At 35.8% G+C, this 144,179-nt stretch overlaps 3 long non-coding RNA genes and 1 other non-coding gene across 13 annotated transcripts; 3 read left to right on the top strand and 1 right to left on the bottom strand.

Annotated features, from left to right (window-relative positions):
• Positions 1–29,929: 29,929 nt before the first annotated feature.
• On the top strand, positions 29,930–33,413 carry LOC112667974 (uncharacterized). The gene is made up of 3 exons (XR_004807695.2): positions 29,930–30,095; positions 32,755–32,889; positions 33,217–33,413. It is a non-coding gene; the product is annotated as an uncharacterized LOC112667974 (long non-coding RNA).
• A 31,122-nt stretch (positions 33,414–64,535) lies between these two features.
• On the bottom strand, positions 64,536–131,795 carry LOC112667772 (uncharacterized). 9 transcript variants are annotated; one of them, XR_004807692.2, is made up of 7 exons: positions 131,646–131,795; positions 130,877–130,911; positions 129,767–129,829; positions 95,020–95,102; positions 92,848–92,981; positions 89,923–90,028; positions 77,025–77,215 (listed from the first exon to the last, which is right to left on the bottom strand). It is a non-coding gene; the product is annotated as an uncharacterized LOC112667772 (long non-coding RNA). The 9 variants fall into 9 exon arrangements; XR_004807693.2 differs by lacking the exons at positions 77,025–77,215; positions 89,923–90,028 and adding an exon at positions 64,536–65,044; XR_007404689.1 differs by lacking the exon at positions 89,923–90,028 and having other exon boundaries at positions 77,027–77,215.
• LOC112667972 (uncharacterized) lies at positions 68,146–79,718 on the top strand. 2 transcript variants are annotated; one of them, XR_007404690.1, is made up of 4 exons: positions 68,146–68,340; positions 70,441–70,471; positions 73,458–73,602; positions 79,044–79,718. It is a non-coding gene; the product is annotated as an uncharacterized LOC112667972 (long non-coding RNA). The 2 variants fall into 2 exon arrangements; XR_003141357.3 differs by lacking the exon at positions 79,044–79,718 and having other exon boundaries at positions 73,458–73,632.
• On the top strand, positions 129,191–129,297 carry LOC112667990 (U6 spliceosomal RNA). The gene has a single exon (XR_003141371.1). It is a non-coding gene; the product is annotated as a U6 spliceosomal RNA (small nuclear RNA).
• Positions 131,796–144,179: the final 12,384 nt, after the last annotated feature.

The raw sequence follows: 144,179 nt of genomic DNA, 5'->3' as shown, positions 1-144,179 counted from the left end.
TTGATGTTATGTGGTTGTTATGTTGTGCCTATGGAGATGTTCAGTACTATGTATTACATAGGCATTGAACTATATATTAATTTTAATATTAAGTCAGAATTAAATCAGAAAAAGTGGGAATCTTGCCATGCATTTTAATATTTTACAGTATCAATATATAACTCATCTAGAAATAAATTCAGAGACAATATATAATCTGCTTTTAAGGAAGAAAAATATAAATCATTCATTAACTTAAGATCTAAAAATGTAAGGAAGGCCATATTTTTTCCCCCAACACCAAAGAAATTCTTCTCCCAGTTTCCACTACCCTACCATACACATGAGTGCTATGAGTTCCCTATGAACAAGTGGGAAACACCAGGAAACAGTTTGCATCCAGACTTTTATTTTCTTTTAAAGATTTATTTATTTACTTATTTATTCATGAGAGACACAGAGAGAGAGGCAGAGACACAGGCAGAGGGAGAAGCAGGATCCATGCAGGGAGCCTGATGCAGAACTCGATCCCGGGACTCCAGGATCACACCCTGAGCTGAAGGCAGGTGCTCAACTGCTGAGCCACCCAGGCGTTCCAATCTAGACCTTTTTAATCAAAATCTTCTAGTAATAGTCAGGAAATGCACAATCCATGTTTGTACCATTACTAAGAATATGGCAAGTATAGAAAATGAAGAACACAATTTTTCTACAGAGACATGCAATGAAAATAGAAGAAATACTAATTAACTAATAATTCAGAGCTACTTACCCTAGTATTTTATCTCAGGGAGCACCGACCCACAGTTTCTAGATTTTCAATATTTCCATTCATATAGTCAAGGATATCATTGACTATTACTGCCCCTGTTATATTTTGTAGTAAGGACTATTACTCACGCAACTAACATCCATTCTCGCCTTCTTACAGGGATGTTCTCCCAAAGATGGACAACTCTTCTTAGTAAATCAAATTTAATCTGAGAAGAAAATTATACAGTTTATGTCTATCTGACTATCTGTTTTCAATCTAAAAATCTTAGGGTCTTCATTTTAAGCAGCATTCTGTTCATTGTCAGAGGGAAACTTCCTTTTGTGTGTCTTATTTTTGACTCTTCAGCATCTTTGGTGAATAGATAAAATTCCAACCTACTAAAAAAGCCTTTTCATTAATTGTATAGATTTATACTATTTCTAGACTGTTTGCTTTCCTGTTAAAGAATTCTCTTCCTTTTGCATGAAAATTTCTTGGCCTAACCATGGAACTTTTCTGCTCATTTAACTGATTTTGTGATAGAGACCTTGGAAATGTTAAACATTAGTACAGAGTTTTTTTATTTTTCTGAAATGAAGTATTAGGTCAACATGTTTTTTTCTACATAATGCCGTTTCAGCACTCTATAAATTTTAAGGGGAATTATGGCCATTTTGGAAGAGGGACACAAAGCCAGTTCAGAACACATCTTGATGAATCTTGCATTCCAGAGGTGGGAAAAATCACTCTCATTGAATTCCATGTTATTACCACAATAAATAGGGAATCATACCAGATGGAGGCATTTGGTGATTTGGGAGAAGACGATAGTTGGTTGTTCTAGTTAACACTGGAATAAAAAAAAAAAAAAAAAAAAAAAAAAAAACACTGGAATAACTACATTTATTTATGTCTGTATGTATGTACTTACTTATTTTTTGCATGCATTTACTTACATATAATACATAATTATGTATTTACTTACATATGTATGTATGTATGTATTTACTTACTTATTTTTAAGAAGTGCATGAAACCATTTACTTGCCTCAAACATGAAGAAATAAGAAAATGTGTTGGTTCACTAAGATTTATCATCAGCCACAGATTGCTCAATCTGCTAATTGATTGTCATGGCCCAGAACTGTAGGACTGACATAGAAAAGTCATAAAAACTCACTAGAATGTCAGTGCGATGACAGGTATTTATTATTACAGACAACTGTTAACCAAGTTAATAAAGTATTTCCAAGAACTTCAGCATGGCAGATGAAAAATGACAATGAAAAACCCTCATTAAACAAACATTGCTTAGATGTACGACTTTAAAACATTTACTGGTGTCGAGGCACTTACGATCTTTTCTTTCTTTTTTCTTATAAAATGTTTGCAATTGTGTTAGAAAATACACTAAAATTAATGGAACTGCTAAGAGGAGAAAGGGACGATTATGAAAGATGGCAGGTGTCTGAGGTTTAAAAGAAAAAAAAAAAAAAGGACCCTAATGTTGTTTTTATCTGATTAAGCCTAGAAAAATAGAAATACAACTCACCCCTTCTGCACGGATGTCTCCAAGCTTGTTTCATGACAAGTTCTGCATTTCAGGCTTTTGTACTGAATTTAAAAACAAAAAATAGCCATTGTTTAAGAATTCATGTAAAGCTGAGTGAAATTTTTAATGTAGAAGTATGGCTGCTTTATTCAATGAAAAGTTTTGATTAATTAATATCAACTTATTTATGAAAAAAGAGGAAAATTTACAGTAAACATAGCATTTTTGTCGAAATATAACAACTAGTACAACATTTATTCAGTATGCTAATATTCAGGAAATTTTTGAATTTAATTTGGCTTTATGATTATTAATATGCATTTGGTTTTTATTTTTTCATCATGACAAGTGTATTCATTAATTCCCATCCCCTATTTTGCCCACCCTCCACTCCCTCCCCTCTGGGAACCATCAGTTTGTTCTCTATAGCTAACTAAGAGTCAGTTTCTTGGTTTATCTCATTTTTCTTTGCTCATTTGTTTTGCTACTTAAATTTCATATGAGTGAGATCACACAGTATTTGTCTTTCTCTGACTTATTTCATTTAGCATTATACTGTCTAGTTTTATCCGTGTTTTGCAAATGGCAAGATTTCATTCTTTTTTATGGCTGAGAAAAATTTATATATATATATATATATATATATATATATATATATATATATCACCTCTTCTTTATCTGTTCATCTATCCATGGACACTTGGGCTGCTTCCATAGTTGGGCTATTGTCAATAATGCCGCTATAACCATAAGGATGCAAGTATCCCTTTGAATTAGTGTTTTTGTCCTCTGGGGGAATACCCAGTAGTGTGATTACTGCACCATAGGGTACTTCTATTTTCATCTTTTTGAGGCACCTCCGTACTGTTTTCCAGAGTGGCTGTACCAGCTTGCTTTCCCACCAGCTGTGCACGAGGGTTCGCCTTTCTCGAAATCCTTGCCAACACCTGTTAGTTATTGTGTTGATTTTAGACATTCTGACAGGAGTGAGGTGACCTCATTGTAGTTTTGATTCACACTTCTCTGATAGTAAGTGATGATGAACATGTTTTCATGTGTCTGTTGGCCATCTGTGTATCTTCTTCAGAGAAATGTCTGTTTATGTCTTCTAATTTAATGGATTATTTGTTTTGGGGTGTTGAGTTTTAGAAGTTCTTTATATATTTTGGATACTATCCCCTTATTAGATATGTCATTTGCAATATCTTCTCCCATTTCATAGGTTGCCTTTCAGTTTTGTTGATTGTTTCCTTCTCTGTGCAGGAGCTTTTAATTTAGGTGTGGTCCCAATAGTTTACTTTTTGTTTCTAGACGTATCTAGGAAAAAGTTGCTTTGGCTGATGTCAAAGAAGTCACTGTGTCCTCCTCTTCTAGGATATTTATGGTTTCAGGTGTGGAGCCTGATTAAGAGTCTCCGTCTCCCTCTCCAACTGCCCCTCCCTCCTCTAAAAAAATAAAAAAATAAAAATAAAAAGGAAGGACATTTTATTAGTAGCATGAATATTGTACAAGTTCCATACAAAATGAATAAATAGTTGAATTAGTGTATCAAATTTAAGTGTTCTTTCCTTAATATGTTCTGATCTTGAGTAACCGTTTTTCTATTTTATTTTTAGCCATACAACGTTATTTGAATAAATTGTTTATTTTCCCACTGAGGCTGAGTTTTAGCACGCTAAAATCTTATTTCAAATTTTTAATGCCAGAGAATCTTAAGTACACAGTTCATAAAACAGCAAGGTAACAAATTGCAAGTTTAAAACAGATTATAATGTATATTGTCTCTCTCTCTTGAAAGGAATGTAAAGTACAATAAATAAATATATATTAAAATGTTCTAAAAAATGTCCTAAGCTACAATATAATTGTAGGTAAAAATAAGTAGATATGAGTCAAGGGTATCTGATATGAGGATCCATGTAATCAATACACACCAATAATGTCTTGGTAAGTTAATCTTGAGAAATCATTATAGGTTAATAAAAAATAAAATAAATGGCATACTTAAAAACTGATCCTTTTCTTTATCACTTATAATTTGTATTTCCTTTTTTAAGAACATAATACGCTTTTACTAATTTTAACCCTCCAGTATGGATATGATTAAGGGCCTTTCCTTTTTCCTTAGCAGATAGAATTTTGAGTAAAAATAATTTCAAACTTACTTAACTTACATATTTTGTAAGACCAGGCTATATCTACCAAATTTATAGAGCAATCCACAGTGCTAAACCTTCCACACCATCAGTGAACCTCTAGTCTCTTTATTTAATAACAGGATTCAAAGATTTTTTTTTTTTGATTCAGAGATTTAAAACTGTTACTTCATGAAAATAATTGAATTAGATGCTAGGGGTGAATATAGCAGAGAATGTGTGCTGAGAGGGCAGGAACTCAGGATAGGACCATTCTATCATAAGACAAAGATAAAACTTCAAAACTTGATGGAACAAAGAGAAGAAAAGGTTTTCTTGTCTGTCAAACTTCTTAGACCCTTTGTTATACGACTGTGCATAATGCATAATATTCTCCTCCATTTATTTCCTCATGGACCACTTTTAAATGAAAAACCTATCTCTTACTGGTGTTTTGGGGAAGACACTATGTGACATGTGATCCTAAATCCAGTAAATTTTAATCCAGTAAAAAAAAAGTAAATTATTCTATATGTATGTTATACACACATGTAAATATATTTACAAATGTGTGTTTATACCTATGTATGCATGTGTATAGATGTATGTGTGTTTAAATGTATAGGTAAACACACAGAAATGCATAAATAAATTGACACATGACCATAAAATTGTAAAATATAACATATAATGGAGCTGAAGTTCATGAGCTAAGAAAAAATAATAAAGAACATCCCATTTCAATTGGAAGAGACAAGAATTTCACTTAATGGGACGAGCATTGGGTATTTTTTTTAATAATTTTTTTATTTATTCATGAGAGACACAGAGACACAGAGAGAGAGGCAGAGACACAGGCAGAGGGAGAAGCAGGCTCCATGCAGGGAGCCCGACGTGGGACTCGATCCCAGAGTCTCCAAAATCAAGCCCTGGGCTGAAGGTGGTGCTAAACCGCTGAGCCACCCAGGCTGCCCAACACTGGATATTATGCTATGTGTTGGCAAATTGAATTTAAATAAAAAATAATTTAAAAAAGGAAAAAAAAATTTTAAAGGAAGAGTCAAGAATTTTCTAGGGAGGAATTCAGATATGATCTCTAAATGCGAATGTCTTATTTGAAAATTTTCCAAAAAGTAAATACACATACCCCTGGCATGTGAAATCAGAGGCTTTCCTCTGTGCATTTTTCTTCAACTAGCTTACTAGGTAGAAAGAACTTTAGAACATTTAAATTATTCCCAGGAAAAAATACTTTAGAACAACTTCTACATTTTTCACCAGGTGCAAAAGAAATCTCTGCTTCACACTTGGTCACATTTGACAGTGGTAATCTGTGTTTTCTGTTTCTGGCACTTTCTTGTTATACATATAAACCTTGTCTTTTGCCAGATTCCATGGAAATATTTTGGGGAGTCCTCCCAAAAGTATGTTGAACAGAAACTTTCATTTTTCTTACATGGTTACGATATTGCCTGAAATTATCTTCAGAGAAGGAAATGTGATAGTGTGGGTGCATGTTTTCAACACTTCATCTGGGTTTCAGACTTACTATACCAAATAATGTTTCTATGTATCTTTTTTAAAAGATTTTATCCATTTATTCATGAGAGACAGAGAGGCAGAGACACAGGCAGAGGGAGAAACAGGCTCCCTGCGGGGAACCCGATGTGGGACTCAATCCGAGGACCCCAGCCCGGATCACGACCTGAGCCACAGGCAGATGCTCAACCACTGAGCCACCCAGGCTCCCAGTCCCTCTTTCTTGACAATTTTTTAAAAAACAATGATGAGAATCAATGGAGCCTGGTCTCATCTTTAGTCCCTAGGGTCGCATGTGTATATTTAACTGAGTGTCTTCATGTTATGTGCCTGTTGATAACCAGTGTTGTGGCTGGACTGGCCCTGGTGGTTAGGATGTCAAGATACCCTCAGCAATAAATATCAGGAAACTGAAGAAAAAAAAAAAAAAAGAGGTCGATCACTCATAAGCAGTGGTAAGCACATGGCCCATCTGGGGCCACACAGAGCAATGTGTGCCTGTGCTTCTGCTTTCATCGGTGTTGAGGATGGGAGCCTAGGCTTTCAAGGCCTCCTTCTGCCTTGATGAAGTTAGAACATTAGAGTGAGAATTAAAACTACAGGGACATTAAAAAGCAAGCAGCCACAATGGTTGGTGAAAGGTCAGCCAAGATCTCGAAAACAAAGGAACCTCATGGAGGAAGAGAGCCTGTCTCTTCATCTACTCTTGTGGCTGCAATCGTTCACGCAGGGTAGTGGTCTTTGAGGTCGAGCACCTGCGTCACAAAGAAAGGGCAACTGTTAAGGCTCACCCTGTGCTTAGACGTGTTTCATATGTGGGGTCACAACATCCATCCCCATGGCTACTTTGTCATTGGTCTACATTTTCTCATGCATCTGCGCTTTTGTCAGGACCTCTCAGGCTCACTCATCTCTGTTCAGCCACTGCCAGTGGGGGGCTCGAAGGCCAGAGATCTGCTTCTTCCCAAGTGAGGCCTGGTTCCTGGTTTCCAAAACCAGTCATTCCCTCCATCTGCCTATTTTTCCCTTTCCTCCTTCCATGAATCTTACATCTATTCCTCTTCAGAAGCTGTGTTTCCTTTAGAAAGTTGTCTGTGCCAGCCTTGCAGGCCTCCCCACTAGCAATCTGCTCCAAACTTCTGTCATCTATTGTTGTTCTTGCCATTTGGTGTTATTCACTCTTCTCCTTTCAGGTATTCAATGTGCGGATCCTGGCGTACAAATATTCACGAGAGGCCCTCTCCTTTCATAAAGTGCACCACTTAGGGGCGCCCAGGGGCCCAGCAGTTGAGCATCTGCCTTCAGCCCAGGTCATGATCCTGGAGTCCCAGGATCGAGTCCCCCCATTGGGCTCCCCTGGAAGATCCTGCTTCTCCCTCTGCCTGGGTCTCTGCCTCTCTCTCTGGGTCTCTCATGAATAAATAAATAAAATATTTTTAAAAATATCTATAATAATTCAAATATGTAATCACTGAACAAGCACACATCAAATAATTAGATTTCACAATGAACAACTTTATGTGATGTTAGTGACATAATTGTGACTAATCTTCTCCATGATTGTAAATTTTAAAAAGTTTAGATTTAAATATGCTTTTCATAATTTAAACCATTGTTTTTTTAAGATAGTTTTGAAATTAAAGTTACACAGTTAAAATAAAATAAAAATAGATCATAGCTAAAATGATACGCTAGTGCTTCTAGAAGCATATAAAAATAAAAGCATTTAATATGGAAGGGCTAAAACTTGAATTCTGTTATCATTACTGATTATATTTAAGTCCTGTTTTCTCATTCCAAGTTTAGGGCTTAATCTGAATCTGAGTTTACTCTCTGTTTCCAGCGCCAGGAGTAGTGTCCTACTTGTCGTTCATGCTCAAAAAAAAGATTTCTCACTGAGGACAATTCGAATACGGAGAGAGGAGTGGGAAAGTCATTGCCTCCGAGAAACATTACTTTGCTGTACTACCTGTTTGGCAAAGGCTGAACATCTTAAATCTGTATCTTGAAAACACCTGAAGCATCCACCATTTCGGTCCACATTTTCCTTCCAGAGAACATAAAGGAGAAAACCTTGTCTGTAAATACGATGCAATAATTTGACTCCTGTCCATTTCCCTAATGATTTGGCACCTTCCTAGAAACTGCACCCGAGCACTGCACGGTGCTCCTCCGGGAAGTAGCAGCTGGAACCAAACTATTGTAATGGTGTAAGCTCCTTTTTTTGGAGCTTCTCACCAGGCTGAGCACCTTGAGCTTTAGAATCATGGGTTATTTGTTTGTTTGTTTGTTTTTAAATGTGTCAACTCAGGGCACCTTCTCAGCGATGGCCTAAGGGAGGTGCTCAGTAAATGAGTAAATTGAGATCCTTTTATCTAAAACATGCAATTGAGTCACAAATATCCACCGTCCTTGGTCAGCAGGCTGGAAGAGAATTAGCTGCCTGCTGAGTTCGGATACATGCGAGAGATCAGCATTTTAAAAGGATTTATCTATGAAAATAATGTCTTGGATGTAGAATCATTACCAATGATTACCAATGGCCAGTATAGACACACACTGGTGTCCTACGTGTCTCCAGTTCATTAAATAATGCAACCTAGTAAACACATGACATTTGTATGGTTCAGAACTCTGTTATGAATGAAAAAAAATATTCCAGGCGAGGGATTGGCAAACGTCTTCAGTAAAGAGCCAAACAGTCCACAATTTAAAATGGCTTTGAGGGTCATGTGGTTTCTGTCACAACTACTCAGTCCTGTTGTCCTAACAAAAGCAGTCATAGATAATATATATTTTTTTTTTTTTTTTGAAAATTGGCCTACCAGTGTTCCAGTAAAACTTTGTTTACAAAATCAGGCAGGAGGACAGGATTTTTCCATGAATTCAGATTCTCAGCTGCTGCTCTACACTGTAGTAGAGGTCTCATTAAGTGGTGTTGAGATGTGTGGTGACGTCTGCACCTCCCTTAAGTGTCCAGTGTCTGGCTTTTGTGTATTAGTTTCTGTTTAGAGAAGCAGAAAATGTAAGAATATGTATATTCTGTTAGAGAAACAGAAAATGTAAAATGTTCATATACATATATAAAATGGCATATATAAAAATAGTATATATTTTATATTATATTGTCATATACAATATACCTATATATAATATGTAGTTTATATATAATATGAAAATACTTAATTCTATGTACAATTTTTATTTAAGTAAGTACACATTATAGTCATGATAACAGGTACAAAACTTTATTATTTATTTTAGATTAAAGATTTCAGGTGATATGACTGCCAGAGAAACAACTTATTTATGTATGCCAGGGCATAAAAGACCCCAGTGCCTTAATATGTTTAATTTTTTAAGAGTGACTTTTGTCATCTTCTTTAATTGTTCTTCCCTACCTCAGCGTTTGGTTTAGCTATCAAAAAGTCTTCATTCACAAATCAGGTCGGCATGATTGATTGTTTCGATTATTTGCTAGTAGTCACTCATCATGCAATTGACAGGTTCATGAAAGGTGGTTCCAAATGGTCATCAAAACCAATTTAACGGAACCATCCTTCACAAAGATCACATAAATAAGCTATTTTCCATTTGATCAATTACATGGCATTCAACTAAAATGTTGCTGGAAAATTTCATTTTAATTTAAAAAAACCTAATTTGTGGATCTCTATAGATTACATATCCTCATTATCTCTTCATGTGCTTAATCAACTTGTTTTATTTGAAATACATTAAAATGCAGACTATCTGCTTTGACGCCTACATGACTATCACAGCTATGGTTCCAAATAATTTCAGAACCTTTTTTTTTCTCTAGAATATTTTTGTGTTTATATTTGCATATAGTCATCCAATTTATGAACTTACTAGTGGGATTTTTTTTGGATTCATGGATGTCATGGATTTGGAAGGAACCAATATATTACATGGTGATGACTTTCATCTGACTATATTATATTGACTTCAAGTAGAACAAGAACAACTAAATAAAGCTATTTGTCTCAGTGAAAGCTAAGAGAAATTCACTGATATCACCCCTCTGTTTATTCCATCAGATTCCAAGATCATTAGGCAGCATAATTCACAGGGTTTCAGCATAAACGTTTATACTACTCTTGGGCAACAAAGCTGGAGTGTCATAGGAAGAGTTTTTCATGCCTGGATAATGGATGTACACATATGGCCACCCAGAAATGGGCAGTGATTTTGATGCGTTCCACAGTCCACTCTGGCAGCCAGTGGTTCTGGGCAACTGAGTAAAGTGATATGTTTCCATTAACCTAATCAATTCTTTAAAAGATAAAAAAGGGCGGTCTGGGTGGCTCTGTCAGCTAAGTGTCTGCTTTCAGCTCAGGTCATAATCTCAGGGTCCTGGGATCAAGCTCCACATCAGGGTCCCTGCTCAGTGGGGAGTCTCCTTCTCCCTCCCCCCCACCCCCCTCCCCTACTGTTCTCTCTCTCGCTCACTCATTGTCCCTCTAATTAATGACAAAATCCTTAAAAAAATATGTTTCCATTGAACCAAATGTTAATTCCAGAACTTTATAAAGTATTTCACTCTTTGAAAAGATAATCCAGAACACTGTCTGATGAAAAGCTGGGCCAATTCAGCCTGAAAGCTGAATGGGACTCAGGATAGCCTCTTGTCAAGTTCCTGCTGTGGTTGTTCTTAGGATAGAAACCTTCACTTCCAAGACACAGATGGCATGGATGATGAAGAGGCAGGGCTGGCTCTCAAATCAATGGCTGATACAGACGGTTCCCTTGTAATTAGTCCACCTTTTTTTTTTTTTTGATATACATAAAATATAATTCAATAGGGCATAGGCCCTGAGAATGAACTTTCTACAGGTTAATGAGAGGGCTTGAATCATGATCATCCGTACTCTCCGTAATAGTTCTTATTCCTATCATACTATTTAGATAACAAAATACATTGTGATTCTCTCTTTACTCTCCTGTGAAGTACACTCATGATTAAACCATCCTGACAGAATTAAAAACAAAAACAACAAAATAAAGCTCTAACTGTAACATAGAGGAGACATCAGTGGAAAGGCATATATAATGAATAGGTACCTCAAGATGTCAGTTTCTGGGCACAACCTTCTGGAAAAGCTAATAGAGACACATGTCTTCATGTAGAATTACATGAGTGCAACAGCTTGAAATGTAGAAAGTCATGAATCAACATATAGCATCTCAAGCATCACAAATAGCACTAACCTTGGTGAAGTTCTGAACAGAACAACAACAACAACAATATATATATATTTCCTAAGTACATATATATTTCCTAAGTATGTATATTCCTAAGTATATATATATTTTTTGAAGTATATGTATATACTTCAAAAAATATATATTTTTTTTTCCTAAGTTTAGCTGGTAATTGCATACTTGAAAAATTTAGTGTGTACTAAACTCATGGAAGATCTTTCTGTTTATATAAAACGAGTGTTAGGTTCTAGATTAAGATTATTATAAAGAGCTTATTTTTGTTTGTTGGATTGGTTTTCTAAATGAAGGGCTAGCAGGGCATCCAAAATTTGCATGAACTATGGAATATTAGTCTTTTATTAAAGATAGTCTTGGCTGAGCCTGACAGACTGCCTATTTTCCCTGTCCCCACTGTCCCCACCCCTGAACATCCCCACATGGCAGTAGTATTTCCCACATGGAAATCACATGGCCAGACCGTCATCATCAATTTTCAAAATACCTTTTGGAGATAGATAGTACCACCTGATGCAAGAAAGAAGTTACAGTTCGAAGCCAATGGCCAAGCAAGAATTCTTGAGACATCTTTGGTGCCAAAAAAGTGTTTTTATTAAACACGGGGACAAGACCCATAGGCAGAAAGAGCTGCACTGGGGTCTTGGAGAGTGGCCCATTATATACTTTCAGGTTGGGAGGGGGTTAGTGATAGCATCAGCCTCCCAGGTATTTTGGAAACAAGGTCTCCAGGACTTCGAGGGGGCTGGCTGTTCTTGGGAAAAGGTCACTCATTACTGTCTAATAAAACCTTAGTCATGAAACCCTTCAGATGTGTATCGGTGGGTCATATGCTTGGGGGGATGATGGCCAGCACGTGTTTTGGGAGGCAAAGATAGAGGAATTTTCCAAAGGAATTTTTATATGTTAAAAGAGATTCACAGAATCCTGGGGGTTGGGTTACTATTGTCTTTTGTCCTTAGCCAAACGTTAACATGGAGGCAGCTGAGTCCTTAGAGGAAGGTCACTCTGCTTGTTTCCAGGACTTGTCAATGGGCTGTAGGAGTAAGGAAATTTAATATTTGCCTTAACTGCCTTTATTTCTCACATCGCCACTCGCATTGAGAAGCATTGCTATTATCACTGTGGGCAAGCTGTTTAGACCACTGACAGAGTATATTAATTATATTAATTGCAGCCAATCACAAAATATTGGCCCTAAACAAGTGGACATTTCACTAGGAATGCCTTTCTTATTTTGTGTGATGTTTTCCTTTCCCTTCCTTTTCTTTTTCTTTTGTTTTTGGAAAACTCTACCTTACAATGAAACAACTGGTTTCCAAACTATCTCCCTGAATCAGCTAGAAGTATTCCCAGAATTCAGAAGTGTCCCCATAATTAGTGTCTATTTGAAATAAGTATTAATGGCTATTTAGTATTAAGAATGAGTTTGGCCATTTATCATCTGTTTCCCACTTAACTAAAATTTGTGGGTTTTTGTTTTACCTTGTTTTGGATAACTGATAAACTATGACCCCAGTGTGTGTAGCCTAAGAAACTCATTAGTGTTCTTCCAACTTTTAAAATTATTTTTCTTCCTAAATTGGAATGATTACGAAATAAGTATGATTTACAAAGAAATATATATATATATATGAAACACTATAGGTGTTATATATGTGTGTATGTAAAATATACATATATGTATGTATACATGGTTCTTTGTAAAATATATATAATTACATGCAAAAATGATTAATAAATAAGGAAATATTTTAGTCTAGATTTGTAAGAGAAATTTACTTTGTCCAGTGATACTAGTAAAGTTACATTTTTATTTTTTCACTCATACTTTGAGGAGCTGGAGATATAGAAGTGAGTAAAAAAATGAAAACTTTTGCCTTCATGGGGCTTATATTCTAGTGGGATGATGTATATGAAAATGTTAATACACTATACAATGTACATAAATGGATTTTTTATTATCTATCACTATTCATCCTATTCTGATTTAAAGAACAATAGAAATATTTTGTTGGTGTAGGGACAGGGAAAGTTGGGAGACATAATTTACTGGCTGAATTAAATTAAGTGCTGTGAAATTGTTTTTGAAGTGTAGGACACACACTAATTGTCCTTGTCATGCCATCTCTTTGCTTAACAATACCTTTTTTATAGAAATTTCTTGAAATGATTAACTTTAACTGAGCATTTGTTCAAACTGTGATGAGAGATTGATCGTTCATAAGATAAATTATTTTCTTTTTGATTTTCTTAGATTGTGGGCTTCGGTGAAATTTACATTGTAGCGTTAAAACCTGTAGCTGTATCGACCCCCCTGACCTACAGCTCTCACATGCTTTGTGCCTCAGGAGTCTGAAATTGCTCATGTTGCATTAGGAGGGATATAAGGAAAAGTGGTTTAGAAGAAAGAGTCTTTATCAGGTGTGCCCATGTGGCTCAGTTGGGTAAGCAGCCAACTCTTGATTTCAGCTCAGATCATGTTCTCAGTGTTGTGCCATGATCTCAGGGTTGTGAGATCGAGCCCCACATCAGGCTCTGTGCTGGGCATGGAGCCTGCCTGAGATTCTCTCTCCTTCTACCTCTGCCCCCACCCCCTCAAAAAAAGAGAGGAAAAAAAGAAGCATCTTTATCAAATGTAATAAGTATCTGTTGTTTCTACCTATCAGTTTGCCTGTATTGTTTCTTCTTCCTGTCATCACACCATGACTTTTTCTAGGGGACACACTCCTCCTCCATAGTAAGCTTGTTTGATGTGGGTACTTTGACTCTACCTAGAATTATGATGAGTAACACATGGCACAGTTTTAGCTCATGAATACTTCAGTTTATGGTTTACTGCATGAGCCTGACTACGAAGTTACATAACTTTTGCTAAAAGTCATAGGAAAAGGGTAGAGATTACCAGAAGAACAAAGCTTATTGATGAATACATTTTAACAAAAGAGAAAGGTAAAATGTAGAGAGTTAAGATGTAGAAAGAGATACACTGATTTGAATGATATAGCATGCCTGGATACAACTGTTCCTGAAGCTCTACATTTCTGGATTTTTTTTAGTCACATGTATCTAGAACTATTGTCATTAGTGACTTTCCACAATATTTGACTCTTTTTGCTCTGCCTTTTTTTAAAAAGTCATCTTTTTACTACTTTAAATCAAAACAGCAAACAGAAATGCACAATTGGCCAAGCTTAGATCACATGTCCATGACAACTGCCAAGGAAAGGTAAAGTTAAATATCTTCCTCTCATTGTCTTCTGTAGCAAAAGGCAGATCCTCTTTACCAAATATTTAGGAATGCCTCCAAATTTGAACTTTGGTCAAATGCTGGATAGACTAAATGTCCACTATAACCTTTCTGAAACACAACTTGATATATTTGTAAGTCCTGCCTAACCTAACATTATTTACTTACTTTATTACATTTATTAATCAGTTTATTATAATATGTTTTCCTCTTATATACATTAAAAATCTCCCAATCTGAATTATGGGACTTATTAATTAAATCAATGTAACCTCCATCAGAAGGTAGTCTTAAAGCTAAAGTCAAAATTCACCCCAAAGGAAGAGGCTTATGTTATTTACTGTAATTCATACGTACTTTGAAAGCATCTAAACTTTAGTTCAGGGGATCCCTGGGTGGCGCAGCGGTTTGGCGCCTGCCTTTGGCCCAGGGCGCGATCCTGGAGACCCAGGATCGAATCCCACATCGGGCTCCCAGTGCATGGAGCCTGCTTCTCCCTCTGCCTATGTCTCCGCCTCTCTCTCTCTCTCTCTCTCTCTGTGACTATCATAAATAAATAAAAAATTTAAAAAAAAATAAAAATAAAAAAATAAATAAATAAACTTTAGTTCATGTTGCAAGCCAATCTATAAATAGAGAAAGAAATTAATTATTGCTCCCTCCACCAGGTTATAATTGGTGGAGTTACCAAAGTTGAAGAGGATTTAGGGTGATGTTTCTAGTTTTTATTTTGTACATTTTTTATCTGGGCATCTGATACATCTGAAATATTAATAATATTTGGCCTTTACTATATGGTATCAGCTGGACTTTGTAACATCCTTCTCTTTGGGTGGGAGGGTGTCCATTATTGGAAAGCGGAAAGGAGATAGTAACAAAAAGCCTTCCTTTCTCAGTTTCTGGCATCCTAAGACCATCACTACTAAAAACACAAGAATAGGAAAATGCTATCATCATTTGGGTTTTGTGAGCTAAGTGAAGTTGTGCACGCATCCGTTTTAAAAGCAAATGTCTTCATCTCTATCCTTCTGCCTCAAAGGGAATCTATGCTAATGTACTCTGGTAAATATGTGTTGACTTGTGAACTGATGTGAAGAGCAGACTCTCAGAGCCTTGAGTATTTTGAAGATTGAAAAATCTTGTTCAGCATAGGTGACCACCAAAAAGCAATCCAAGGCCGTCTACGTGTCACAACTGAGACAAATTGGGAAATATGTTGTCTAATGTGAAATAAAATGTACTACTTAAAAAAAAAACTCAGTCTGATAATGGTATTGAGAAATTCTTGTTTGAAAACAAACCCATTTAGTTTAGATTTGCATATTGAAAGGAAACCTAAAATATTACAAATTTAGTAGAGCATATGTACATAGAGAGCTAAAATCCTTCAAATGTGTTTAGTCCGTAAAACAGAAATGAGTTATCATGATTCTAGTACATCTCTGTAATCTTCCTGCATAAAAAGTCATTAATTCCAAAATCACTATGATCCTCCAATTTTTTATCATATTGAATTTGTATTAAACAGGTTTCTTTTGGAAGAATTTTGGATAAAATTAAGAAAAAGCCTAAGGATCAAGCCTTGGAAAATGAATAAGAAACAAGCAATATAAAAAAAAAAAAAAAAAGAAACAAGCAATATGCACTTGATGTAATGAGCACTGGGTGATATATGCAGCTGATGACTCACTAAATTCTACTCCTGAAACCAATAACTAATGTGAATCTAAATAAAATAAAAAAATAAGCTAAAAAAAGATACAAGCAATATAAATCGATGTAAATCTTAATATGCATCTAAGGTCAACAGATGGGATTAAAGCACTATACAAAATTGTAAAATGGAATAATTGAACTCCAGTAGATTTTCACAGCAAATTTTAGAATCTCAGACTAATTACGGTTGCATAAATTATAAATTATGAAAGTGTGTGCATCACATTATTTTTAGATCTAAATAAGATGTATCATTGCCCTCAGCTGAAAATATACCATTAGATTTCCTAAGTATAATTGAATTTAAAATGAGAGCAAAAACACCTGCAGAAGCATTTAATCTAAAACTAGAGTTTGCTATGTCTTACTGTGAAAATATCTCATATTTAAAATGTCCTGAAGTGACTGTACGGAGGGCACGTTATAAGACTGCTTGGGCTCTACAAATAGCCAAATATTTCTTAAAATCTTTGGAAAAGTGTCATATGCCCTTCAAAGATGTGAGTTGGCACATGATGAGGAATCCTATATATCAATAATATACAACTTTATGGTGTATAGTGGTTAATCTGAAATGTGAGCATATTATTTCATCAATTCTTAGTTATGCAATTTTTCACTTTTAATGTTTTTAATTCCAGGATGCAGCTTGCAACAGGTGAAAACTCTTCATTTTAATTTTAGAAAGTTGTTGGTAGATCGTCCTTTTAGTTAAGATATAGAGTATGAGATGAATGATGCACAGAAAAATTCAAAGAAGCTCTTGTTTTGAAAAAAACAAATAAGCTAGCTCTCTATAACCAAAATTATGTATGTACTGAATTAAACTTAAATATGCTTTCTTTTTGTCAGAAGCCTGAAGTTTTCAGTCAGTGCATCCCTCTATAAGGCGATATAAAGTATTATGATTCGAGAAGTGACTAATAACTAGAGCAGTAACAAGGCAAGATAATTTTGCTGTAACATCATTAGGAAAAATTAGTTAATTCACCCATAATTACTACTGAGGATATTTGTGCCCTGACCTACCCAATTAAGGCCTGAACACCTGCCACCTTTTCCTTACCATTCTGCTGGGAATCCTCTGGCCAATAAAATCATTTTATCCCAGGAACATGGCTGAATGACCACAGTGATTAAAAACAGATCTCACTCTTATCTCAAATTTGAGGGCAATCCTTGGAGTTTTGGCAAATTACTTTTCCTTATTGTTCAGGCCAAAGACATAAAAAATATATTACATGTTTCCAAATAACGGGATAAATTTTCTAGGTACGTTAAGGCATATAAATGTCCTTTGTTTTAAAAATGTTCTGCTCAAATACTAACAGTAAATGGGACATATAAGGCCACAAAGAGAATTTGTTAGATGGAATAAGCGGACACCTTGCTATTATTATGTGTGCATTGATTGAAGCTTGCCAACTATGTACTGCTGTAGACAATTCCGTTTTAACTGATGACTAGCTAGGCTCTCCTGGATGCCTCAAGTTGAGAATCAAATGCTGTTGTATATTTAGAAAGCAAGATATTTATATAACGCATTTGGTTTATTTTCTTCCATCAGCATTATTTGAAATGTTTCAAATGCTGGGTAGGATGGGCAGGGTCATGCAATGAGTCGGGAATTGCAGTGTCATCTCCTTTGTTATTCCAAAGCAGAATAAGTTAGTCTTGCCTGTGGTATAAACATATGGCACTGATTGGGGCGGGGGTGATGGTTAAGACAACAATGTAGAACTTAACCCATGAAAGGGACTATAAAAATAATGAAGTCTTGGCAAAAAGTGAAAGAAACCAAGTTTACTTCTGCCACCATGATTCCACATTTCCTTTCCTGTCCCCTGGTAACGACGATCCTGAATTTGGTGGATACATTTTTGTAGCTTTTTAAAAGTGTTATATACAAATAGAAAAAGGGGGTTGTGGGATCTCTAATTTATAGCAGGATGACAAGCAGGAACTTGTAATGGCTCTCTGAAGTGGGACAGTCTCGTGGCTCAGGACCCCTAACCTGTGGGATCTGTCCCAAGCTCCAGGTAGATAAGGTCAGAACCCAACTAAACTAGACACCAGGCTGAGAACTGGTCAGGGCGGGCAGATCTAATACATCTGGGGTCCGAAGTACTGTGAGCATAGGAGGCAAGGAAAGCAGAATTTTCCCGGCCAGCTCCAGAGGTGCCTCCCTCTTGCACTCCCCTGGATTGCTTTGTTCTGTGTGGTTGTTTTCCAAGGGGTATCCCCCCTTTCCCTCCCTCCTCCCATTCTTGTCAGTGTCCATCGCTCCCCAAACTTTCAACCTCGAAATGACGCACATCTCAGTACATGGTCCTCTCCCTACCTACCCAAACCTAATAGTGTAAAATGCGCAGGTGACCTGTCTCTCCAGACCTCTTCCCCGCAGTCTCCCCGCTTCTTAGCAATGATAAGACTGTCTGAATATTGTGAACAAGGGCTATAATTTTCATCACTCACCATTGACATACACAGTTTCAAAACAGCATATTCAGAATCTAGTATCCTGTCTTTATCTCATCTAAAATAAGAGGCGCTCGGAGACTTGTCATTGGTGTCCCACTCACGTATAAGAAGCACTGTGCTGGGATATGCAGAGATGAGTGAAAGGTAATTCCAGGCAGCAAGAATGCTGCCATCAGATGCAGCCGCTAAAATATGTTTTCTGATCATTGTAATTCAGGGGAAAAAAAAACACACAACACCTTGATTCCATGAGTTTTAACTGAGATCAAATACACATTTTAAGAGGGTTTTTTTTTGTTTTGTTTTGTTTTGTTTTGTTTTTTTACAGGAGGGAAATATTTAATCTAAAATTCATATCTTTGTGATTAAATAAAAGCTGTAGAATATATTATGTTTAAGTCTGAGCTCTGCAATCAAATATAGAACTGGCCCCCAAATTTACCAGTTATTTGACCTTGTCTGAGTTATTTAATTTGTTTGGCCTTGATGTCTTAATCTTTAAAACGGGATGGATAATTGAGGGGATTAAGATACGCCAACACCGAACGAGTGTTTTGCAGGTAGCAGAAGATCCGTCACTGTCAACAACCAGGCTTCATAGCTTATCACTTCTGTCCTCAGTATCTTCGCTCACCTGGGCCTGCATGTCCTAACTCCCCAGCTTACGATAGCTATGATTCCACCTCTTGGCCTCCTTCGAATCACAACATGCCTTCCAGACCTAGTGAACATTTACCTCTTAAAAAGAAAGAAAAAAAATCAAGGACTTTTCATTCTAATTAGCGCCACGTCACTGCATTTTTCTCAAGTCCATTCCTTGAGTGCACTTGTGTCTTTGTATCACACTATTTTTCAGTTTTACATTCTAATGCCTTTTTATATTTCTCCTCTTTAACAGGACCTGACCTTAAGCTTAAATCCTATTACTCCGTTAGCATTTTCTTTCCTCAGTGTCCAATACAATGTTCTTCACACAGAATGTACTCAATAAAGGCTTGGCCAAGAATGGACGCTCAACGCTGAAAGTTTACGTTAGGGGACTACATACTGTATAGGTGTCACCCATTTATGTGATGATAATTCTCAAATTACACCTTTCTGTAAGATTTACAGCTGTGATATTCTACTCCTTAACGTTTGATAAATTCAAACAATTTTTAAAAGATGCTATTTCTTAAAGGGAGCTCTAAAAAAAAGGGGGGGGCTCTGCTTTGACGGATGATTTCCGATGAATTTGTCTCTCGAAAAATAAAGATGAAATTGTATTTTGTTTCAATCTACCCTATCATGTAGTATGAGCATAACCGTTTCATGAAGTCTGGGATGCTTTGGAGTGTGAACTATATTAATTGTTCTAAGCACCGATCCAAAGGTACACATGCAAATTAATGTATTGGAACGAAAAAGTAAACAGGAGCTCCTGCAATGAGAAACCCTGAAAGTTTAATGACAGCCTAGAGGGAAAACAGGATTTGAGATAGGAAGGTTTTATTTACCTGTGATCCTCAGAGAGATACGCTGATGTCATAGATATACGTAAGGAGATCTAATGGGCCATAGCAGTGCTCAGACCAAGGCTGCACTTACTTAAGACCTATTTGTTCCTTAAAAACACAATAAAGCTGTTATATCCCATTTATAGTGGAGCAATTTGGATCTCACTGGAATTGAAAAATAGAAGAACTAATGGACTAGCCCTCACCACTCGTTAGATAATTTTATCTGACTGTTGAGACCATTCTCAAATCTGGGCAAAGGTGGCAGATAATTTAAGATAACACTACTTAGAATTTTCTACTAAAATCAATTGAAAGGAAGGGATTGGAAAATCAAAATAACGATATCTCATGTTAGATTCCTTTGCTGTGTGCCTCATCTCTTAGGTACAAGTTTGCTTGTTCCTTCCGTGTGTGTTCTTAATTTTTATGCAATAAGTGTGCTGCTGGTTTTGTCCCTTTTCTAGTTTTTTTTTAAGATTTTATTTATTTATTCATGAGAGACACAGAGAGAGAGGCAAAGACACACAGGCAGAGGGAGAAGCAGGCTCCATGCAGGGAGCCCGATGTGGGACTCGATCCCGGGTCTCCAGGATCACGCTGAAGATGGTGCTAAACCGCTGAGCCACCAGGGCTGCCCCTTTTCTAGTTCTTATGGAACTGAATTTAATAATTTTATAGCAATTGAACAGCAGCAAGTGTCCATGCATGCTACGCCAGGAACAGGTGCCATTTAAAGGACACTCGTCATATAGTACAAACTCTCCAACAAATTTTCCCTTTTGAAATGTCTTATCACCAGACATTTTCCTGCATGCAAATGATTCTTTTCTTCTTGGAGGAAACACCTGCATTTATAGCACACTTTATATGCTGCAAAATAGACAGTCCCTACCATGATACAGGTGAGGCACTCCATCAAGATCTCCTCGGCCCATCTGAATTCTAACTTCCAACAGTGTCTGGAACGTCCCCATCAAAGTCGGTGCTTTGGGTTGTAACTGGGATTCTTCAAACACTAAATGCTTCTGTGAACCATGCACGGAAAATAAAAAGAATCATGAGAAACTAAACATGACTTCAGAAAGCTCACTGTTGGGGAGATAGACACGAATACTGTAAAACACTTGATTGTAAAAAGCAGTTTCTATCAGCATCATAGAGACCACATTGGACTCTCATGTAAATGCATGTTCTCTGCGGAGTGTTAGTAGGTCACATATAGAAAAGGATGGAGAAACCCCTGAACATGTGTTTTCTTGTTTAATTACTAACCCAAAACAAATGTCATGAACACAGTACACTGAATAATACACAGTCTGCATAAGTACAGCGGTGATTGCAATCCCTTGAGAAACCCCAACAAGCCACCTTGAGTACGTGAGCAGGAGAATCCATGGGAGATAATCATAAATGCTTAATGCTGTTTGAGGTAAAACGTTTTGGAATGATTTGTTATACAGTATTAGATAAGTAATATGATTGCAAAGATATCCTCTGCTGTGTTCTCTAAGTTTTATAGAATTGCCTTTAGGGTTTTTTGTTTTGTTTTGTTTTTTTATTTTGTTTTGTTTTTAAAGCAAGCTCTATGTCCAACGTGGGGCTTGAACTCACAACCCCACGATCATGAGTTATGTGGTCTGTGGACTGAACAAGCCAGGTGCCCCAAGTATTATCTTTTATATCTAAGCTTCTGATATGTGACCCTCCTTATTCTGACCAGTCCCTGGATGTCAAAGAAGACACCATACCACGACTGCCAATAAAAACCCCAGACCCCAATAAGCAAAGAGGAAGCTCTTGCTCTTCTCCTTTCCGAGTCTCCTGGAGGATCCATACGCCACATATCCCGGTGTATACTATATATTTTCGATAAACTCTGCTTTCATTTCTGGCTGGCTCACATTTGATTTCCATCCTGCTGAAAAGAAGAACTCATTTGGCTTATCCTGTGGGACCTCTTCTCTGGGTCCTTGGATTGGGCTTGCTTGCAGCAGAAGCATTTACCCCCTGACTCCCTCCTTTCTGGGCTGTGGTTGGGGGGTGGATGAGTTCCTCTTCCGAAGGCCTCAGCTCCTCTCCAGTAGTCTTCATCAATGGTTAGATTTTCTCTAAGTCTTTAATCACAGTTCCTTTCCCTGTCCCTTTAATTTTTTTTTTAAGTTTATGTGAATAATCTCTACACCCAGTGTGGGGCTCAAACTTACAACCCTGAGATCAAGAGCTGTACACTTTACTGAGTGAACTAGCCAGGTGCCACTCCCTGTCCCTTTAGACCCAGAGGTGGTACTTATTTTTCTCTACTATTTACCCCCAAATATTCTCCTATCTCTTAATTTTAACTTTGTCTGCTAATAAACTTTCCATTAACAGCTGAATAATCACTTTCCTTGAACATTCATCTATTTCTCACTGGAGATCCCATTTAATGTACTAATTAATTCTCTGAGTGGCCCTAGGAAGAGATCCTCAATATGGATATGGAGGATTGGGTTGTCCACATCCTTGACAAATGAACAGATATCCTTTTACTTTTTTTTCTAGGGGAAATAATAAAACAACATGCACTGATTATCATGATTACGAAACTATCAATGGAGTGGCATGGGATGGGAAGTAGTAGAAGTGCTGGACAAAGTCCTGGGAGATGAAGTGCCCTATGGCAACTTGTTACTATGGCACCAGTGGCATTAAGTAGAAATTCAGGTGTTAATTTGCTATTTCTGACACCACCAGAGAGGATACAAGAGTAAAGGACAAGGTCAAAGTTTGATTGTCCAAACTTGAGGCAAAGAGAAAAAGCAGAAAGCTGCTTTCGGAGCTGCAGCGGTTGAGAATCATACCTAGGACCTTTATACTTACTGGTGCAGAGTCTCATCTGGAAGTTAATGTTCTGGCTTGCGTGTTTGGAGTTGCTTTAGCGTTCCAGTCTCAAGTCCCACCAACAAGAGGAGTTGGCTTGATGGAATTAAGAATCAGACAGCTGACAGCTGTTAGGCTATAATCTGGAAGAAAATGCCCCACAAGAATGGGGTTCTTTCTAAGAGGATTTGACATATGACTCAAACATGCTGGCATAGAGTGAAGTCACCCCTGCGGCTGGAATACATGTGTCCAGGAATCAAAAGGTAGAAGTGAGAATCAAATGACTGATTTGTGTGTAGGACACCGTGTACGTCCCCCGGTTTTCTCCAGTTTTCTCCCTGCCTGGACATACTGTCTTATTCCATTTAATAACTCGCCTAAGAAAGTTGTGCACCTTGTCCCTACAATATTCAGTTTACTGAATACAAAAGACCTGATTCTCAACACAGGTTGTTTTTTTTTTTTAATTGTGCCAGCATATACATAACACAAAATTGATCATTTTAACCATTATTAAGTGTACAGTTCAGCAGCAGTGAGTATATTTACACCGTACAACCATCACCACCATCCATCTCCAGAATTCTTCATCTTCCCAAACTGGCACCCCATATTCCTTAAATGATAACCTCTCCCCACCCTTCCCCTCTGCACCCTGACAACCAATTTTCTACTTTCTTTCTGTATGAATTTGACTATACCGTGTACCTCATATAGTTCGAATTACATGATATTGACCCTTCCCTGTTTGGCTCATTTCACTTAAGTGACGCCTTCACGGTTCATCCATGTTGTAGCATGTGTGTACTTGGGAGCGTGAATGTGTCTATGTTTGGAGGTAGGGGATGTTGTGCTCACAACTAACCTAACAAACACACATTTTCCCCCTACCTCCTTGATTAAAATTGAACTCCGTTGTCCTGTGACTTGTGCTAGCTACTTATTTCAGGGAACACTTTTTCTCCCTGTTCCTAAAATATAATAACAAAATGATGCGTTTTTCTTGCCACAATTTCTGATTTTTAAATTGTGATCCATAGATTTGCTAACGCAAAATAGCCAGTCTCATTTGTCTTCCCATAAGGTAGTAATTCATCTTCCATTACCAAACAGACAGGAGTTAGAAGCTGGTGGTGGAGGATCATGCTTCTGAGTGTTCCATCTGGACAAATTCTTGCTTTTGTCATAAATGGAATCAGATCACTAAAGCGTTGGGCCAAGTTTTGGTTTTCAGAGCTTTATCACATCTAGTTTTTAATGAACTGCATAATAGCTCATTGTTTGCCCTTTCCTGAAATAGTATCTTATGGAAAATTAACTACATTTGTTATTAATTCAAGTTGTTTCTTGGGCATTTTCATCAACATTATCTGTCTTGGGAGTGATTATCCACAAATTATGGAAATTTAGCTGCCAAGACAGAATGAAGGCCCTAAAAAGAGGCTTCATGGATTTTTTCTGGACAAGATGGAATCATTTTCCTCTTTGCTTTCATACGATGAAGATTAGAGAAAGGAATTTCTTTTGGACTCAATTCTCCCAAGTATTATCCAGATGGTATGATTAGGATCAGCTCAAAGAGCCTAATACCTTTCACATCCAATTTGATCTTATTCCAAACCATGATTAGCTGCAGTAAATATGAAGCTATTTATAGTCAACCCTCCAATCCACTTCCTTCTGCTAAACCCTGGAAATACAAATGTAGAGAAGACCTGATTACCGCCAAGATGAAGTAAAAAATTTACTTTGCTTCACTGGGCTTGACTTGTTATTTTTTCTCCTTTCTTTTCCAATATAAATCATAATAAATTTTAAGATCTATGAGTTTCTACCCTACTCAGAAAGTTATTTTTAAAAAAGCTATTTTTTGTTATTCTGGATCCCAGGTGAATGAAGTAATGAGATTGATAGCTTTGTCTCTGGAGGCAGATAATCTTGACTGTATCCATCATGAGCCGTGTGATGGGAAGTTACCTAATCTCTCATGTCCCAAATTCCTTACCTGAAAAGTGAGGGTACTCTCAGAGTCTTTCCAGTAAAGTTGTTATGAGGATTTCATGTAAATTATATTGAGCCGTACATATCCATGTGTTAAATGCCCAAAAAGCTCTCAAGAGCATCATGATGGCCATAATCACTATTGCCAGCATCTTTAAATTTGATCTATACCACTTACCCTCTCTGCAAACCTTAGGCTTTCTCTTGTACTGTTAACTTAAATATCCATTTATGTATTAGCTCTTCATATAGTATGTAACATCCTTGATAGGAATAACTGAATTCTTCTGTGTGTTACATGATTAGACTAGAAACAGACCGTGTATTAGTTTATATTGCTGCTTTAACAAACTACCGCAAGCTCAGTGACTTAAAATAACACTTTTTTTTTTTTTTCTACCACAGTGAAGTCAAAAGTCTGAAGTGGGTTTTACTGGGTTTGAAACCAAGGTGTCAGCAGGCCATGCTTCCTCAGGACTCTAAGGGGGAAATCTGTTCTCTTATCTTTTCCAACTTTTAGTGCTGCATTCCTTGCATTCCTTAACCCATGATTCCTTTTTTTCAGTTTTCAAGGCCAGTAGCATAGCATCTTCACATCACCTTCACCTCTTCTGTGGGCATATCTCCCTCTGCCTCCCTCTTATAAGGACACTCATGTTTACATTGATAAATCACACATCTAATCCAGAATGATTTCTTCACCCCCATATATATATATATATCCTTTTCCCGTGTAAGAACTTTCACAGTAAAAAAAAAAAAAAAAAAAAAAAAAAGAACTTTCACAGTATCCAGAGATTAGGATATAGAAATCTTTGGAGGCCACTATTCCTTGTACACTAACTAATTCAATCCCTGGTTCACAATAATTCATGTCCAGCCCACATGCAAAATACATTCACCCTACTCAATAACCCCTAAAATCTCAACTTATTATAAAATCAATTTAAAGTTCAAAATATCACCTAAGTACCATGGCCTCAAAAGTCCCCAAATCATTACTTAAATAATCTAAATCAGATATAGGTGAGAGTCTGGGTATGATTCTCCCTGGAGCAAAATTTATCTCCAGGTGTGTACGTGTGAAAGCAGAAAGCAAGTTATGTTATATGCTTCTGAATTACAGTGATGGGCAGGCATAGGGCAACAGTACAGCATTCCCACTCCAAAAGAGAGAAAATGGAAAGAAGGGAGTAGTCATTGGTTCCCTAAAATCATTAGGGAATTTCAATCAGTTGAAATCCAACTGGGCAAACCCCATGAGGATTCAAAGCCTGGGAATAACCTTCTGTAATTTGAGGCTCCACCCCCTGCACCCATGTCTCCACCTCTCTTCCCCAAGGTTGCAACCTCTAGGCAGACATTTCCTCCCTCTCCACCTTCAGGATCACACTCCCTTCTTCTTAAGGTTAACATGTATTTGCCACTGAGTGGATTCATCAGCTTTTTCTCCTACTTATCTCAGGACCCGAGAACCAGAATCTCAGAACCAGTCTTTCATATTATCAATCTTTTAGAAGAATTAAAGAGCCCACCAAACACAGGTTGATTCCCTTAACTGACATGGATTGAAGTTTATATATTTGCCCAAGGTTAATGAATCTAAATGAAATATCTGGTACGTTAATATATGGATCATCTAAAAGTACCACGTGCACACAAAGGAAAGGATTCTCAAGAACACGCACACACACACACACACACACACACACACACATAGGGAATCCTAAAAGCTGGACATTAGGTCTCACTATAACAGAATCTCTTTGTGTAACTTTGGCAAGTCCCTGCTCTGCCCTGGGCCTTGGTTTCTCACTCTTGTTAAGAGAGAGGGCAGATCTGCATGGTCCATTTGTTTCCCAAGGTATTAGGAGTCTCATCCTGAGTTGGGGACTTTCAGATGCTCTTTCACTTCTCAGTCACAGTCATCGGCTGCCCTCAGGGACCAGCTGCCTCCTACCAGCACTACCACCACCATTTTGATAAATGCCAATGAAAGAGAAGGTTGGGTAGTTGAGAGGCTATTTCACTCCCAGAGACCAAAGTCTTCCACAAGTGGTCTCATTAAAATCTTTTCAAAGACTTAACATGGTATTTTACATTCTTTTTAATGTGACAAAAATATAAAGGTCAGAAAAATTAAGTCAGTTTCCAGAGCAACAGAACAAAGAATGGAGGAAGTGGGTTTCTGCTTGCTTCCACCTGACCTTAGCACAGACTCTGAAAGCCTGGGGAAGTGAGTGTCCTCATTGCTTCCTGTTCCACCTCAGAAATCATCTCAAACCAAAGATTCTAGGAAACTCATGTATTCCTACTCATACCCGCATTTTAGAGTTTTAAGTCACTTTAATAAAGGTTCTAATCAGACAGACTTAGGAACAGAACAAATATCTTGATGACAAAACAGTGTCCCATTGTCCTAAGCATCATGTGCCAGTGTCAGTGGAACAGTTAAACCTGCTGGGATTGTTTTCTTGACCAGAATGGGAAGTGTCATCTCTAGGGAAGCCCTTCTGCTCCTTCAGAATGTTCTCTCAGCTTTTACCTTATGCCTTACATTACAAGTGAGAAGAAGCAGGATGTTTAAAAATGGCCAAGTTGAAATATGATGTGGACTACTCAGACCCAGGGAAAGCTCCTTGCTTAGATTTTCCATTTTCAAATACCTTTACAGGGTATGATCATTTTAACTGTAGCTACCATGGAAAATATTTAAATACATGATTTGTTATTTCCTTGAAAATTCAGGGAGGACCTCCTTGTTGTCATTGTCGGACCATCATCCGTTTCTCCCTTTCTTTATAATTGCTCCAACTTGTTTATTGCTCCTCTCTTGATTCATGTTTTCCTGCGAACATTGTAACCAATTATACCTTAAACTGCAGTCTAGACTATAAGTGTTATATAGACTTCAGAGGAATTACGATCTTTCTTTTTCAAGATGCTATTTGAAGGAAAAGTAAGTGGTTTACTTTTGTAATGTTGCCTTTCAGATACTTAAAAAAAACTTTTTCTTTTCATTTTTATTTTGCTCTTTAGATATTTCAAGCCTACTCAGTAAGGGAATTTAAACAAATTGTAAACTCTAAACCTGCTCAAGTTTTGTTCTCCAAATGTCAAAGGTATCTCTCCAACGTCATGTCATCACATCTTGACATGTTATAATGGATACAACATCTCTGTGAATGGAAATGACAAATGAAATCTTTTTTCCCCCTTTTGCTTTGCAAGTAAATGATAAATACAAAGAAAATGCCTAATGTATTTCTTCCTGCATTTGGTGCTGAATTTTTTAAAGTTAAATGAATGCAAAGAGGTTAATTAACATAAGAAAAGAAGCAAATACTGAAAGCAAATGGAAAAAATGTTCACCCTTTTGAGTAATCAACAAAATGCATATTTAATCAACCTTGAGGCACCATTGTTTATAATGTGAACACTAGACAATATTACAATTATAATGCTAATTGCTAGAAGATTTAGCAGAATGAAAGGAGAGTTTTAGAAATTGTAAATGGCTTTAAACTTTTGAAAATCAATCAGGTAATATGTAGCCTAGTTATAAAGATATTTATATATTCTGATCTTGTAGTTATATGCCACCTTGAAATTGTTAGGGTGCTTGTGTTTCTAAATTTATAAAAACAAATAGACAAAATTTTAAGTCCCAAAAATACTCATTGATGCATTACTCATTACTTAAAGAGAAAGAAAAAAAAAAAAAGGCCTGGAAATAACTGAAGTACACAATGATATTAAAATGGATGTCAATGCATGCAATTATTACCCTATCATTAAATGTATAATTATAATGGAGACTAAAGATAATGTGGGAACCATTTCTAAATGTACATAAAATCATAAAATGAATTTATATTTATTTAATTATTATAATCGCAGTGGCATATTTGTTAGTGAATGAATTTGCCCAATTTTAAGAATGGAAATAAAACATTACAGTTTTTTTTGGGAATCAAATGCGATAATATAAAGTGCTCAGAACAGTGCCTAGCTCATAATAAGCCTTGGGTATATTATCATTGCTAGTAGTGTTGAGAAATGACATAACTCAATTTTACCTTTGCAGTTATTTTGTGTCTTGGTTTGTTTTTGGGTTTTTTTTTGATAAAATTCAATGGCTTCCTGAGATTATTGTTAGGTGATCTTTATATAAAGTCCCTACCTCATAAGACCACTGATAAGGTGGCATGTGGTAGTCAAATCCTGCTCCTAGCTGGAGTTCTGCTGCTCATAGAAACATGCTTTGGAAGAATACTTTTGTACAAACACATACACACTTAAGTTATACAACATTTTATTGTAAATGTGATAAAGTGTCAGGTGTCTGTCTCCTAAGTGCTGTGTTATTATCTGTTGAGAAAGTTATCTGAAACGGAGAAAGTTATCTGTTGAGAAAATTATCTATATTTCTGTTAGAAAATTATCTGTTGAGAAAGTTGCAGCAATATTTAATGGTTGTTTAGGCTAATTTAATGGTCTGATCAAGCAACAGAATCCTCTCTACATGTATCATCTACTATACATTTCCCCCAATAACAACGACAACAAAATGTGTCTAATTATTTATAGTAACTAGAAAATGATTTCTTGAAGGTATAGCCAGAGTTGAAGCACGCTTAGTACACCATGCCTGGAGTGACTGGAGAGCTGCAAACGTTAACTGCTATTGAAGTACAGATTAGAAGACACACAGGTGTATTACACTGTCTACTGAAGTGTCATAAAGGAAATGAGAAATAATATGATAATCATGATCACTGTTATTACTTACAATAAATATTCTATAAATGCATATACAATATATGATCATGCAACCAAATCCTGGGCAAGGATGAATGGGGCTACTTGATATTAAGGGAAATAATTGAATTAATTATTTCTATACGCCCTTAGGATTCTCTTTAGATGCCATTTTCCTGCTAGAAGTCAGCCTCTGTTACCACTTCAAAATCTGCTGAGCTGCAAAGGAGGTGCTTCAGACAGCTCTACAGAAATTTTTCAAGAAAACTTTCATAAGTTTCAGTTCTACATGAAGCTTTACCGTAGCTAATTGGAACCAGAATAGGTTGGTCAATATAAATTCACCTGGAGAACCTCTGTGAGTTATTTTAGATAAAAGGCTGAGATTTCTTTATAATTAGTATAGAAGTTCCAGTGCAAGTGACAGGTGTTACAACTAAATGAGTGAGAAGATCCAGGATGCAATAGGTAATTAGCATTAGACAAAGTAGTAGAAAATCTGCAGGATAGGATCACTTAATTATTATTTCATTTTAACATCAAGTAATTTTATCTGTTTATATATATATATATATATTTTTTAAGGTTTTATTTATTTATTCATGATAGACAGAGAGAGGGAGAGAGAGGCAGAGACACAGGCAGAGGGAGAAGCAGGCTCCATGCCGGGAGCCTGACATGGGACTCTATCCCGGGACCCCAGGATCACGCCCTGAGCCAAAAGCAGGAGCCAAACCACTGAGCCACCCAGGGATCCCCTATATTTATATTTATTTATATTTATACTACTTGACTCTAAGTCTATATTATTTAATTGTTCTCATAATTATTTCTAGTGATTTTATATAATATTGGGTTAAATCATATTTTCTGATTCAGGAAAAATATCTGTTTAGTTTCTAGTGACAGTACAGCTCACTCTTTGCAGAGCATTGCTGTATCAGTCTTCTCCTCTTTGCCTCTTATTACAAAGCCTTTCAAATAAGAATTAGAATAGTGTCCCTTCAACTGGTCTGACCAAAAAGATTCGTTCCAATCACTGTGGAACATTCTAAGCCTGCTTAAGTCTATTCTTCATTCTGCCTTCTCTGAGGTCCAGGCACCCCACTTATTATCTGTGGGATATGGGGCATGGTAGTGGGACTTTTCAGATGTCAGTATCTGTATAAACGGTTTAGATCAAACAAGCTTCTGAGCCCCACTCCCAACACTCATATAATATTATTTTTTATTACAATTAATGATAACATTATAAAATAAAATTAATAATATTTGAAGTTAACTTAAATAATCTGAATAAGATGAGGGGATCTGGGATAATTTTTTCCCTTTAGAGATTTTATCTTTCTCTTAGTCATTAAAAATAATTTATTAAACAGAGGTCACTTTCTGCCATGAAGAATAGTAACCTTTGCCTCTTCAAAAATATGTTTTAGAGAAAAGATATTTGTCTCATTTGTCTACATGAGCTCACATATAACTAACTAACCTACAAAATGAAGAAGAGTTGTGTCAATAGCTCAGGCTTTGGAACCTGGGTTCTTTCATTGGTTCTGTGACTTGGGAGAGCTACTCACTTTCTTTTTCCTTTGTTTTTCTCTCTTCTTTCAATTTGGGACAAAAATAACACTGGATTTTTCATGGGATTATTATTAAGATTAAATTAGATAATGCATGTAGACTGCTGGACATATAGTTGATTTTTATATCAAAGTCTTGCTATATTTCATTTGACTAAATTATCATGTTATTATGTATAGTACACAACCTTAGTTTTTCAAGGCAAAATTGTATGCGTTAAAAAACACGTTTTTAATTTATTCAGTGAAAAATTCTTATTATAAAATTGTAATCTTTATCAGTGACAGGAATAGATAATCAGCAATATCATGTTGTATCGCTATAGAGCACAGAGAAATTTTCTGGTTATTTAAATCTTAAATATGTAGTAGTAAAATGTGAGCCAATGACTTAATCATCTAAATTAATTTCTTTTCCAATCTTTTCCAATAGGAATTGAGTAACTTATACTAAACAAAATTAATAAAAATAATGTTGTTTCTGTAAAGATAAATTATCTGGATGTTTTATCTAGACTTATGCTGAGAAAAATAGTCCATGAAATGAATGACTTTCTAAATGATATCTAGGGTCAATAGAATTAAAAATAGAAAAATAAAAATGTATATCCCATGTCTTATTTTTTGGTTGACATTAAAATTGTGTCTTTACTTGGTACAGTTTCAAAATAGAGTTTAGGAAAAAATGGACAACACTTCTGTTACCCTTGAATTCCAAATACACATGGTATTAGAATTCTAGGTGAAACATGGAACACATGTTGGTGTGTCTTTTATGGATTGAATTGTGTCCTCCCCAAAATTAATCTGTAGAATCCTAATTTACAGTATCTTAGAATGTTAGCATATTTGGAAATTAGATCTCTGCAGACTGTAGTCAGTCATGTTAGGATGAGGAGACTCTGGAGTATGGTGAGTCCCCACTGTAATATGATTGGCAACTTTATAAAGAAAAAAGGTTTCATTAGCACGTTTGCAAGTAGTGAAGTCAAAATTTGGTTGGTTCCACATGGATGTTTGGGGATACAGCTTGTAGCTTCATGGTCCTCAGTTCCTCTCCCATGGACTGGCTGGTCTGCAGTTCCAGGACCACAGCATCCTACCACTGTTTTAAGTTTTGGTGCCTAGGAATTATTGTAACAATGATGATTTGGGTGCTTATTTTATGGCAGGTACTTAAAACTGCTGCATACAGTTATACAGATTATATATCACCAACACTGGGGGCCCAATATACTTTTGGTTCATCATGAATGTGTATATGCGTTTTGATATTTTTTTCTGGCACATGGTAGAAAGATGCCATGACCAGATAAGCTATTTTGCGATTCTTTTCAAGACAGCATAGGTGCACACCTTGGCTTCCTTTAGAATTTATGTATATAATCTATTTATTCTTATAAGTACCCATTTTAAAGGAGCGATATCCAGATTTTACCATTGAAGAGACTGAGGTGCAGAAAGATTGCAATTCACCCAAAGACCAGAGTTTGCCATTGATTGAGAAGTTGAACCCCAATCTACCAATGAAGCATATATGTATGTATATATATACTTTTTATTTATATTTTATAGTGAACACTTCCAACCGTATATAAACTAAATAGAATACACCCATGAGTCAAGCACTTGGTACCCTGGGAAGTTGAGGGAAGTCCCATCACTCCTGGTGAGTAGAGTCTGTCGCACATGTGACACAGCATCTCTACAATAGGACAGGTCTCTCTCGGCAGACATCAGTTGTTTCATATAATTTATTCTGAAGAGATCATATTCTCAGTAGAGGTCATTGTGAAAATACATGTTTTTCTTTTCATACAATGTATTTATTTATCCCTAATCTGCAAATTTGAATCATTCCTGTAGGGCTTCTGATGAAAACAAATATCACTGTGGCTGGGAAGTTGCTGGAAAGGCCAATTTTCTTGATTCAAGGCCAAGCTGATGGAAATAATCATTTCAAATGACTTTTTGTTGCCAGCCTAGAATATCCAACATTCATTTTCGAATGCATCTGTATTTTCATATCTTGCATCCATAATTGACTATTTTCATACAAAATCATCTTACTCCCGAACAATTGAGAACTCAGTATGCCAGAATGCTTCTGCAAGCACAATGTACGCCTTTATACACTACGAAACATGCCTGCTCTAACGAATTCTAACTTATCTGCATTTGAAGATCTAATTTTTAGACTACTTAATTTGGCTAAAGAGTATAGTATATTGGAATTCTAAGGAAAATGCAGTTTTGTTTTCATGGCCCATTATCTTATGGCCATTCTTATGCAGAGAGAAAATTCACAATTTTGTGACTAATCACATTAAATGAGACATATAATTAGTAAATTCTTTAGAATATTATTAACATAATATTTTACCATAGACATAAATGCACTAACATTCCCAGCCCTTTCTTATGATCCAGGGACTATGCTATGTACTCCCTAATTATAACTCTGATTAGAATATTGTTCTGCTCAAGAAAGTCTGTCTTCACATTACCTGGTAAATCACCATGCAGCCTGATTTTATCTATATGGAGCCCATAGAGAGTAATGAAATGAGGATGGCGTAGGATGAATTTGCTTTACATGGCATTTCCTCTTTTTTATTTTTATCCTCTTTCATATTTGCATGATTATGTTACAGATAGTGTATATTGGGTTATGCAGGGCAGGGTCTGAGGACTATAGAAGGAGGAGAGGGATTAATACCATTCTTTAAGAATCACACAGACATATGGAGTCGCCAACTTAATTTTAAACTTCTTTCTTAAAAATAAAATAAAATAAACTCCCCTCATAGCTTTGCTTAGCTGCTTAAGTTACATTTATGAATAGACTATAGACATTCCCTGATACGTGGAAATACATCACTTTAAGAGAACACGCCCTCATCAGTAACACCCAGTACTACAAGCCACTGCTACTCCTGTGTTTTGTGGTGCTATTTATCCACACATAATTCCATCAAGTCTAATGCTCAGGGTGATGGAAAAATTACATTGAATCCCTAATATCCCTAATTGGACATATTGCTGTTTTTATCTTTCCCTTGAAATAGAAGTTGAGTAGTTTTCTTTCCCCAGTACTAAGGGTTAATTGCTTTTCTTAGAATAGTCACCAAAAATGCAAATAATTCATAAGATCTGATTAAAAAAAAAGATCTGATACATTTATCATTTATAATCAAGGTAGCTATATGATAGATGTCTCAATATTGGAAATTTGTTTTCACTTACAGGTGATGCAGTTATCCATCCTGCCTGTTTTAGATGGACTGTATGGGTTTGACTGAACTCACAAGTTAAAACAGGTTGATGTTAAACCATGGATGTGTTGATCAATTGTTGTCACCTTGGGCAAAATGTATAAACTTTCTGATTTACCTTCCTAACTGAATGTTGTTGAAAGAATAGACTCAGATAACATATGGCAGCCTCCCAGCAGGCTATTTCAACTACCATATTTTGGAGTGTTTGCTGAGTTCACAACGACACTCTTCATTTAAGAATGCCACCCGATGGGAAGAATCCTGAAAGCTATCACTCTATCCCCATGGCCACAGATCCAGAGATGATTGTATCACCAGAGGAAAGAAAGCCCCAGACCCCAGAAGTTTGGAACTGAACCAGTGACATTACCGAAGGAGAAAGGATGTGAATTGCAATGTTGTATTACTTAAAAGGAAAGGCTCTCTACCAAAACAAAACAAAACAAAATGAGCAAGAACGAAACAAGCTCAAAGAAGGAATCAGGTTAAAAGACGAAAGCATGGCCGGAGCATTTCCAGCTTCTGGGTGTAGTACAACCTAAATTCTTTGCTGTCCTTGCTCCAAAGATATTTTAATATCTCTTCAATAGATTCACTGGTCTAAAGCAACTGCCTACAACATGGTACATTTCAGTAAATATCATTTCAACTAACTAGTCACACAAATGCTTTGCCAAATCATTTACTGTATGAAACAAGAGTATGAAAACACAGATGTAAGTGTAAAATTAATGATTAAAAGAACCAGGAACTGACCCCTTTCCTATTAAAAACAAAATCAAGATCTGACTTTTGTTTTCATTTTTTATTTTTTAAGGGTTTTCATTTTTAAGTAATCTCTACATCTTACAACCCCAAGATCAAGAGTCCCATGTTCCACTGACTGTGCCAGGCAGGCGTGCCTGACTGTTTTTACAAAAATAAAATGAAAATATCTTTAAAATTACACACATCAAAAAAGTTAATAAAAATATTCTTTATTAAAAGAGAACAACAAAATGAAAAAAAAATATTCTTCATGAGAGAACACAGGGGTAAAGAATAAGAGATAGATTTCCCCAAACCTCAGGCAAACTGATTCAAACAAAATAAGATTTCCAATGTAGACATTAGCAGAGTTCATTTAAATTCACAGAGAAAACATACATGCATTCACATTCCGGATGGGAAAGACCTCTGAGGTCAATCACGCAATCTGTTCTTCAACTACCAGCAGGTGGTGCTCTACTTTATTTTACTGTATATTTGCCCTTCTGGCGTTAAATGTCAGATAATGTAAACCCACACTGGCAAAAATCATCATCATAAAGCATAATCAGCCAAAATCAGGTCTCAGCAATACACTAACATTTTTTTTTTGCTTTGAAAAGAATCTTATAAATTGATGTGAAGAACAAAAGAAAAGACAAAAATTAAATTTTCTTACAATGCACCTCCCACTGGCAAGTCCTTGAGACAGGCAGTGACCTTCCTTTAGGAGCTCCACTGCCTCGATGTTAATACAATAACTTAACATCAGCCTGGCCTCCAGGATCCTGGAAGTTTCCTTTAACATATATAAATTCCTCTGGAGACTTCCTGTATCTCTGCCCCCACCCCCAAGATACATGTTGGCAATCTGCATATGACCCACTGATACACATCTGAAGGGTCTCATGACTAATGTTTTACTGGATGGTAGTAAATGACCTTTTGCTAACTACAGCCAACCCCCTCAAGGTCCTGGAGACCTTGCTTCCAAATTCCTTAGAGACTTAACACTATCCCTGACCCCCTCCCAATGTGAAAGTATGTAAGTATGTAACAGGCCATTCCTCATGACCCCACTGCAGCTCTATCTCCCCACGGGTCCTGTCCCTGTGTCACCTTTTTGCACCAAAGACAACTCAAGAATTCTTTCTGGACTGTTCACTCTGAACCCTGACATCTTCACATCATGAATTGTTTGCTTGACAGTATGCTAGTACTTGAGAAGTTGACTGAAGATTTTTCTCTCAGAGATGCCTATCTTCAGAGAAAAGAGCAAACCTTTCAGATCAGATTTCAAAAAATATTGGGTGAGAATATACGGCTCGTTAAAAGAACAAGTTAATTTTGGCTAATTGGGAAGGACAGATGTATAGACAGCTCTGCATTTCTAACACTTGTTTTTTAATCTTATCAAGATCTGTTTTATCAATCCTACCATATTAAGATCTAAATGTGATCCAAGGTAAAAGTTTTCATTTTTTTATTTTATTTTTATTTTTATTTTATTTTTATTTTTTTTTAAGTTTTCATTTTTGAATAACCTTCTGAAATTGAGCATTGCTATTCTCCACTGATTTGGGGCATCACCATTTCCTCTCTGAGGAGACCGCCTTGATCTCTGGAATCAGGCACAATAAATTGTCCCTCTCATGACCACATGAGTTTTGGAGTCTTCTCAAATCTCTATTCTTGACTAATGTCCATGTGATATTGACAGATCACTTAGTGCATTTGATTGTATTTTTCAGCCACCTCTTGAACATCCTGCACAATCTAACATTTAAAACCATCTATATGTATTGCCATAGGAGGTGTCCGGACTGCTTTGCCTTACTTGGTTCTTGGAGTCAAATCCTAGAAATCAAAATAGGCACAAGCAAATGGTGAATAGTGAGAGCTCCTTAGAGAATTCTGAGTGCCTTAAGACACTGCATTGATATTACAGAAAAACCTGCAAAAACCTGCAAATGTCCAATTGATTTCCAAAGTTTCTTCCTTCAGAGAGCTGTGAATTTTAATAGACTATAACAACCATGAGAAATGGATCCCTGTTTTGTTCACAAACAAATCTCAAATTTCAATAGTCTTTAGTGTCATAGTTGGTGTTCAGTCAAGAATTCTTGAATGAAAAAATTTAAAAAACAAAACAAAATCTCATTAGTGAGTGAAAACAAATAAATAAATTAAAAATGAAAAAACTCCCAGTTGTGGGAGGCTATAGGACTAGCTTCTAGACCTTAAAATATGCACATCCAGAAAATATGCCTAAGATGGAAATGTATGTCCTGAGTTGTTTCAGATTTGGCTAATGATAAAGCTGTATTTACCTCTGGAGTCATTTTTCATGTTTACTCAGATTCAAGCTTCAGTGATCACTTAGGAGTCATTATAAATCTAGGTAAGAAACTGTTATACATCAAAGGCACTAAGTAAATGTTAATTAGTGAGTTGATAATTATTATAAAGCCATAGATCCTTAGTGAAGGAGACTGAGAAAAGCCTGCGTGTGTCAAAGAAGAGGTAACAACCCAAGCTGTTAGGAGAATTCTTGAGGGAACCACGTTGGTTTTGATATGGTTATATTAGGCTCTAGAATAAATATACTTCATGTTTGCTCATGTTAAGCTTAAGTACTCGCTACTAATCATCATCAAGAACATGATAAGCAAAGAGTCGATTAATCAGACCTGGCAGCCATCTGAATAGCACTTTAATTATTGTCTTCCTGGCCTCCATGAATCTTAATTGTTCATATGTAAAATGAGGACAATAATAGCTATCTCATAGTTCACAAAGGGTTGTCTTGAGAGTTAAATATAGTTACATGAAAGCATAAAAATATTGTCCCTAACTTAAAGTAACAGTTCATCAAAAGTTCACACTTTTCCATGAATTTCCTAGTGAAAAATGGAAGTTTAAAAAAAAAAAAAAGGCAGATAATCTAAGGGATAGTTTGGTGACTGATAAATTGGAGAAAAGATGGGAGCCGGGTACTGGTCTTGGCTTTGCCATTGGTTTAGCTGGTCGTGAGCTTGATACCACGGGGGTCAGCACATCTCTCCAGGAGCTTCAGGTTCTGCGCTCCACAATGTGGTGCCAACTTATGTTCCTCCTTCCCACTATCGCTACCCTCTTCTTGCTACCTCCAACCAAGGATGCCATTATGATAAAATGGGGGTCTGCATGCAAATAATGGGCCTTTCCCAGTCTAAAATGATCTGCTCTGAAGCTGCCTGCCTGTCTGATTAGGGCCAATCATTGCTCGTCCAGGGGAGCTTGTGTGTGCCGCATGCACATAAGGCAGCCCATACAGGATTGTGAGAAGTCTGTATCAGCATATCAAACCCATCATTTCAGAGGTGGAATAAATCCTCACAGGTGGATAATTTTTATCAGAACTAAATTGAATTTTCTAAATTGTTTTTCATTGACACTATGATAAAGGCAGAAGCTAAACACTTGTCAAGATCCTTCTCATTGGAGAATTTTCCCTATTTATGCAAGTCTAGATTTTCCAAACTCACTGTCAATTAAGTTCCAGTTATATTTAAGTGTACTCTTGTATCAGTGATTCTGACAAAGTGTCTAGAAATCCCTTCAATTTTAAAACTTTCTAACTCACCTCTAGAGGAAATATATCACATTCTAAATGACAGAAAACTTATATTTTCAAGACAAATGAAAAAGATACACAGTTGTAAAGATAATTAGAAGACAACTCTCTTAGTAAACTTTAGTTTTTCCCTTTTGGTGTATGTCACAGTGGTGCTGTCATGCCAGAATAATTTCTAACATTCACCCCATGACAATTAAAAAGGCAATTATTGAATTATCATAGACAACTATGCCTTCCTTCGGAAAACAGTGATGGGAGAATAATATTCTATTCCATTCCTTTGGTACAAAGATAGTTTAAAATTTGTTAATTTAATTTGATTTGATTTGTCTGAATAGTCTCATATAATTTTTTTTTAATAGTGATGCAAAATGATTACATAATTGTTTCCATGTGATTCTAGGCTGGGATCCAGCATCAAAGACATTTACAGCTGGGATAAACAAAGAAAATTAGTTACTGAGTTCTAGAAGTCATGGGGCATTAAAGTGACTTCAGGATTACCTTAATAAAATATAATTTACATAGTAGATGCTGCTTGATATTAAAATCAGCAAGAGTGTATCTTCTCTTTTTTTTTTTACAAACACATGAATAAAGATGTGGTTTCCTTTGATATCTAAGTGATCCCCTCCAAAATGCTGTGCTCCATGTGATGCTTTCCCTTTGTTGATGAAAGAAATGTTTCCTGAAATCATTTCCACCTACGGAATACATGGAATCCTTTTAACATAATGAACATTTTTAGTGAACATCGTAGAGGTAGCTTATTCATCTTTCATTCAAATACTTGCCTCCAACCCATTTCCCTCTCCATATTTAAAAGTGTTAGTTACTTAAAGTATCAAAACTTGCCTTGAACATCTAGGGGATGAGTTGCCAGTTATTTAAACAATTATTCTTCAGCTGTAAATTGTTAGATGTCTTGCATCCTGATAAAACAATTCTGCTTTATAGGTCAGTGATTTAATATTCCTTTGAGTCTCAGATTTTTTTTTTTAAACTGGTAAAAACCATGGATTATCTCTTGAGAGACTATATACACTCTTGCACTGGAAAAAAAACAACACTCATAACACACTTTTGTAAATCCACACACATAAATCCAAATGCCTGTAAGTTGCCTACAATTTCAGAGGATTCCGAGATCCCCTAAGATTTTAGTATGGTCTCATATTATATTTGATCCATGGAAATAGGCTACTTACTATGTATACTCATGCAGACAAGTGTCTGGCCAGTTTGCCTAAAACAAGCAGACCATGAAGGCATCTGGCAGATGGAAAGAGCCTAAGACACTAACAATACTTATACCCTGACCACCAGAGAGATATGGAGCAATATTCTGATTTTCTGTTTGTGAAATTGTATGAAATTTATGTTAAAACAATCATAAATCTTGGGGATTTGCTAAGCAAAGAAAATGTGTGAGTCAAATAGCATAATGATCACATCTTGTGTCGGGTATTTGGCACAGCAGGTTGGACAAAAATATCGAACCTATGTGGTACTTTTTATTTTTTATAAATTTATTTTTTATTGTTGTTTAATTTGCCAACATATAGAATAACACCCAGTGCTCATCCCATCAAGTGCCCCCCTCAGTGCCCGTCACCCAGTCACCCAGTCACCCCCACCCCCCGCCCACCCCCCTTTTCCACCACCCCCAGTTCATTTCCCAGAGTTAGAGGTAGGCTTTTGTATAACGTTCTCTATTTGAATTGTCTAGTGAGGTAGCCAACATGTGATTATTGAGCAGTTGAGATGTGGGTAGAGAAATGAAGGAACTAAGTTTCTAAGTCTTATTTAATTTTTTAAGATTTGATTTTTTTAGAGCTGTTTTAGCTTCATAGCAAAATTGAGAGCAAGGTACAGAGATTTCCCATATAACCACTGCCCCTACACATGCCTAGCTTCCCCGGTAATCAACATCCCCTACAAGAATGGCATATTTTTTTTTACAACTGATGATGCACATTAAGTCATTATAATCACCCAAAGTTCATAGTTCACATTAAGATATTCTAGGGGCTTATATAAATGTTCACTGATGTGTATCCACCATTATAATATCATACAGAGTATTTTCACTGCCCTAAAATTCCTCTGCATCCACCTACTTAACTTCTCCCACTCCCTGAATTTGGTTCTAATGCTTGTTTTGAATTTTCAAGGCTCTGTTTTTCCCTCCTTTTAATATGCCAAGTACTTTATGTTGAAAGCCAGGCATGGTGTTTTGGGTAGCAGAAACTGAGGTTAACAGATCTTACTGTAAAATTTCATGGTAATATGACTTGGAATTGGGCTGTTTTTAATGTTTGCTGGAGCTTTAAGGGTCAGGGCTTCGAATGCAGTGTCCTTGATTCTTTCATCTGTTGTCTTTGGGTTTTCTAGGAACTTCCTCTTAGGCAGTGTCATTCCTTATAGCTGCTTGAGCTACAGTTTGATATTATTATCTTGGACCCTTGTTCGTGTGACGGTAAGATGTTGGGGAAGAGAAGCATTCTGATTTTTAGATTAAATTTCGTTCTCTTAATGGCCTGAGCTCTGAATGTGGCTGTCACAATGTTTATTAGAATCATTCTGTTTTTTTTTTTTTTTTAACTCTAATTATCTGAGACAGAAAAACTAGTAGAGCTGGAGTTAAATATTTTAGTGAAAAGTTCAGAGAACTAGAAAGAGATATTATCATTCTGTGCTTGTATATTATAGGTCAAGAGATTTTGAGGAAAATACATTATGGACCTTTTAGGAAATCATTAATGCATAGTTCTATATATGGTATATGTTTTAATATCCACATGATTTTAACACCTAAGGAATTATTATTAAAAGATTGCAGAAGAAATGTCCACCAAGATGGGCAACGTAGATACATGAACCGAATAATATACTCTGAAATAAAGAATACCAGAAATGACAATCTTCTAATGGCATTTAGTTGGGAATTTAGCCCAGAAGGAAACCAAAGCACAAAACCATCTCATAACAATTCATTTTGTACACAACATTAATGATCTCATTTGTTAACTTCAGAAACCGTTTCAGAATCAAGGGCCCAACACAAAATTTTTACTGTGTTACAGGCTGTTTCTGGCAAGGCAACAAAGAGCAGCAGACATAAAATTATATTCATGCTTAATCAATCATCATGAAAACACACACACTCAAATTATTTCCATGGCCACAAGGATTAAAGAGTGAGTTAATGAAGCTTGAATGTTTTCACTTTGTGAACAGTGTTTGGGGAGAAGGCAAGTAATAAAACTAACAACCTCTAAACACCTATAAAGTGAAGGACAGATATATTTTCCCCTGGCCTTCTAACCTCTTGGCTGGGTCCCCTATAACAAAAGGCAGATTAAGAAGACCGGAGCAGAGGAATTTATTTATGTGATATAAATTTGAGGTGATATGTGAGCCTTCATAAGAAAATGAAGATTTTACAAAGAAGCTGAGCCTAAGTGTTTTTATGGTAGAGTTGATGATGTAGGGAAAGCTGTCAAAAAAATGTGCCAGAACAAAAGGGGTAAGAACTAAGTGGAACAAATGGGAGAAATTAGCAAGATGTTTGTTCAGATTCCTCATAGTTCCTGTGTCTCCAGATATAAGGACGTTCCTTTCTTCCAAATACGGGGATGTTACCTATCACATAAGAATGAGGGCCTTATGATCTACTTTGGGGGAAGGTCAGAAAGTCCTTCTTGCCCTGTAGTTTCTCAAATTCCTTCCATTTAAAATATTCAATTTGCCAAGGTCCATCTTCATGGGGTAGTGTGTCCTGAACCCCATTATCTACAGTAAGTAAATGGGACTCTAGTATGGATATATGGTGTGTGTGGATGGATGATGGTGTGTGTGTATTCTCATTTTTCATATGTTGATGATGAAAGAGCCTATATGAGATTTGGCACCTATGTGAATTTAGTGAAGATAATGCAATAATCTGAGATCCCTGTTGCATGATGGCAAGCTTTTATTCTAAGATGCTGGTCAATTGCTTTTGAACTGCTTTGGGTCCTGGTTAACAGAATAATTTCAAAGAAAAATTTCTTACAATAGTTATGGAAAAAATGTGTCTAACACCTTAATATCAAAAGATGTCAAAATGTTGTTTTAGCCCTTCCATTCAAAATCATCTCAAAAAGCATTTACAGGGCAGCATGGGTGGCTCAGTGGTTTAGCACCGCTTTTAGCCCAGGGCATGATCCTGGAGACCCGGGATCAAGTCTCATGTCGGGATCCCTGCATGGAGCCTGCTTCTCCCTCTGCCTGTGTCTCTGCCTCTGTCTCTCTTTGTCTCTCATTAATAAATAAAATATTTTTTAAAAAAGCATTTACAATAGCATTCTATGTAATACTTTATTTTTTTCTAAAAGATGTACCTATTTCTTGGATCCCTTTAAAAGATGGACAATGTCTACCACAAGAGTGGGAATGATGCAATCACTGATGAGGCCCAGATCCTGACCTAAAGTAGTCCTAGATTCAAGTCATTTTGTTTTCTGAGTACAAACCACATATTTAAAAAAGAAAAAAAAATTATAAGTAGATTTGTGAAGAGTGTTGTGCATTTCAGACATCAGAGAAAATACACCCCTCTATAGCCGAAGTTATTCAATACAGTTTATACATTTTAAGAATCAAAGCCTTGATTTCTTCCATGGGGTTAATAATAGTAGTTTTCAGCCTTAAAAGAGATTAAGGCAGAAGGACTAGAAGTTTCTTAAAATTAAAAAAAAAAAAATCATGGTTTTGAATCATCTAAGTTGGCTGATTTGATGTGTTGAATTTTAAAGGGATAAGTATATTTCAGCTAACTAATCAAAGCTACTTCAGAGGAGAAGACAAATACTTGCATGTGGCCTCACATGGTCCGCATTGAGTGAGCTTTCTCTTTGGGTCCCAAATATCAAATTGATATGTAGAGGAGAGGAGGAAGACATCAGCATAATTTAGCACCATGTCAGAAGCTGAAAAAGGACACAGGGTTCTCGGTATCTGTAAACGTAACATGGGATCACATGATGATGCAGCCCCCCTCTCTCTTCACTCCCAAAGTAAGTCAGTCATCTCTTCTTTAACCTTGGCTACTGGGTTCAGTTGCTTTCATCTTTGTGAAAATAGCCAAAGTGATCAGAGTAGTGCATCTAACATGATGTGAGCGCTATGTCTTTCAAGGAATGACTGAAAGAGCTGAGAAGGAATAAGGGGGGAAAAGACAATCATCTGCCCATATCCATCCTAAAAGCTAGAGTGGAGAACTATGACTAGTTTGATAGATGTAACAGAGAAGCTGACTTTCCCTTAACGTAAGAGAGAATTTAAAAATGATTAGAATTGTTCAACTATGAAATAGGTTATCCCCCACAGTGATTTCCCAATAGCTAGAAAATGTTACATTATGGTCAGGATGAGCATGTACTGGAGAGCAATGCCCCTCAAGTTTAATCTGTCTAAAACCACCTGGGGATCTTGTGAAAATGAAGGTCTCGATTCCATAGGTGAGAGAGGGAATGGATCGTTTCTTATTTCTAAAAAGTCTATTTTGATACTAATATTGCTTGTCTATGGACTGTGCTTAGAATATAATGTAGAGAGATTGCAGAGACTTTTTCGTAGCTTTCTTTTAACCTTGAGAGCTCACTAGCTCCTGATGGGTACGGCATGAACACAGAAGTGTCTCAGGTTAGACATTTGCTCACCCATCCCACTTTGGTCAAGACAGAAGTAAAATTTTTCACAGAATATGCAAGAAGAACAAGTGAGGCTCCATTGCCTAATGGAGAGGAAATCTTCTTCCCAGTATGTGTGTTGCCACACACATTACATTACTTTTGCCTTCTAAATTAAGTTTTTGAAAACGAATGTCACTCATAAACTATTTTCCAGTGCCTTTTAGTAAATACTTGTATTTGTGTCGCTTCTCCTTGCTTTCATTAATATTGTTGGTAATGAAACTCTTTACTACGATGACTGCATCAAGGTCGTACCTAACTCCATATGGATCTCAACCAATTGCATGTGGCAGGTGATAATTTGAAACATTACACAACTTTCAAAGTCTTTTCTTGTGATTTTATATCTTTGCCATTCTTGTTATAATGGAGGACAACTAAAACTTCAGACCCTTGGCCATCAATTTGAAGGATGGTGGCTGAATCATCTTTTGGAAGAGAATGTCTGGGCACTATATCTTTTTTTTTTTTTTTTTTTTTTTTTTTTTAGCACACAGAAGAATACAAACGCTATTTGATTTGGCCATATTTGAATCTTTTCTTTGAAGATGAATTGCAGTGTGTGCTGCTTAAGAAAGTTTTGCTCAATTGGTGCTTCTCAGAGAGATGGTTGATTTCGGTTTTAGTTTATATCAAGGACTAAAAGGAAAATCAAGGACTAAAAAATAAAGATTCAAAATTATTTTCAGATCCTCGGATAGAACAGGTAAAACAATCAACATTTCCCCCGTCTCACTTTGAGATTTCAAATCATAGTAAAAAAAATGTCATTTCTATAGTTCGATGTTTAACTCACATTTCACTCTTTTAATATCCAAGCTTAATAACTCTATCACCTTTAATGAGCTAATCTGTACCAATAAGTTCCAGAAAGCTGAAAGGAGTGAGGAGAATAAAAATAATTAAAAGGTTTTTAATTTTTAACACAAGTAACCAAGAAATCTAATTAAAGAAAATATATTAATTGGCTTATTCCAGATTGCATGGCAAATCATGATAATTTTAATTTGGAGCAAGGAGCTAAGCTCTAAGCTTTGTGCCCTGACATAGAAACCAGTCTCTGATTCATCAGATGCAATAAAGAACATTTGCCTTAGAAGAATTTAGGTTGACAGACTTGATTCATCCTCTTAGGGGAAAGTAAAACCATATATTCCTTGAGTTCAGATGTCAATCAATGAAAAAACAATTCTTATAAATAAATGGTTTATTGTTATCTCATCTATCTTCCTGCCTCCTCTAGAATGAGACTGTCACAAAAATATTTTAGAAGAGCAATCTTGGCTCAGGTCCATGTCTCGGAAGTGCATGATGAGCTATCAAAACCAGTTCTATAGAGTGTTAGCTTTACGAAAGATGGAAAAATACATTTCTTCCAAACTCAATGAGAAAAATAAACTCTGGGGTGCTTTAGGTTATAGAAAATTACACAAAATCATCCTGAGGTATATATGTGTGTGTTACACATGCATGTCTCTATATGCACACACATATGTAACATGTATGTGCTACATATATATGTAACCCATACATGTATAATATATAAGGGTGTGTGTTAGGGTCAGGGTCATGATTATCACTGGTGTTCATGTTTCTTATTTCCCAAGTGATCTTTACATTGTCTTGTAGCTCTGAAATTTATGACTCTCATAGTCTAGCTGGAAGAAATCCTGTGAAAATTCTTGAGCTGGTGGAAATCACACAGTCCCTCACTAAGCTTCTGGTGACAGGATGAAGAAAATGCTCAAAATGCATGGTTTTCTCTTGCTGTGGCCTTTGTTCTCTTCCTGTAACTTTTATTGTATGCATAAAGAGAGGGTCAAGAATTTGGTGTGTTTCACATAGCACTCCTGGCAAAACTCAGAGGAAGTTTAGGGTTAGGTGACACATATTCAGAATAGAGAGATGATAGGTAGGTAGATAGATAGGCAGCCATATCCTACCTACATATATATATATATATATATAAAGATCAGTGACTGTTAGAGACATTGAAAAAAAATGAAATTATCTTAGCAATAAGAGAAATATGACTTGGAAAGCAATTTGAATACTAACTATCATTATAGGTAATGATAGGCTCTTATCTATATTCTGGGTCCATACAACACATGTTCCTTAGACTGTAATTCCCGAAAGTAATGTCCTAGTTTCTATTTTGGTAGAGCATTTTTGACAGCCACAGAAACTTATTCCTGGATACGTAATGCTTGCAGTCTTCCGTAGTAGTAGTAGTAGCAGCAGCATCCCTATTACTGAAACCATTTCTTTTGAAGTTTCTTTATTTTCCTGGGCGATTTCCCTAAAACCCAGTGGCACAGTAGTATGTGATAAGGAAGCAAAGTACAATGAATGGCCCCACTAAGCCAATAGCTCCTCAGCATTAGGATGCTATTTTTCTCAAAGATTTATGTCCCGATATAGTTGGGGCTCATGATTATAGCTGAAGGTTATGATCTTAGAACTACTGGAAAAGAAACAACAAGCAGCGCAGAGTATGAAAATATAGCCCGTTCAGCTTGTCACATGCAATTATCTCTGCAAAATAGAGATACAGTTACACACAGTTTTTGCGTGAGAAAGCTATTTGGTCAAAAATATATATTCTTATTTATGTATTTAAATACCATATTAAGAAGGGGAGAAGAAACTGAGAGAAGTGCACGTGTGTGTGTGTGCACGTGTGATTGTGTATTTCTTAGCTGGTCAAAGTGTGTACGTTTATATTGCCAAATAATCCAGAGGAATGCATGATTATACCCTGCAATGTGAAAAAACTGTAATTTTAACATTGTATCATGCGTTGACTATGTCTGAAGCACTCTTGTAAGCCAGCTACGTGTTAATCATTCAATCCTCACAACTCTACAAGATTTTATTATCATTCCCAACTGAAAAGTAAGAGACCTGAGATCCCAGGAGGTAGAATGATCCATGAGAGGTCAGGGGGTTCATGTTGGTGGAACCAGAATTCAACCAGGACAGTCTGGCTCCGGAGTGGTCTCTATCCATCGTTCTCCTGCATCTCTTCACAAATAGAGAACTTTAACCCTGCTTTCTCTGCTCAGTTAATAGCGTCCTTGTCTCACTTTCCTGAAGCTGTGGAAGGGAGATGTGCAGCCTTGACAATCAGGCACTGCTGCCACATTTCCACAGTCCAGTAGAGATAACTTGGTTAAAAAAAAAAAAAAAAAAAAAAAAAAAAAAAACAAAAACAAAAACAAAAAAAAAACAGTTCTGATCAAAATGTACACTTTTTTTTTTTTGCATCACACTGCCCCCTTGCTACTAGGTAATTTGTAAACTTAAAGAGCTAAAAATAGTACAAATGTAGGTTTTTACACTTTGCGTTGCATACATTAGAATAAGAAAATTCTCATGTGCATTTTTAAACTGTCATTTTCAGTAATCAAGAACCTGTCATTTTCTTGTGTGGTGAAGAGCTCAGTCTCAGCTATTTTCAAAGTTACACGATGGCACTTACGAATTGAGAACATAGTAGGTGGGCTATTGGAAAAATGTATGAAAATATGAAAGTGTCCATCTTAGATTTGAAGCATCAAGGACTGTATGATAGCATGTTTTTAAACAGTTTAATTAAAATATTCAGCCTAAACACCTTTAACTTTTTTCTGTATCATTTAAAATTATTTTTTAAATAAATAATCATCTCTATGGACAAGAAAGCAAAACCCACTTTCATGTTTTAAATAGTTTATTTCACATAGCCAGCCCTTTCAGTTGAATAGAATCATCTGCATTTTTTTAATGGAAACAAAAGAGAATCATGGACACTCATAAACATCTCTTGAAACAAAGTTTTGGGTTGGTGTTGGGATTTGCCCCAAAGATCCAAATTCACATATACGGCCTACTCCAGTACTACTGGGGAGCCCTCAGATGTAGCATAAGACCATCCAACACCCCCTAAATCTTAGACATAATGGCTTCATCAAGGTTTAAGCAAAAGAATAGCCCAAGGATAAACTCTATCATCTTTCTAGAAGAAAGTGAATGTTTTTTGAGCTGACACACCCTCACCTCCCTGCTCATACAAATGCACAGATGTCTTCCTCAGCAACAGAGAGAACTTGTCCGGTTTTATTCTGCAGACACAGATCCACCTGCGTGGTCAGTACGTAGGGTGCTTATTTCTTTTATGGTTCTTAAGCTGCAATTTGTTTTCTGTGTTCATCAGCTTTTACTGTTATAATGTGCTTCCAGCTGAAGCTTCTACAGATGACGTAGGCATAGTAAGGATAAGAAATGAACATTTCCTGTTAATTGTATCTATGTATCTATATCTATATACCAAGCTAATCATCTATCTGTGTGTGTGTGTGTGTGTGTGTGTGTATGAACTTTAAGTTTCAGGTGATTTTAGGCCCATTGGCTATTTAAGACACAGAGAAATCCTTTGTGGTTTTCTCCCAATTCTCCTCAATGGCAGCACCTTGCATAACTATAATTTAATTTTCCATAACAAGAAAAATGACCTAAATACAATCCACGAAACTTATTCAGATTTGAGATTGCACCAGCTTTACATTTTGACTTATTTACTCCAATTGAGTCTTCCAATCTATGAACACAGTATGACTCTCCTTTTTTTTTTTTTTTTTAGGTCTTTGATTTTCTTCAACAGCCTTTTGTAATTTTCGGTATGTAAATATTATACGTTTTGTTAGATTTAGACAAAATATTTCCTTTTCTTTGGAGCCATTAAAATCTGTATTGTACTTCTGATTTCAGCATCCACATGTTTGTTTCTAGTATATAAAAATGTGATTGAGGGGCACCTGCCTGGCTCAGTCAGTAAAGGATGCAACTCTTGATCTCAGGGTTGTGAGTTCAAGTCCCACGCTTGGTACAGAGAAACTTTCAATCAATCAATCAATCAATCAATCAAAGAAAAGTTTTTAAAAAAGTGAAAGTGATTGATTTTTGTACATTGACCCTTTATACTTGGTAAAGTCACTAATTCTCAGAGATTTTTCTTTGTTGTAGTTAAATTATTGCTATTTTTTATTGACTTGTTAGGATCTAAACAGGTAATCATGTCATCTTTGTAGAGGGCAGTTTTTCTTTTTTCCTTTCTAATGTGTATGACTTTTATTTATTTATTTTTCTTAGCTTATTGTGCTGGCTAGAACTTCCTGCACTACGTTGAATAAAAGTGAACAGAGGTTATTCTTGCCTTGTTCCTGATCTTCGAGGGAAAACATTCAGTCTTTTGTCATTAAGGATATGAGCAACTGGAGATTTCTTTTACAGATGATGCTCTTTATCAGAGTGAGATAATCCCATTCTATTCCTTACTTGCTGAGAAATATTATCATAAATTGGTGTGGATTTGTGTCCACTGCTTTTTTTGCACCAATTGCTATCATGCACTTTTTTTTTTCATGCACTTTTATCTTTAACTTCTTCATAAGGCAGTTACATCAATTGATTTCCAAATACTGAATTAGTCGTGCTTCCTTGGAACCAATTCCATTTGATGATGTTGTGTATTTGCTTTATATATTGCTGAATTCTATTTGCTAATATTTTGACAAGAATTTATATGTCTATATTCATGAAGTATATATATTTTTTGGGGGGAAATCTTTCTGATTTTGGTCCCAGTGTAATACCAGCTTCATAAAATGACTTCGATTATGTTCTCTCTCTTCTATTTTCTGACAGTGATTGCATAAAATGAGTGTTAGTTTTCATTTAAAAATTTGGTAGAATTTTTCAGTGAAGCCTTCTGAGAGTAGTTCTTTTTTTTTTCCTTTTCTAAATGATACATTTATTTATTTTAGAGATTGAGAGAGAGAGAGAGAGAGAGAGAGAGAGAGAGAGAGAGAGAGTATGTGTGGAGAAAGAGGCAGATGGAAAGAATATCCAAGCCAACTTCCCCTGAGTGCAGAGGCCAACATGGTCCTCAGTCTCATGAATGATGAGATCAAGACCTGAGCCAAAACGAGAGTTGGATACTTCACCAGCTAAGCCATCCAGGCACCCCTGAAGTTTCCATTAAGGGTTACATTTTTATTTAGATTATCTATTTTACCTTGACAGAGTTTTAGTAGCTTCTGGTCTTGAGAATTTGTCCATTTCTTCTAATTTAACAAATTTTTCAACATAACATCTTTCATAGCATTCCCTTCTCTTCTAAATGATGTAGGCTCAGTAGTCATATTCCCCATTTCATCTGTAAAACTAATATATGTTTTTTCAGTGATATCTTTTTCATAATTTTTGTTTTCAATTTAAGTATGTCATTGTATTTGAAGTGATCATCTTGTAGAAAGTACATAGCTCCATCATTTTATTTTTTTATTTTTTATTCTTTATTCACTCTTCTAGTCTACATTTTAATTCATGTATTTAGACTATTTATACTTAATGTAATTATCACTCAATTGAAACTTAAGTCTTGCATTTTACTGTTTTTGTTTTTGTTTGTTTTCTCTGGTTCTTGTTTCTCTGTTTTTCCTCATGTGGTAATTTGAACATTGTTTAGCATTCTGTCTTGCTGTATTTGCGACTTTTTTCAGTATATTGCTTTTTTTTTTTTTTAGTATTGCTCTAGGTATTACAATATATATATGTATATATATATGTATGTATATATGCAACTGCTGTCTACCATTTTATTACTTCAAGTGAAATGTAGACTCTTACCCCTTTATGAGTTATTTTATACTGAATGTTTCTTCTCCATTTGAAAATCACAATTGACAATGTTATAGTTTTTGTTTGAAAATTTGATTTTTAATCTTTTCTTTTATAAAGTTTATTGCTCTTTCCTTTTCTGGAATTTTAAGACTTCTGTAATTAGTGCCATTCTGTCTTGATAACTTTTTTGTTATTCTACAGGAGTAGCTCTTCTAGTGACAGATTCTCATAGTTTTTTCTTCTGAGAATTTTTTTGTTCCCTCTTCATTCCTAAATGATACTTTCATTAATTATAGAATTCAGTTACACAATTTTTCTTTCATCATTTGAAAAATGTCATCTCCTTGGCTTCCATGGCTTCATGTGAAAATTGTTATCATTCAAGTCAATGTTACCCTGAATGTAATTCATCCTATCTCTCATCACTTTCAGGATTTTTTCTCTTTTTAACTCTTAAGAGCTTAATTATGATGTATTTGCATTTATATTCGAAAGTTTTTGACGTTTTCAGGAGATCCAACTTTCTAAATTTATAAGTGTATGTCTTTTGTCAAATTTAGGAAATTTTGAGCCTTTACTTTCCAAATATTCTTCTCAGTGTTACTCTTTCTCCTCTCTAGGATTCTAACAACAAAAATTTGGAGATCATTCATTACTTTCTTATAGTATATATTTATTCTGCTATTGAGTCTCTTCATTTTCATTTAGTTTTCTATATTGTATTTTTCAAAGTCAATTTTCTTTTGGTTGTTTTTCATATCTTTATTGCTTTGGTGCTTTGATGAGGTTCTCTCTTTTTTTTTCATTTGTTTAAAGATTATTTGTAATTGGTTGTTAAAGCATTTTATGATGGTTACTTTAAAATCTTTGATAATTCCAACCTCTGATTTATCTCTATATAGTATACAGTGATCATTTTTTTTTCTTATTCAAATTGCGAATGTCTTGATTCTTGGTACGATTAATTTTTTTTCATTTATTGTATACATTTTGGTTATATGTTAGAATACATCATGTACCATTTAATTTTTTTAAAAGATTGTATTTACTTATTCATGAGAGACACAGAGAGAGGCAGAGACACAGGCAGAGGGAGAAACATGCTCCATGTGGGGAGCCCAGTGCGGGACTTGATTCCAAGACCCCAGGATCATGCCCTGGGCCAAAGACAGACACTCAACCACTAAGCCACCCAGGCATCCCACCACTTAAATTTGTTACTTTAGCCAACCTGTTGAAATAAGCATGCAGAATTTGTTTTGGCTTTGGCTCCAGTAACAATGTAATTTTTAGAGATCTTATGTTGCTTTTGGTCTGACTTTTGTCTTTTGTTTCTGAGGTTCTTGCTAGTCCCTCCTGGTGCTGCTGGATTGCCTGGTACATCTAGGTAGGGGATAGAAGATGCAGCCCATCTAGACAGAGAATACTTCCTTAGGCCTCTTCACTGGACATCTCCTACCACTTCCTTGTCATGCCACAGTGTTGCCCCTACATAGGCACCATTCCCCATGACTCCACATAGGGACAGTCTCCCTAGTCCTGGCTTCTTCCTGTTGGTTCAATCCCAAAGCAAAACCTATAGCTCCTTGGGGGCTGAGAGTGCTTCCATAAACCAACACACTGTTTTTTGTAGAAATCACCTGCTGGTGCATGGGATTCCTCATATTTTCAGTGGGACTCCCATACAATCCACAGTGAATGCATCTACCTGGGCTCTCTTCTGCTGCTTTGTTGGGGTTCAGAAGATACTGGGTCTGTATTACATTCTGGGCAGGGTGGAAGTCATGAGATGCTACTCTTCCAATCTTGTGATCTTTCTTTAGTCCATCTTCCCTTTCTTAACATTTTTTTTTTTTTTAGTATCCTTCTTTGTTTACTTGTTGTTGATTTCTGAGTTTTATAGTTTTATTAAGGGAGAATTGGAAAGAGATGAGCTTATACCATCTTATTGGGACTAGAAGTTTACATTCCCTGTTGATCATATTTGTGCTTCTCAGAAATAGAATCAAATAGCAAATTGAAATGATCACTGTAAGAATGGATAATTGGCATATTTAAGTGAGAAACTAAAAATCCAAACAAAACCAGGAATAAGTTAAAGTTGTAGCATCAGAGCTCTAAGCATTGGCCCTGGGGGTATTCTTTCCTTGTAAGGAACTTCCTGCACACTTAGTATCAAAACTTCAGTTCGCACACTGAGTGCCTCAGACAATAACATTATCGATCACCAATTATTCTAACTCATTCTAATCCCCTCCCGCAATCCAAGTATATATACATGTAGTTTCTTAGAGTTCAGGATATACTGTTACCTAAAATCCTTTCAGGAATTACCAGTTTTACACTAAACCAGAGTGAAAAGTAGCAAAAGATTTTATAGGAAAAATGGTAAAATTGAGTTTTAGCATAAGTGATAAAGCAAGTGTAGTTTCAATGGATTCATTAATATATGGTAGCTATAGGTCATAAGATTTAGTAAGTAAAACTGAAGTCAATAGTTGGGTAATGAGTGGTCATAGCAAAGAAACTCCATCATCTTAACTAGAAAATGTTAAACATTTGCAGTCACAATGTAAAAACTACTTACTTATTTACTTACTTTTTTATCTTCTTTCATATATTCATTTGGGTGAATAGTTTTTAGTCACCCATTGAGTTTATTTTTTGTTTTTTCCCTGAATTCCAGTGGAATTATGTTCACATGGCTTCTCCCTGTTCTTACTGTTTCGTGGGGTGCTTTGTATAAACTTCAGACCTTTAGTTGGTTTGTAAATAAATTAATGGAGTAGAGCAGAGGAAAACTTGACATTTCAACTGGGATAGATTTATCTTCGTTTATATTATGAGCATATTGGGCTGGCTATTTCCACTTAGAACTAACAATATTATCTTTAGCATGTTTTTTTTCTACTTTTCTAATACCTTTAAGAGAGACAATTTCAAGTAATATCACAGTGCCTGTTGACCTTAGTTATCTTTTATCCTTATAAAATTGTTCTCTACAAGGCTTATTTCTGTAGAATATGAAGCTGTTTGTTCTTACATACCAGAAAAGAATCTCACAAGATAGAGGATAGGTAGGCATGTAGATAGATAGATAGATAGATAGATAGATAGATAGATAGAATGCAAAATTGAGGATATAACTTAGCCTATCATTCCACAGTCATCATTTAGCTATAACTACTAGATAATGTGAATACATATATATTTTTTTAAATTTTTATAATAAAGTCTTCCAAACCCAAAATAAATTTGGCAACATGTTAGTGTTTGTTAATAGTGTACATATTATTTTATGCATTTTTGTAAGTTTGAAATATTTCATAGGATGAAATATATTGTAACTCATCATGTGCTTTTCTCTAGCCTACACTAGACAGTTATATTAAAATGTTCTCAATACTCTGCATCCCCATTTCAAGGGAATATCAAGGAAAAATTTACTATTTCTTTTCACAGGGGAAACAAGGACAAATCCACTGAAGGCCTTGCCATTTATATAAACTGTATTTTGCTTCTTGGAAGAACATTTGTTATTCATCATATATTATATATCGTTTTCTGAAATACAAGACTTCATAACCAAAGCAGTGGTGGGGGAAATTTTTTTTCTATTTTTAGAACAGAAGTAATCCTGTGTTTATCAGATTTTCTGTCCATCATTCCTTTTTCTTAGTGTCTTGCAATTATTAACATTCTATTATTGTGAGGATACATAGGACCACTGAAATAATTATTTTTCATATTATTTAGTACATACTAAGGAAGAATAAAATTTTGGAGTTCTTATTTAGCTAATACGAAATAAGATTATACTACTTGATTTATACAGTACTCTTCTGAGGGAATTACAAAAAGAGAGAGAATATAAGTGGAGAAACACCTGATTAGAAAATCATTTGGGCTCTGTGAAAGTACCCAATATGTTCTTATGAGAAAAAGTGCTTTTAGCAAGCACCAGAAGTACAGTAATAAAATCTTTTTTGTAATAATCAGGAAGGATTTGACCAGAGTGCAAGCTACTTGTTACTATGAATAAATTAGGTTGTCTTTATATTCACAGAATAAGAGTTTTAAGGGGATTTATATGCCCTATCACCCAACTGCTTGATTTTATAGTCAAGGAAACTGAGCCCCAGAGCAATTGAATGATTTGCCCAGTAAAGCACCTGCAACTCTCACATATTTTATTACAGAAAATATAAAATCTTCTAGTTTTAATAATGTTTTTTGTACATATTTCCTTGTGTCCTCCACTCCACTTTCGAAATATGTATTTGATAGTGATAAAGGATTTGAAGTCTAAAACCAGAAGTTGAAAAATCTTACTGATATTCTTTTTTTATTTATGCAAACTGGAAAATCCTGAATCTCTGAAATATAAAACCCATGTAAACACAGGATAAAATAGTAACTCTGATCTTCATAAGATTTAAGATTGTTCTTTATTCAAGATTTTGCCAGATATTTTATAGACGTTTTCAATTATCTTTCTACCCATGTTTTATTTTTTTTTTCTCCTGAGGGTATAATGGGATAATATATTGAAATTGGTGTCTCTTTGTATCCAAATTCTTGTATTTTTCTATAAATGGACCTATTAAATACTATTGTTGGTATGTTTTGAATTACTATAATATATAATATTGTGGATATGTTTTGAATCTATATTTATCACATTCAATACATATTTTGCATTCTATTGGCTCACTCAATATTGTGTAATCTAAATCTAGTTTATTCATTTTATTTACTGGATAGAAATTTATTACATGATTTTACATAACTAAATTTGTCTATCCCTTTTTTCAGGAACATTTTGGTTTCTAGTTTTTTGATTATATACACTTTGCTGTAAAAACTATTCATCTACATATTGTGAAAGAAATCTTACACCAGACAGAGTACCAGACAGAGTAATACAAAGATGTTATTCAACAGTAAACAATGTGGAAGAGAGACTGAATTTAATCTCACCAAAATGAAAGTGGGAGGAATTGTAAGCATGAGGGTGAGCAAGCAGAAAAAAAATGAGTGGGAAATATCAGAAAGGGAGACAGAACATGAGAGACTCCTAACTCCGGGAAACGAACAGGGGTGGTAGAAAGGGAGGTGGGCAGGGGTGGGCGTGACTGGGTGACGGGCACTGAGGGGGGCACTTGATGGGATGAGCACTGGGTGTTATTCCATATGTTGGCAAATTGAACACCAATAAAAAAAAAAATATATATATATATATATATATATATAAAGAAAAATACTGGAGGTTGTGGAAGGTTGGTTAATGGGACATGTCCAGCACAGTGAGTCACCCTTGAGTTTCAATCTGTGTTGCTACTGGCCTTATCAAAGTTAGGTTCCCACAGAATTTTTTTTTTTTCCCACAGAAATTTTATTTACCTCTGCACCGTACAACTCCGTATTTTATGTGACAGGCTTACTTACAAGTTATGGGAAAAGAACAGTGAAAAAATAGTCAAATGTTTGCTCTTCACTGGAGCTAATGTTCTTGTGGAGATAGGCAATGAAAATAACTAAAAAGATAGTTAAGCTTCAGACGTAAATAAATTAAAAAAAAAGAATTAAGAATGGGAACCATTAGTTTTTCTTTTTTTAAAGAATGGACAGCACATTCATCATTAAGAGAATTGTATTTAAGACCTGGAAGTAGATGAGGAGCAAGCCATGTGTTTATTGAGGAGAAAGAGTTACAGATAAATTGAAGAGCAAAGACAAGACCTGAGGCAAGAATATGCCTCATGGGTTTGAGGAACACCCAGATGGACACTACAGCTAGAGCAGATTGATACACCATTTGGTAGACACTTTTAACAACTTTGACTTTTACTTTGAGAGAAATAGGGAGCCAACAAAAGTTTTGAGCAAAACAATGATAATGACACTTAGGCACTAGAAGTAATATTATGACCACTCTGTTGACAGTAGAGAAACAGTTCTTAAGAACAGGAGCAGGAAGGGAATTGGGAAAGCTATTCTAATAAGCCAGGTATAAAGGTAATGAAATAATTGTCAAATAATTTGTATTTTGAAGGTGGAGATAAAAGTATTTTGGCGAATCATAAGCCGGCTGGAGTGAGAGTGGAAAGTAAAGATGAATTAGAAATTTTGGGCCTGTCAATTAGAAACATTTTCATTTTGCATCTGTTTCTTTGAGATGGATAATTATAAAACTTTATTAGATCAAGATATGAAAAAGCTGAGTATATAGATATAATTGTAGTTTCATGGGAAACATTGTCCTTTTTATTTTATATTTGAAAATCATTTGGACAATTCTTGGCTCTAATTTTGTAAAGGAATTTTTATATGAGCTTGTTAAAGTCTGTGAAAATCCTGATGATATTTTGCTGCTGTCATTGTTTTGAATATATTAACAGTTTTACTCTCCTGGTGAGTAAAACAATAATTAATTACCTATAAATACATTATCCATATAGCAAATTTTATGTCTTTATTGCCTAAACTAGGCCTTTAAGATTAATCTCAGATAATTTCCATTTTCATTGGATTAACCTCTTTTAAAAATAATTTTAATTAAATTAAAATTGACATTCAGGTAAAAAAAAATATGTAATAACATATTTAACCAAGAAACTGGAAACTGTGACCTAAGTTCTTTTAGTCAAAACAGAGAAAATAGCTTTTAGAATCTAACATAAAAAAATTCCCAATTAAAACTATCAAAATTACACGAGAATAAGCCATTTAAATGCTTTGAATAGAAGCTCAAAGAACAGATATAATTTGATGCAATGGCCTTTAATACTTCAATGTTCCCTGGTGGCTCAAAGAAATAATTTCTACTTGACAGATGTAGTAATTAGGAAATACTGCACTTAATTATTATAATTGGGATTGGGTTAGATTTATAGATGACTTTAAATAGAGAACATAAATTAACTGGAATAGTTACAAATTGATGTAACAAAAGAAAGTCAATGAAAATATTTTAGTCTATTTCAAATAAGGCTTAAAGTTTTGAAAAAAATATAATTTCAGGATAGAAATAATTGTAAAAAATACCTAGGCTTAACATGACTAATTTTTACTCTGATTAGATAATCACTCTAATTAGCATTTATATAATTTAAAGATTCAGATCTTTATTGATCACTTTGAAATAGTATTTAATGAAATTAAATACCTGGTTGTTTTTCAGTCCCGAGGGGAAAAGATAATGAACATTTATAATTGGCTATTGCCCCAAGAGAGTTCGTCCAATATGTCCCACTGACTACAAATTGTATTTGCAAGTATCTATTCTTTTTGCCAGTAAATATGAACAAAACAAATGTCACAGAGATTTTTTTTTAAATTTTAATAATTTAAAAGCTATTAAGATACATTGAAAATAAATTAATCAACTCCTTGTACCTGCTATGAAAAGAAGTGAAGATGAGATGATTCTATGTGTGAGTTCCCACAATCTCTTTCTCATAATGTGTGTTTATGTGTTCTGTATATTATATATATCAATAATTTGAGCAGCTGCAGTACTATAGTTGATTTTCTAAAATGTTTTGTATGACCTGGGAAAAAAATCATATTCTCCAAATAATTGACTTAGTGACAGTGGGTGGGGAATGTGTTAGGAATTATGTCTAGTTGGCCAAATCCAATTGCTACACTGAATTTATTTTAATTCCTTTGTTGCTTCTTTTTTATTATCAAGGTGTATAAAATGCATATTGACTGGTAAACTTTTGGAGTCAGTAAAACAGCATACTATTTTTTTTTATTTTTTAAGATTTTATTTCTTTATTTGAAAGAGAGAGAGTGCATGCCCATGCAAGCACGCCCACACATGAGTGGGTGGAGAGGCAGAGGGAGAGAGAAAAAGAATCTCAAGCGGACTTTCTGCTGATCACAGAGCTGAGGACCTTGAGAACATGACCTGAGCTGAAATCAAGAGTCAGATACCCTATCTACTGACTCGCCCAGATACCCCATCATATCAATTCTGTAAGTGTTTGTCCTGAGGGTCAACACTGAATGGAAATACACTTTATATTTTATTATCTATGAATGCAGGATAACAAATTATCCAATCAGACACATACAATGCAGAGAACTTACCCGACGTCAAACTTCACTACTAAATTCAATGATATGGGTCATTTTGAGCTCTAGGAAAAGCAGGGAACATTAATCTTAGGTCCTGTCTGTCCACATAAGAATGTACTTTGGACCAGATTTTTGTTATGGATCTCTCTAAATATTGCAAACAAAGTATTACTTACAGAAAGTGATGCAATTTTGGTAATCAAACATCTCCATTTTATACTCTGATAGTTATATAAGGTGACATTTTGTAGAGATGAGCAGAATGTAAATCTATACATTCCACGATTATTTACCATAGTTGATCCCAGACAGAACAGGTTCAGCCTGCTAACAGCATTCCATACTTATGCATTTTTCCACGGATTTCCCCATAATTGTGTCTGCCAGTACATCTGTCACTATAATCTTTAGCAATAATTTTCCTCCCTTCCTTCCACTCTTCTCTTTCCTTCCCCCACTTTTTCCTTCCGGCCTTTGATTCTTGGATTTCCACAGGAAAAGTAGGAATTAGATTTCAAGTGTTACTGCCATTACTTTCTTTCCAACATGCAAAGAAAAATAACCACCTAAAGAAAGGATGACAAGTCTTCTGAAATCTCCCCAAGTCATATCAGATGTGCCAAGCACCTAATACGCCTCCTTCAAACAGTGCAGATGAGTAAGGTTCTCAAAAATTGGTTTACTGTATGGTATCACTTTTATGTGGAATTAACAAAAAATCTGACTTCATAGAAATGGAGAATAGGATGGTGGGTTGCCAGGGGCTGGGGAGAGGGAAACAGGTCAAACTTTCAGTTCTGAGGATCTCTTGTAGAACATGGTGTCTATAGTTAATAAGGAAGTACTGTACACTTGCAAGGTGTTGACAATAGATCTTAAGGGCTCTCACCACACACAAAGTTAACATTGTAAAGTGATGACCACGATCTTACTTATCTTGATCTTGGTAATCAATCCACAGTGTAAACATACATCCAATCATCACGTTATACACCTTAGGTATATGTAATCATATCTGTCAAGTGTTCTTCAAATAATAAGTTCGAGGAAAAAAGAAAAAAAAAATTGTTTCCAGAATCACTTTTGAATGTGAAATTTTTAAAGACATTATCTCACTCTAGATTAGAAAAGGATACAAATTGAATGAGCACTAGATCGCAGGCAATGAGCCCAAATCCTGCTTCCATATTCCTTGTAAGAAATTACACTAATTTTCAAAAGGAAAATAAAAAGAGTGGGGACATATTTATTTATTTATATATTTTAGATTTTTATTTATTTATGATAGTCACACACACACACAGAGAGAAAGAGAGAGAGAGGCAGAGACACAGGCAGAGGGAGAGCAGGCTCCATGCACCGGGAGCCCGACATGGGATTTGATCCCGGGTCTCCAGGATCGTGCCCTGGGCCAAAGGCAGGCGCCAAAGTGCTGTGCCACCCAGGGATCCCGAGGGGGCATATTTATGATATAAGAAAATTATAGAAGATGCGAGATTTTTAGCTTCTTTGTATGTAGTCTTTGGGGGAAAGACAAAAGTTGCTTCAGATTTTCCGAATCAAGGAATCATTGGTAAAATCCACCTGTGTAAGATTACTTTTTTTTTTTTTACCAAAAAAGACAAGTAAAGATTGTATATTTATTTTAAATAACATTAATTCCATTTAGGATTTAAGTCTCTTTTAAACTGAAGAACAAAAGATAGTCATGTGGGATGGTACCATTGACCACTGATCAGTTGATTGATTTCCTTGAAATTGAAACACCCATGGAAAGTGAAATAAGCCAGCAAAAAGAATTGTGGTGTAATAAATATAAGATAAATATACTCACAGAATGATTTATCTTACCATAAATTTAATGAGATGGTAGAAATTGGGCAGCATCTGTCATAGGGAAAAAAAAAAGAAAATTGGAAGTTAACATCATAGTTATTCTAGAATTCGATATTTATTTTCTAGATTTAGGAGCAAATTTCATACGTGGAAATGGTTTAAATGAAAATTGAATGTGAAAATAAGTGTCCTTTCATTTTTATCACAAGTACCTCTGTTCTATTCCTTATCTTTCCTCCTATGAAATCTGCTGCTTCACATGTCAGTCACACTTCGAGAAAAATTAAATTTCATTTTAACCTTACTGAACTGTTTAATCAGTTTTATTATGCCTACAAGAATTCATCTTTAAATAACTTGTCAAAACCTCTTGCAGAAGAATTGAAGAAGAGTAGCATCTGATTAAAATGCTGGGTAAAAATATTGTCAAATAAGTAAGTTCTAGAGGCGCCTGGGTGGCTCAGTCGGTGAGGCGTCTGCCTTCGGCTCAGTTCATGATCCGGGGGTCCTGGGATCGAGCCCCACGTTGGGCTCGCTGCCCAGCGAGGAGCCCGCTTCTCCCTCTGCCTCTGCTTCCAGCTCCCCCGGCTTGTGTGCTTTCTCTCTCTCAGATAAACAAATAAAATCTTCTTAAAAAATAAATAAATAAATAAATAAATAAATAAATAAATAAATAAATAAAAAATAAATAAATAACTTCTTTCCTGAATGACATAGTATATCTTCCCTTCAATTCTTTATCCATATGAATTCTGCCTTGTTCTTAATATAACATGTTGTGTTGTTCTGTTTCTACTATATTATAGATTGCATTTCATAATTTAATGATTCCGATCATTCCATGTAGCTGATGCGTGATCATTGATTTCTGGTAACCTCCTTCCCATAATAATAGAAGAATTGTTCCTCCTCATGTCCTCTGCTGCGTTGTCCTTTGTGTTCAAGTAGACTGTGGCGGAATTACTGTCTCTCTCACCTGTATCGTTAATTTCCTGTGTATATTCCATCTTTTTCTTTTCTTTCTTTTTTTTTTTTTTTGACACACAGATGCCTTAAAAACAACCATCATTAAAAGAAAAGAAAAGAAAAAGCCTCTCCCACCCCACTCTCCATGTTACCTGTATCTTGAATCATCTCACATCGCAAAGCGTCACACTTGCTGTTTCCACCGCACATGACTCATTCTTCCTGAAAGCTATTCCTCTCGGGCTTATTAAAGCCTCCAACGGCAAGTACGAGGCCGAAGTCAGTGAGTAATGATTCCTCCTCCTCCCACTCGGTCCCTCAACGGTATTCGGTGTGGTTGGCATCTCCCTACTTCTCTTGGGGGGCTTTGCTGTCTAAACCCCCTGGACGCCACACTCATTCCTCCATCCCCTTATCATCTGGGCCATCTCAGCCTCCCCGGCGCCCCCCCAGACCTCCAGATGTCGGCCTGCCCAGTGCTCCGTCCCCAGCCCGCCCTTAGATGTGCCATCTCGCTGTCAGGACTGCAGTAAGATGAGCAGGTGGATGAATTTCTGGTCCGCAGCCCTCGCCAGGAACGCTCCCCCGAGCTGAGATGTTCCGTGTCCAGGGAACATGACGTTGCCGCATGTGACGTCAGGCTCCTCCCCCCCTCCCATTGCCCGTTCGAATGAACCAACCACCCAGTGACTTCTGCATTTAAATATTTAAATAGTTCTTGATGTCACAGGACACGACGTTGTAGGATGTGACGTCAGGCTCCTCCCTTCTCCAATTGGCCCGTTCTAATGAACGAACCACCCCGTGACACACGACACACTCAAGGCTACGAAACAAAGGTGCGGAGACAGATTCAAACTGAAACGAATACTCGGTTGACGACGTAGTGGGTGTGACCCCGAAGCGGAAGTGATGTCACAGGACACGACGTTGCCAGATGTGACGTCAGGCTCCTCCCGCTTCTCCGGTTGGCCCGTTCGAACGAACGAACCACCCAGTGACTTCTGCATTTAAATATTTAAATAGTTCTTGATGTCACAGGCACGACGTTGCCAGATGTGACGTCAGGCTCCTCCCCCCTCTCCCATTGGCCCGTTCGAATGAACGAACCACCCAGTGACACACTGAAGGCTATGAGAAAAAGGCGCAGAGACAGATTCAAACTGAAATGAATACGGTTGACGTCGTATGGGGTGTGACCTGAGAGCGGAAGTGATGTCACAGGACACGACGTTGCTGGATGTGACGTCAGGCTCCTCCCCCCTCTCCCATTCGCCCATTCGAATGAACCAACCACCCAGTGACTTCTGCATTTAAGTATTTAAATAGTTCTTCAGTTGCCAAATCAGAGCTCTTGCCATATTTACCTCCCTCAAATTGCTCCTTCCGGATCCCTCCTCACTAACTGGTTCCAGCTCTGTTTTGAGGGCTCACGGCACCCGGCCCCAAGAAGCACCCATCGGGAAACAGCAGAAGTGGTGTGTGTGGCTCAGGAAGTAAGCGGGGGTACTTTCTGTAAAGAATTCTGAAATGTCACACACACACACAAAAATACCTAAAATCTTAACCATGCAATGGGAAACCTAAATAATGTCTGTGGAAAAAAAAAAAAAAAAAAAGATTGGCTCTAAATTCTAAAATATCTTCCCTGATCGCCATCGCTTGTGAATATATGTCAATTAAAGTGAGGACTTTTTTTTTTTTTTTCTTTCCACTCGCCCTGTGATAGGCCCCTGGTTGCATCTAGAAGGTGATGGGGGTGACTCCCTGACACACAGACTCTGCTTTCCTTGCTCCTCTGAGGGCAGGCGGTGCCCTGGCTCCGTGTGGCCTGTGGCTGTTTGCATCTGTGCCTCTAAGCCCTGTGGCACGACATATCCTTGCCTGTGAGCAGAATATTCAAAATAAACAGAAAAAAAAAATAAAAATAAAAATAAAAGTCTTTGATTACACACTTTGGAAATTCTGTAGGGACGTTTGGGCTGTCTATTCTCGTTCAGGATTTGAAACAGGGAGATGGTTCAAAGCGTTATTTTGCCTGCTAAGTGTAGATTCTGGTTCCCATGAGAGAACAGCCTTCCTGAATGTAAATACCACCTTTAAAACTAAAAGGCAAAAAAAATAAAATAATAATAATAATAATAATAAATAAAAAACTGAAAGGCATTCTTCTTGATGATGGTCACTTGTATCTTAAAGCTAAATGATGAGTCGAGAAGGTGGTCATTATTACTCAGTATCCTGTAATTATTTTTCAAGACAATTGTGTTGTAGGGAGTAGAAGTCACTGGAAGTGATGCTCAAGGGGTTTCTCAGGCTGTGCCCCCTTCGGAGCAGCCTCTGAGGAAGCAAGAGGTTGGAAGAGGGTGGAAAGAACACGTGGTTTCAGTTGTCACTAGTCCCCGTTAATAATGTTAAGGGCTTCTCTTCTCACCTTGGTTCTGCTCTCCTCTCAATGTTGGTTTCAGCCTGTGGTTGGTTTATTGTCAAGTAGCCATAGAAGATGGATGCAAGCAAGTCCAGCTTTGAATGTTTTGGTAGCTTATCCTTCTGGTTATGAGAAAGACCATCTCCCCCCCCCACACACACACACCACCACATATATATGAACTGTAGGGGATCATTCTCATTGGCTCAGTCCAATCTTCAAGCCAATAATCCTGACCACACAGATGGGGTGCTCTTGTACATGATGGATCTTCCTCCATTTATGATGGGGTTGTGTTCCAGTAAACCCATTTTAACTTGAAAAAATCCTAAGGGAAAAAAATACATTTAATGTATTTTTCAAGGTATACTTAACCTACCAAACATCATAGCTTAAACTAGTCTACTTCAAGTGTGCTCAGAACACACCTGTATTAGCCTACAGGTAAGCAAAACCATGTAGCACAAATCCCATTTGATAACAAAATGCTGAATAGCTCATGTAATTTATTGAATATTGTGCTGAAAGTAAAAAACAGAATGGTTGTAGGAGTACAGAATGGTTGGAGGGGTACAGAGTGGTTGGAGGGTACAGAACAGTTGTATATATATTGGCTATTTACCCTCGTGATCGTGTGGCTGCCTGGGAGCTGTGGCTCACTGCCTGGCATCAACAGAGAGGATCCCACTGCAGATCACTAGCCCAGGAAAAAGTACAAATTCAAAATTTGAAGTAGGGTTTCTACCGAATGTGTATTTTTTTTTTTTTGCAACATCGTGAGGTGGAAAAACTGTAAATTAAGCCATCATAAATCAGAAACCATTTATAGTTTGAATTAAGTCTCTGCTCCTTTTGTTTGCAGATTCTCTGTGATAGACTTAGTATAGTCACACTGATTGTTTTAAGATTAATTCCCAAAAGAAAATTAAAAAAAATCTCATCACAACTATGTGATAAAATAAGGGAAGACGGGAAATAAAATACAAAATGTGGCCCATTATAAACATAGGAATTATACACTTTTTTCTATTTCTTTTTCTTGGATATTTATTCAGGAAACACTCAAGAATATCTTTATGAGATCAATGCACACGCATTTCCCTACATTTATTAATATTGCCATATTGTTTTCCTAAAGGAATGAACATTTTGCAGGACAGGGAATAGTTGAATAAACTACTTTTACAATAATTTCACCATTGTTACTAGCATTATTTTCCATTTTTCACAAATTTGAGTATAGTAAATTATAATTTATTTTTTAGTACTGTGATGTAAAACATTTTTAGTAGAGTCACTCCTAGTGTGGTCGAACATTGTTTTATACATATTATTCTTGCACTATTATTTCTTATGTGAACTGCTCCTTTATGCCTCTCATCCATTCAACTATTTTGAAGATTACTAGGTTTTATATTCTAAAAACAAATGTACTTCCTCATTCTTCTGTGTCTTTTTAATTGATTAATTATTTTTCAGAAATGATCAGATACAAAGTAACTACTAATTGAACTACTACTGAGAATATACAGTGAAGAAGAACATCTGGTCACACTTTTCCTGGAGTTAATTTTATTAAGTCTACTTAACATTTCTCAGAAGTATAAACAGTGTTCATAGTCAACCATGCAAATATTTCTTTTCTACATTTTTAAAATATTTGTATTTCATAATTTTAAAAAATCTGAAAAAAACAAAAAACAAAAATGAAAAATTATCTGTAATATTCAATGTTTCTAGGATTTCTCCTCTGAGAGAGAACTTCACAGGCATTAATATATTTTAATAGCCTTTTTTTTTATTAGCCTACTGTTTATTTTTTGTTTTTTTTAAATATTATTTGCGGAACTTTTGAAACCTATTTTTCAGAAGCATTTTAATATATGAATTTTCAGGCTATCAACTTATTTAACTGGTATTGATATTCTATTGTACCAAATTTATTCATTTATTTATTTATTTATTTATTTATTTATTTATTTATTTGACAGAAAGCGCACAAGCAGGGGAGTAGCAGAGAGACAGAGAAGCTGACTTCCCCCTGAGCAGGGAGCTGATGAAGGGCTCGATCCGGGGACCCTGGGATCATGACCTGAGCCATGAGTGAGGCAGACACTCAACCACTGAGCCACACAGGTGTCCCCTGTACTGAAATTATTGATCAAATTAGTGAAACTCACAAGGAAGGATATGAAGTATTTTTTTTCTCCAAGAACATTATACGCCTTTCCATTATGAAAATTTTATTTTTTAAAGGTTTTATTTATTCATGAGAGACAGAAAGAGGCAGAGACACAGGCAGAGGGAGAAGCAGGCTCCCCGCAGGGAGCCTGATGTGGGACTCGATCCCAGGACCCCAGGATCACGACCTGAGCCCAAAGGCAGACGCTCAACCACTGAGCCACGCAGGGGTCCCCATTATGAAAATTTCAAATTCTATTAAAGATAAAGATATATATTTTATTTTGTTACTTTTTGGTATTTTTGATAATTTTTATTTTATTTTGGTAGTAGTTTATTTTGGTAATAGACAGTTATTCTGTATACTGATTCTTTAACATTTCTCCATCAATGTAAATACGAAAGCTCCAAGTTTTTTGTCCATTTATTTGTTTTTTTGTTCTAACACAGTTACAATTAAGGAACAGCCATCATCATTCATATTTTAAAAATATTTTCAAACAAAAATCACATGCAATTTAACTAAATCTTGCTGTCTTAATTTTTATTTTATGATAGAATAAGTTTTGTATTTAAGTTAGAAATAATGTTTTTTGGACAAGATTATTTTATGTGACAAATGACTATAAGATATATTACATATTTTACTTGAAATTACCATATATAACCATATATATGTATATGGTTTTATATATATACTCAGTTTAATAAATTGTGTTGATTTTCTGAGACATATGGAGAGTATTTTTATTAAATTATGATAACTTTTTCTCCCTATCTTATACATTATTCAGGTTGATCATACATCTTAATAAATTTAGCTCTGAATAGCTATGCACATGTATTTCCTTACATTTTGATACATTTAAAAAAAAAAGCATTAAACATGCAATACTACACTTCTCAGAGAACAAGCTTTTGTGATGATACTAGATTTAATTTAAAAATCTGTACCACAGACAGCTTGGGGTTATCAGACTGACGATCTGGGTATAAGGAGTTATGCCAATTCTTCTAGTAATTCACTTTGTGACATGAGACAAATTACTTTCGCATCTAGACCCTGGGTTTCCAAATGAATATATGTATCCTGGACAATGCTTGTGTCCTATGCAGCATTCTATTGGGGTATCTAACACATCCTACTACTCAGCCACTATGACTTTGATGAAACTGTCACCTGTTCCAGAATCTAGAGTGATAATGGTAACCCAAATTGGCCAATCTAAATTCCATTTCCATGGCAACATTCACATTTTCAGTGATTGACTACGACTCAAATGAGGCCAATAGAATCAATCCTAAAAGTTTTTCTGACATTTTGAGAAGACATATCCTCTTCCTGCTGAGATTTTGAAGGGGGTAGAATTTTAGGTTAACCCTGTTAGGCATCTTTGTCTGGGAATAAAGCCAACAGAGAGGAAAACGATTTGGAGAGAAACAGTTAAGAAATAATACAAGACTCTTTATTGTAAATAGTCTATGCCTAGTTGTTATATTCCATTATGAATTCATTGATCTTTTTCCAAACTCTTACACTGTAGCCAACCTATGCTTGCAATTTAAAAACAAGGGTAGTTCTGACATATCGATTGTTTTCACTTATAGTTATGTGTAAAACCGAAATGAACAAGAAAAATATATTGCCAAATCTTTGCTTATCACAGATTTGAATCACTTCTTTACTGAATTACATGTAATTTTTGAATATCAGAAGAAATTCATCGCCTTTTTTTCTATTTACAATGTAATGGCTAAAGATATGATATACTTTTAAGTTTAATTTATCCTATTAATATTTTCTGCATTACTCTAGCCAATCAACATAATAATGACTGAAGTCTCAATTTGTACTATTGGCCAGTTTCTGTTTTATAAACTTACAAATTTCTACTATGGCTTATTTTATTGGTGACATCTCAATGATGTCATATTGGTGACACTGTGAAAAAATCTATATTTCCACCCTATGTACACATACACAAAAACGATTCAAACAATCTCAAGAGTACAGGTTATAGAAAATTTAGTAAGATGATTAGGAAATTATGAACTTTGAATATGTATTATTTTTGTGTTTAATATGACATACTTAAGTCTAAATTAAATCAATTTTAAATAATGGTTGCATTTAACAACTTTAACAATTTGCTTGCAAACATCTTAAAAATTTAACCATTTCCACATTAGGACTTCAATCTTTGAGTCACAGTTTTTGGATTTAAAGTAGATAGTCTTGAGTACAAATGAGATGATTTGTGCCAAATGGAAAAGAAAACTGTGATTCTTTTGAAAACAAAAAGCCTCCTTGGTACCATTAACCTCAGGAAGGTATTCAACTTCACTGAACATCAATTCCCTTAAAAATAAAATAGGATTGATAAGAGACTCTTCTTTATAGGGTTATTTTAAGAACTAAATGAGACTTAGGAATCTCTTAGCCCAATTCATGGACATAAAAAATTGAGTAATACTATCTATTGCATTACTATAGTTATTAAATCATTACTTTTCTTTCCTAGAGTTGAAGGCTTTAGTTCCTGAGGTTATATCTCCCCTTACTTTTGCTCATAATGTAGAATAGAAGTTTCAGCCACTCAATTTGTCTTGGCAAACTTGTGTCCTCTTGATGGATTCACTTGTCATGCTTCTGTGATATGCTGTTACCTGGCTGAAATTTATTTCACGTTTTTGAAACTCTAGCCAGCTTCTCCTAATTCTTAACTCTCTGGACCCTCCAAACATGTGGATAATCCTCAGGATCTCCAATGTGCTTCCTTTCACATATTATCTATTGCTTAATCACTTACCCACAATTATCTCCATGATAGGTTCTATCAGTGAGTTTAGGAGTTTAGGTATCGCAACATAGCTCTACTACTGAGGGCCAAGGAAATAAATACATAATGTACACTCTTTTTGAAATGCAAATCATCATTATCACTCTTCTTGGGAGCACTGTGTTTGGTAAGTCGGGAGTTTGCTGGTCCATTCATCATGGAGAGTTATTCAAACAGGGAACCTGCTCTTCCATGGTGTGCCAGTTAATCCTTGGATGAAATCAATCAGGAGAGTTTTCAATGAATGTCCGCTTTCTTCCAATTCCAGTTAAAACTAGGTAAACTGATTTTAAACCTGTACCATTTTCTCAACTGTAATTTTAAACACAAGTTTTTACAAAATATAATTACTAAAATGGTGTCTATTCTTCATTATAATGCCTACATACAGTTTTTAAAATGTAGTGTTAAATTGTTACATGCTTTTTCATTAGCTCAAATCTATATTGAAGCTTATAGTCTTAGATTCCCTAATAGAACATCATTCACTTTTTAAGACTCCTTACTCAAGTAATTTTAGACTCCTCTATGTGGAATTATAATGATTAAAGACCTTCATTCTGACATGATCTTGATTCACTCATAATATAGTGTTTCTTAGTTTCAATATTCCTTTCTGAATCTTCAGTTTATTTTTGCCAGTGGAATTAAACCATATTTTAAGTAAATTTTCCTTCATAAACTGAAGTTTTATTACTTGTAGAATGTGCTGGAACAACGGTCAACTGAAGCAGGTAAGAAGCTTTAGGTTATATTACAAGGGTTATAAAGCTAGGAATAAACATTATTTCTGCCACATGAAAGGGCCATGACTTCAAGGTAGTCTCTTTTTTTATCAATGCATTTTCATTTTTCTTTATTATATATCCATATCTACCTATCAGAATTATAAAATATATAAAGTAAAATGATAAAAATAATGTATACGATACAAACTAAATGAAATTAAAAATGCTTGGCCCACAAGAATTGCATAGTGAATGTAATTAAATTGTTGTTTGGGATGACATCATAAATATAAGATAACTTACTTATTAACTGAACATTTAATGACAGCCTAAAACGCCCCAAATACAAGCCTAGACATTGGGTATATAATGGTGAATGGAATAAGTCATAATCTCTGTCCCCATGGAGTTAACTTATAAAAAGGTGACTAATGATCCATAATCTTATAAACTTAATATAATGCATCTTATTGTACACTAAGATAAGAGATATGCTTAAGTTTCTTATGGGAAAAACAATGAGAGAAAGCTGGATGTTTATCAAAATCCAGGAACTATAGGTGAAAGTCATAGCAGCACAGAGCTAGATACTTTTCTTTGAAAGCCTCAGCAAATACAATGGAGGCAAAGAAATTTCAGACCTTTGAGATGAGTCTTAGTCTTCTGGGGGACAGAGTTGACATTTGTGTAAGACGGAGCTAATGTTGGCAGGCCAGGCTACTTTGAAATGTACTGATGAGCTCTAGCATGGAATTAGTGTGGAGAACGCTAATATTATTTCCCAGTATGTTATAAAAAGTACAGAAATTTCTAACTGCTTTTAGACACAGAAAACCCCACAGATAAAGATTTGGGCATTTTGGTAGATTATTTATCAAAATAGTCACTCTCCCTTCCCTCCTCCATAGAAAGATTATTTTACCAGTTTGTTCAGTCATACATCTTGCTGAAGGTGATGGGATGTTAGCAGATATGAGATGAGCCAAGGCTTAAAGTGTGCTTGTGGGGTTGAACTGATCTTTTGCAAACCTACCGTATCAACGAGAAAGTAATAGGCCTCAGGTAGCTGCACCTCCCTCAGTCCAGCACTAGAATAAATTCATCCTGAGCATATCGGAATGAAATGCACGGCTAACTATGCAGCTGGAGACAGAGCCACTCAAGCAAGCCCAGCCTGTGTCTACTAACCCCTTAGTAGACACACGGCTATGATAACTAGAAAAAAAATGTTGCTTTAAGTCACTGAGTTAATTATTGTAATATCTACAATATTATACCTAATAAATAGACAAATTAGTAACAAAAAGGGAATAGTACTTTAACAAAAAACCCAAACTACTTGGCAATAGATTTTGATGTCAGGTAGTGAAGAGAGAGAGGAGATTGCAAGCAAACCAGCCTCCTCTTCATAATTACATGAAGAAGGGGGAAGGACTGTAAGAATTTATTATCCAAATGTATGGAGAAAACTCTGCAGGGTTATCCATGAAAGTGAATTGAGAATTTAAGGTTATTATCACACATATACAGATGGTATTAAAATATTTAGCAAATGAAAGAGAACAGGTACTATCCATGTTAAATAGGTACAACGAATAAAAATGGATTTTGGTCATAAACAACTGGTATGAATGCAATGGTGTGTACTAGTTTAACACACACTTTAATTCAAGATTCTTTACTACTTAACACAAGTGGAAAGATTTATATTGATTGGAAAAAAAAAGTAAGATAGCAAGTAAATTTTTTTTTTCAAACAGACAAGGAAATAACATTCTATTCAATGACTTTCTTCACAATAATTATTTTTCTTCCACCCCAAAACTTACAATAAGGACTCTTTCTTTCCCTACTTTTCTTCATTGATGAAAAATTAGGGTTGAGACACAGCCTTCAACTACATGGTGCTAAAATATAAAATACAAACCCAGGGTCAATATTCAATCAGGATTTTTTCAGTTATTTTTGCATGTGATTCTGTAAAGGTCTGTTCTGCTCCCCTGCTGCATGTTGCATCTAAGGAAAAGAAGTGACATTTTGAATATTTGCCTGTAATATTCTCTCCTCTGTGAATGCATTTCTTATTCTTTACCTAATGAAAATCCTTTTTGAGGCACATTTTACTGGTTATTTCCATTTGCTCCACTAGATTTTCTTTTTTCTGCCTTGTTCTGTGCAAAGAGTCTGACCTCTGTTTTTTAGGATGTAAGCCCAAGTTCACACTGGTTTCTGGTTAGATTCAGTAACTGGGAGTAACAGGTAGTAGATCATATGGAGAGAGAAGTAAGATATTGAGGGAATCTTTATTTTTATTTTCCACAGCTAATTGTATTCACTCCCTCCTTCTGGAATAGTTATATTCCGATATAGGTATCCAATTCTGGTATTATGTCCCAATTTATTTACCAGAGAAACCATAAGGCTGACAGCTTGCCATGAGGTTCAGGTCAACAGAAAGTTTTCAGAACACAAACAATAGCATTACATGGCTTACAAAAAGAAAAAAAAAAAAAGAAAGACAGAAAGAAAAGAAAGAAAGAAAGAAACTTTAGAAAATAAATGATAGTTGAGGTATTCCTGGCACATAGGAGACATACATGGAGTCTCAGGGATGATCCTTCCAATAGGACAAACAGAATAGGAGTCCATTCTGTTGCTAGGATTTTGAAGTAATGCAACACTACCTATCTGTTTTAAATAATCTCCATTTGAAAAGTGTCTCTGGGGCTACTGCTGGATCCCTGTAAAAGGTTTATGAATGCTTTGTGGGATGCCAAGTGACTATGGAAACAAAGAGATATGAACTTTGAGTTACCATATTTGCTAAATGATAGAATGGGATGCAGACAATTGCATTCTATTCTTAAACAGAAGTAATATGAAGGAAACTGATTAATTTTGCCTGAAATAAACAAAGAAATTTAATGAAGAGCAAACATAGACTCTCATAGTTCTTCCACCGTGTTGTTATCTCTCCCTTAACACAATCCAGTGGCTTCATGAAGAATTCCCTATGACTCGTTGATTTGAAAAGATGAATTTCCAGCCTACTTTACAGATGGAGATGGCACTCAACAACAACCACAACAAATGGCCCCGCATTTTAGCTGCTGTCAGGATGTCTCCGAAAGACAATGGTGAAAAAATATATCTTTCCAGTTAACAGATCTATGGGCAATACATCTTGTTGTCTCCTTCAACATGAGTGTGAAACTGTACTAATTAAGGCACACTTTCTAATGGGTTGGCTAGCTGGTAGGGAAATTGGAATTAAATTAGGTTGGCCTCGAAGTCTTGAAGTGAAGTAAGGTTCAACTTCTTGTAATGAGCACAAATCTGAAGGTACCTGGGTCCTATAGAAATACCCGTTAAATGCCATCTATGAGTCTCTTCATAATCAGAGAGAAAAGACAGTCTCCTTTGAAGTTGTTCTGCCTCTTTCCAGACTCCAGAGTTTACTCAATGACCCAAAGTATAATGGTAAAAATGGTGTATATTAATGTGCTTAATTACATTGTTATTTTACCAAGACCGCCTTGCTGTTACCATATCTGAATGTTCACAATGCTGACATGGGAGGCTCCGTTACTCAGAGAGACCAGTCCCCCACCAGAATGCTAATTGATTGCTTTGGACACGTGACGGGAGATGACAGCAAAGTTACATCAAAGAAATAGAATCCTGATTCTAGATAGATTTTGTTCTTGCCTGGGCAAAAAGCATGTCTACCAGCATACAATTTCTGGGCTTATACAATATGTAATAATATGCATGATATTCCATAAAACATTGCCTTTATTAAGGAATTAATTATACAGTGGAGTACATAAGAGGTAAGTGATGGTAGTAGGCTCACACACAGAACTGAGAAATTTTACCATATGCCATGTCACTTAAAGAAACTGACCTGATAGGACGACCAGTGCCTTACAGACATTAATTTTTTTTTTTTTAAAGATTTTATTTATTTATTCATGACAGTCACACAGAGAGAGAGAGAGGCAGAGACATAGGCAGAGGGAGAAGCAGGCTCCATGCAGGGAGCCCGACGTGGGATTCGATCCCGGGTCTCCAGGATCGCGCCCTGGGCCAAAGGCAGGCGCCAAACCGCTGCGCCACCCAGGGATCCCCAGACATTAATTTTTGTCACTGAGTGGGAAAGCTCCTGGAATTTGGGGTCTGATCTATATCTTAAGATCTGATCTGTATCTTAAACCAGCCACCAGTCTATTGTGTGTTTTTCCACATAGCCAGAATAGAAGGGTCTAGAAACCAAGACTTGGAGGCAAAGCGTAGCTTATTTTAGTATTTGATGTAAAAGCCCACTTCTAAAGAAATTTTGTTTACTATCCACACTACTTTGCAATTAGTATATGTGGAGGCCTATTGGCCGAAATAGGGACTTTTCCACTAAGGAACACTGCCATGGTTCTACTGAATTCTAAAGTGCAAGCTCCTGTTGGGTTGTTCTTTTGTTTCATGGCTTTAACATCTCTCCAGACATCATTAACCTTCAATAACCCCTTCCTTCCTCTGGTTCCTCTATTTCTAGATGTGATAACAACTCCTTGATGTTTACAGACCCTAGGGACTTCATTTGCTTGTTAGATACCTCAACTACTATAAATAATCTCTCATTAAATTCCCTTCAGTTAAAGTCCTTGTGTGTCCTGTTTCCTGCCAGTATTGTGCCTGCAACATGCACCAATGAAATTCCCCCTAAATATTCCCTTCATTTTTTTCCAATTTTCTTTCCTTTAGTCCTTGTCTAATCTCTACCTGCATTAAAATGTCCCAGAAAGAAGTGATTTTATTCCTTGCTATAGATGACATTTTATTTGTCTCATTTAAATTGCATGACATTTTAATTAGGCATTAAAATCATACTCTTAAAAAATGACAGTGAACCAGGGATTTTTTATCCCTCTGGATAACAGAACTGTTTCAGCCTATTGGAATTTTAACTTAGAGGGATTTCTCTTCCGAAACATCTTTCCTTATACACTTCTACTAACCAAGGTCACTGAGCTACTTCAATTTCTTTGGGTTAGTGAACATGAAATCTAGAAGGGATTTTAGAGTCTAACCAAATCCAGTTTCCTTATTTGATCAGCCAAGAAACCAAAGAAGGCTAAGTGTGAAGTGACTTGTGTGAAGTGAGTAAGTGTGAAGTGCTTGGAATGCAAAGCCAGGTTGGGTTCCTGACTCCCAATGTATCAATGACCTATTACTTCTGGAAAAGATACCTTACTTCTTAGATAAAAATGGTACTACTAAAAATAAAGTACATATTTCTTTATATGTAAAAATGAATGTAAATGCATTTACAAGGGCCATGCTCTGGAAAGTTATAGGTATAATCATACAGATACAAATAAACACAAGGATTAAGTGATCTGCTAAGCAGGAAGGATGGGCTTTCATTAAAGGATGGAACTTCTGAGTAGGAATGATGTCTTCCTGTCTTATTGCACTAACTGTAGTTCTCTAGATCAAAGAAACTACCAGTATCCCTATTCTGGAACGGCCAATAGACTCTCTTGTTCTTACAGCCTTTGGATTGGGTTTAACATAAAAGAATAAAACAACTGCAAATGGCCTGAAGGCAACTGCATTCATTGCCTCTCTGATTGGATTGAACTCCAGTGCCTGAGAGCTCCTAGAGACCTTGCCTAGTCTGATTTGAAAGGTGTTTTATGGAGAAATAGTAATTTCTGCCATTGCGGGGCTCGATCCATTTAATATACTTGCTTCCTTTATTTGCATCCAATTAAAAATATCTTGGATGTAAATCACGATAATTTATAAAATTCCTTTAGGATTCTCTGTATACACATGTCTGCTAAAACAGATCCGCTCTGTGGGCATCCAGTGAATAAATCCAAATGTAACTCCTTAGTCCAGGTCCAACTGTAGCAAATGGGGAGACGTGAAGATGTATATGAAGCCTGTGTATATGGGCAGGCATGGATGTCTAGGTCAGTTGTAGCTTTGGTAGCTGTGGACAGCCTATATTAGTATATTGGGTCACTGCCTCTACAGTGGAACTTCACACAGTAGTATCTAATTTTAGAATCCTAATGCCTAGTGCTTTTAGAATTCTTTCTATTTTATTTTATTTTATTTTATTTTATTTTTTGCTTTTAGAATTCTTAAGTGTATAATCCTGTGAACAATCTAAACAAAAATAAAACCACACAAACAAATAGAAAGGTATACATCACCTGTTTGTACATTTTCTGGATCTATGTTATTAGGCACAGATGCCTGTGTAGATATGTGCACACATTCATGTCAGGGGTATACAAATACAGGCATGTGTATGTGCCTAACATACGTGACAGCAAATATGAATGTGCACAAATGCTAGGAACCATAAATAAATACATAAACACAAGCCTATGAGAATGCCCACAGTGGGACTCTACAGAGAGCAAGATACACCAAAGGAGACCTAGACTTATACAAACATACATATATGTGCAGAAATGACAATTTTTGACTAATGAGATCTCAAAGAAGGAAACATTTGTGTTCTAGAAGGAAGTGAAGTTTATTGAAAGACTCAAACACCAGAAAAATCTTTATTTTTTTATCCCCCCAAATAAGTGATGGTGAGTGATGGTGAACGCAGAAATCACAGGCAGGGGACGTAATACCGTGAGGTACGGAGATCTGTCCTAGGTGTTCTTTCAAAAGCTTTTCTGTTTCTCCAGAGAAGGTTTCTTCCAGGGTTCTGATTTCCTGAAACTGTAATCAATTCTTTAATACCTTATTTTGTGTCTTGAAGTTAGTTACTCTGAAGACACAGAAAGGAAAGTCCCAATTTACCACTGCCTTTTGAGAATATTTTCTTTTTTTCAAGGATTCTAGATAACTTCATTATCACCCCCTGCACTTGGCTGAACACACCTCGCTATTCTCCCGTTTAACTCATTCAATTAAGGGAAAACAATAAAAATACAGCGTGCACTACCATATCAGAAAAAAAGAAAAGAGAAAAATTTATTTCTTTCAAACCCAAACAGGATGGATATTTATCGACACATGGATTTGTTGCTCATTTAATAAGGGGTGAGTGTAGAGCCTGAGCAGAGCTAACAAAATTCCTGCTGTATCCTTTAAGACTTAAGCAGGACCAATCTGTTAAATATATGTCCCTAGACTTATGCTGATGAAATTTTCATCTAATAGCCAGATTTTATGTGATGATAGTATAACAGACTGGCCAGAATTAAAAGAGAGAGAGAGAGAGAAGGACCTGCTTTTACTCTCTATTTTCTCCTCTGGCAGAGATATTAGCCATGGAAGCTAGAGGTCTGCTCGCTACGTAAGCAGGAGTACCTGTGGAGGTGGAGGGCAAGGCCGCTGGGTATGGGGACATGGCATTGCCTGTTCTCAAGACATTACTCTATCTGAGAGGCATTAGGTAGAATGATTCACTCAAAGGAGTTAAGCAGTTTGGTTTGAGCTAAGGTAGATAAAGGAAAACGCATGCACATATTTTCACTTATGTTGATGCTGTCATGGTACATGGTATAGAACATTTTGGATCAATAATTAATTGTAGTATCAAAATTCTGGCCTTCTGATACGCACACACTCTAGAAATACAATGGAGAGAGAGATAGACACACACAGAATATAAAATATCTACAGGAAAAGAAATAAGTTCAAAAGGCAACTAACTTAAAGAAGCTCAGAAATCTTAGCTTGCACAGAATAAATAGCAATGGGCATGATTTTGAGTGATGGTATTATTCTCTACCCACCCCATGCACGAAATTATTTGGTTATTCGAATCCCAGCAGATGCTTTCAAATATTTCAAGACAGTATCTGAATAAAATACACAATTTCATTATGGAGGTTTTAGAAATCCATAGAGAAGAATGTATTAGCTAAACCTAATTCAAATTCTATTTCCTCAGCGAAATCATCAAACAACTCGAACACATTCTGGTGCCTTTGAACCAGGATCCGAATGTTTTTCTTGGTCGTAGTTATCACAGTCTGTAATTATATGTTTAATTGCAGGCTGTGTGGCTGAATGTTTGTCTCTTCCACCACAATTTCGGCTGTGTTAAGACAGGGCTCTGGCCTTTTCTGCAGAAGCCGTATTGAGATGCTGGTTAGACACACGGACTCTGCAGTTGATCACCAGGCCACCTTCCCACCTCATGCTCTCACAAGAGTAAGCAGGGACAGGTGATGTAGCATCCTTGAAGTCATTTTCCTCCTCTGTAACCTAAGGACAAATATAGCATCGACTTCCCAGAGTGTTGTGAGGACTTAGTAAGTTAATACATGAAGAAGCATTTAGACCAGTATGTGGATCATAAGAATATTAGTATTTTATTATATATTTTTCTTTATTGTTGTATTTCTAGTAGCTTGTATAATTCCTGACACGTTGTATTAAAAAAGTGATTCTAGAATAGTTTGATGACTAAACTATTTAATGAATAAGTGATAGGAAAGACATCATAGATATCTTCTTTGGTCATTATCAAACCATTTTAGCCATGGATGCCATTGTTTGTTTGTTTGTTTTTTTAATTTTTATTTATTTATGATAGTCACAGAGAGAGAAAGAGAGAGAGGCAGAGACACAGGCAGAGGGAGAAGCAGGCTCCATGCACCAGGAGCCCGACGTGGGATTCGATTCCGGGTCTCCAGGATCGCGCCCTGGGCCAAAGGCAGGTGCCAAATCCTGGGATCCCGGATGCCATTGTTTGAATCAAAATTACAGATAGAATATCAGTGCATTAGCCCGATACAAGTTGAAATACAAGAGAAGATACTATAATTTAATGAGGAGGAGAGAAAGTCTGTGGACTCCAGAGCCCTATCCTTTACCTCCCAAGAGTCTGTTTATGTCCTAAGCAGTTCCAGAGTTTTCTGCCAAAAGACTAACCATCCACAGGAAGAAATAGGAAAATCAATCAACGCATAAGGATCAAGAGGAAAAACTTCTCTATGTCCAATCGAGAACTAAAGCCTTCTGCCTCTCTGTCCGTGGAGTATACTTTGTCTTCACATTTCTTTCAAAAACATACTTGCCTTGGGCACTAGAAGGACACAGGTGCTCTCTCTCTCTCTCTCTCTCATACAAGCTATATATCTATTCAATTTACCATACAGTTGGGATATATAAAATGAAACCAAAGTACAAAAGAAAATCCTAACTTAGAAATAAACCTACGTAACATATTAATAAACATTTTAAAAGAATTGGAAAGAGCTAAACTACTTTTGTGTTTGTTAAGACCTCTGTCAAAGCGCGCTCTTTCAAGGGACAACATGGCTGCTTCTCAAGAATTACTTTATATTACATGGACAATGAACAGTCTTTCACTCCTTGTTATTATAGGTATGCCGCACAATTTTATCACTTTTATCCAACACTTGGATTAATGTTTTATTTTACATTAAGGTAATTGGGCTCTGTATGTTAACAAGCTAAAAAGATCACACACACACACACATATATATATATATTTCTTAAAAAATGTATGATACCTATATTCTAGTCAAAAAGCCATAGACATTATATAAATAATTTAAACCTTACTAGTGCTACTTTGAAAGCAAGTAAAAGAATATATAAAATAAATACATGTATTGACTTTAGTGTCATAGAATACAATGGGAATAATCTCAGGCATTCTGTTACTAAAGAAACATACATTCTTTTAAAATCCTTAAAAAGCCACTCTTGTTATCAATTGCTTTTATGGTAGAATAAATGATGCGATAGGTCCATTATAAGAACTACTTAAGGATGCATGGTTTTGTGTATCTGTGAAATACAAGAACACCCAGTGCTACAATGCCCACTTGATCATGCCATAAATTAAGAGATGAAAATTTGAGTATATTGTCATATCTTCAAGTGAAAATTTAGAAGAATTAAGAAAACAAATGGGAAAAAGTAAATTGTTTAAATCCGATTCTCCATCTAGAAAAATATTAGGCCAGTATGTTTTGGGTTTGCTTGTTCATTTTTAATCAATATATTACTGCCATATAATTCCTGGCAAAATCAGACTGATTCTCCTGTGAAGTCTCACAAATATTCAAATATGTATCATGTTAGTGTGAAATAACGACCAACCTTGCTTTATATTGCATAGGGTGGAGTGGGTAGGATGAGGGGTGGATCCAAAATTAAATTTGCTGTTCCTTTTCCATAAACTTGTAAAGACGGTTAAACCTCTCCCCTGAGAAAGGTGGAAAAGTAAGGGGACTTGTAAGACACTATATTCACCCAGAAAAACACATATTTTCAAGAACTAAGAAGAAGTCTTAGGAAGTCAACAGAAGTTTTTGATTCCTCAGGGTGCATGGGTGGCTCAGATGGTTAAACGTCCAATTCTTGGTTTCACTCAGGTCGTGATCTCACAGTTGTGGGATCAAGCCCCAGTCACGCTCTGCGTTCAATGCAGTATCTGCTTCAAATTCTCTCTCTCTCACTCCTCTCTCACATAAATAAATAAAATCTTTAAAAGAAGAGAAAATTTTTATTCCTTTTTGCCCTATTCACCTCATCTGGGAACTCTAAATATCACCTATAAAATGGACTCTTTCTCTTTTTTCTTTCTCACACTCTTGGTCTCTAGTTGTGCTATGGAAAACGTGAAAATAAAATCATAAAAGACACTCTTTAAGTAAAGTTTTTATATTCTAAAACAATAACTTAATACTAGTAATAATTTTCTAGTTCTCCAAATCACTAAATTACTTTGATATGTTATAACCAAAACTATGTATCCCCAAACAGAAGGTGAACTATTGATTTGAGCTTTTATTTAATATATATTTTTATAAATGAAATACTATATGCCTCTAGGTCTCTGGTCTTCCATACCTGAAGGCATTTTTGAGACAGTGTACATGGCCCAGGGCCTGTCATTTACATTATTTTGAATGTGCTCATTATGTCTTGGTACATTTATTTTGTAAAAAAAAAAAAAAAAAAAAAGGATTTGTGTTTTTTGTGTTTGCAAAATGTATCTACCCAGAAAAATTGAATACACTCAGGGCAGAGAAATTACTCCTTCATTCAATCCATTTCACTTAACTTGAATCTATATGTTCAAGGCCCTATCAAGTCTCTCAATCAGTAATTATTCAAATACCAATTTCCTTAAACTTGAAACCCATTTCCAGAATGTTCAACAGTGCATTTGTTTGATTTCTCAGATCATATCAAGACTCTAGTTTTCTGTTATTATCAAAACCATTAAATCTGTAATAATACAGGATTTAAAAGTACAAGTCTAAGATTATCCTTGGTTGTACATGAATTTTTTCTTTCATTAAATCTTGCTTTCCTAAACTTCCCTTTTAAATAGAGCATGTTATCTGCTTGTTGTGTGTTTATTTTCTAGGATACTTCTTCCAGTCCACATTCCACTATCTGATTTACACAGAAAATAACATTAACCATTTCTAACTAGTCAACGATTTTTCTAAGTTGGGGTAATTCTGTGATACATACATAGGAGAATTGTCTTTAGAATGCTAAATAAACAAATTGAATCATTCATCCAATTATTTTTTCAAACAACAAGCCAAATATCAGTTGTAATGAATTCCTTAACCAAGTATTAAATTATTTATTTTTTCTTAACATTCTATAGATATACTAGTATAAACTAAGTAGAGAAATAAAACTCACAGTAATGGTACGCTCAAGTTAGCTCAGAATCCAGACTTGAGAAAAGTGACCTAATTGGGTGTGTAGATCAAATATTTACGGGATGGTTGTAAGTCCAATTCTATTAATGCTAAAGATCCACAAATTTTCATAATCCACAAAATCATTTTCATAACTGGATCATAGAAGGATTGGAAAATAGAATGAACTAGAAACATTAACTATTACATAACACTGTGCTCAAAACAGATGAATTCATAATTGGCAAGTTCCTAAAAAAAGCATATAGTCTTTATGAAATGATGTCGGTGGATATCTATTCCAAATAGATTACTTTTGAAGGATCCAAATTGGTCTGCCATCTTTTAGGGGAAAAAATGGACTACTTTACAAATACATAAAATTCTGTTTTAAAAATCATGCTTTTCAACCAATATAAGAGTCTAAAAGTATATGAAGAAGCCAGCAACTAAGTGTATATAACTCAGCTTTTGGGTCTATCTAGTTGTTTATGTATTTATAGTTTTTCTTCTGTACTTACTATTCCTTAGAAGCTGTTCAGTTGTTTTTCTTCCTGTGTGTGTATATGTGTGTATTTTGCATTCTAGTGCAAGGACACTTTTGAAATTTATTTTAAAATATTTACCAAAAAAATCAAAATTAATGTTATTTAATACATAAAATCTAGAATCCTAACAATTTAAGAATTAACTTATTTGGATTGACAAATTATGAAACATAAAAGTGATAAAGGAAACTAATATGAGACAAAATTTTTAAAACCTAAATATCATATATTCCTACTTATGTAATGCACAAAAACATTTTATTTGTTTTTATGTGGCAGGATACTTTAATAATGATTCTGAGAAGAATGTAGACAAACAATTACCTCTGACCTGTACAAACAAAAGGATCAGAAGTATTGTATTGAAAGAGATAAGTCTTTTCATGATACAAAAGATTTTGTCAAACACAGAACGATGAGCATTGAAGTTCAAAATAGTTTCCTCAGTTGCCTTAGTTTTGAGGGATGGGTCTAAGTTTATATTGTAACCTTTTCCAACAGTCTATTCATCGATTTTGCATCATAAAAAAAAAATGTGTGTAAACTTTGTTTTAGTCTTTGTTTCTGTTTTGTTTGTGGGGGGGGGGGGGTATTTCCCTCGCTCTCAAATTTTTGTGGACCTCACACAAACAGAATCATGTTATAAGCATAAAGCCAGGCAAGGTGTGTGGAAGGTGCCAGGTGAGGAAACTGACTCCTTTTTACATTATACCTGTGCTAGAAGTTCACAGGAAAGGATCTACTGTAGTAGCTCTAATAATTGCTTTCTTAATCAGAACCAGAAATAGCTCCTGACAGTAGTGTTGCTTGGGAGACACTCTTCGTGCAACAAAGACAGATCCTATGGATGTTTGCACCAATTGTGAAGAGCACAAAAGTTAAATTTGAGGAGGAAAGGGAACAACAAATTCACTTGAATTCTTCACATTTGAGAAAGTCCCACCACTTTAATAAATGTGGGAAGGACAAAATAGAGAGAAAATCACAAACATCAGTGGGATCTATAAGAAAAAAATCAAGTATTCACCGTGGCTTTCAACAGACATATAGGCATTCAGTTAATACAAACAAGTTTCCACTAGAAATCTCTCTTTCTTTTCTTGTCTAAGTAAAATATTTTTATGTAAAAGAATTAGAAAAGCATTGAATTCATAAGGTGTCTAGACACTATAATTTAAAAAAAATGATAATGACCTATATGCTTTTAGATACAATAATAGAAGTCATGAAGTAATTTAAAAAATAATAATAATCAAACTGTCTAGGAAAAACTTCAACATCTTGTAACAGATAGTACCACACTGAAAACTAAGATACAATCTTTAGTTCTTCAGGAAATCTTCTCATATATCCACTTCAGTATTTTTTTTTAAATTGAGTGCTTGTATTCTAAAACCATACCAGGTGTTTATTATCTGAATCCACACTTTTTAAAAACAGATTTTATTTATTTGAGAGAATAGAGAGAGAGAGCATGAGAGAGCAACCAGCAGTGGGTGAAGGGGCAGAGGCAGAGAGAAGCCAACTCCCCGCTGAGCAGGGAGCCCAGTGAAGCTCCTCCCAGGACCCTGAGATCATGACCTGAGTCACAGGCAGATGCTTAATCCACTGAGTCCCCCAGGCATCCCTGAGCCCACACATTTTAGTGAGCATCCTAGGTGATTCAGAAGCCCAGTGAGGTTTGGAGTGTGCTACTTGACAGTGGTCAAATACAATATGAGGTAGATATAGTGTGAAAACTTTTCTAAATCTCTTCCTTTACCCTGAAACCCTTTTGGTATAGCATATCCCTTGACTACAGTCATGAAAAAGGCACTTTAGGGTATGCTGTAGTGTGGGTTCCTTCATTAATAAAAGCATAGATAATTATGAAGATAAAATTCTTTGATCATCCCAGCACCATTATTAAATTCGAAAATTAAAAAACATGATTGATGGCTGGAGATCAGCAACAACCTTGTCTGGGACGTTGATCTTATTGACAAAAATGCCTTTAAATGTGTTTTCTTTGTGCTTCTCAGGCATTATGAAAACTTAGCAAGATAGTGTTCATAAAATTTTTGGTGTTTTTCAAGGAGAAAGCAAGAGATAAGTCCAAAATAATTATGACTTGCAAATGTCATGTCTTAACTCTCTCATCAGCACTGTAGCTATTGTTGAAGCTGCCTTTCACTCTGTAAGACTACGAAGAGGGTGTGGATTCTTGACAGATTTCTCTCTACAGGGCTCTCAAGGCAAATAACACCTTGCCTTGGGGAAGAAAAATGATCAAAGAAAATGTCCCATGATTACTAATGCTGAAATCCTGGAAAACTGCCCCTTCTCCTGTGTTATGGTAAAAAGGCAGCATTATCAGGGTAAAGATAGAACTTGGCTTGAGAAGTTAGCCCAAGAACAGTGCATTTACCCAGGGAAGCAGCTTCACCCGCAGAGGGCACCAAGAGGTTTTGAATGGCAATCTACAGAACCAGAAAATCAAAATAGCAGAAAAGCGAACTGTTGTTGGAACCAAATAAGTAAGCCAGACCCTACACACTAAACCTATTCAGGGTAATTGTCTACTAAAATAGAAGTGTTAAATACTACCGGAAGCTCTCCTGACATAATAACCTGCATCTACAGGATTCCTCCTAGAATCCTAAATCAAATCAAATCCTAAATCCTACTCAAAGCAAAATCCAGGAAAACTACAATTTGAATAAGGAAAGACCATCAACTAATGCCAATAACAAGATGCATCAGATCGTAAAATTACCTGACAAAGGTTTTAAAGCAGTCATCATAAATATGCTCCAAAAATCAATTTAAAGTTCTCTTGAAGAAAAAAAAGAATTAAAAAAAATCTCACCTTTTTATTAGAAAAGAAGTTATAAAGCAGTGCATAGTATACAAAAGACAGTTTAAAGAAGAAAAATCACCTGATCATATCATTTGATGAGATTCAATATATATTCATGATCCAAAAAAAAAAAAAAAAAGTGAGGCACTCTATGTAAGGAGGCTGGTAATCACCACTCCATCAAAGCAAAGAATAAATGAAAAACTAAATTAAATGAATAATGAACAACTCTTCTTGATCTCTACAAGATGGAAGGACACAGAGCAAACAAAGTTGGAGAAGCAGACAGATAAATATAGAGAGCTGAGGTTCACCAGAGCAGGGTACTCATGACTGGGAGCCACCAGGAGAAGCTGTGCAGGATAAAAAATAATAATAATAATAACAACAACAACAACAACAACAACAACAAAAAACCAACCAGACTGTGATTGATGAATTGCTGGAGGCTTTGTGCCCACAGCTCTGAGACTTAAAAGCTCCAAGTAAATCCAGTTAAGAGGTAGGGAGACAATAATATTGTAGGAATTACCTGGAGAAACTCAAAAAGATTCCCACATAAATATCAAATAAATAACCCCTTCTGGTTCTGGCAGAGGGAGGGAAAGAGAAACCATTTGATACTGGAGCTTTTCTTAACAAAGCTTTTCTTAACAAAACTAGTTAACCAGAGCTTAACCCACAGGGTATTATCCAGGCCTAACTGACCTGGGGCAAAGGAAATACTCAACTCCAGCCGGCTCAGGTCTTCCCTGTGGGACAAGGAAACATCCAACTTGAGCCCACTCTAGCCAACCTACCTCACCAAAGGACGGAGAACAAAACTGAGAAATACTTGTGAATATCACAGTTCAGAGGCACAGGACCCATAAAAGGCAGAGACTGAATGACAGGACTGTGGGCTGCTTCCACTCCCCACTCACACCACCCCTGCATTACCAAAGGCCTACTGATAGTGGTCTCTGCTACCCCCTACATCATCCCCAGCTATCAGAAGAATATTGCAAGTCATACCAATAGGCAAAAAAAGGAAATGGTCTGAAGACACAGAGGAAGCGTCAGAACCAGATGTGAGGACACAGGAATTATAAGGTCACACATCTAAAACAACCCTGATGAATAAATGTGCTGAGGGTTCTCAAGGACAAAGCAGACAGGATGGAAGAACAAATGGGCAAAGTAAGCAGACAGAAGGAAGTCCTAAGAAAGTACCAAAGAGAAATGCTAAATTAAAAAAAAAAAAAATGCCTTTCATGGGCTAATTAGCAGACTGGACATGGAAAGAATCTCTGAGCTAGAGGATGTATCAATAAAATCTTCAAAAACTAAAAAGCAAAGAACAAGTCTGAAGCAGCAAAACAGCATATCCAAGGTATATGCTGGGACATCAAAAAATGTGTAGCACATACTTAACGGAAATAAATGGTGTACAAATTAGGGGGAAAAAGAGAATTAACTTTGTTTGCAGATGACATGATCATCTCTGTAGAAAATCCAAGAGAAATGACCAAAAACCCCCCAAAATTCCATAAAATGAAGTATTATGCAGTGTTAAAAAGAAATGAGCTCAGCCCTAAAATGCATATTACCAAGTGAAAGAAGCCAGTCTGAAAGGCTACATACTCTATTATTCCAACTGCATGAGATTCAGAAAATGCAAAACTATGAAGACAATTTTAAAAGATTGGTTCTTTGGCGGGTGCATTGGGGCAGATGAAGAGGTGCAGCACAGAGGAATTTTAGGGCTCTGAGAATACTCTACATGACACTGTAATGATTGATACTTAACATCATCTATTTTCCAGAACCATAGAATGTTTCACACCAAGAGTCAAAAACTTAGTGTAAACTATAGTGCAAATTATAGACTTTTGGTGATTATGATGTGTCAATGTAAGTTCATCAATTGAAATAGACCGTTTTGGTGGGGGATGTTGATAATGCATGTGTGGGGCCAGGTGGTATATGGAAAATCTCTATCTTCCTTTTGGTTATGCTGTAAACAGTAAGCTGCTCTTAAAAAAAAAAAAAAAAAGAGAGAGAGAGAGAGAGAGAGAGAGAAGTCTTCATGAAAAAAAAATCAGAAAACTCAAAATGGAAGAAAACTTCTTCAGTTGATAAAGAACATCCACTGGAACAAAAATTATAGTGGCTAACATCATACTTAAGGGTGAAAGACTGAATACTTTGGCCCTAAAATCAGGGACAAGGCAAGAGTGTCCACATTCACCACTGCCATTCAAATGGAATACTGCGAGTCCTAGTCAGCTCAGTAAGTCAAGAAAAATGAAGTAAAAAACCTACAGTTTGAAAAGGTACAGCCCCTACTTGCAGATGGCGTAATTATTATTTAGAAAATCCCAATATATGTATAAGAAAAATTAAAAATTGATGAGTTCCATTTGCAGGATAAAATGTGACTGTATCAACTGTATTCCTGAAGATAATAAGTAGTAGGTCACCAATATTAAAGAATATAATAGCCTTCCAAAATAAAATAACTAGTTGTTAAAAAAAAATAACTAGTTGTTAATGTAGTAACAGACATGCAAGACTTATATCCTGAAACTTACAAAATATTGATGAAATAAGTTTAAAAGGGTCTAAATAATTGGACAAACAGGCAGTGTTATAGATTGGAAGGCTCAATATGGCAAAGATGCAAATCCTCCCTAAATTGATCTATCGCTTTAACACTGTTCCTGTCAAAATTTCAGCAAAATTTTTATAGACACAGAAAAAAATATTTTAAGGTTCGTATTGGAAAAGCCCTAGAATAGCTAAAACAATTTTTTTTTGAAAAAGAAAAAATGAAGTGGGAGGGAACACTCTTCCTGATGATATAATTAAGACTGCGTGGGAATCGACTGAGGGAATATACATATCTACAGAACCAAACAAAGATCTCAGATGCAGAGATCCACAAATTCCCCCCCATTAATATTTTACTAACAATCTGAGATTGAGATCAATCTGGTTGGTCTTATTCTGACTACATTGGGTGCATTTCAGCTTCCTAATTCTACGGATTTCCTTCTCATTTTATTCCAATAACGATCAATGATGTGAAACAATTAAAGTGTATTTTAGGTAGTATTATGTAGCCAGAAATCACACAGAGTAGCATTTTATCATTACGTATTGTATATACTACGTAATAGAAAAATACAGGATAATTTTAATGCCGCATGATTAATGTTAATAGAACCTACTTAAAGTAATGGATTGTTCAATACATCAGAAAGTACTATTTTTACACAAAACAAAAAACAAACAACAAACTTTATCCAGTTTACTTGCCATGCACAGATTTACTGTCGCATTGCCCTCAGGGGAAAGCTGTGTCTTCGAGATGGAAAATGAATGTCGCAGTGATTGCAGGAGGCTGTCCTTCTGCGTGTGCGGCTGTAAACTATTTCTCAGGAAACTCCCTTAAAAACCCTGAGCTACTGCATCTGTTCTCTGACACTGGGTAGATGGATCCAAGATTATTGGGGTAAATGAAGTTATTTCTATTAGCATGTCACACATCTAATAGGCTCCAGTGAATGGGAACTCCTACCCTGTGAGCATTTGACTTTGCACTCGGGAGTTTTTGCCAGCTGCCAGCCATGTGGGTCGCCTTCAATCCTGCTATAGGTTTTGGGAAGAGATTTTTTTTAAGAGCTACTGCCTTTTAATGAGCAATTTAAAGGACAAATCCCCAAGGCTAATAACTTCTGTGGAGTTAAAACCTTAGAAGCAGGGACGCCTGGGTGACTCAGTGGTTGAGCATCTGCCTTTGGCTCAGGTCGTGACCCCCGGATCCTGGGATCGAGTCCTGCATTGGGCTCCCTGCATGGAGCCTGCTTCTCCCTCTGCCTATGTCTCTGCTTCTCTCTCTCTGTCTCTCATGAATAAATAAATGCAATCTTAAAAGAAAAATGTTAGAAGCCTCTCTTCCACCCTGCCATTTCCCCTGGTCCTCCACCAGGAAACATGATCACAGAACTTCAAAGTCACTGACTCTAAATTTGACCCCTCCTTAAATATTCTTGTGCACATAACACAAAGGAAGAGTAGGAGGTTTTTGAGTTCCAAAAGATTGGATGTGAAGGAAAGAACAAACAACTCAAAAATTGAAAACGCCTTTCCAATCAAGAAAACATCCCACACTGGCTTTTCTAATTTTCCATATTTGGGCACATGTACATTTGGATATCGGCATGCTTTTTGATGGCAAAAAGTATAAAAGATACATTTTGCCAAATTCGCCGTGCATTTTTCTTCCCCCTGTTTGGATCTGGAATGATGAGAGAGGAGGAAGGCAAGGTAAGAATAAAAAAGACGGATTAGACTGGTTTATTTAAAAAGTGAGATGAGATTCGGAATTGTGGGCAACATACTCACCTTGAGGGATCATAGCAAAGGCATGGTAAGGCTGGCACGGCTGCATTTAAGACCAACAGCTACAACAAAAGAGTCTGCACCCTCCATTTAGGAAGCAGGCTGACTTCTTATACCGGTAAGCATAAACACAAGCATAAACGAGACATTTAATCGCCCCTAATACATTCTTTCCTTCTTTCGCCAACGCTGACTAGATTAATTATTACATTTTCATTCTTTAATTTCTGCCTGATGCAATCTACTTAAATACGGGACTCTTGGAAAGACTCAGAGGATACCTCATATACACTTTTTAAAACAAAACGAGTACATAGTATTGAACACGCTGGCTAATCTAATGTTCAAGTTATAAAATCTGCTTTGTGCTGAATCTGTGGCCTTGGGTAAGTACCTTAATTTCTTTCACATTCACTTTTCTTATGTATAAAATAAAACAATTCTGTTTGTCCTGGGTACTTGGTTATTTTTCCTGTTTTGTTTGAATGTGTCGCCCCATTTCTTAGAAGATAGTTGTTACCATTCACAGAGTTGGCTGATATTAGGCAATTCTAGTCACAAAAATACTATCAATGTGGTGAAAGATGTCTCAAATATTTAAAATGGTAGTTACGAGGGAGGAAGGGCTCAATGTAGTAGGCATTCCTTCACAGATTTAGCTAGGATAATGGAGTGGGGCAGTGTGGGGAAGTTGGATTGAAACCTCTGCCAAATAATCATCTATTAAATTTAGATATAGCCCCAAATGGAGCTAACTATCTTAAGACCAACTGCAGTCCCTTGGCTCTGTAAATATTTATAACAAGCCAGAAAACATCTCTCTGGGACAGTCATAAGTCAGATTCATGTAATGGATTCAGGCATGTTCAAAGTGCTCCCTACCTAACTTGAGACTCCGTTGAACGATGTGAAAGAAAACAAGTTGGCCATGTTGATCTCGGGGTGCCATGGCCCAAAGGTTTCTCCAACATTTGATGATTGTACTTGTCAGGAAAAAATACTGACATCAAGCTGTTGAAATTTGGTCTGTTCACGCCCAGAAAATTACATCCTACTCACATTTCTTAAGTGATTGATTTTATACAAGAAACTAAGAAAAGGGATAAGGACAGTAATTACAAAGGAGATTTAGATTCAACAATCAACTTCAGTACAAGGTAGTTTAATGCACATTATATATCTCCTCCTAACCCCAACTCGGCAAAATGTGTGTCAACACTATTTTAGAGTTGATAATTGGGCTAAACATTATGAGTAAACAATGACTGTATAAAATGTCTGTTTTCCTCAAAGAAAATCAGTAGACATAGTAAAAATGGGAAAAATTTAAAAAACAGTAGTATTTGATGCGTTATAAACTAACACTGATACGGAAGTTCTGAACTAGAAGAACTTAGTGGAAATTGCAAGAGCTCAACACCGTGAACTTTGGAGTAGGAAGACGTGGGTGTGAATTTTATTTAGAATTTCCTTATGTGTAAAATCAGTGTCATATTTATTGCAAGTTACTGCCTGTTATCCACGTACTCTTGGGCCAGTTACTTAATCCTTTTGAGTCTTGTGTTCATTGTCCATATTTCCAACATCACTAAAGGAAGGATACAAAAATAACTCATTTTGTGGTGTTGATGTAAGGATTAATGAAGTAACACTAAAAAGTTCTTATATAGTTCTGGGAAATGCTATGTTCTCAGGAAACCTTACCTATGATCACTAGGACAGCATTTTTTCTTACATACACACAGATACACATTTGCTAAATTCTAGTTATCTATAAATTATGATTCTTGTCACATGTCCCATTTGTTAAATAATTTAGATTATGATTAATCTTTTCAGGCATACTTGTGTCTATCAAATGCCAACCTGAATACTTTTGCTTGTCACACAAACATAACAAATAGGATCACTGTTGGTTCAAACATAATGAAATTAAATCATTATGTTCTTTTACTTGCAATGCTTTTGTAATAATAAATTGACTCAGGAATTTGGATACAATCTAAAGATGAAAATATCTTAAATATGTTTACGATTCAGTTTCTTTCCATTCTGGAATTTCCTCTTTGAAGTAAATGATCTTCAATCATATTAAAACTTTATATGATTGGAAAGGTACAAAATAAATAGTTGAATATACAAAGGATAGTTTATTAATGTTACCACAATAACATGACATATTTTTAGTGATGGAGCATTTCTTAAAAATGTTTAGAGATGTGAAAAACACTTATAATAGAAGGATAAGATAAAATTTATTTAGATGATTATTATGACTACACAAAAGGAGTTGTTCTTATAACAAAATGGAAATAAAAAGATAAAATTGTCAATATAGTCATCTTTGGGTGCAAGAATAAGAGGATAATATTTCCTTAGGTAGACACCTCTCATTATTTTTGCAAAAATTTCTGGGGGCATGTAATGAACCCAGGAAGTCTTTGTGTATACATAATCAAAATATATACTGAAAAAAATATTTTATATATAACCAAAAGTCTTTGTGCTTCTGGAAGTAAGTTTTTTGACTATGCTGAAACAAAGCCTAGGTGTTTGATGCTGCTAAACAGGACAGAAGGAAACAGAATTGAATGTGTACTGATCAGAGAACACGGGCAGTCCATGTTTTGGTAGATGTCTACTAGGAAGCTATCTCTTTGCTACTCACTGTAGACCTACCAGTCAAGGAGAATAAACCCTCCCCCCATGGATACACTTTGGAATAATCATAAGATGGGAAGAGAGACAAAAGAGAGAGGAAGAGAGGGACAAAAGGAGGAAAGACTGGGGGGGAAAAGGAGGGAGGGAGAATGAGAGATGGAGGATGATAAGTATCAATTGCTCATTTCCTCCTGCTCTTTTTATTTCTGTTCTCCCTCCCTCCACCCCATGTGCCCCTCATCTTCTCCCTTACTTTCTCAGACTTACCAAAGGAGGAGAAAAGGACAATAAAATTTAATCCACTGGCAGCAGATCAAACTTCTAAGTCTTAGAACGAAAATTCAACCTGGATGCATCTGACTTGAAACTTCATGCTATTTCTACTCAGCAGCATCCAGACTCTGGAAAAGTACAACATTAGTTAAGGTAAAAATAGGAGATGTGACATTAGACAGGCTTGACTTAAATTTTAGATCTGCTACTTGATGATGTAGGACCTTGGGACAGCTACTCAAGTACTCAATTTTAGTGTCATCCTCAGAAAAAGCAGGTTAATAATATATAGCTCAAATAATTATTGTAAATGGCATATTCAGGATAGGCATTTACAGGTCCAAACATTTAATATTAGTTCAATCTCTCTCTCTCTCTTCTCTTTCTCTTCTCTTCTCTCTCTCTCTCTCTCTTTCTCCTTTCTGAATTCCCATATCCTCTTTCCTTTCCACTCTCTTGGTTTATGTTTTTACAAGTTATTTTTAAACTAGAACATATCAATGTCCCAATCTACTTATAAGTAAAAAAAAAAAAAGTTCTCATAAGAACATAAATGTTCTGTCACTTTATTTTTTAGTTTAGTTTAGTTTCTATTAGAGAGAGAGAAAGGAGGGGCAGAGGGAGAGAGAGAATCTTAAGCAGGCTCTACATCCATTATGGAGACCAACACAGGGCTCCATCCATCTCATGAACCCGAGATCATGACGTGATCCAAAAATCAAGATTTGGATGCTTAACAAACTGTGCCACCCAGGTGCCTCTGTTCTCTCACTTCAAAAAGAATTGCCATTTATAAAAATAGGAGTATCTGTTCAGGTGGCCCATGTACTTATTAATATATGTATGTATGTATGTATATATATAAATGTATATATGTATAATTTACACATATAATATATGTATAAATATATATATATTTAAACCAATGCCTTTATCTATATATGGTGGGCAGTTAATTAAGATACTTTCTATCTTACAGGAAACAAAAAAAAATGAAGGTGGTAAGCTTAAGAATTGAACAAAAGAGTACAATGAAAGTCTAGGCACAGGTCGTCAAAACACTTATATTATCTTGATTAGTTAAAAGTTCAGCTTGATGAGAAAAAGTACCAGCCTTTAGAAATTCATGTGATAAAATATGCAGTTTGATCAGGAAATCATGCACAAATTCAGCTGCTTCAATATGCAGTTTGCCCATTTAATTATACAGGAGACCTGGGGAGGAGCACAGCTGGGTCTGTAAATTATGAAATGGGACAAGCCACGAATGCATCTTTATTAAAATGATTACCCAGCCTCTCTCCTACATATGAATCTCCATCAAGAGATATCAGAATAATCAATTTATTTCTGTCCTAAAACGACAATCTTTCATCAGCTAAAATGAGAGAATTTAGCAACAAAAACATGTGAGATAACACCGAAACTCTTACATTGGTAAATAAAGATAAGTACTTATATAAGTGAGTAAATGCCCCTAATCACTTAACTCTTTGCATGAAAAACAGCACACAACCCATAATGAGAAGGATGTTATACTATATATTCCCAAATAGTCAGCAGAATTTCATTGCAGTTGGGAGAGACAGGCTTCAATCTGAATTTGAGTTTTAACTCCCCCTAGTACCAACTATGAAAATAAAGTTAAAAACATAGATTCCAAGACTTTTTATTGTATAGGATGGTAAAATCAAGTACCAGTAACAAAAACTGAGGTTGCCAAGTGCAAAATTTGACAATAAAACAAATGAACTAAAAAACAAAACCAACTACTACCTTTTACATGTTAACCCTCAAAACTTAAGAGATATTCAGTATAAAAACAATTTCTATACTTAAAAAAAATAATTCATGGAGGTCACTATTTTCACTATTTTATCCCTATTTTCTCATTCATACAGGTTATTTTTTAATCTTTGGATTGTTGAGAACATTATCAAAAGCTATTCCTTGTTTGTGGATTAGTGTTGGAAAACACAGACTTAATCTGTTGTAAAAAATGAGTATAAGGAAGCTTATTCTTAAAATACTGACATTGATTTGAAATGAAATAATGGATGCAACACACATCTGGGAAATACATAATAAATACATAACAAATGTGAGTTAATTTCTGGCCCTTCTGGAGGTAACATAATATAGTGAAAAGCATGAAGAATTGCCTACCCCATGTTTAGCTTCTTTTGCTACTTATAAGCTACATTGACTTGGGAAAGTTTCTGTATCTCACTGATGTTCTGATTCTTCTTCTGTAAAGAACATAAAACATCCTTATTTTAAGGGATTGTTGGATATTAAATTTAATAAGAATAAATTACAATTTTTTATAAAATATATAGTCCATTGTAGGTGATCAATTAAATTTTGTTTGTCCTGTTTCTCTCTCTTTTTTTTTTTTACCTTGCCTTCCTTTCTTTCCATCAAAATATCTATATATTAGTAATAAATGCATGGATCTTATGAGGGTAGAAATAGTAAAATTTATTTTCATTTTGGTATTTTTGTTGTCATTACAAAACATTACAAAAGCTAAAAACATAGCTATTGGTTCATCAGTCCAGACCATCTGACCTAGCCTTCAGAATTTTTAAATTATTATTTTAAACTCTTTAATATGCACATGTTTGGTTTCAAAGCAAATATTCTCATTTGAAAATTTTTGTTGAATTAAATTTGTATTAAGAAAGACATGTACTGGGAGCCTCAGTGGCTCAGTCGGTTTAAGTGTCTACCTTTGGTTGAGATCATGATCCAGGACCCTGGGATCAAGTCCCAAATAGGGCTCTCTGCTCATCAGGGAGCCTGTTTCCTCCTCTCTCTCTGCCTGCTACTCCCCCTGCTTGTGCTCTCTCTCTGTCACATAAATAAATAAAGTCTTAAAAGAAAAAAAAAAAAAGACATGTACCAAGGAATTCGTAAAGCTTGTTTCTTGAAAGTCTCTTAAATGGGAATGTCATTCTTGTTTGTTTGTCTTACAGTAACCTAATTCTCTAGCAAGAAGAAGAAGAAGAAGAAGAAGAAGAAGAAGAAGGTGAAGAAGGTGAAGAAGAAGAAGAAGAAGAAGAAGAAGAAGAAGAAGAAGAAGAAGAAGAAGAAGAAGAAGAAGAAAGCATAAGTAACATCAATAGAGGGGTTAAGGCTTTGCAGTGATTTGTTGACAAGTCTTGGTTGAGTTTGTACCTATCTTACCAGTCTCTTATTTTGGTTCTATATTGCAAGAGAATACATTGTCTAATTCATTTTCTGCAAAACTCTTAAAAAACCCCAACAACATTGAAAGAAAATGCATTACCGGTAAACAGAAACTATAGCGACTAGAATTATCTATACTAGAACAAATCAACACTCCAAACCTACTTAATTGAGAGGTGAGAGTAGAAGCTGAAATTAAGCATTTTTTTCCTAGAATATTACAAAGGGGGAAAATTGCAATTAAATTCTAAGCTGCTTAGAAATGTGTGCATTTTGAGACAGTTCTCTGTGATACTACCACCGTTCGTTTCATTCATTACAAAGTGCACTTTAGTACTGATAACTACTTAGAAATCTTCAGATATTTGAAAAACATAGGGAAAAACAAAGATATTACAAAAGAAAAATATGATTCTGAATCAAAACAATAAATGTGAGGCCACTTAACAAAGTCAATAAGATATTAGCATGAGAATGAGTATGGGAGTCTCAATACTGATTCCCTATCAAATGACCTGAGGATTCCAGGCAGTCTTCCCTCCCTCCGTCATTTCTCAAATCTGAACTCAAACTATTATCTTTTTGAGATATATCTTTCCTGTAGCTTCACATATATGCAAGTCTGTTTGATAAATGATATTAAACATTTGCTATGGCAAATATTTTGATACGTGTTGAAGGAACAATGCTTTGTAGAATCTGTATTCTCAAATTTCTTCCAATCTAAAGCAAAAAAAAAAAAAAAAGAGAATCTTTAAAGGTAATTAAAATTCTAATTGTAAAATTTCTGGCTTAACAATACGGTGAAGTCTCATGTCCACAGAGTACAACTGTAATCTTGGAATATGTAAGATCAAGCAAGAACTCTAACAGGTGGGAAAAGAAAAACAAATGGGTAAAGACCGCATGATTGGGAAAGAAACATGGCAACAGGCAGGGCATCTTATGACCCAGACATAAAACAAGGCACCCACTTCACTAAATCAGTACCTAAACATGCGAACCTTACCCATTTGGCCTTAAATAACAAACAAACAGCAAACAAATTACTGACCAAGATATCCTCCTTCATTTATATTTATATGAGTTTCCCTTCACAGTGGGATACTCATAGGTATATGGCTCTTTCTCTGTCTTTTCACCCTTTCTGTTTTGTCCTCCTTCTGCATATTTATAGTTTGTATTATCCTCTCTGAATATTCCCTCTAAGCTAGAAAAAACAATTAAGCTGATTAAGCTGGAAATCACGCTTTGTGGTTGGCCTTTAAACTAATACACAGGCCAGCGGGCTGAGATAGATGTGAATGGTGGATCCAGGATTGGAAATGGGTAGCGCTTGTCCTCAGAGGGATTATATTAGTTTCAGGCACACAATATACTGATTTCAACAATTTCATAAGCTATGTGGTGCTATGCAGTGCTCACCACAAAAAGTGCAGCCACCATCTGTCACCCTACAATGTTATTGCCAGATTATGGACTATATTCCCAATGCTGTGCTTTTCATCTCAATGTATTTATTGTATAACTGAAAGTTTATACCTTTTAATCCCCTTCATCTATTTCACTCATCCCCCCCCAAGCACCTCTCCTCTGGCAACCACCGGTTTGTTCTCTGTATTTATGAGTATGTTTTTGTTTTTTGTCTATTTGTCCATTTGTTTTTGTTTTTTTGATATTCTTCATATAAATGAAATCACAGGGGTTTGTCTTTCTCTGACTTATTTTACTTAGCAAATACCCTCTAGGTTTATCCATGTTGTTGCAAATAGCACACAGCAAAGGAAACCATCAACAAAACAGGAGGGCAACCTCTGAATGGAAGAAGATATTTGCAAATGATGTATTTGATAGAGGTCTAATATTCAAAATATATGTCACCTATATAACACACCAGAAAACAAACAGAAACAAACAAACAAACAAACAAACAAAACAAAACAAAAAACCCAATCTTATTTAAAAATGGACAGAGGATCTGAACAGACATCTTTCCAGAGAAGACATCCAGATGGCCAACAAACACATGAAAAGATGCTCAACATCACTCATCACCAGGAGAATGCAAATCAGAAGCACCCTGGGCTATTCCCTCACACCTGTCAGAATGGGCTAGCATCAGAAAGACAAGAAGCAACAAATGTTGCTGAGGATGTGGAGAGAAGGGAACCCTGTGCTCCGTTGGTGGGAATGTAAATTGGTGCAGCCAGGGTGGAAAACACTATGGAGGTTCCTCAAAAAAATCAAGAATAAAATTACCATACGATCCAGTAATTCCACCACTGGGTATTTATCCAAAGAAAACAAAAACACGAATCCACACAAAGATAGGCACCTCTGGGGTCATTGCTACATAATTTACAATAGCCAAGAAAGGGAAGCTGTGGTGGTGTGCTTTGATTGAAAGGGTTAAGAGCAAATCTGTTTGGAATAATAAGAAAACATATGTTGAGCTTTGAAGGACAGAATGAAGTTGACAAATTCGGCAACACTGAGGGAGGGCATGACGGGATACATGAGACAACATGAACAAAGACCTGGAGGTGGGAGAGTCAGAGTCCCTCTGAAACAGTAGGTTGGCCAATTTGGCTGCTTATAGGGTAAGATGAGTATAGACTAGGAAGGTAATGCTTGAAAGGAAGGAAGAAGGTTTAAAGGGTTTACAGATTTAGCTAGTGAGTGTGAATTTAAGTCATTCGTGTGGACCCACTTATACGTTTTTAAGGGAGTAAAATGGCATCCTGAAGCTCCTTTCAGAATGATGTGGCCATAGCGCAAAAATTGAGAATGGAGAAGATTTTGGCGTGTGAATCCAGTTAAAGAGCTCCTTAAGATCAGGAAATCTCAAAGGGCCAAATTAAGGCGTCAACAGTGGAGATGTGACAAAAGTATGCTTCTCTTAATTGGAAAAGAAAAAAATAGAACCTGTATAATTTGGAAAATTCAAGTGAAATAGAGATGAAAGGAAAGGGGCTGTGTTTAGTTTAAGTAAAAAACGTTTAAAACCCTTGCATCTTCCAGGAAAGACTAAAAGCAGCCAAGAGCAGAGCATGAGAAAGGGTCAGGGGAAAGCATGTATTCTAACTAAAATTTATTTGACATTCAAAATGTTTTTCCTATGGCTGAAAAACTGTAGGTACATTTAAGGTATAAAGCTACTGAGGACCAAAGAAGCATAAGTAAACACTAATATTAAAACCACTTGTCTCTCTTGACATTCATGACAAGAGCCTAGCTACAAAATAGACTAAGTTAAAGAATGGAATTAAATTACATTAATAGGCATCAGTGCAATTTTAGTATGTTTTATTTTTTGTTGAATAATCACAAAATGGAATAAACCATCCACCTTCTTTCTATAAATCATATTTATAGTATAATTATACTATAACTACATCAAACAAAATTAAAAATAAAATTCACCTATTATTGTAGCACTCATTATTTTTACTCCTCTAGGTTGTCCATGTCCTTATATGTGTATATTTTACACGGATAAAATGACAATGCCTGTAGTATTTTGCATTCTAGTTTTGTGAATATAAATCATAAATGTTTTTTTCATATTGCTTTGTGGTTTAAGCATTTATATTTTAAATTTCCAAACAATATTCCGTTGATTAAATTTGTGGACAAAATGTAGATTTATTTTTCGGTGGTTGAAGTGTTAGGCTTTTTTGAGGTTTTCTATTATTAAAACTAATGTTGTGATTAACATCAGTCTCCATATGACAAGCCTCTTCTATAAATCCTATTGATTCATCCCAGATATTTCCCTGAATCTTTTTGCTAGGCTGCTAACTCCAACTGAGAAGCCATTTTGCCTTATTCCCCATTGCATCTGCTGAAATTAGCATATGCCATGCCCTTAACAAATGTCTGTTTAGTGTTTTTTTTTTTCTCTTTTCATCATTCATTAAAGTAGGGAGAAAAGAATGAACAATATATACTGAATGAAAGGGAAATGAATGTAGAAAACCTCTCCAAATGATTGAGTACCTTGGTTCCAGTAGAGGGCATTGCCCAGATTTTCCCACTACGAATTATTGTTTTGTTTTGTTTTTTCTATTCCTCCCTCCCAATCTTCTGAAACAGCCTTTGTTGCAGTTCATTCTCAAACTCCTCTCTCCAGTCCCCTCCTTGACACTGCAACATCCTAACATTCTGTCAATAAATCCCATTGGTTTAACTTGGGGAGAATTGCTTTTGTTTTAACCAAAGAGGTCTGCTGCTACAAGTAATCAAAACAGGAAATCCAAAGAATTTGTCTAAGGAGCTGTGGTAGAGCGACAGCTGGGTTAAGCATCTGCCTTCAGGCTCAGGTCATAATCCCAGGGTTTTGGGATGGAGCCCTAAGAAGGGCTCTGTGCTCACCAGGAAGCCTGCTACTCCCTTTCCCTCTGCCTGTGGCTCTCACTGCTTGTGCTTTCTCTCTGTCAAATAAATAAATAAAATCAAGAAAGAAAGAAAAGAAGAAAGTAGAAAGAAAAGAAAGAAAGATGAAAGAAAGAAACAGAAAGAAAGATGAAAGAAAGAAACAGAAAGAAAGAAAGAAAGAAAGAAAGAAAGAAAGAAAGAAGAAAAGAAAAGAAAAAAGGAAGAAAGAAAAGAAAAAAGAAAAGAAAGAAAAAAGAAGAAAGAGAAAAAAGAAAAGAAAGAAAAGGAAAGGAAACGAAAGGAAAAGAAAGACAAGAAAAGAAAAGAAAAAAGGAAAGAAGAAAAAAGAAAAGAAAAGAAAAGAAAAGAAAGAAAAGAAAAGAAAAGAAAAGAAAGAAAAGAAAAGAAAAGAAAAGAAAAGAAGAAAAGAAAAGAAAAGAAAAGAAAAGAAAAGAAAAGAAAAGAAAAGAAAAGAAAAAAGAAAAGGAGCAAGCTGTGGTAGAGACACTGGGAAACCACAAGAGGGAAACCTAACCCAGCTCAGAGGGTAATAGCAGCCTACTCAAGACAGATGGCCCATTTCAAAATATTATCTAATTTAATATATGCCTAAAATAAATACATATTGTTGTTTTAATTAGCATGCTTGTGTTTATTAATTCTATTCTTTCCTGCAAACATTGTGCATTTCAGGAAATCCTTTTAGCTTTTTATGGAGAGGCAAAAAGAAGGAATATGTCCAGAATACAACATGCCGTTGTCAGTTTCATTTTGCAATTTATTTCTTTATTTTTCATGCCGAGTTGAGAGTCCTAGTCAACGCCATCAAAGACTAAGAAGCTTGGATTAATGATGCTGGTGCACAGAGAGTGAGAGTGGGCAGGTGTGAAGGATTGACAAGGTAACTTTCTCTTGGATTGATGCCACCCCTTTTAGCAACTGGGAAGTATTAAGGAGGCACTTGTATTGAGCACTGGGGGTTAGATGTAAGTGATGAATCAATAAATTCTACTCCTGAAATCAATATTACACTATATGTTAACTAATTAGAATTTAAATAACCCTTTTTTTAAAAGAGAGAGGATACCATCAACTTATTTTATAGAACACAACTAATTGGATTAATTCAGAGAAGCATGATACAAGAAAAGGTTATATTATAAGTAAGTCTCAGTCATGTAAGTATACTAAATAAATGTTAAGATCAAATTTATCAATGTATCAAAACATATATGGTGATTTTCATTTTAAACCATGATTGAGTAATCCAGCCTAGACTTACTTTTCGTCTGTAAATGATAAGAAAAGAATTATAGGAAGTAGTGATTTTCAGATATTGAGCAATAGACAGTATGAAACCATAATATTGAGAGAAGAAAAAAAAATGACATCGCTCTAAGATTTCCTCAGTTTATTGCCTGGAAAAAAATTCTGCACCGTGGTAGAGAAGGGAGGAACTCTATCAGTGGAAGGAAAAAATTGAAATAAATAAATAATAGAAACAAGTCCAACATTATTTAAAAGTATGCAACAAAATTTCACACCCCAAAACATATAATTCATTATATCCAGCAACCAATAAAAAAAAAAATTCTCAAGCACAGAAATAAAGGGGAAAACGTGATTCTTAATTAGGCCAAAGAAAGCAACAAAATACAACAGCTAAAAACCCAGTCAACATGAAGGGACCCAGAAATGGCATAGATGACTAAAAAGAGCAGCCAGAGATATTAAAAAAGCTGTTATAAGTATGCTTTACAATTTCTTGAAGTTACCAAAAAACTAGATGAAAAAAAATTGGAAAATTTAATAAAGGTCTAAACGAAACTTCAATATAAAATTATTCAAATATTGAAAATGAAAAATACGCCATAAGTACTTACTAGCAAATTAGACATTGAAAAAGAAAAGGTAAGTGAACTCACAGAACTAGCAATAAAAATATTCTAAATGATGAGATTAAAAATAATGAAACTTATCTAAACTATAGGAAAATATCAAACATAATATATATGCGATTGGAGTTGAAGAAGGAAGGTGGGAAAGAGTGAGTGAACCATGTTTGAAGAACTGATGAAATTTGAGAAACAAAACAAAGAAAAAAGAGACAAAAACCAGACTCTTAAATACAGAGGACAACCTGGGGGTTGCCCGAGGGGAGGCAGGGGCTGGAGGTGGGGAGTAGATGAAGGGGATTAAGAATATACTTATCTTGATGAGAACTGATTAATGTATGAATTGTTGAATTGCTATATTGTACACCTGAAGCCAATATAATTGTATATTAATTATAGTTGAATTTTAACAAATAATGGCAACATTTTTTCTAAACTATTCAGTTTAGAATAGTTAATGCCAATGTCCAAGACACCTGTTACATTCCAAGAAGAATAACTTGAAAAAGAAAAATACACTAAAGTATATCATGATCATCAGAGGAAAACATAAACACACGAACACACACACACACACACACGAGTGGATCACAGATAATATTATCTGAAACTGCCTACCAGACACAATGACGTCTCTAAAGTAAATTGCTAATCTATATTCTATTCCCAATTAAAAAATATTCAAAAATAAATATGAAATAAAAAGAGATTAAAAGATCCTCTTCCAAACTACACACACACACACATACACATTCAAAACCTGGTAGAGGTTATTGTCAACAGATTTGCAGTCTAAGAAACATAAATCAAAAGAGTTTCTTTGGCAAGAAGAAAAAAGGTACCACATGGTAATTTGTCTATACAAACAGTGACAGGAACAAAAAGATGAGAAATATGTGTCCAAATATAAATCATTAAAAAAAAACTCTTTAAAAATGAAACTGATTTTAAAAACACAAATAATAGTATTTTATTTTTGTTTTATATATAATTAAATAAGTAGTAAAAGGCATCGCAAATTAGCACAAAGTACAAAATATGCATAAATGGACATAAACCCTAGCAGCATTCTTATTAAATATGTGAAATCATATTTGAAGGTTGACAAGTCTAAGTTGAAAATGTATATTATAGACCACAGAAAACCACAAAAAAATAAAATAAAGGGATATAGGTAATAAACTGATAGCGGAAACAAATTGAAAGCTTAAGAAAAACCCTTGATTTAACCCTTGATTGATATGGGAAGAAAGAAAGTAGAACTGATGAGACAAATAAATTGCAAATATCAGACAGTGGATATAAAACCAAGCATGTTTATTTCTCATTCATATATATTCTTGAATATGGATCTATTTTCATTTTTGCCCTCTTTTTATCAGGTTGTTTCCTTCTTATTGAGTGATGAAATCTTTTCATATTCTTTCTATACATGTTCTTTCTCAAATATATATTTCACAAATAATTTTTCCTTCCATATGGCTTGTCTTTTCATTTCCTTAACAAGTTCTCTGGAAAAACAAACATTTCCAGTCTAAGAAATTGCATCCTATCTTAAGAAATATTTTACTAACCCAAGGTCACAGATTCTTTTCTAACTTTTTCCTTTAGAAAAAGTTTGATAGTTTAGCTTTCAGAGTATACATAAATTAATTTCAAGTTAATTATTTATACATAGTAAGAGATAAGTGCTAGATTCATTTTTTCCCTTATAGATATCCAATTGACTTAGTAGAATTTACCAAATGGAGTATTCTTTACCCATCACATTATCTTGAATCCTTTTGTCCAAAAAAGACAGTGCACTGTTAAGAATTTAACATCTTTTTTTTAAGATTTTATTTATTGATTTTTTTTTTTTTTAATTTAGAGCATGTGAGCAGGGGGAGGGACAGAGGGATAGAATCTTAAGCAAGCTCCATGCCTATGCAAGCCTGACACAGGGCTCCATCTCATGACCCTGAGATCATGACCTGAGCCGAAACCAAGAGTTGGCAGCTTAACCAACTGAGCCACCCAGGCACGCCTGTGAAGGTGTGGTCTTAAAATCTGTTTTGTTCCATTGATTTTTATTTCTATGTTTACCCAGGTGAAAAAAAGTCTTGCTTAGTGTACCTTTAAGTAAGTCCTAAAATCATAAAGTCTCATATTTCCATCTTTTTATTCTTTTTAAAAATCATTATGGCTATCTTAAATTATTTGTGTTTTCATATAAATTTCAGATTCAGGCTGTGAGTTCCCCAGAAGGGAATTATAGTGGGAATTAATGAGTTTACAACTAGTAGATCAATTTGGGAATCAGGAGATCAATTTGGGAAGAACAAATTTCTTTAAACATTGTGTGGTATAATTCATGCCACTCAGTTTAAATTTTTTTTTTTTTTGTGGAAAAGAATATTTTATTGAAGCAGTTTCTCAATTAACAATGGACCAAAGTACAATTTGACTCAAACCTGCCCAACCAGCCTCAACTGCTAGTGAAAGAACCCAAACATACAGGATGGGGTGGGACCTTTAGGTCTTATTTCTGCCAATGTGGCAAAAAATAAATAAATAAATAAAAATAAAAAATAAAAAATAAAGGAAAAGAGGACAAAAGACAGACACAACCAGGTTTCCCCTTGCCCTGGGAGCTGGGTGGCAGCTGTGGCTCCTGCTCCAGATGGAATCCTGGAGGACAGGCTCCCCAACATTGGCATGGTATTCGATTGTTCAAACAATTTTATTCATAATAGCCAAAAGTTGGAAACAAGGTGCATGTCCATCAACAGGTTTATGGATAAAGAAATTGTGGAATAAGTATGCATTGAAATACTACAAAATAGAACTAATACATGTAGAAGCAACCTCACAAATAAATTTCAAAGGCATAATGTACTAAAGACGCCACACTCAAAACACAATGGGTTTGTATCCATAGTGACAGCAGGCAGATCAGTTGTTGCCAGATGTCGCAGAGAAGAGGATAGGATTGCCTCTAAATGATTATGTGAGACTTTTCTAAGGTGATAGAAATGTTCCATATAGTTACGATTGTGATTGTATTCATACAACTGTCTACCATTGTCAAAATTCACTTAATTGCTTAATTGGGTGCAATATATATTTGTATTGATATAGTTCACTAAATAGTGTTGGCAGATGAGGTCCACCATGGACCTCGAAACATGCCTTCATGGTCTTTCTGAATATGCCAAACTTCAAGGCTTGTCAATCTTCTGACAGGGAGCACCGTCTCTAAATATTTGCCTAGACTACTCATTAGGGCAGAGATATCATAGGGTGAGCACCATGGAATTGTTTGCTCCTTGAGGAAGTTTTCTTTTCTTTCTTTCTTTTTTTGTTTTTTAATTAACAGGGCCAATATATGAAACGGAAATTCCAGAAGGCCAACCCAACTGTCAGCAAACTGCTAACTCCTCTTGTGATGAGGAACACAGAGATGAATGCAGTGTTTAGAATTATGACCCGATTGACCCACCTCAGTTCTCAGAAGTTCTGACTAAAATAAAACTGTGAGCTTTCTCATGGCAAAAATAGTACCTCTTCCATCTTTTCAAATGCCCCATGTCATCTTTTTGGGAAGAGCCATTGAAAGAGATGCAGCCGCTCATGTTAGGAAAGGTCAGGAAATGGGAATGTGTGGCTCTTGCCCACACTGAACATGACTTAGGAAACAAAACATAAAGTTTCTTGCAACAAATATTATTTAAGCACATCTGGGGGAATATTAAGCTCAAGACAGATTGAAATATCCATAAAAAGCCTATAGTAGGACTGAATTGAAGGCAGAAAAAAGAAAGTTCATACTTAGAAATGACTGAAAAAATTTGCATTCACTGTGACCAAAGTTATTATTGAAATGTTCTTTTTTCTAGTCCATAAAGATAAAACTCTTCCTTTTGATCAATTTTGAAATATTGAATTCTAGTGGGTTGAGGCTCTTCAAAGTACTACCTTTGGTTAATCATGGATCTCTTATATATACTCAAAAATAACAAAAGGAGAACCTAGTAAAAGAGTAGGGTTTTCTTTAAAATCATTTGGGTGACTCTAATGTCTAATAATATATAATTATATGATTCCCTTCCACATATATCTAAGGGGAAATAAAATCCCACAGTTTTAATTAACACTTCTATGGCTTTTTGAAGTCCTTAGATAAAAGGTACTAACACAGTATAAAGTATTATAATGAATGTTCTAAAAAATGTAGATTTTAATTTGCTTTTCAATAGTGTTCCAAGATTTGAGAGTGTGTGTTACCACACAACAGGAGAACTGGTTATAATTAAGCACAAAGAGATAGCTTGAGTAAAATTATTCACATTGACTCTGAATTTAGTTACTAATGGAATTTAAGGGAAAAAAATCACAGAAATCATTTTTTTTTGTGTGTGTGCTGAGGATGAATGATATTTAATGTGGCTGTCTCCTGGCTCTATTTAACTAATATTGGAATTAGAAAAAAGTGGATAAGGAAGAAGGATATGGCTCATTTGGAATTATACTCCCCATACACAAAATAATTGAATTACAATAATGGTTATAATGAAACATTACTAAAAAACAAACTTTTTCCCTTCGATATTGGATGCTTATAAGAAGGAGAAGCTTTGTAACTTTATGTATTTTTAAAAGTTATATTTATATTTCAACAAACACTTGTTGAAATCTCTTAGTGAGCAACGTGCTAGATCCTGAAGGGGTTATACATATTCAGACAGATTTATACTATTTTACATTTGAAGGAAAGGGGAAATTGTTATGTAAAGACTATAGCAATTTTTAGGTAATACTTGCTGCACAAACTTGGAACATATTATTATATTTCTGAGTCCTAATTTTGTAGTCCAAAAATTCTATCTAATTTTATATAAAATTTAATTCAGTCCCTTGAAAAAAAGAACATGAAACAGTTACTTCTGTTTTTCTTTCTAAAAAAATAATAATTCCCCTCTTTCTTAATACAGATGGGGAAGATATATTTGAAGGTATATTTGAAGATTTATCATTTACAAAATTTGGAAGCAAATAGCTTGCACTAGAATTCAAGCTCAATATTGGGTTGGTTTTATAATATTCAGGAAGATACTTATACTCTCTCTGCTTTAGTGTTCTCATTTGTAAAATGAGAATAATTACATATTTTTTTATTTTATGAGTATTGAGTGAGTTTATTCATGAAAAGTGATTAGAATAGCACTTTCTGCAATTTAAGTTTCCAGCGAAGTATTTTTAATTAATATTTAGCTATTATTACTGTTATTATTGGGTTTTTAAAAAGCTCTAAAAACAAATTTTCTGTGCTACTCTGTGAAATATAAAAGCAGTTAGTTAGGCAACAGTTTTAAGAAATTTGGGAAACAAGTAAATAAAAATAATAAGTAATGCTCATGCAAATAGAAATTCAATTTTAAACCCATAAAGGTTAGTTCAGAAATACTAAAAAGAAACGCAGAACTTCATAAAGTAAAATTCATGGAGAATCTCCCTTAGGCTATCAAGATGGGATAGAAACAGTTCCTGGACAATTAAATTTGGAGACAGAGAAGAAGCATTCTCTATGAAAATGGATTTGTAATGACCTTGCTCTGCAAGTAGGTGTCTTCTACAAATTAATTTATTCTGTTTTGGATATTCCAAGCAGACCAAAGTGAACTTAGGTCCCCAAGCATGAAAGTCATTAACTTGTATTGGGATGTGAGTGGGGAAGAGGGTATGTGGGACTGAGAGGAAGAAATTACAGGCTAAAAGGGTAGATCAGGGCCAGACTGTAAGGAGCCCTGTTTAGACTGGATCTGGCAACTGTTGACCAAATGGAAATCAATACAGCAGAATTTTATTCATGCCTTTCCCTCTTCACATGAACAAAGTCCCCACAGTGAACTGGGTACAGGTCACTCACTGGCCATGGAACAATCATGAGCAACAAGGATCAGAAAACGTCAACGTTACTGCTACTGGACCCCCAAGACCAGGTTCTTGAGTCTCAATGTCATAGAAATGAACACTAAGCTGGAGAGAGAGAAAACAGGCAGAGTTCATCAGACATGGTTTGTATACAAGGGGGCTGGCAAGAAAGAGGAACGTCGCTTCCCCAAGGTGTGGCATGCCGGGCTTAGAAAGGCACTTTTCCCAACAGTGCCAGGCAGGGAGTAGGGATGTCTTTCATTCCTGGGGTCATTGTCCTGTGGTTGTTACTTTCTAGTGGACACAAGACAATCACAGGATGCCCTTCTCCATGGTTGACATTCTCACAGAGCTCCCAGAGAATAGAAATACTTGTGCAAGCAGCCTTTATACTGTTGCTTCTGATCCTGCTCAGACAACCATTCCTGCCTGTCTGCTGTTACCTCTCATTTGTTCTCTTTCCCAGAAGGAGATGTTTGTCTCTACGAGTAGGAGAATTTTTACCCCTTGCTTCACAGGAACTAAGTCCCTCTTGCCTGCCCTAGACTGTCTCACTGATTCGTTGTAGGACATGTGTGAGGGAGGGGGGCTGGGAAGATACTGACCATCCTAAAGAATTGTGGATTTGTGTCAATAAGCTTGGGCTGGAAACTTAGGGAGCACATGTGATATTCAGGTGCAGGTAACCAGCTTTCACTTAGAAATGAGTGCCTGGTTTTCAAGAATAAAAGATGAGCTGTTAGATAGAAAATGAATCAATGTGCTAGGAAAAGCAGAGCTGCAGCCTTGGGTCTGAGTGTGGTCACTGAAGAGGAAAATACAGGGAAGATGAGAACAGAGCATACTGTGAACTTCGCAAGTTGTGGAATAAATACTAGGATGCAGAGCCAAATGGGTAGGTAGGCAGACACATAAGTGAATCATCAAGACAGCGAGACGTCCCAGATGATTAGGCAACAGAAGATTTTCTGTGGGGCAGTTGTATGTGCAGCGTGACAGGCTACAGAAAAGTCCATGAGAAACCGGGGAGAAGAGAAGCCATTTAATTTGTCTTCTTAATTTATGATTCTTTTATCTTTCTGTCCTTATCAATATCTAAACTGTCTTTAAATTCTTTCACTGTCAAAGTTTAGGAACAGAAGCAGCCTTTAGTTATGGTTTCAATACCTGGTGTCAATGTTAAAAATATGTCTCATGGATGCTGTTATATGTTATTAGAATCAGTTTACTAATCCTCTTGTTCACCAAATGTTCACTTCATTCTTAATACAGAATAACTGCTTTTCCATGCACTAGAAGTATGATGATTAAAAAGAAAATTCCCCCTTCTTGGAATTCATATTACAAATGGAAATATTAAAAGTCATATATAAATATAAAAAGGTAATTGTAGACAGCAGTAGATGCTATGAAGAAAATAGCTGCAAAAGAAGCTAGAATGTAGGAGATTTAATTGATGGAAGCAATTTTTCATCCCTCTCTAAAGCCACCCCTTTGCATATAATTAAAGGTTTTTCTCTATCCCCATCAAGATATGGAATATATTCCCCATCCTACTGTTCCTGAAACTGGCCACTTAATTTACATTGGCAAGTGAGATGTCAGCATATATAATATAAGCAGACACTTATAAGGAGCTTATGCTTGGATTTTCTATATCACTTCTCCATCATCATAAAAAGATGTGCCTGGAGAAAAAAAATTGGAAGATACCTCCTCCCCAATTTCAAATTGTACTATAAATCCACCGTAAACAAGGCAGGATAGGTACTGGTGAAAGTATAGACATATAGATCAATGCAGCAGAATAGAGAACCCAAAAATAGGTCCACATAAATACAGTCAACTAATCTTTGCAAAAGGAACAACACAATCCAAGAGAATGAATGATCTTTTCAACAAATGATGCTGGAAAAATTGAACATTCACAGACAGAAAATTCAACCTAGAAACAGACTTTATACCTTCCCGAAACATTACTCATAATAGATAATAGATCTAAGTTTAAAAAAATAAGAACCCATAAAACTTCTGGAAGAAAAAATAGGAGAAACTCTCTGTGGACTTGGGTTTGATGATTTTTTTATTTTTTATTTTTTTTTAGCAAAACATGATCCATGGGGGAAAAACTAATACATTGTTATTTATATTCATAGCCAGAAACAATAAAAATATATGAATAAATCTTTAAAGTGTATTGCCATGTGAAAGAAGCTAGTCTGAAAAGGTGACATAGTATATGATTCCTATTATATTAAGTTTTATAAAAGACAAAACAAGAGTGTTGGTACAGAGATCAGTGTCTCCTCCTGAGCCTAATGGTTCAGAGGAAGAGGGACAGAGCTGAATAGATGAAGTACAGGGCAATTTTTAAGGAGGTGAACAATGATTCTGTATGATACTGCAATGGGGGAACAACTGACCCTCTCTCTTTGTAAGAACACATAGACTTTAAGCACAAAGAGTAAAACTTACAAATTAAAAACAAATCTCTGGGAAGCCCAGGTGGCTCAGTGGTTTAGCACCGCCTTCGGTCCAGGGCATGATCCTGGAGTCCCAAGATCAGGTCCCATGTTGGGCTCCCTGCTTGGAGCCTGCTTCTCCCTCTGCCTGTGGCTCTGCCTCTCTCTCTCTCTCTCTCTCTCATAAATAAATAAATAAATAAATAAATAAATAAATAAATAAATAAAATCTTTAAAAAAATAAAATAAAAACAAATCACTTAAGACATTGGGAAATCATGGCCTAGAATGCAGGATATGAAAAATAGCAGCCTAGCTACATTACAAATATATGAAACAATGGCACCAAAGGGGTTGAGATGACAATGAGCTGAGGTAGGTCATTTTGGAAATGAATAAAGTGTCAGTAAGACCGAATGCTGAGTGAAGTAAGTCCATCATATGGACTATGGAGAAGGACAATCATCATATCATTTCACTCATAGGTGGAATATAAGGAATAGTGAAAGGGGCTATAAGGGAAGGGAGGGAAACTGAGTGGGGAAAATATGAGAAGAAGACAAACATGAGAAACTCCTGACTCTGGGAAACAAACAAAGGGTTGCAGAAGGGGAGGTGGGGGGGGTTGATAACTGGGTGACGGGCACTGAGGAGGGCACTTGATGGGATGAGCACTGGCTGTTATACTATATGTTGGCAAGTTGAATTTAAATAAAATACTAAAAAAATAAAATAAAAAAATTCAATGATTAAAAAAAAAAAGACTGAATGCAAAAGGAACTCTACAGAGGCACTGTTGTCTAGGTGGCAGACGTGTTTCCCTCGGGGACAAGATTTGAGAATTATGACCCTGAAATTGAACGATTAAATAAATAAATGGAAGATGATAGGAACTTGGTTTCTTATTGTTGGAGTGAGAATTTAGAGATGAGTGAGAAAAAGGAGTTTAGAATGACCCAGAATTGGAGTAATCAGAATGGATTCATATTTTACTTAATATACAGGTAGCTACCTATAGAAATATTTATGAATCTGGGATACATATGGTCAGTACCAATGAAAATATTTCCTTCGTTAGCTGAGTGAGAGTAAAACAATAGCACCCTAGGAGCAATGATTATGTCTGGTGGCTAAATATTGGTTTCTAAAGCCATCCCCCGCTAAGGGTACAAAGGCTTCTTGGAGAAAGACTGGTTCTAGGACTAGGGTTGGAAACATACTAGACGATCTTACAGTGCTAGAAAGTAAGAAGTGCTTAACAAAAACAAACCTATCGCAGTCATGGAGGTGTGTTAGAAGTGTTCAGGAACCAACTGAAATGGGAAAGAGTCCCCAACTGCCAAAGCTCACACGATTTGCACAATGAAAAGAAATAAAAATAATTTTGCATTATAACTCAGAGTTTAAAATAAATATCCATAAGTCCATAGTGAGAGAAATAAATGATTGAAGACCTAAGTTAATGAGAGGGGAGAGTGATAAATGCAACTCCGGTCCAGGAGAATTCCAGATAATTTATATAGATACTCTGCCTTCAAGGAGTTAGAGTCCAACTCTTTACCCCTTAAGTGTCCTCCTGCAGAGAGCAACTTCTTTCCCCAAAGTATAGACAGAAATGGGAACAGAGTCATTTTATAGGGATCTCACTATAGAAATCTCAAACACTACCTCAGCAATGTGATTAAGTCCAACATCAGTAGTGGTTAAATCATGTTGACAGCATGTATCTTTGATCATAGGAGATGAAAATGACATTTTATCTTCGTGGTTTTCCTCCCTGAAACTTGTGACCCTCATCTAATCATGAGAAACGCATCAGACAAATCCCCTTAATGGACATTCTGGAAAATACCTAACCAATAACTCCTCAAAGTTGTCCATGTTCTGAAAACAAAGATAATGTGAGAAATCACACACAGGGGTGCCCGGGTGGCTCAGTCGGTTTCAGTTAAGCATCTGCCTTTGGCTCTCTCAGGTCATGATCTCAGGGTCCTGGGATGGAGCCCCATGTCGGAGCAGGGAGGCTGCTCTCCCTCTCAGTCTGCCCGCCACTCCCTCTGCTTGTGCTCTCTTTCTCTCTATTAAATAAATAAAATCTTAAAAAAAAAAAAAAAAAGAAACAGACAAAACAAGCTTAAGGAGGTATAATGACTTAATGTAATGAGATGTCTTAGGACCCTGAAAAAGGATATTAGGTGAAAAATAAGAAAAACAAATCAAGTGTGGACTTTAATTATAATGTATTGATATTGGTCCATTAGTTATGTCAAGTGTCACTTGCTATTATAAGATGTTAAAAATGGTAGGAGATAAAGTTTGGAATAAGAGACCAGTGTTTAAATACTGACCCCTATCACTTTCTGGTTATGCAACTTGGACAATTTACTAAACTCTCTAGGCCTCGAATCTCACTTCTGTAAAATGAGGATAATGTCAGAAACTTCCTCATATGATTGTCGTGAAAATTAAATTAGTAGGGTTCCTAAAACACTTAGGATATTAGTGATACGCAGTAAGTGTGTATATTTGATAAGTAAAAATGAATTTGGTTTCTAGTTCCCTTTTACTTGCTATTTACGTATCATAAAAAGAGGCAAAATAAGCAACCCTGAAAGCTTGAGATCTGACAGGGATAGTAGATTTTAGCAGGAGTAGCAAATATGCCATAAGCTCATAGGATTTCCATTATTTAAATTGCTGAGGGCCACAGTGAATCTGATATAAAGATGCTAAGGGATCTTGGGAGCTGAAATATTACAGAAAGAGTAAGTCTAGGTGATTACTGAAATTTTGATTAATGTCCTATGTTGTGATAGATTTGATCCTATTCCTAAAAGAATCATCTGGTTGCATTATTATTGCATTAAAGTGCTAAAAACACAATAAAAGCACATGATTTCAGAGTGTTAAACCAACAAAAGACTCATGAGGACCAAGAGCCTTTATTAGAGCTGTTTTATTTTAAATGACATTAACTTAAAAATGCATAATTTCAGTATGAATTTTTCTAATGTTCATAATATCATACAACCCAACTTCAAACACAAGTAAATGTGAAATAGAAACACAACGGAGCCAGAAAAAAGAAATAATAAGGTGTGACTTGGGGTGTGGCTGTAAGAATGCATGTGGAAGGCAGGAGAAAATTGCACCAATAATAAGGTCATAATATTCAAGGTACTTGCATAGCTGAGGTGTAAATTTAATTCTGACCTTCCTTGAAGCCAAATTAAAGTAAAACATAGCCTGTTTTACAATCCTTGTTATCAAGGACTAGAAAAGATACCAGAGACATAGAAGGAGCAAAGCTATTGCAAGCAATAAGCTCGAAAATAAAACTCTCACAAACCAAGGTCATAGCTCAACTCAAGAAAATGAATTATTTCAGAAACCAAGATAATATGGTCCAAATTCATGGCTCTTCTTAAAACAAGGATAAAGATAAAATATTTTAATAGTTTTCCTCCTAACACACACAAAGTGGGATGAAAAACCAAAACTTTCTTTTTTTTTCCTATGGTCTACGTTCCACATCCTTGTTCTCACCCACACTAAAGAATGAGCTAAAGTGCAAATGACAGAAAGTCAGTTCCATCCTCTCCAATCTGTGAGGCGAGCAGTTTCCTCAGTGTTGTATTCTTCACAGCTAGCAGTGTCTGACACGCAGTATTTTGTGTAATAAACTATTTAAAATGTTGTCTAAAAATTAAGTCTTGAGTAGTCCTGGGCTAAACTAAGGGGGTATGAGGGCCATCATGGAGATCCCCGAGTGTTGCCTAATCCTCAGACAATTTGTCCAGTGATAAAGCCTGGTGGGAAAGTCTGAAGCAACAAAAGCTAAGTGGGAGGATATTCATGCCCATGTAGATGCCTCCTTCTAGAGAGACAGCTGGGGACTGTACTACAGCAGGAGAGATCCAGAAGATCAGATTCTTCAAACATGTCGCTGAAAACAGATCCAGCAAACAACACTTGGTTCATTAAAAACACATGACCTCTCCAGAGTCATAATGAAGAAGCACGGAATTTCTCCAAAAATTAGGGATCTTTGGTAAGACATTTATGAGGAACTTTGGTCATAGGAGCATGATAAAGAGGCCTTGAGAGCAAAGCAATGAGGACAGGACGCGTAACACGTTTGCGATTGGCAAAAAGTGAACCAGGGTCAGAAAATTCTTGGAGAAACCTCTATACACAAGAGGTTATTATTTTAACTATTATTAAAAATATGTAACTTGCCCGTCACTTCGGAAACAGTAATAATGCACAAATGTGTTTCGACATAATGATTAGAACTATGAGTAGTGACCCCCACACTGAGTTGTATGTAGTCACCCTACAGGTGCATACGATGGTTTGTGGAAAGAATCTAGTGCACCTTCTCCTCCTCCTCTTCCTCTTCATCCTCCTTCTCCTCCTCCTCCTCTCTCTCTCTGTGTATATATATATCAAACACATATGGTCAATATATAAAATATATATCAAATATTTTGATAATTGGTATATAGAGGATTTGTATATTTATAAAAACAGATAAATAAAATATTTGATAATTTGTATATAAAGGATTAGTATATTTATAAAAATAGATAAATAATATATAAATAATTTAACCATTTATATAAATATGTGCCTGGTATATGTGTGTGTGTGTCTAATCCTTTACTCTTTTCTAATTGGAAACTTGATTTACAATAAATATGTAACATAGCATATTAACAATAGTAATATATTGGTAATATCCCTCACTTATTGAGTGTTTAATATATGCCCACCATCATTATAAGTACTTAACGTGTATTCAACAATTCAGTCCTCACAACAAGGATGTGTCTGTACATATGTCGTTACTGAATAAAATTGGTACCATTATTAGTCCATCTCTTAGGATGGAGTTAGCAGTAGGACCCACCGAGAAAATAATTTACCTAAGGCCACACATCTAGAAAATGACAGAGGCATAATTCAAATCTAAGCAGTCCGGCTCCGGAATCGGTGCTGCTGAACTACAGGAATACAGGTGTTTAAGGTATAATTGATAACATATAAGCATGTTTCGGGGTGTGTGCTCTATAAATCTGATAAGAATACGCTCTTAAACATCAAAGACCAAACTATCTTAATGTGTTTAAGATTATTTATCTCATGAGACTAATAAATTAATGAAATGGAAACACTTGATAGTGGTTGCAAGAACCTCTCTAGGATTGAATACAGTTAATGCACCAACTCGGCTGCTTTGCAAATATGTGTAAAGCACACGCATTCTGTTCAGGGGCACTGATCTGTACACTGAGGGTAATACTTGATATTTACAGCTCACATACACAGATCATGTCTGCTTGTCACTTTACCATCTTTCTAAGGAGGTTGAAAATCAACACTCCCTGAACACACACAGACACCCCCACACACACACCCAAAACATTAAAATTAAGGTTAGCCTTGACCTCAGGTTTTTGTGCAACATCTGGTCCTGTCAATGGTAATATCTTGTGATTAACATTGAGAGAACTGGCCTTGAATCACTATCATATGTGTAAGGAGCTGATTTAGTTTCTAAATTACACGGAAATGGCTTGGCATAACATCTGGTTAATGTGCTACTAAAAATGAATTTCATTTTAATAGATTAAAGTTATATAAGTCTCCTTTGGGAAGAAGAGCAGACAAATTGAATTTTCTCAAAAGTAAGAATTGTGTGTAATACAAATTTCTGAAATGGGAAATTTTTATTAAGTGGGGTGATACTTTCAGACGTAAAAATCTAAAATAATGAGTATTTCTTACAATATCTTTTATCAGTTTCCTCTCTTCTTTCAAGAGAACATAGTTTTCTTTCTATTTCTATTTCTTTCTATTGTCTTTTTATATACGTATGTATGTATTTTTGGTGCGTATAATGGGAGAATGGAGGGATCTGTTCCATTTCTATCTTTGATGACGGATTTTGGATGAGATTGCTTCATATCTATAATACTGACCTATGATTACTTAAGTCAAGCTCATGTTTCCATCAGAGTTTTTCAATTTTCTGTAGTATCTATTTTATAGATGGTAAATTCAAAATACTTTTGTGAGTGGTTGAGAACTTGATGATGCCTCCTACGTCCTTTCTCCCTTAATTGAGTGTTAAAGTCTATGGATAGACTTAAGGTGAATAATTATATTATGCATATATAAAAATGGGTACATTTTTCTCTGGAGAGGATTTGTGGCTTTCCCAAGATTCTCAAATGAGCAAGCATCAGGAAAAGAAACAGGAATAAGTGTAATGTTTTAGATGAACATTGAATTTCTCAAAAAAGTCATTCCAGTAGCAGTTAGTTTTCTCAGGGTCAGAACTAAGTTGTTACAGGATCTAAACCACTCAGTTAGTGACTTCAGTTAATTGATCTCTAAAGCAAGTACTTTGGAACAAACTCACGTTAAGTGTCTTTTCTAACTAAAAGAGCCAATGAGTGTTTGGATTCATGACAAAGTAGCAAACACTTCTAGCTCATGTGGAGAAATAGAGAAAATATTCTCATTTAAATTTACATAACCAATGGTTATTTATTTCAACTTTCTAAAGTTATTATTTATTGAAGTTGTTAATAAGTAATAACTTTGTTTCTAAAGTTACTGTTATTTTTAAAGCCAAAGTTATTATTTCTTATATATGGGCTATTTATTAACATTGTAAATTTTAATATATATTTAGCAACTGCCCATAGGACAATGATATGCAATTCTATTTATTAATGGAATTTTGATCGATCCTCAGTCGACTTTTAGGTATTTTCAAGAAATTATTGTGTAAAAGATCTGGTAAATGCTATCTCATATTATTCCTTCTTACTTGGAATCTATTATCTTTTTAAAACAGTATGTGTACACACACACCACGTGTGATGTCCTGTCATTTATGATAGTCCTGTTATGTTTTTTACATGATTATAAGATGTGGAAGCTTTCCTGGAATATCTAAGCCCATGAAGAAAAGCAGCAACAAGGTGTCAATATAATTTCATTATATGTATTCTCCTACTTCATTCAATTTTTCATAGATCTTTAATAACAACCTATTAAATTAAAGGCATTTGTAGTATATATTTATTTAGTGAAAAAGAGAAGAGAGCCTAAGTGGCAGAGGGTGGAGGGACAGAAGGAGAGGGAGAGAGAATCCCAAGCAGGCTCCATGCTCAGGGGGAGCTCAACACAGGGTCGATCTTACAACCCTGAGATCATGACCTCGGTCAAAATCAAGAGTTGGATGCTTAAGGGACTGAGCCATGGAGGTGCCCCTAATCTGCGTGCCATTTGAGAAGTGTTTTCTCTGCCCTATTGTCCCATCCTTATTTTCTTTCTCTCTTCACACCTTTGGTTCCATTCTTCATTTAGCTAAAGAGACACCACATACAAATTAAGATAGTATCTCGGACTTCGTGAGGCTTATATTAAACAGTCTGCTAAAAATAGTTTCTTATTCACACAACCCTATGTCTCGCCCATAGTGGTGTGCCAAAATGTATTTAGGCATTATATTTCACATGTCTGGAACTTCACCTTTACTATTAGAATTTATCGTAAGAAATAATTAGATCATTTCAGTGGTTCTCTTCTTAGCTATTCAGTCTGCTTCAAAGCAGTGATTGTCTTCTCCACTAACTTTCAGGACCAAGCATATCACAATATATATATATATATATATTTAAGTTTTTATTTAAATTCCAGTTAGTTAACTTATGGTGTCATAGTAGTCCCAGGTGTGCAATAGAGTGATTCAGCACTTCCCTACATCACCCAGTGATCGTAGCAGCAAGCACACTCCTTAATCCCCATCAATAGTTTACCCACTCCCCCACCCACCTCCCCTCCAATAACCATCAGTTTATTTCCTGTAGTTAAGAGTCTGTTTCTTGGTTTGCCTTGCTCTCCCATGTTTTTTTTTTTTTTTTTTTTTTTTTATCCCTTTGCATGTTTGGTTTGTTTTTTACACTTCCACATATGAATGAAATCATATGGTATTTGTCTTTCTGTGACTGATTTCTTTCCCTTAGCACAATAGTCTTCAGCTACAGCTATGTCATTGCAAGTGGCAAGATCTAGCATGTCATATTTTTCTTGCAAGTACTTTAACTGGGTGTATTATTGTGATATATATAGTAAATTACATAACAACGGGCACCAACCAACAGGACTGATGCTGCTTCTATGCTTGAGTCCAGGAATGCTCTGTTGGAAGAGTTATTAACCATTTAGTGTCTGGATAATAGCAAGTCCAGGCAATTCAGAGGAATGGGCCAGGATGACCTACGTAGTGACTATTTACCAAGTAATACAGAAGCATTTCAATATTTTAAGCATTCTTAATGCTATCCTGGCACATACATTTATATAACAGTCTTCTTTATAGCAGATTTGTCTCTCCACCTGTGCTGTTTATTGCTCATCACTCTCACTAGATAATATTCTCCAACACCATAAACACTGTCTCTGTTCTAAGAACCAAACTATAATAACTAGAGATGACTAATGAATAAATAGATTACCTATACTGGTGCTTGATATTTCACTATATATGTCTTCTATTAAGAAAAAAAATGTCCTAAAAAAAATGTCCTATACTCTCTTCCAAAGTACCTAGAATTATTTTTTACTGATTTTTTTTAAGATTTTATTTATTTACTCATGAGAAACAAAGAGAGAGAGGCAGAGACATGGGCAGAGGGAGAAGCAGGCTCCCTGTGGGGAGCCCAATATGGGACTTGATCCCAGGACCCCAGGGTCATGACCTGAGCTGAAGGCAGATGCTCAACCACTGAGCCCCCCAGGTGTCCCATTTTTTTCTTGATTTGTATTTGGAAAGCCTAGTTTTTATATTTGTTTTTTTTATTTTTTAATTTTTTGTATATTTTTTATTGGAGTTCAATTTGCCAACATATAGCATAATACCCAGTGCTCATACTGTCCAGTGCCCCCCTCAGTGCCTGTCACCCAGTCACCCCATCCACCCGCCCACCTCCCCTTCCACTACCCCTTGTTCATCATCCAGAATTAGGAGTCGCTCATGTTCTGTCTCCCTCTCTGATAACTCCCACTCATTTTCTCTCCTTTACCCTCTAATCCCTTTCACTATTTTTTATATTCCCCGTATGAATGAAGCCATATAATGTTTGTCCTTCTCTGATTGACTTATTTCACTCAGCATAATACCCTCCAGTTCTATCCATGTTGAAGCAAATGGTGGGTATCCGTCCTTTCTGACAGCTGAGGAACATCCCACTGTATACATAGACCACATCTTTATCCATCATGTGTTGATGGGCACCGAGTCTCCTTCCACAGTTTGACTATTGTGGACATTGCTACTATAAACATCGGGGTGCAGGTGTCCTGCCGTTTCACTGAATCTGTGTCTTTGGGGTAAATCCCCAGCAGTGCAATTGCTGGGTCGTAGGGCAGGTCTATTTCTAACTCTTTGAGGAACCTCCACACAGTTTTCCAGAGTGGCTACACCAGGTCACATTCCCACCAACAATGCAAGAGGGTTCCCCTTTCTCCACATCCTCTCCAACATGTGTGGTTTCCTGTCTTGTTAATTTTCCCCATTCTCACTAGTGTGAGGTGGGATCTCATCATGGTTTTGGTGTGTATTTCCCAGATAAGCCTAGTCTTTATAAGTAGGAACATTCCACCTAGTTGAGAACTTGGCAGAGCTTGAATCCACTCCCATAACAGAAGAAAGAATACTTCTCAAGGATTTATTATGGTTCATCATGAAGTTAACCTGACAGACAATAGCTATGGTTTATTAATACTATAAAATATTAATATTAAAAATTAATACTATATAAAATCTTGCTAAGGAGCTAAGGATAAAATACATAACTAAATTGTATAGATGCTGGGGATCCCTGGGTGGCTCAGTGGTTTAGTGCCTGCCTTCCACCCAGGGTGTGACCCGGGGTCCTGGGATCGAGTCCCACGTTGGGCTCGCCCCAGGGAGTCTGCTTCTCCCTCTGCCCCCCGCCCCTCTCTCTCTCTCTCTCTCTGTGTCTCTTATGAATAAATAAAAATTTTTAAAAAATTTTTATAGATGCCACAATTACTAAGTCCGTAGTTAATATATTCCATAGATACTTTTATCTAATTGAGTATTATTGAAGATAATGGTCTTTTCTTTTTTGACTGTCACCTTTTTAAATTTAAATTTAAATTCAGTTAAGTAACATATAGTGTACTAGTTTCAGAGGTAGAGTTTTGTGATTCATCAGTTGCATGCAACACCCAGTGCTCATCCTTCATGCCCGTCACCCAGCTACCTCATCCCCCCACTCCCCTCCCCTCCAGCAACCCTCAGTTTCCTATAGTTAAGAGTCTCTTCTGGTTTGCCTCCCTCTCTGATTTTGCTTATTTTATTTTTCCCTCCCTTCCCCTTGATCCTTAATTTTGTTTCTTAAATTTCACATATGAGTCAAAATCATATGGTATGTGTCTTCTCTGATTGACATATTTCACTTAGCATTGTACCATCTAGCTCTATCCATATCTTTACAAATGGCAAGGTTTCATTCTTTTTGCTGGGTGAGTAATATTCCATTGTGTATATACACCACATCTTCTCTCTCTCTCTCTCTCTCTAATGTGCCTAAATACCATTTCTCTTCCTTTTTAATTTATTTTTTGCTTTTGTCATTTTTAAAAAGACTTATTTATTTATTTGAGAGAGTGAGAGAGAGAGAGAGAGAGAGAGAGAGAAGTGGGAGGGGCAGAGGAAGACGGGAGAGAGAATCTCAAGCAGATTCCTGCTGTGTGTGGAGCTAAATCTGGGGCTCAACCCCACAACCTTGAGATCATGACCTGAGTTGACACCAAGACTTGGACTCAACCAACTGAGCCACCCCGGTGCCCCTACCCTCCCTTTTTAATGTAGCATTTAACTCTCTAATGTACTATAATTATGTTTTTTGAGATTTTAAAAATTTATTTGTTTACTAAGCATTGCTTATATCCACCCTCTTGAATATACACTAGATCAAGCAAGGAATCATGTCTCTTGTTCACTGATGTAAACATTTAAAACATAGAAGGGCCTTCATAAATATTTAGTTGAATGAATATATGATTGTTACACTGTGATATGCCATAGAAAGTTGTAGGATTTTAGATCCTGTAGTAAAAGTTGTTATCAAAACACTTCAATGGAAAAAAAAAACACTTCAATGGAATTGAGTTAGTGCTCAATAAATAATACATACAATAATAATAGTACTAATCTTAATATAAAGATATATGGTCTCGGGATCCCTGGGTGGCGCAGCGGTTTGGCGCCTGCCTTTGGCCCAGGGCGCGATCCTGGAGACCCGGGATCGAATCCCACATCAGGCTCCTGGTGCATGGAGCCTGCTTCTCCCTCTGCCTATGTCTCTGCCTCTCTCTCTCTCTCTGTGACTATCATAAATAAATAAAAAATTAAAAAAAAAACATTAAAAAAAAAAAAAAAGATATATGGTCTCATGTTTTTGGTAATCCGATTGCTACCAATTTATTTGACATCTAATCATCTTGTTTCCCAGATATAAAATTTTCCTCAAGTATCGGAGTCATTTTCTGTAATATTGTTGACATTTTTTATATCTCTCCTAATTTTTATTCTATTTGTTTTATCAATTTGTTACATCAGTTACCAAGAAAATTGTGTTAAAATCTTAAAATCTATCATGTTTGTGAATTTGTCCATTTATCCTTCTAGTTTTGAGAGTCACCTTTTAATTGTAAAACAGATAACTTCCAAAATATATTTGCTAATGATGCATATGTTATACTTACATTTTCAAATATACGTCAGTATAAACATTAAGATTAAAAGAAATTTCATGGACCAGTTGCAATCAAGAATTATTTACTCAAATAAGGATGTGTGCACATATGACAAAGTATAGATCTCTTCAGTGGATAAGCTAGAAAGGGAGAAGTTACGGAATCTGGCTTAAGACTCTTGAACCCATATTTTAAAAGACTAATAAATTTAAAATGGATATTTAATAGATAAATTGAGTTAAAAAGTTATATAATATAGCACATTTACTTAGTGTACAAAGAAATATGAAAATGAAGAAATCACACTGTTTTTTTTTTTTTTAAATGTTTATTTATTTATGATAGTCACAGAGAGAGAAAGAGAGAGAGGCAGAGACACAGGCAGAGGGAGAAGCAGGCTCCATGCACCGGAAGCCCGATGTGGGATTCGATCCCGGGTCTCCAGGGTCGCGCCGTGGGCCAAAGGCAGGCGCTAAACCACTGCGCCACCCAGGGATCCCAACACTGTTATTCTAAAAATAGATTTCAAGGAGGAGGGCAAGGACTTGAGTTCTGATTCTGGTTCTATCTCCAAGCACATAAGCCTGAAAATGATGTTAGTTCTCCATATTTCCATCACCCCTCACCCACGAAGAAGGAATAACAATGTCATTCTATCAATCTGATGGGTAACGCTGATATTGAGGCATTAGATCAAGTTAGATCCTAGAAGTATAATACAATTGACAAGCATAAAATATTTTGCAAATGCCAAATTTTCTTAAAATCATTTAAACTGTTAAAAACAGTTACCCAGAAAAATCTCCCTAATTTGAAGGTCTATATGCCCCCCCTCTGCGTATTTCAGCATTATTTACAGTAGGCAAACTATGAAAGTTGTGTTAATTGTCCATCGATAGATGAATGGATAAAGAAAGGTGGTCTATATACACAATGGAATATTATTCAGCCATATAAAAGAATGAAATCTTGCCATTTGTAAAGATGGATGGAACTAGATAGTATTATGCAAAGTGAAATAAGTCAGAAGAGAAAGACAAATACTATTTGATTTTACCCGTATGTGTAATTTATGAGACAAAACAGAGGAGCAAAGGAAAAGAGAGAGAGAGAAACCAAGAAACAGACTTTTAACTATAGAGAATAAACTGAGGGTTACAGAGGGGAGGTGGGTGGGGAGATGGGTGAAGTAGGGGATTGGGATTAAAGAGCACACTTATCATGATAATAAAATAAAATAAAATTATAAAAAATGTGAGAAAGTGAATGGAAACCTAAACTGTGACCTGCTTATGCAGTGGAAAGCTACTAGTTATTACATCAATGACCTACTGAAATACACCGCATAATGAATGGATCTCAGGAATATTATGCTGAATGAATGGAAGAAGTTTATAATTTGAATGGAAGAAGTTTATAATTTGAATGGAAGAAGTTTATTCATATGAATATTCTAGAACAGGAAGAAGTTTATTCTGGAATATTCTAGAATTCTACAGTTTTAGAATCAGAAAAAAATTTCTCTGGGGTGATGGAAATGTTCTATAATCTGGTTGCATTAGTTCTTATATGGATTTAGATATTTGTCAACTATAAAGCTGTACTCTCAAATCTACACATTTTTTTGTATTTGGTATATAAGTCATAATTTAATAAACTATGTTTCAATATAGCATGGTTCTTCAAAGATAAATAGACAAACCACTTAAAAATTAGAAAAAACAAAAAAAATGAAATCATAAAATGTGAGATTCAGCAGAAAAGTCTTTTTTCATTTACTTGTTTACTTTAATTTTTTTTTAAATGTTTAATAATGAACTCTGGAGTAAATATCTTTGCTTTATAGGGTCTGAGTATAATTTTTCTCTATATTTGACAAAGGCCTTTCAGCACATTATTGTATATAGAACTTAAAATACACATAATTCACAATAAGATTATCTGGGGCTTATTCCAGTCTCTACAAAGCATGATCACAATCTTTGTGTTCATACAAGACTTAAAGATCGAAACACAATAAGCTGTTCTGTTTGCCTGTGGGATAATATCGAGTTTAGATCAGTGATTTTGGCTTTCATAAAAAATATTTATAATTATATCCCCATTTCTTAGCCTTATTGCTTCCTCATAAACCTCTGAAAAGACTGATTTCCACTGAACTGCTTCATTTGGCATTGCTCTTGTCTTACAGTTAGAGAGGTCACATATCAGAAATAAGAGCTCTCAGGTAGGGCCGAAATGTTTATCCAGCTTGCCTTAACGGTTACATTGATTTTGTCTACTGCAGTCCCCTCAGCACTTAATTTGTTTTTGTATCGTGATCTGGAATTCACAGCTAGAAAATTAACAAATAAACTCCTTTAAATTGAATTTTTGTTACCGAACATGAGAAAAATCCATTTTTTTTTGTTTACTCTGGCAGTTCAGTAGGTTAAACATTACAAAGAGACTCTAGAAATTTTATTGTTCCTCATCCTTTAATCATCCTTAAGTCACTCATTTATCCATCCATTACTTCACTGGGTTTTCCATTTATCACTTCAGTTACTTGCAAGTAGTCAACCCAGCTACTTGCCATCCCGCCCATTAATCCTTCGTCTTCCGCTCATTACATACCTCCAGTGCGTCATCTGTGCATCTGTATCAGGGCGTATCTACACACTTACCAATCCATCCATCGTCCATCCTTCATCCATCCACTCATCCACCTAACTTGGCATCCACCTAGCCACCCCACATTAGTAAAACAGATTGTGAATTTGGCCTAGTAGAGATTTCGGGAAAAAGAAAGAATCTCCTTTTATTTATTTATTTATTTATTTATTTATTTATTTATTTATTTTAAGAAAGAATTTCATAAATTTTTTCATAAAACTTATCTCACACAAGAGAGGAGGTGAAGCTTATTATTATTACATTTTTTTAAAGTTGTAAATGATTTTCAGCTAACTTTCTGATGTTCATCTTTTCATCCCTATTTACTTAAATCATGAATATTCATAGCAATGTGGTTACATAGATAAGCAACTACTTGTGAAATCTGAGGAAATTACAGATACCTTGGGTTCGATCCAAAATTTCAGTTTAGAATATCCAGCAATTTAGCCTCAGCAGCAAATATTTTGACAACTCCACATTGATTTAGGTGCATAGCCAGTATTCAGAACCACCGGCTTCTGAGAAATCTTACAGTGCAGTTTTCATCCAATAGTATGTTTCCATAACTCACCTCAGGAGAACATAGGTATAGGTCTGAATCAGGCTTACCATACAACATAAATCTCACGTTGTGCAAAGCTATACAAAAATAAATATGAACCAACATATTTAATCTGTGTTTACAGTTGTTAAAAAAAAAAACCTGCACATGTTAATGAAATGGCATGTTTTATAACAGACTTACATTTATCAAGAAAAAAAAAAAGATTAGATTTCTTTATAGTTGACTCTCCTTACAGTTTTATAGAGAGCTCCTTCTCCATTTTCCAGGAGGAAATAATACCGGAGACATATTTCTGGATAATCTGGTCACAGCTCATTAAAGCAGGAGAGGTGTTTTTGTGAGTGGTGGGTTGAGAGTCTAAAATTCATTGATCCTTTTTTCTCTCTCTTTCTATTCTGCAAAGTTAAGGTAAATCATCTGCAGCCTGGTGATTTCTTTATTCTTCTGTTGAAACTCCCCTGTGTAATAAATATCCCTCCCCAAACTCTGTATAATAAGCAGAGTTGATTTACAGCCTAAAAAGCCTGCTTTCTAGAAGCATTTGTGGAGACTTTCTCTCTGTCTTGCTTTTAGGATTTTATGAATATTAGACTGTAATTTGCTCTGTAGCTGGTCTGGAATCTGTCTTTCATACCCAATCAATTCTCATACGCAGATATAGATTGAGGACGCCAAGAGAAGAAATGGAGAAACAAATATGATATAAAACTTTTGTGGCCTAATAGTCATTGCTGGTAAGTCTGGGAAGTTAGCTAAGGGGATGGTTCATGGAGAACTTTCAATGCCATGGGAAAGAGGCCTGGCTTCATCCTATAAGGTTCAGGAAGCTATGAGGGATTTGAGAGAGGAGGAAATGAACCCATCTGCATTTTGGACAGACAACTATTCAAGCTACAGTATGGGAGACACTATTCATGCTGCTTAAGTAGTCCATGGAGGAGAGGACTGAGGCAGGGGGAATTGTGTGGTAGGCCCTGCAGTGATTCGGAGGAAACAATAATTAATTAGTTAATTTAAATTCATTTTAATTTTGTGTCATCATAAATACATGTGCGATCACTTTTGGCATGACTCTTACATCTCCTGCTTCGCTAATTCCCAGAATTAGACAAGTAAGATCCTCTGCTTCATCGTTTTGGGGTTTTCCTATTATCAAAAACAGCAGGGAGAAAGATGTGGAAGGGAGGGATGCATTTTGACATGTGAATACGTCGCTAAGTCTCTGAAACTGGCAAATAGGAGTCCGTTCTGAGAAATATGCTTCTCACCAGTGGCAACTGGTGGTTCATTCTGAGATGTTTTCCAGGTTGCAAAGGACTTAGGATTTCACCGCAAAGATTTCAGGGGAAAGTATTTGCCTTTGCTGCTTTCAGCCTCATTGCTCTGAGTCCTTGCTCTGAGTTCATTGCTCATGAACTTTGCATGGATGCAGGAATGAGCATATGAATCTTATTTAAGATGCTCTATCCAGGGGCACCTGGGGGGCTCAGTGGTGGAGTGTCTGCCTTTGGCTCAGGGCATGATCCTGGGGTCCTGGGATCGAGTTCCCCACCTGCTTCTCCCTCTGCCTGTGTCTCTGCCTCTCTCTGTGTCTCTCACTAATAAATAAATACAATCTTTTTTTTAAAAAAGATGCTCTATCCCTATCAATTTTCAGTTAAATTCAGAAAGCTATACCCAAACTGAGTAGTAAAGCTTAAGATCTTTAGCCTGCCATACAAGGGTTCCAATATCTTCTCAACTTCCGCCGGGCTGCCTCTGATCCCTGAGCTATTTGTCTTTTCCAAGCTCTCTGAGTGGCTCTGTCTCTGTGCATTTGTTCAAGCGATGACCTCTGTCTCGGTGTCCCCTCCCCCATTCCTACACTCCGGTGGCCCCTCTTTCTAAATTCACTTCACAGTTTAATTTCTCTCTGAAATATTTCTTACACTCCTCAACCATTTCAGCCCCCTCACGCTACCCCCCAATCTATGCAGTCTTCCAACGCCACACTTTTCCAGCTTATTCTGAGAATTTTACGAATTTTAATGCACACATGATCAGCAAATCAGCATTTAAGTTTACTTAAGAGAGGCTCAAAAAAGCAATCAGATTATTTTAGAAAAAAAAAAAAACTCCTATGTATATAATCAAAATTAGAGCTTCCATCTGTTAATCCCAGAAAAAATACATGACAGGCCATCGATACGAAAAATGTAATCCTTCAGATCTTTTTCCAGATGGCAATTGGCAGCAACCAAGTTAATGAATTGCATTTAGTGCTTGTTCTCAATACCCATTTCACTTCTTTAATAAAGAAGCTTATGGAAAACTTTTATTTGGACAAAATATTCCAGGGATGATTTCATTTCAGAAAAGCTATAAAGAGCTTGCTTTTGGTAGCCTGCTACCTACCAGAGACCATAAGCTGAGTCCCCTCTTGAATGAGCTGAAGAAGCTTTTGCTTCTACAAGGTTTAAATAAACAAAACAAATGTTTTACCTCAGGTGAAATGATTGAATTGCTCTCTGCTCACCTACAGGGCAGCTGTGTAGCTAGAGGAACAACTGGCCTGGAATATATTCCACATAACACAAAGATTGAAAAGTATGAGGCTCTGAGTTAAAAAAAAAGTGCAACATATATCTTGAAAGGGAAAAAGTAATAATTTTAGATTCTGATAAAGTAGTCTGAAAGCTCCTTGAGAAATACAACATTTTTGAAAAGTGGGTAGCAGTTCATTAATAGTTTATAGAAATTTGTAGAAAGAGAATATTTCCATGTCAGGAGTACACTCGCAACAACACTTGACTATTACCAGCTTCACTAAAATTCCAAACTTCTAGTTGTTGACACGTAGTGGGAAATGTAGGATATACCCAAACTGTCAAGTGGGGTAAAGGAGAGATTATTCAATGCCAAAGAAGACATGAAGTGAAAAGTTATTGGTATTTATAGTTTCAGACTCTTTTTGCCTTTTAATTGCTGCCTAAGTGGCAGGAGTTCCTGGCATTAACATGACTTTAATAACCTCCTTAAATATCAACCTGTCTCACCCTCCTTTTCCCATCTGCCTTCAACTGTACCATGAACAACCCAGTGCCTTCTCATTTCTGCTGAAAATGCAAACCCTCCTGGGAATGGGAACCAGGTACATGATTCAGTTAAATTCTCCTTCCGAGGGGGATTTGAGAAATTGAACATAGAGGACAAAGAAGTTAGGCACTGAGGATAGAAAATGAAACAAAACTCGAAACCAGGAAGAAGAAGGAGGAAGGGGTGCAAGGAGGATGAGAAGAAAAGTAAAAGCATGAGTGCAAGGATGAGACCTTGTCTCTCTCTATAGATGGGAACCCATATTTTCTGTCCATATCTACAACATCAGTTTTTGCTGAGAAAGGGATATGCATTTCCTAACAAAACTAGAAAGGGGAAAATAGCTTGATTATAGTGCACCAATTTCTAACCACCGAAATTAAAATAATAGTGGGGTGCTCGCTTCAGCAGCACATATACTAAAATAGGAACGATACAGAGAAGATTAGCATGGTCCCTGCGCAAGGATGACACGCAAATTAGTGAAGTGTTCCATATTTTTTAGAAATGACAAATACCCACCATTTGCTCTGACGTGGAGGGACCTGGAGGGTATTATGCTGAGTGAAATAAGTCAATCGGAGAAGGACAAACATTATATGGTCTTTCATTTGGGGAATATAAAAAATAGTGAAAGGGAATAAAGGGGAAAGGAGAAAAAATGAGTGAGAAATATCAGAAAGGGAAACAGAACATGAGAGACTCCTAACTCTGAGAAACGAACTAGGGGTAGTGGAAGGGGAGGTGGGCAGGGGGTGGGGTGACTGGGTGACAGGCACTGAGGGGGGCACTCGATGGGATGAGCACTGGGTTTTATGCTATATGTTGGCAAATTGAACACCAATTAAAAAATATATTTGAAAAAATTTTAAAAATAATAAAAAATAAATTTGATTAGGTGAGATAATATCTTCAGTATCTTCCAGTTTTAACATTGATTTTATATATTAAAGATATTTAAGATAACCTACCTTCTGCAAATGTAACTGTCACAGTCTCTCTGAGTTATGCCCATTATCTGTAGTCCATTGAAGCTGAAATGAGAACATTTTTTTCAGTAAAAACAATAAAGCATTTATATGAAAAAAACAAAAATAAAATAAAATAAAATAAAATAAAATAAAATAAAATAAAATATAAAATAAAATAAAATAAAATAAAATAAAATAAAATAAAATAATAAAATAATAGTTGGGACAATCCTTTTAATACTCTGCCTTGGCTGAATGAGCCTCATGTTAGTTGCAATGGGATTTATAAATTTCATTCCCATGAATTATTAATTTGGGCTCATTGATTTGGATTAAGTCTTTATAATCTTAGCCTCCTACACTATTGTCTGACATTCAGAAGACATTACAAACCATCATTAGTTGAATTGATGGGTTAATTTTATTACTAAATTCCTTAAAAGTGAGAGAAGAACCCCCTTTTTCCAGAATGTTAAAGTCCAGACTTCAAATACGTAGACATATAGAGCAAATGGTTCAGTTCTAACAAACATATTGCAGTGCATTTATGTTACAGAGAACTAGTATAAGAAGAATCTAGGCATTAGTAAACAGAAAAGCAGATATAAATATTCTCCAAGGAAAGAAACATACAGATGATTCTTAGAAGTCTAAAAAGTGCAGGGAAGGCTAGATTATTTTTTCTAAATGTCATGTTAGGTGAAATGCTCTCACTGAAGAGACATTTTTATGAATGTGATAATTCATTAATTACGCAAAATTTTTCTTTACAAATTTAGTTTTATACAAAAGTTTTACAACTCACATCTTGAAGTTCTTATCTATGAATAAAGCCTATGGTATTAGTATTATTTTTTTGACATTCCGATTTTTTAATCAGTTAGTAATAAATGTATGGACTTCCTCCAAACAGAAGTCCAGAAAAGCATTTTATCAAAAAACAAAATTGATGACATCCAGACAGAAGTAAATTGAGTTTCTATTTTTCAGATTGGATAAAAACAATTGGTGCCATTTAGCGACTAGCAGTTCATTCAGATGGTCCACTGGAATCATCCATTATGTCTAAACAGAATCAGAGAAATATAAATATAGGAGCTTGGTACTCACAGATCTCACATGTTTGGGTAGAGTGCAGTATGAACCTAAGATAAACAATTAACACCATGTAGTTTAATAGATTATATATATATGATATATAGACACAAAATAAATGTACACACATGTAGCTTTAATTACATACATAATGTATATATGCATACACGTTATGAAAATTATATACGTATTAAGAACAATAAAAGATACCTATGATTATTGCCCTCTTTTACATTATCCTATGAGAAATTCAAGTAGCAGATAAACCTATGAGTTTTGATTCCATTTTTTAAGACAACGATACAAAGTATATATGTACATGTGTTTGGCTACATGAAATTTTAGAAATGAGGAAAAGCATATACTCGTTTGTTAAATATCAGACTATTATATTGCATGAATGTCTAGAAAATGAAACTGTATCTGTAATTAAAATTCAAATTCATATGTCTAAAGATTCCAGAAGCATTTATTTAAAGACTGGAAGGCAAAATATGCAAATGGAAACCTCTACTTGATTAGCTTATGTGATTATAGGTAATTTTCTTCATCAATTTATTATTTATGTTACTTTCTGTTATTTACAGAGTTATGTCATTTTAATAGAGTTTAATATGTCAATATAGTTACAAAATAATCTATATGGTTATATATTTCAATACAGACTTCAAACTTAAATTTAAACACTAAAACAGAATTAAAGAAAATGTATTATATCAGTGTAATATTATTGAAGATGCTGCTGGTAATGCATAAAAAGAAGAAAGTAATAAAGAGTTGAGACCTGAATGGGTTCTTCTGTAGTTTTTGCTATTTCTATTTAGGATCTGTTCCCTTGTCTGAACTAAAAGCTGACTGTCAGAGTTTTTCTGGGTTCCTAGTGTCTGAAAGTGCCCTACTTGGAGTTGGTATTCAGGGAATATTTGTCACTAAAGGTGATTCCAAAGTAGAGTGACTCAGAATTCAGAACCTTGGTGTGACAGTGTTTATTACTTCATCATAACAACAACTGCAAATCATAAGGAGTTGTTTTGAAAAAAAAAATCTGAAATTTCCACTAGTTTGGTCCTCACAGAACTCCTTAAGAACACAAAAGAGGAAACATTTTATAAATAAAATGCAATGGTATTAAGGCATGTCATTCCTCTGATGTCGGGCTTTCTTGAAAAACCGCAGCAGATTATTTTAAAAATCCACAGCAATGCACTCCCCCAAGATACTGTATCTCTTAGTGATAATCTTTATGCCCCTATTATGGTGGTTCATATCTCTGCCCTTTCACTAGATTTGCAGCCTCTTATTTTTAAGAACTATGTTTCCTTCATTTTATTATTTTTTTAAGTTCTTATGGGTTTCCTTAGTGAAAAGGACAAATTAGGTATTCAACAAATGTTGAAAGAATTAAATACACAGTGGAAGAGTTGTATCCTCAGTCCGAGGTCCTTATATCTAAAATGCCAAATATAGCTCTCTTTTGTGGTGCCTCTCTTATTTTAGGGATGAAGCTGGACATCTCTTTCCTGGATACTGGCTGCCAGAAACTCATGGAAGTGGATGATGAATGCAAACTTTGTATCTTTTATGAGAAGCGTATGGCCACAGAAGCTGCTGCTGATGCTCTGGGGGAAGAATTGGAAGGGTTATGTGGTCTGAATCAGTGGTGACAATGATAAACAAGGCTTCCCCGTGAAGTAGTGTGTCTTGATCTATGGGCATGTCCACCTGCTGCTGAATAAGGAGCATTCCTGCTACAGACCAAGGAAGACTAGAGAAAGAAAGTTCAAATCTGTCCAGGGTTGGACTGTGGATGTCAATCTCAGGTTCTCAAGTGGTCACTGTAAAAAAAATGGGAGGAGAAGGATATTCCTTGACTCACCCATATTACTGCACCTCTTTCCTGGGTCCCAAAAGAGTTAGCAGAATCCACAAACTTGTTGACCTCTCTGAAGAGGATGCCCACCAGTATGTTGTGAGAATGCCACTAATCAGAGAAGAAATCTAGAAACAAGGTGCTCAAGATTCAGCATCTTGTTTCACCACGTGTCCTCTAAGACAAAAGTCAGTGTATTGCTCCAAAGAAACAGTTACTAAGAACAAGAAAGAGGCTGCCAAATTTGCTAAACTTTTGGCCAAGACAGTGAAGGAAGTGAGAGAAAAATGCCAGAAACAGATTGCCAAGAGACAGAGACAATCCTCCCTGAAAGCTTCTACCTCTGTCTGAGTCCATTTAAAAATGAGATTTTCTAAAAGTAAAAAAAAAATTAAGTGGTCTTAGATGTATATAACGTATATAAACGATTATAAAGAGATATTATAGAATATTTAAAATTTTATATTTGAGAATAATCACTTTTGCAATGACTTATTTTAGATAAGAAAATTAAAGTTATGTTACTGTCTAAACAAATCATCTCCTCAGTTGATGCCAATGAATAGAGTTCCCAGAATCTCATTGTATTTAATTTATGTATGAAGTTCCCCATGACCCAGTTTTGATGTGCTCTCAGGGCTCAACATCTACTCATCACAGAATCCTTATTCATAAATCAGGGTTACAAGATTGATTGGATGAACTGCTTGCTACTCGCCGCCAAGCACCTGCCTAGTTTACAAACAATGATTCCATTCAGTCATGTTAACAACAAAGTCATGAGCCTGTGCCTGTGTATATCTTCTATAAATATCTTATGGAAAAAAAAATTTCTTTCCAATCACTGTATAACGGTCACATGAAATCACATTGTTCAAAATAAAATCATTTATTTGTTTGGCTCTTTGACATGTCACATCAATCGCCTTTTAATTGTGTATTTCACCTATTTGTTCTGTTATTATTAAGTTGCAGACATATGTTTTGATGACTGCATGTTCTTGTTACCACAGCTATATCTTCATATGATTTTAGGATGCCCTACTTCTCTAGCACATTCGTATGATCATAATGACGTGTAGTTGTCTCATCTTAAAATTCATAATTGGCAGTGTTTTATATTAATATGGTTTTTAGAGGAGATCTTGTATACTCTGTGGTGCAATAAAGGAAAGTGTTCCTTTAACTAAAATGCAACATTTCAAAGTGAAACAGGAGCTTGAATCTAGTGCCTGAGACCATTCAGCCATCCAAAAGATATAAAGAACTTATGCGGGCAGTCCCAGTGGTGCAGCGGTTTAGTGCCTCCTGCAGCCCAGGTGTGATCCTGGGGACCTGGGATCAAGTCCCACATCAGGCTCCTTGCATGGAGCCTGCTTCTCCCTCTGCCTCTCTCTCTCTCTCTCTCTCTCTCTCTCTCTCTCTGTATGTGTGTGTGTGTGTGTCTCATGAATAAATAAATAAAATCTTTAAAAAAAAAAAAGAACTTATGCAACTCAACATCAAAAATAAACAATTTAAAAATGGTCAGAGAAGCTGAATGGATATTTTTCCAAAGAAGATATATAGATGCCCAATGGTTACACATAAATATGCTCAACATCTCTAACCATCAGAGAAGTGCAAATTAAAACCACAGTGGGTCTCACCTTACACCTGTCAGAATGGCTAGAAACAAGTGTTGCCAAGGATGTGAGAGAAAGAAACCCTCATGCACTATTGGTGGAAATGTAAATTGGTACAGTCACTGTGGAAAACAGTGTGAAGGATCCTCAAAAAGTTAATACCATAAATACCAGGTAATCCAGTAATTCCACTACTGGGTATTTGCCCAAAGAACATGAGAACACTAATTCAAAAAATATATATGTGGATCCCATGGTCATTGCAGCATTTACAACAGTCAAGATTGAAGCAACCCAAGTATCCACTGATAGACGAATGGATAAGGAACATGGGCACGCACACCCACACACAGAGAAATATTACACAGCCATTTGTGATGACACAGACAGACCTAGAAGGCAGTATGCTGCATGAAATAAGGCAGGCTGAGAAAGAAAAATTTTATATGATTTCATTCGTATGTGGAATCTAAAAACAAAACAATGAACAAACAAACAAACAAAAAGAAGAAATAGACCAGTAGATACAGGGAACAAATTGATGGTTGCCAGTGAGGAACAGGTGAGGAAATGAGCAAAAATGGGTGGAGGGAAGTGGAAGATACGGGCCTCCAGTTCGGGAATGAGTTAGTGATGGGAATAGAAGTGCAGCACAGGGAATATAGTCAATGCCACCTTGATAGCACTGTATGGCGACAGGTGGTATGTGTACTTGTGGTGAGCATAGAATAAAGTAGAGAGAAGAGGAGTCATTATGTCGTATACCCAAAAGTAACATAACATTGTGTGTCATCTATACTCAAATGACATTTTTTAAAAATAATTTAAATTGAAAAAGGTGTATTTTAGTTATAGCAAGGGTAAATTAATTTAATTTTCTCCTGTCTCTTTTGTCATATTCCAAGGTGATTAAGCAGCCTAGTGAATGTTTTAGTAAAAATATCTTTACCATTTTGGCCAATGCACCTGGACTGTTGTAGAGGAGACTCAGGACCCCAGACCTGGCTATCCACAAAGCTACCTAGAAATGGGCAATGATTACGATGCTCTCTTGGGCGGAGTCATTCTAGGCAACAGTGTAGAGCAACTTATTCCCATTATGCTAAACTACATATTCATAGTTTAAAGCTTAGAACAAAGTTTCTCTTACCAAAGTACAACAGCAGAGTGGCCTGGAGGACTCATAAAGCACAGATTTCTTCAAAAATCCCCAGAATCAGTAATTCTGGGATGAGGCCAGGTATCTTATGTTTCTGACAAGTTCCCATATGAGGTCAAAGCTGCTGGTCTCGAGATCACACTTGGAGAACCATCAAGTTAGTGACTTTCATTCTTTTTAAAGATATTCGTAACTGGGCATAACTACCAGAAGCCACATTACTAACTGATCCAAATGTCCCTGAAAGCTGCACATGGTAAAGGCAGGAAAGGGGGTGTCCATCCTATACTGTGATTTCCTAATGTCAATCACTTTAGAGTCATGGATAGTATAGGTAACTGGAAAGAGGGTGTTGACTCTCAAACCATTTATGGGTGTAATTATTTTTCCCCTCATATTTTTTGTAACTTCAGGGACAATCATACTTTGATAATTCATTCACATTAAGAATGTAATCTCTATATTTTGCAAACACACATGAATCACATCTATGTTCATCTACAGAACGGTTTGCAATTTGTTGAATGAGTATTGAAAACGCCCCAGGTGGCCCAGGTGGCCAGAGGCATGGACCCAGGGATCCAGGATTCCTTAGGAAAAGCAGTGCAAACAGAAAGAAAACCTCATCCAGAAACAGCGATGCAAAATTGCTAAACCAAAGATCAAACATCAAGGACCTTAGAAGCTACAATTCGACAGCTGACTTTAAAAAAAAAAAAATGAAAGATTACTTCAAAATCTTCAGAAGCTATACGTGATAATATAACTTACAACATAATTTAAATAATCAAAATAATGTCCTCATTTTAATATAAAAGCAATATGAATGGGAAATTATAACAAATATAAATGTTTAAGCATGACTACTTTGAAAACCTAATTAAGGGGCTAGAGGTTTGCACCTATCTGTAAAATAGTCATTAATGCAACAACTTCCGGTAAAGATTGTTACAAAAGTGTTAGTACAACTCAAATCTCGTAATCAGCTCTGCTATTAGTGACATGATTGTATGGAATTTGTACAGTCCTTGGTAAAGTTCTGAATGAGACAAGTATTATTCTTCCTGAATTTGTTAGTTGAATACATTTATTTATTGTAAATTAAACAATTCATAAAATGAGTAATATCCTTGAGAAACACTTTATGTTGATTTATAGAAACAGTCTGCAGTCTAGGCTCAGGTAATCATGACCATGTGGTCAGGATTTTAAAGTTGTGTTGGAGAAAATAAAAATAAAGATAAAGTTGTGTTGGGTGTGCAGCGATACTTTGTTTAGGACAGTCCTGGCCATTGTAGGATGACTCATCATTACTTCCTAATCATTACGAAAACTGTAATACTGTCCTCCTCTCTAAGAGTCCCACAATGCCTCCTGTGGGTAGTACCACCAATGTTAAAAACAACAGTTTCCAGATAGATTTTTTTCAGTAAGCAATCCATTTGCACTACTGACAACTTACAGCAATTGTAGCCAATTATAAAATATTTGCCCAAAACACCATGCAATTTCGCCTAAAATGGGATTCTCACTTTTCTTATAAAATCTTTTATTGTCTTTTGATAAAACGATTCACTTTTTGAGAGTTAGCTGAGGGCCGCCTGAGGGGCTCAGTCGGATGAGGGTCCCAACCCTGGGATCTGGCCCAGGTCATGGTCCTGGTCTTGCAATCGAGCCCTGTGCTGGGCTCCGTGCTCAGGTGGAGTCGGCTTGTCCCTCTCTCTCTGCTTGTCCCCCCATACTCTCTTAATCTCTAGAATAAATAAAATCTTTAAAAAAAAGAGCTGAGGTGATACTTCTCTAGGAACATTCTCTAATTCTCCAGCCCAGATCCTGTCTTTAGTCTACACAGAGTCCTTCTCTGCTCTTATACTGAGCATTAGTAGTGAAATGATCGGTCTACAAATCCACTTCACCAACTGGGCTATAAAGCGTCCTTTAAGATGACAGGAGTATCTATCTGCAAAAAATACTGGGCGTATTGCAGGCATCTAAATTTAGTATTACCTGATTTTCAGTTTCCAAAGGGCGTTCAGCTACTTCTCACTAGAGTTTCCAATTAAGTTAAAATGTTTCAAAATAGTTATAATCCCGATCTACTGTCATTTTATTGTCCTGGAGAAAAAAAATTTCTGCCATCCAACATCCTAGGTTGACTTTTATCGACCTTAAAAATAAAACAGCTAGTTACTTGAGCAGCAAAGTGGGTTTGTTAGCAAAGGAATTGCAGTTTGGGACAAGCAGGCCAGAACAAAAACCTAGATAGGCAAGTTCAACAGGCAAAGGAGTGGAATGTTACTTGATAGAGAAAAAGCGAAAGTTGGGAGAGGTCTTTTCAAATGGGTGGTAGCTGTTTCTCATTGGCCGAATTGCTGGGCAGGGAAGGACATCCTTTCTCCTGCTGGTGTAGGAAACCTGTAAGTGGATTTGCAAGGGGCATCTCCTCCCCATTGAGGTCTGGGATTGACGACCCTTCCTGCTGGGGTCTGTAATTGAGGGGCAGTGGTATTGACCGAAGGTCCCTCGTATGGCCTCCTGACTCAATTTCAAATGAGCTTTCCTGTATCAGTTTGCAAACTTCCCAGTTGGACTCCCTTGTGGAAAACATGCTACTTCAGATCTCTGAAGATCTCTCCAGATTTTTTTTTTCCACTCCCTAAAATAGCAATCCTCTTGGCAAGAGAATCTGCTTCTTCTGTGATGAGTATAGCCCTGTCTTTAGTACAGTGCCCTGTCCTCCTGGTTTAGAAATTGGGACTAAATATATGGCACACCATTCACTACAGAAGATTATTTTATAAGAGACACGTGTGCAAAAGCCTTGCAAAATGCTCCCTGTGGGTATATACGGGGCGGGGGGGGGGGGGGAGCTGGTGAGAGGGATGAGTGATAAGATTGAAGAGATCACTTAGCCATGAACTGAATGAGGCCCGTTGTGTCAGATGAAGGGAAACCTTTGAAGGTATTTACTGGAAATCACATCTTCATGCTTACACTTTAGAAAAATTGCTATTCTGGAGCCGGAATTCATTTCTATATCCTCTACTGCACTTTCTGGGGCCTCTGGCAGTTAATTTACCCTCAGTGTTTATAGATAGAGAACAGAATGATTCTCTTTATGGTTTACTTCTTTTGGGCCAAATTTTAGTAGATTGGTTGCAAATATGCACAGGAGTTTCCCCATCTGTATGTGTGCCCCTTTTCAACAGACTGCACAACCCTCTTAGAGAAAAAGAGGAATCTACTTCTCCACACCTCAAGTCCGAGATGGCCCCGTAACTTCATGTGGCTGGTAGAAAGCAGCTGCAATAGCTGCATGTTAGTTCCAAGCCTAAAGACTCAAAAGGTTTGGCCATTTCTACTTTTATCCTTGAACCACCCCCAAGCCTCCCCCCAACACGATCATCACTGTGCAACCATGGGCCAGCCAGTAGGCTGGGATGCTGCTCAATGAGACCACACGGAGGAGAGACCATTCAGCTCAGCTGAGGGCATCTGGACCCAGGTAGTCCTTCCCTGACCCACCAAGCGACCACATGCTCATGAAGAAATCCAGCTGAGGTCAGCTGAGTGTAACACAGCTGAAAAACCTGTTCAGCAGATTTATGGGAAAATATAAATGTTTACTGTTAGAAGCCGTTGGAGTTGGGCTGACATGGAACGCACACTATTATGGCAGTGGATGACTGGTACACAGACACTGCACAGTGTTTTAATACGTGGCTTTACTTAATGCCCATATCTACTTTGCAAGGCAAACATTATAGTCTTCATTCTGTAGAGGATAAATCTGAGGCTGAGACCGTTAATCTTCTTTCCCCATTGCCACTAAAATGATAAATCACAAAGCGGCGGTTTAAGTTTTGTCTACCTATTGCTAAAGCACAGAATCTTCTCTGTCAACTATGTGGTCTTTTCAAATTTCTCTATCTTGAGAGAAAAAGAATAAAGTCAAATACTTTTGGTCTACCGTGCAACTCATGGACAAATGAGCTGAATCTCGGTGAAAAAAAAAATATATATATATATATAGCCATTGATTTAATCATTAATGAGTTTTTATTCCAAGAAGGCTCCAGCCCCCTGGACAGGCAGTGTAAGTAATTATTCTTTAAAAAGCATCATCATTCCTAGAATAGAAACTAAAAAGAAATACGTTGCAAAATCATTACAAAGGGTTAGTAATTCCATCAGAATTACCACCATGGGTATTCTCACCCCAGCCTACCCAATTAGTGGGCATGAGTGATTGACTGCTGTGGTTGCAAACAGAATTCTCTCTTCTCAGCCTACGGGAAAAGCAAATTATTTTTTAAATGCCATCAGGAAAATTATCATTCCCTTTTCCTGAGGCCCAGAACATAAAAATGCACTACATATTTCCACATTCTTGGGGAAAATGTGTTAGCTACTTAAGCCCTATTCAGGTCACTTGTTTAAATAATAATGTTATGGGCAGCCATTGCGAGTCAGTAAACTTGATATAGCAACAACATCAGGGTTAACGTATTACAGAGAATATATTCACACCTGGCTTATAATTTTTGCATTAATTGGAACTTGCCAAAAATTCACTGCTGTGATACAATCGAATGTTCCTCGGCTACAAAAAAGGATGAGATTACGTCATGTGCAACAGGATGGATGAACCTAGAGAGATGATGTGAAGTGAAATAAGTCAGCTAGAGAAACGCACGTGTACAAATCCACTTGTATGTGGAAAACAAACCAAATGGGTAAACACAGGGACATATTGTGAGCATCAACACCGGAAGTCTCATCACCAAGAAACCGGTAACTCATCTCAGCCACAAGTCCATGCTGTGTATTTATTAGAAGTGTGCAGTATTCCCAGACACACCTTTCTTTTTTTTCCTTTTCTTTCTTTCTTTCTTTCTTTCTTCTTTCTTTCTTTCTTTCTTTCTTTTTTTTTTTTTTTTAATATTTTGCAGGTTTTGAGAGGCTTCTTTTCCAGGGAAGAGAAATCCCAACCTGGTGTTCCTTTCAACCTATGAGTTCGCCCTAGTGTCATCTTGTTTGGGCCTTTTTAGTTCCTATAGTTATTGAAAGTGAAACTCCAGGCTGCCTCCCCAGTTTGCAAAGTTCAGAGAACAGCAAACTTCTGCTTTCAATCTCTCTCACCACTGTTTCAAGAAAACATTTGTCTTCTTTATGAGCCAATGTATTTTTTGTTGTTGTTTTCTTTGTGTGTGCCTTTTTGATTTTGTTTTGCTATTGCTATGTGTTACGCAACTGGGAGTATATTGAACTTCTAAACATGGAATCCACTATGAAGGTCTTTTATAAATTATTTTTTTAATTTTTAATTTTAATTCCAGCATAGTTAGCGTACGGTGTCCTATTAGTTTCAGGTGTACAATATAGTCGTTCAGCAATTCTATACATCATGACTCAGTGCTGGTCATGATAAATGTACTCTTAATCCTCTTCACCTATTTCACTCATTCCCCCCGTCTACCTCCCCTCTGTTAACCACCACTTTGTTCTCTATAGGTAACAGTCTGTATTTTGGTTTTCATTTGTTTGGTTGGTTTGGTTTGTTTCTTTTATTCTTTATTGGTTTTGTCTCTTAAATTCCACATATGAGTGAATTCGTATGATATTTTTATTTCTCTGACTTATTTCACTTAGCATTATACCACCTGGATCCGTGTTGTTGCAAAGGGTAACATTTCATTATTTTTTATGGCTGAGTAATATTTCATTGTGTGTGTGTGTATGTGCGCGCGTGTGTGTGATATGTTTATACATATATATCACATCTTCTTTATCCATTTATCTAGTGATGGGCACTTGCTTGCTTCCGAGTTTTGGTTATAGTAATTAATGCTGCAGTAAACATAGGGGCACATATATCCCTTCAAATTAGTGTTTTCATATTGTTTGGGTACTCAGTACTGCAATTACTGGATTGCATGGTAAATCAACTTTTAATTTTTTGAGGAAACCCTAGAATGTTTTCCACAGTGGCTACACCAGCTTGCCTTCCCATCAACAGTCCATGAAAGTGCCTTTTTCTCCACATTCTCACCAAGTCTTGCTGTTTCTTGTGTTTTTGATTTTAGCCATTCTGACAGATGTGAAGTAATACCTCATTGTAGTTTTGATTTGCATTTGCCTGATGATGAGTGATGTTGAGCATCTCTTCATGTGTCTGGTAGCCATCTGTGTGCCTTTGGAGAAATGTCTGTTCATGTCTTCTGCCCATTTTTAATTGGATTATTGGGGAGTTTTTTTGTGTTGAATCATGTAATTTTTTAATGTATTTTGGATACTAATCCTTCGCCAGATATGTCATTTACAAATATCTTTTCCCATTAAGTAGGCTCTTTTGGTTTTGTTGATTGTTTCCTTTGCTATATAGAAGTTATTTATTATTCTAATGTAGTCCCAATAGTTTACTTCTGTTTTTGTTTTCTTTGCCTCAGGAGACATATCTAGAAAAATGTTTGTATGGCCTATTACTGCCTGTGCTGTCTTCTAGGACTTTTGTGGTTTTAAGGAATCCACATTAACTTTTAAATATCTTTGATTTATGATATTCACTTGCATATCAGGTGTCTGTTCCTCTTTATATGTTTAGATATTTTTCTAAAAATTTCGAAAAAATTCTGTTCATCAAATGAGATTTTCTCCCTTTTTCCAAAGATAGTTTCAATTAAAGGATAATTCTAGTTATTCTAGTTATGACTTAGTCTCTACCTACTTCCTAACTTCTCAAGTTTGTTTCCTTTGGCATTGCCTTAAAAAACTACAGATATGTATATTTATCTATAATTTAATATCTATTTATCAACCCTCAACTACATATATATGTATAATTTAATCAAAACAACTAAGTGTATATATGCATATAAATATATATTTTGTATGTAAAGTTTTAGGTCTCTATTGAAGAAGATCATATTAGGTCTCTATTGAAGAAGATCATAATGACTTCTAATTGTTTATCATATCAAGTATCAGTTCCTCAGGCATTCTTCTCAAAAACACTGATTGTTCCCCATATGTTATTTCACATTAGGAGCATTCTCTTTGATTGATAAGTGAATTAAATCCAACAGCTATTTTCTCAACTTTTTTTTTTTTTTTTCTGTGTAGAATGTCCTGAACAAAACACAATTCAGGCCCTCAAGCATTTTGTTTCATACAAGGGTGCTAAAATAAGTATTCTAAGAAGTTTAAAAAGAAAAGATATGTGTTAGTTTTATAAGTGTTTGGGGTAAGATTAAATAATTATTTTAAGTTTATTTTCAGAAATGATAATGATGTAATGATATTATAATGATATAATGATATTACCCAAAAACTTCTTATCAGTTTTTGATTAGAATAAGAATATAAAGTACACTGAGGAAAAGAGGATGAGCTTTCAGTTAAATTCACCTGGTCCGGAACCATGGCTCTATGAATCTCTAGCTATTTGGACTGACCTCTCTGGCCTGGAGGCCCTAGTCATGGACATGGGAATAATGATGGTACTGTCTCACAGAGCTGATAAAGGTATTGAGAAAACAGAATTATAAAGCCTTTAGGGAGTGCATTTCTTTTATTTTTTCATCTGCGCCACCATATTCCTTAGTGTTCCACAGACTTTAAGTCTAGTTAAAAAAGAAAAGAAAAGGAAAAGAAAAGAGTAGTGATCTCTTAATGGAGAATCTGTTTGGCTGGGACACTCCAGTGAAATAATGTTCTCAAAAATTAAGGATGAAATTTCATTTAAGCTACCTGAAAATAAATTAGAGACCCAATAATTTCTTAAAGTTCAGCATGCTTTGGAGCGAGAACTAAATTAATTGTATTAATTAAATTAAATCCACTTGCTTATATGGATTTAAGACTTATTGGAATGGGAAGAAAAAGTATAGTGATGAGAATCTCCCAAAGGTTAATGTTTGCCCAAACGGTGAATGGGTTTGATGAAGGAGTTTTTAGTTGTTGTACAATCATTAGAGAGATAAGTCTGCTTTACACGCTGGTTCCATGGGCAGGCCAAGTTGATATTGATTGAAAACCTGATTCTTCCTTAGAAAACAACTTGGAATGATTTATATCATTCCCTTCCCAAGGACAGTTATATGTCATCTATTGCAGAGCAATTTGGATCTATTTAACTTGAGGAAGAGAACAAATTGAGTTGTGTTGTCTTTTACCACTGGTTAGATGCTTTCAGCTTGATGTCTATTTGAATCATTCTTGAGCGTAAGGAGGGCTAACGGACAGTTTTAGGATGAACTGCTCAGCGTTTTCCATTAAACAAAATTAGTTCAGAGATTTGGACGGGAAAGCATGAAGGTAGCTTGACACCAAACTCAAAACGCGCCTTAACTAGCATCACACTTAACCTGCTCCAGCCATCAACTTAAGCACATGTTGGCTTAGTCCTGTCTGCACACTTTTGCTCATAAATTTACATCCTATGTGTTCCTTCAGTTTGTCTTCCTTTCACTCACTCTTAAAAATGGAATAATAGTATCACAGTGGCCAAGCATGTTGTGAGGGGAACCGGGGCTTCTTATAGGAAACATGCTGTGCTACGCAAATTTTCTCTTTTGAAAGTCAGTTGCCTCCAAGTGAACTCACTGCATGTGAATGGATATTTTAATTTTCCAGGCAACATTGTGTATCTACATTATTGAACCA

This window comes from Canis lupus, chromosome 21, assembly GCF_003254725.2.
Source record: "Canis lupus dingo isolate Sandy chromosome 21, ASM325472v2, whole genome shotgun sequence".
Classification (NCBI taxonomy): Eukaryota; Metazoa; Chordata; class Mammalia; order Carnivora; family Canidae; genus Canis; species Canis lupus.
Note: the sequence above shows the minus strand (reverse complement) of the source record. Positions and strands in the feature narration are given on the sequence as shown.